Here is a 120,855-nt window from a genome sequence, read left to right as displayed (position 1 = left end):
AATTCATATCTTCCCATACTGACTTTAAGCAGGACTTCAGAAATGACCTTTTGCCTCATTAGGACAAAGGGGTAAAGGTCCCACAGAGGAAACAAAAGTAAGCACGCACCCTTGTACCTCTTAGTGAGGACACTCATTGACATAATGCATATACAAGCCTCTTCCCCGAACCTTAACCATAAATGCCTCACTCAAATCCTGACCCTGACTTTAACCTAAACCAAATTCTAAGTGTTAACCCTCAAACAGGCCAGAGAAAGTGGGTCAGACTGTGAGGATCGGTCTGAATGTTCTTACTTTCACAAAATGTCTTCACTCCGTAGGGTCCTGACAAAGATATCTGCACACACACACACACACGCCCACACACACACACACACACCACGCCTGCCTCTTGCATACATGTTTCCATGACACCACGGGTGATGAGGAGAGAGAGAGAGAGAGAGAGAGCTGTGGAAACTCTGACCCACGCACTCGACAGGGCGAAGCCTTGTTTTCACAGGTAGAAGCAGTGAAACTCTTTCATACAGGAAGTGAGGTCATGTGGATAAAACGATGTGTGTTGTAAGACCTCTACTAAACACTGATCCCCCCCCCCCCCCCCCACTGTAAACATCAGCACGCCGCCCGGCCCCTGCTGCGAGCGGCCATCGCTGCCAGCTCCGTCCACCGAGGGAGGAGAGAGAGAGAGAGAGAAACACAAACAGCACGGCAGGAATATGGGATTCATTAAAGGCCGAGGAGCCACCGGCCTGGCGTGATGGGGGGGTGGGGGGGGGGGTTACAGGCTCGCCACAAGCTGGGACGTTCATATGATTCACTGAAACGTCCATCAGGGAATAACGCAGCACGGAACAGGAAGTGATTCCACATCCTTTCTCAGATTTGCAACGACCCGTGTCCGTCTTATTCCCACAAACTCTACAGCACCCAGTGTGACCCCCCCCCACCCCCACCCCACCCCCCCAGTTCATCAGTGCAGCCCGAGGCCTCAGCAGCAACAGGAACAGCAGCAGGATAATAACATGTTAACTCATCTACACCAGAGGAGCCATAGGAGAGAGAAAACAGCCCTGAGGACAGTTTGTGTTCCTTGGAATAATTTGACACGGCCTGTTATACACAGCTTTGTATTCTTATAGTTAAGAGAAATGTCTCAGAAATAATATTAACATTATTTACATCATGTCAAGACAGAATACCCATTTATCATAAAGATTAAATTAAAACGTCCACAGACCCCCTGGCAATGAACCACAGAACTCGATTTGAGAAGCACTTATAAAGACAAAGACACATCTGTTTAAATGTAATTCAAACAAAACACAACAATTTTCCTTCAGTTTCTGTTTTATTGTCAGACTTTAATACAGTTTCATATATGAAAACACAAAATGAAATACACACTCCTCAATAACTCTCCTCAGCTGTGTTAGCATGTTAGCATGCAATGATTCCATCCATGATGTTGACCTATAATGTTCGCCACATTCATTATTATATATTTTGTGTGAGAGCAACAATTGGTAATTACAATTTAACTAGAACTTAATGTGACTATAACATGTTCAAATCCATGTGACGACTGAACCTAAAGAGAATTAGAATCTTATCCTCCAACTTATCACAAGGAACGACAAATTACTGTTGAAACATTTCACTGAATCCACTTTAACCTGCTGCTGTCACAGATAATATATCCTGATTCAGCCTCTGGGCTCCATGAATGTGGAATATTTAACGACCCTCCATCAAATCAAGTTGAGTTAAGAAGTCAAAGTGGTCGACTGAAGACGTGACAGTTCCATCACCAGAGTTTAGGGAGTGAGAGCATCAAGTCATATTGTGAAAACATTATCTTTAATGACATGTTACCACACCGGGGGGATGACATCACGATGGATCCCTGGACATCGTCAATTTGTCTCGCTCACGTCATCTCCTGCAATTATTCCGCTGCCGTTTGAGACATTTAAACAAAGAGAAGCCGAACAAGGACAAACAGTCAACAACTAAAATCCCTAAACCACGTTAACAGCAGCCAATTTGTCCAGATAACAGTTTTGTCCATGGAGATTCTGAGTGGAATTGGAGCCTCCTGAGTCAGATCCCCTGTTTCTCCAGATACCTCTGATGTGAAGTCATCCCGATGAGCGTATCCACTGCTTGTTGTCGGGAGACGATGTAATCATATAGATATTTAAACTTCCACCTCGAGGAAAAGCCGGGCACGCGGCCAGGCGCTCGGCTAACGGGATGGTTTTTATTACAGCACTGAAAGGAAGCAAGAGCGTGTAACATTAAAAAACAACAGGAGGGAAACATGCACACCACACAAAGTACAAGCTGAGGGTTTTTTCAGTGACTTCCCTTGTGTGTGTTGTGTGTGAGTTGTCGTTAGGGAGCGTGGACGCAGCGATGACTGACACGTCCCTGAGGACCAGCAGGCAGAGAAAAGACACAACATATTTCACACGACTGTGGACACAGCTGCTTTTCTGGTGCTGAGCTGCCAGGCTTCAGGTTTTTAATATTTGCTGGTTCTGGTCGTGCCATCTTTAACCCAGAGGAGGACGACCTGAGTGAAAAGGTTTCGGCTTCTTGCTCGTTCAAACTTATATTCAACTGTCACAAATGAATCACTAGCAAGGTTTTTCATGTTACAAATGGAAAACAACCAGATTCTAGTGTTTTGATTTTATCTTCTTTCAAACAGGATGTCATCATGGTGTGGTTAGTTCTCATTAGAACGACTGAGGAAACAGTGATATGGACCCAAGGTGTCATGGAAACGGTTATAAAAGATCTATTACTTGATATAGAATGACCTACGAAAAGGAGGTTATGTTTTCACCCCTGATTTCCATTTGTTTGTTGATTTGTTTGTAAACTACATTACACAAAAACAACTCAACAGTTTTCCACGAAACTTGTTCGAAGGATCTGGAGGTTTCTTTTTCTTTCTCTCCACAGTTGCCAAGGATTTTCTCATTGTAAGAATTGTTGGGTAACACTGTATATACCGGTTTAATCACATTTATGTTTTTCTATATATTGTTGTATATTTCTATTTCTCTTTGCTCCTTCACCCAAGTACTGCATGCATTGTCCGCATTGTGGGACTAATAAGGGACTTCTTATCTTATCCCTTATTTTGTTAGGTCTCGTGTAAAGCGCCTGTAAATAATGTATGTTATGATATAAATGAAGTGGAATTGAATAAAACAGGTCATTTTCACTATTCTCACCTTGGTCATAGCAGACCCTGTATCTGTTTACATTATTTATTTTTTTGATACAAGCACCAAATGTGTAGATAAGCTCAGAGAATGACCTTTCTGCTGGAGGTCTGGGTTTCCCACCGAGTCTCAGCCAGCACGTGAACTCCAGGACAGACGAGCGGAAGCACCGTGAGCCAGTTTTATGAATAGCGCCATTTAAAAGGGATTGGTTTCGGTGAGGGCCTTAATGATGCCACGGCGCTGGCGTCACAGGGAGAGAGAGAGAGAAGGAAAAGAGCGAGAATTCTTTCCAGGCGCTGGAGCAGCACTTTCAGACAAGGAGACTGGAGCGAGGTGGTGTGGAAGCCTTCCAGTTCCTCTACGTCACTCCCAGGCCCCGGCCCTCCTAATGGCCAGGCGCTCTCCTGTCCAGTCACAACACTCAGACTCTGGTACCGCTGGTGATTCTGCACATCTGTCATCGTGCTCTGAGGAGACTGTGGGAGCCGCTCGGTCCCCTGACTGTGACGGGGGTTTGAAAGTCTTTCCACAGGCTCCATGATGTGCTCCATCATCAGACCTGAAAGCTGAAGCCTGATGAATTCTTCCGGCCATTGGAGAAGTGAAACAATAGAGAAGCAGAGGCAGGAAAGGTTTAACAGTCGGTGCATAGTTCTCTGAGCCGTGTGTCGCTGCTACAATTGTTCCACAGGTTCCAGAGGTAATCTGCATGTGTGTGGTGATTGTGTTTCCTCAGCCATGAAACACACACACACACACAGACAAGGTGACTGGCATGAATGACATGAATTTTAATGAACATTTAATGCAAACTAGGTGAAACTGAGGCAGTAAAGATAACTCTTTGTTTCCGTCACTTTACTGACACTCTACCTAAATTTAACCACCAGATTTCATCTAGTATTTTATAAGAATCATATTTGATTCATAAAACAAAACTGCAAAGGCCTGACAACAGACAAAAGAAAAAATTCTGCTTTCAAATGCACCGAACTCCTGATTTTCCCCTGAAATTATCTGGAGAAGCTGTTTGTGATTTCCTTCAGACTTTCATCAGAGTTATTCCTGCCTAAGGAAAAAACTCTATAGAATGTCTATATGAGCTCATGAGAGAATACATGAATACATAAATATGTTATGTTTTCCTACAGTATTTTTTGTAAAAACTATGTTCACCATGCTTATACAAAGTATATAAGTGATTTACTAGTATGATAAGAGCAGGGTTATTCTCTCTGACTTGATAAAACATCCTTTAGACGCAGAGCCACTGACAACATTAGACAGCAGTTTTCACAAGATGAGTTCTGTGTGAACTGGGCTTCACATGTTGAATCAGCGTTTGACAACACAACCTGATCGACCTCAGAGTCACACAAACGCTGATGCGGCTGTTATTGTGTTTTCTGAACTGTGGTTTGCTGAGACAGTTGAAAGGATGTAAGTGTCACAGCATTGAGTCTCTGCGTCCTGCGTCCCGAGCACAGACCTCAGGCCTGCGTAGGTCACACGGACCAAAGGCCTGCGTGGGTCACACGGACCAAAGGCCGTTCACAAGACGCCACTTCTGAACCAGGCCAGAGGGGAGGAGAGGGAGGAGAGAGAGGGGGGGCAATGTGTCACTTCATCAAGCTCACTACTTCCTGCCATTGAAGGGACAAAAGAGCAAATATTTTGACTTCTACAATCAGTCGTTGTCCCCAGTGAAACACAAGATGCCTCAGTGTTCAGCCGGGAGGGAAACACTGAGGATTGTGTGTTTTCATTCTGCTTCTGACTGTTCTGAGGTCAGTGAGAGAGGACGCTGTGTCTAGAAGAGACTCTAGAAAGGAGGATGGATAACATGCAGAGAAACTACTGCAGGGACTGAACTCTGTGTGACACAGAGGCTTCATGTAATGATCAGTGTTCACAGGGAACTGAGTTAATGCTGCTGCCCAGTGGTGAGAAATGATACTGCAGCCAGCAGCCAGTCACTGTCAGGAGGAGGGAGGACAAAGGCTGCTTATATTCTCATTTTCTATTATTCAAGAACATAATCATTTCATTAGTTTGCGGTGGGTGATTGTGATGATTATATAGAGAATTATGTGATATTTTTTGTCCATTTTATTTCAATTTCAAACAAGGAGATATCAGCACAAAATGCAAACTTGCACTGGAATTCATGTGTCTTCAAATAAGTAAAAACAATTAATACGATTCAAAGATTCCCCTAATATTGAAGTTAAGTATTGTTGGTGTTTAGCTTATTTTTTTTACATGTTTGTATTATATATGTTTCACGTTCAAATCTGGATTATAATCACTTCTGTGAATGTTGGATATAAACTTCAGAATCAGACATTTCTGTGAGTTGTTTTTTATTTCTTACCAAATAAAGGACAAAAGGTGATGACAGCAGCATAAACTCTAAACTTTTAAGTGATATGATCATAAAATAAAGATTCAACAACATCTGGAAAGAGGCGTTTGCATTTTGTTGATATTACTTTTACTGACCAGCTTTTACTTGATTGTTTTTTAGCCATTGCTTAATTTTCTTACATCATTTTGTATAGCAAATTATTTTAAATGATTTCATATAATTTGTTGTCTCTGCTTTTAGATTTCATGTCATTTGTTGTCTTTTATTTCAAATGCTATTGTATGATTTTGTTTATGTTTTGTTGAAAGGTTGTATACAAATAAATGTATCATTCTAATTCTAAAAAAAATCAACACACACACAACTTTTTCCTTTTTGAAATTAGTATTTTATTTTTTTCACTTTTGTATAAAAAAACCTTTTTGTCCACTTTAGGCAACAGTTAGCATGACAGTCGTTCTCACGGCTCCTTGGATGAAGTCAAATCATATCAGTCTTTCCAACACACACTCACACTCTCCTCATTCACGCCTGACAGACACACAACCACGTGGCACACCGGAGTTCATTTGATGCTGTGGTCTCAAACCTAAAAGTCTATTAGTGGAAAGTACAAACACTCCACAACAGGCAGCTTGTTGTCGTCACATGAGAACACAACAATAACTCCAAGGCCTGGAAGAGGCTGAAGGATGTGAGCATTGTCTCCTCAGGCTTGAAACCACAGCTTTGGTGCAAACTCTTAAGTAGATTTATATTAAGACAGTTTAAAAAATAAAAAAAATATTAAAAAGGCAATAAAGTAAAAACATCAGACGTCTCCTACACGGCAGCACATCCTGTGTTTGGCGACACTTCAGGCAACAAGACAAAGGATCGGTTTAGTGTCAGAAGAGTCGGCACACTTATGCAGATCAGCATCAGTCAGACAAGAAAGACATTTAAAGACTGAAATAGTTACACGTTTGCATTTACATACTGGATGACTAGAACAACCTCATTCCATTATGGCCCCGGTAATGATTTTTCTTTTCAGTGCAGTAGCTATTGCGTTCCTACAGGGGGCGCTCCCACACTTCACTTAGTTAACGTCAGTCATTGAGAAACAGCTCGATGAAGAAAAAGGAAATCATATTTCTCATGATGGGAGGAGAGGAGAGAATTGCAGATCTGTAACGTCAGCACCTTTCAGTAATAAAGTACATATCCTCACTAATATATACCCCCGCCCCCCCCCCTTACTCACACACACACATACACAAACACACAAAAAGAGTGAAAATAACAGACACAAATTCAGGTTGTGGTCGATCTGTTCCATAAATCAGTAACATCACATCATTTCGTGGAATGACCTTCAATAGCACAGGCTGTAGTTTTTTCGTTGTCTCTTAAAAATTCAGAATTCTTCATAATGATATTCGACTTGATTCAGAATCAAATCTTGAACTGGTGGAAACACAAAGAGGAGCTTGGCGTTTCCCTCATGACGGTGCAGCATCAGGAAAGCAACACTTCCTTTCACTCAAACAGAAACAAGGACCAACATCAGCTAAATTCACGAAAATACACAACAAATAATATCATAGGCATTGCAACTACATGTAAACTAGGTTTTTAGTGTTTTTTTTCTTATTCTTTTACTTCCCGACGAATCGAAACCACATTTTGCCCGAGCAGCGACCGAGGGTCCGGCGTTCGTCTGCTGCTCCGAGACGCCGGACCCCCGGGGTCTCGATGCAGCAGAGACACAAACACTCAGCGCCCTCAGGTCACCACGTGCATACGTATTTTAGAAAAAAGCAGCAACCTCGGCTCTCTCTCTCTCTCTCTCTCTCTCTCTCTCTCTCTCTCGCTCTCTCGCACTTTTGCAAATGCATATACAGTACACAAAAAAACAAGTATTTCCAGGATTATTAGGTCTATTTTCAGCGGAGGATCCTATCAGAGGCCTTCGTTTGGCTTGACCACAGCTCGACGACTGTAATGGAATCTCAGCCGGTGAGTATCTGACCACAACGGCTTCTTGCTCACGACAAAAACAATTTGTGTTGAACGGCTTCACCACACAAAAGGCTTATGTCAGCATTCACACACTGCTCTGTGTGCTGTGTAGGAAATCATCAAAACACTACTCGATGTACTTTTCATCGACAATTGACTCCTACACACACACAAGTGTTTTAATGTTTTTCCATTAAGGCCGCACTCATCCACCCCGACTGAATCACGTACACGCCGCCGCCTTGTAACTGCATCTGTTTGACTTGTGAGGAGTGATCTGTGCTTTCAGCATCCCCCCCCCCCCCCCCATGTAGCGTTACACTCGAGCTCCTCCTCCACATATTTTAGTGACGCTCAATACGAGAGATTGAATCCTGTGATCACTCTCGATGATAGCTGTAATAAATGTTTAAATATGTAATTTATTCATCTTTGATGAAGCTATTGTGCAAATCTCTGCGGAGAAGCTGGAGTTAGACTTCAGGAGGAAGAGGATCCAGCTCTCCCTCGGAGCAGGAGGCCCCTCGGCTCAGCTCCTCGGGGGGGCAGCGCTGACGACTCGATGGCTCCTCCCCCTCCGCTGTCTCACGTTGCTCTGAGGAAAGCATCACGTCGCTCAGACACTTCCCCAAACTTGGCCTGCGGAAGATTTGTTCAGGCGAATCCTCCTTGGACTCCTCTCCACCTCCGTGTTTCCCCTTCACACCTCCGTCTCCTCCCGCATGTTGTTCTTTCACCGAGCGCCCCTCCTGCTCTGGCTCCTCCCCCCTGGGCAGCGTCTCGAAGGCTCCGGGCTCGATGGCACTGAGTTGATAGTAGAGCAGAGAGGTGGAGTCTCTGAGGAGCTCGGAGGGGTTCTCCTCCTGGTGGTCGGAGATGCACAACACCGTGGCCCCTGTGGGGAACGGCCCCTGGAGGAGGACCTGCTCCACACCCGGCACCCCCGCCTGCTCCGTCAGCTCCCCCCCCAGAGCACCAGGCAAGAGGCAGAGAGGCTGTGAGAGACCTCCGGGACCCAGCTCCTCCCGCTGCCTCCTCTCCTGCTCCTCCGCGCTCTGCAGGTGCAGCACAGCCGTCTCGTTCTCCCGCTCCAGGATGTCCTCCTCCGCCAGGAGATCCTGAACCTGCCTCACCGCCTGCAGCTCGCTCTCCTCCAGCTCGGAGGACAGGTCCGGGGAGGTAGGGCAGGTGGAGGCGGAGGAGGACAGTGGGTCGGATTCAGCGTAATGGTCCCCGGCGCCCTGGAGGAGCAGGCTGCTCTTCTCCAGGTCCAGCTTCATGAGGGTGTGCAGGTAGTGGGTTCTCACACGCAGCGGGTTGAACTCGATGCGACCGGCTGCGTTTCCACAGCCGTCACGAGAGCAGCCGCACGGGAACGACATCCGATCCACCTGAGGAAGGAAGCAGAGGAAGGGGTTTCACTCTCACTCTCATTGGGTTTGAACAATAACGTAACAGGTCACGGTGAGAAAGAGAAAAACACACACAGCCTTTTGTATTACTGTACTGGTAGTACTGGTGGTACTGGTTTTTAAATAAATGTTAAAAATTAGGGCTGGGCAAGTTAACTCGTTTTAATCGAGTTAACTCATCACTTATTTAACTCAGACAATTATTTTATCTCGCATTAACTCAGGTTTGATTATTTATTGTTTTATTGTGAAAGTCAGGCTTTTATTTTGTGAAAGTCTGTTGCTGACTGCTGCGGAACCGGAAAAAAGAAAATAATTGGCGGATAAACAACCATGGATAAGGCTACGGAGCTTTTACATGGCCATTTTCATTGTAAAGTTCTTCCAGACGGGGGAGTCGACAGAACCAAAGTAATTTGTAGCCACTGCCGAGGTGAATTTTCTTATCACCGGAGTACTTCCAGTCTAAAATATCACCTGAATGCAAAACACACAGTTGATATCAGCAAATCACTCAACGAAACAGCGAGTGGAGCGAGGCTTCGGCAGACTACGTTAGACGCAGGGAGGAGTATACATCTTTCATAACGAAGAGGATAACATTAATGCCCTGGCAGTGGCATTGAGCTTTAATTTTGTATTTGCTTTGATAACATTGTTAAGTTGAGATTTACACTGAATATTTTATTTAACTGCTACTGTATTAAATGCTGATGTTAAAAGTGTTTGCAAAACAAATGTTATGGCACTTTCGTTCATAAGGCAGAACATTGAAAATTACTTTTTAATTCATTATTGGATTTTGCGTATACAAATGCGATTAATCGTGATTAATCAGGGAAATCAAGCGATTAAAAAATGTATTTAATACGTTTTAGTATACCTTTGCAGCAGGATCCTTATTTTATATGGAAATGAATAAAATTGTGCTTTATAGTTAAATCATATCTTATATATTAGCTTACAACAAGATGAATAGGCCTTTTTCATGATTGTCATAGTCGGAAAAAGTGTCATTAATATCCCAACAAGCTGTGACAGTGAACCAGAAGCAGTTTCACAGAATTCAGTCATAAATCATTTCATATCTATTTATCATTATTTTCACCTTCACCTTTATGAGGAATCTTCAGAGGGAAAATGAAAGCTTCTACCCAGATGACATTAAATCAAAAATGATTGAAGTGTGGAAAACCAGGCGCAGATTTTATCGAGCCGAGCATTCGGACTCATCCGAGCCTCATAGGACTGCTTCTCTTCTTTCCGCACACACACACACACACACACACACACACACACACACACACACACACACACACACTCACACAGTCATTACCTGGCACTTGATACCGGCCTGGCTGCAGGTGCAGTTCCGGGGGTCGCAGTACAGACGGCAGTCGCAGCCACACTCCTCCCTGGAGAGGCGGATGGCTCGGAGCTCGGTTTTCTCCCGGGCGTCGATGCGGGCGATGCCAGACGCTCGCAGGAGGACCCGCCGGCGCTTTGTGGGCAGCGGCTGGAGGAAGAAACAGTCGTCCACCTCCACGGCGTCCACGTCCAGGTCCTCGTCCGACACGTCCTCCAGGGTCAGCAGGTCGGCCTGGGCGCACTCCACCGTGCCGTTCCTCGTCATCTGAGGGAAACAGGCAGAGTACAACTGTGAGCTGAGGACGTGACTCGAGTGATTCCTTATTTCAAGTTATAGGTGTTTCTAATTGAATATAGATGAAAAATGACGGATGTTATATCTAAGGTGGAAGACATATCATTGTCTTAATATAAAAATACTCCATTCGAAGTAAATTCATAATCCTATTTGAGTCAATGAAACAATGTGTGAAATTAAAAAATATTCAGTCTGCAGAAAACCAGCTCCTGGGATTCCAATCACACAGACGCTGCTTTTGGTTCGAAGTCCCAAGACAAAACAATTAGGATTATGTAAAATCTTAAATTGAAAAGTATATAAATGTATTATAGAGTAAAAAGGACAACATTTCCCTGTAGTAGAGTAAAAGCAAAGTACATTAAATTTTAATAAAACACCGTTCCTTTAGCATTTAGTTTTTATGCTCCACATATTTGGAACGAGCTCCTGGAGTGCAGGAGCTCAACACTTTAAAATCAGAGCCAAACACTTCCCTGTTTGCCAGGATCTTTTATTTAATCAAACACTGCACTGTTACTTTTACTCTTTTATGTCTATATTTGTATTGTTTATTAGTATTTTTCTCATTCTCCATATATATTGTCTTTCTAAAATCGTCAATTCCGTCTGGTTTTAAGTTGCTTTTACAATTTTGATGCAGCTCACCTTCCCTTGTTATTCCGGTGTGATATACACAGACATGTTCTTTCCACCTGTAATCTACTCTGTGTTTATAACTACATGATGAAAACCGGACTCCTTCAATCAAAGCTCTCTGACTAACCTTTGGCATTTAGTTTTCATGCTCCACATATTTGGAACGAACTCCTGGAGTGCAGGAGCTCAACACTTTAAAATCAGTGCCAAAAACTTCCCTGTTTGCCAGGATATTTTATTAAATCAAATAATTACTATTTCTCTAACAATGCACTGTTACTTTTACTCTTTTATGTATAAGTTTGTATTTGTTTATTCCTCTTTTTTCATTTTCCATATATTTTGTCTTTCTAAAATCGTCAATTCAGTCTAGTTTTAAGTTACTTTTACAATTTGATGCAGCTCACCTTCTCTTGTTATTACAGTGTGATATACACAGACATGTGTTTTCCACCTGTAATCTGCACTGTGTTTAAATATTCTACATGATGAAAACCGGACTCCTTCCATCAAAGCTCTCTGACTAACCTTTGGCATTTAGTTTTCATGCTCCACATATTTGGAACGAGCTCCTGGAGTGCAGGAGCTCAACACTTTAAAATCAGAGCCAAACACTTCCCTGTTTGCCAGGATCTTTTATTAAATCAAATAATTACTATTTATCTAACAATGCACTGATACTTTTACTGTTTTATGTCTATATTTGTATTTGTTCATTAGTCCTTTTTCATTCTCCATATATATTGTCTTTCTAAAATCGGTTTTAAGTTGGTTTTACCATTTTATGTAGCTCACCTTCCCTTGTTATTCCAGTGTGATATACACAGACATGTTCTTACCACCTGTAATCTACTCTGTGTTTATAACTACATGATGAAAACCGGACTCCTTCCATCAAAGCTCTCTGACTAACCTTTAGCATTTAGTTTTTATGCTCCACATATTTGGAACGAGCTCCTGGAGTGCAGGAGCTCAACACTTTAAAATCAGAGCCAAACACTTCCCTGTTTGCCAGGATCTTTTATTAAATCAAATAATTACTATTTATCTAACAATGCACTGATACTTTTACTGTTTTATGTCTATATTTGTATTTGTTCATTAGTCCTTTTTCATTCTCCATATATATTGTCTTTCTAAAATCGGTTTTAAGTTGGTTTTACCATTTTATGTAGCTCACCTTCCCTTGTTATTCCAGTGTGATATACACAGACATGTTCTTACCACCTGTAATCTACTCTGTGTTTATAACTACATGATGAAAACCGGACTCCTTCCATCAAAGCTCTCTGACTAACCTTTAGCATTTAGTTTTTATGCTCCACATATTTGGAACGAGCTCCTGGAGTGCAGGAGCTCAACACTTTAAAATCAGAGCCAAACACTTCCCTGTTTGCCAGGATCTTTTATTAAATCAAATAATTACTATTTATCTAACAATGCACTGTTACTTTTACTCTTTTATGTCTATATTTGTATTTGTTTATTAGTCCTTTTTCATTCTCCATATATATTGTCTTTCTAAAATCGGTTTTGAGTTGGTTTTACCATTTGATGACCTTCCCTTGTTATTACAGTGTGATATACACAGACATGTTCTTTCCACCTGTAATCTATTATCTAACAATTATCTATCTGTTTATCTAACAATGTATGTTACTTTTACTCTTTTATGTATAAGTTTGTATCTGTTTATTCGTCTTTTTTCATTTTCCATATATTTTGTCTTTCTTAAATCGTCAAGTCAGTCTAGTTTTAAGTTGCTTTTGCAATTTGATGCAGCTCACCTTCCCTTGTTATTACAGTGTGATATACACAGACATGTTCTTTCCACCTGTAATCTACACTGTGTTTATAACTTCATGATGAAAACCGGACTCCTTCCATCAAAGCTCTCTGACTAACCTGTGGAAATCAAACCTTGAACCTGTGGATTTACCTTCATCTTGCGGGCGTTGAGCTTCTCCTGGCGCAGGTGCTGCAGCAGCGTGTTCCTGTGGCTGGTTTCCTGTTCACGTGCAAACTCGCCCAGCGTGAAGTGTCTGATGGAGGAGTGGTGGCGGGCCATGCCCAGCGAGCTGCCCCCCTGGCTGGGCACGCTGGTGAAGCCCTGCCGCCGGGGGAAGTAGTACACCGTCACCACGTCGAAACGCACCCGCTTCCCCCCCGATGACGGCTTGTGCTGCAGGATGGAGGTCGCTGAGGAGGGAGGAAGAGGAGGAGGAGACGTATCGTTACACATGAGTAATGCCTGAGAGTACTTGTGCCTAATGAACTGCTCGGGGGGGGTTTCAGAGTGTATTTAATGTGTGTCTCCACTGGTTCCTTACGGGTAAAGGCAGCGCTGGCGGGGGGGTTGAGGCTGTCGCAGCTGTCGGCGCTGTCGCTGCTGGTGATGTCATCGTCAGAGTCCTTCGGCGTGGAGAAGGGAGAGCCGTGGTCCACCTCGTCATATCGTCGTTTGAGGCTGAGGGCCGAAGCTGCCTCCATGGAAACTGGGGGTCTGAGGGGAGAGAGAGAGAGACGTGCAGGTGAACGAGAGAGGGGGGGGTCCGGGTCCTGTGTGTTTATTAACGTAAAGACACAAACGCTCTGGAACATCTGGATCATCTGTTCAATCAGACTCTCATCAGCCATCAGCTGTTTGGTCCTGTCTCCTTTCATCTGTATTCCAGCTCCATCATTTCCTCTCTCTCTGCACCCCCCCCCCCACCCCCACCCCACCCCCCCCCTAACCCTTTCTCATATGAAATTCTACTTTGAAATCAAGTCTAGAAACGTCGCCATGGCAACTAGGCAAGCGTGGACTACACGAACAGCTCTGAGGCAAATGATCTGCTCGGCTTTACTCTCTTTATATCTTCATTCTTCTCCTTTAATACAGTTGTAAAGAGAATAGGGAGAGTGTGTGTGTGTGTGTGTGTGTGTGTGTGTGTGTGTGTGTGTGTGTGTGTGTGTGTGTCGGTTGGTGTGGGTGCGTGTGTGTGTGTGTGTGAGATCGATCATATCCGCAGGAGAGGTCAGACAAGGTGAGCGGATGGAAACAGCTGGATGTGGGTGTGTGTCTGTGTGTGATGTTATAAGTTTGTCGTCACGCCGCATCGCACAAAGTTTTGGATTTCCACCGCACAATCCACGTCAATACATTTTAAATGTATCTGTAAATAATATCACAAGTGGTACCTTGTGCTCATGATGAGCTGAGTCCCTGCAGGGTGAGTAACACACTGACACATCAGGTAATAATTGGTTTATCACACAACTGTGAACAACACATTCAATCATCATTCCTCACGCTGCAGATTTCACTTCAGTACAAGGTGCGAAATATTGAAAAGCATGACGTATATTCGTTGATGTGGATCGTGTGTTGAAAATCTGAGCGATGCAGCATGACCACAAACTCACAACATCACACATGCATCAACACTAACACAGCTGATTACTAGTTTAACCTGCAGCTCCACATGTGTGTGAGGGGGTTAAACATGTTCGACTCACAATCTGAAAGGAGGCAGCTACAACAGGTTTTAAAAGCTCTCACACAGAGAACACAGCCGTGGACAGGATCAGTATTTACTCCTTCCTTTAACAGCCAACACGTCAGTTTGCCCTGGAGCTGCGTGGACAGACCAGGCCTGATAGAGACAGACCCTGGAGCTGCAGACGAGCTGGTTCCACTGGGATTTAGAGACGCTTACTGGTAAAGAAAGGGAAAATTACAGGTGCAATGGTTACACCGACCTCTGAGCTCAGGGAGAAGCTGTGACGACTGGACGTCATGTTGCAGAAGGAGAAATCATAGAACATGCACATGACTCAGTCAGTACTCGATAGAAGATACCAGTGAAATTCAAAAAGCATCGACGTGAACCCATTTTCCAACTGGGACTTGGGGTGAAATAGAGCAGAGGCTGCATTTTGATGTGAATGAAAACCAGTCAGCCTCAGTCTGTGTGTCTGTGTGTGTGTGTGTGTGTGAGTCTGTGTGTGTGTTTGAGGACAATTGTGACTTCCTGGTGTATTTACCTTCAGGGGAACATGAACTGTGGACGAGGTGTTTGTTAAACTTGCAGAAAACCGACCAGATTGTTGTGTTGTGTTGTGTTGGAGGTTCTCAGTCTGAGGTGCACAATTTCCTCTCTCTTTCCAGTACAAATACACACAACCACACGTAGACAGACACACACACACACACCAGTCTTACCTGGGGCAGAATCAAAGACCCTTATTCTGACCAGCTCGTCGGTGGTTTCTCCTCCCAGCAGCACCAGCAGCACATCAATCCTCCAATAACGCCCAGTGAGATGATGGTTTTCTGGGGAGGAGGTGGGGGGGGGAACCAGTCTGCGATGCAAACCCACTGGGATCTGCTTCAAAGCCTGAGTGATTGTCAAAGTGCAGCTCGGATCTAGGAGGTGATGTGAGTCTCCTCCATGCTCATTGTTCTGGGAGATCAGGCAGAAATCAGGAGTTCTTTCTCGGTTTAAAGGCCACAGCAGGAGGAGGAGGAGGTGAAGAAGGAGGTGAAGGAGGAGGAGGAAGCGTCAGAGGATCAGATTTATTCCCAGACACTGACAATCTTCTCTTCTGGAGGAATCCGCTGACATCTGTGTTCGGTTATCCTCCGGGTGTCTGTGTCTGCTTCTCACCGGGGCGGGGATCGATGGTTCCGGGCTCAGCTTCTCTTCTCTTCCTCTCGGCTTCACGCGTTTTTCTTTGTTCTTTGTTTCTGTTTCTTTTTGGCCCGATTCGTTACAATGTTGCAGTTTGCCTTTGATCCTGAGGAGAAGCCGCCTGTTCCTCCCCGCTCCGCCCGGCCCGGTTGTTACTGTGTAACAATGGAGGCACCGATTCTTCCCCGCAGCCGTATATATACTTATTGTGACATCACAGGCATACCCTGCACCAAGGCATGCTGGGAAATATAGTGACTTTCCTTTTTTTTTTTTTCTCCGCTTCTTTGTTCAAATTGACCAGAAACAGATGGGATCTTTTTTCAATGGTTCATGCAAGAAGGATTTTAAACATTAGAGTTTTTATAATAACAACGATGAAGATTATAATATTATTAGTAGTAGTAGAAGTAGTAACAGTAGTATGTAGGAGTATATTGACTGGATGCTCTGATTGTGTTATGTAAAGCGCTTTGTAAATGAAGATTTAGAAGTTGTTATTATAGTTAAAACTAGAAAATTCCTTCTATATTTATTTTGGACAGCTTCCTGCCGGGTTCAGAGCCTGCTTCAGTTTGAGAGAGAGAAACAGACTGGCAGAATGAGATCCTGAGCTGGAAGAGGTGACATCTCTTCACTCTGCAACTGTCAAAGACATCATAGATTCCTTTGATCTATGACCTCTGACACTGTCACTCGTTCCTTTGATGAAGGCTCCCATTAGAATAATTCATCTGTTTTGGACTATGTTCTTGTGCTGGTGCAACAACTGGTGGAGGAGTAGTGGGACGAAATTTATGGCAGAAGAACTAAGAATAATAGGAAGTATGGGGAATAATAATATATGTGCAGTCATTGCCTTACTGCACACGTAATAATATTAACAGTAGGAGAAGTAGTAATAGTAGTAGTAGTAGTAGTACTATACTAGTTGTGAAATCACAAGCATGCCTTGTACCAGATGCCTGCTGGGAAATTTAGTGACCTTTCTTTTCCTTATTTTGCTTCTCTGTTCATATTGAGCAGAAACATATGAGATTTTATTAAATTGTTTTGATGGTTTCCATGACGCAGATGATATTAAACACTGCAGCGACATCTGACTAACTGTATGAGGCCTGAGAAAATCTAGTTACCATGGCAACGTGTATGTAGTAAGTCTCCCCGTGTGTCCAACAAGGGGAATCTGTGTTCATCACATGTCAAATGTTTTGGATTTCACCTGAGTCATCACATGCTTTGTGTTTTATTTAGGTCTTATCTTCCATGTTGGTTTTGACTGAATGTTCTATTTTTCATGTTTGGTTGTTTTCATATTGACTCTGTGCTACGTTTGATTTCATTTAGTTAAGCAGTTACTATTATCGTGACATCAGAGGCATGCCTAGCACCAAAGCATGTTGGTAAATCATGTATTTGTTCTGTGTCTTTGTGCATATTGATCAGAAACAGATGTGACAAAGTTTTGATGGTTTCCAGAAAACAGAAGTAATTAAAAACCAACCTGCACCTCCTGATCATGTGTATGTATTATTACTGTCTTGTCAAAATCTGGTTAACATGTACATGGACGTGTATGATATGTGAATTAAATGGTATTATTCATATGTCACATGCCATGTTTTTCATACCTTGCTTTTTAGTTTGGTTTTTACCTTGAATGGTGTTTTTACATGGTTGTTATATTGACTGCAGGCCATGATCTCAATTCTGTGAAGCACTTTGTAATCGTGTTTTGGAATTATTATTATCATAATTAGCTTTTTAAAATATGTCCTGCACAAGAGCATGCTGGGAAATAGAGACCTCTTTGTTCATGTTAACATTTTTAATAAAACCACGACATCGAGGACATTAAACAAAAACCTACAGCTCGGCTCGATCTGATTTACTGTGCACGACATGATAATAATTAGCTTGTCAAAATCTAGTTACCGTGGCAACATAATGGGTGTCAATGTATGTACTAAGCCTCCTCATCTGTAAAATAATCATGTCTCATTTAACTAGTGTGTTGGGGACTTGGTTTAAAAAAAACATTTTTATTTTTTCACAGATTACGAGGAGAGAAACAGACGGTCAGCAGTCAGTACACGGGTAAGAATCTTAATGATGTCGATGAGGTGGAGGCTGGGATGGAGATCTACAAGGTCAAGCTATGGATTTCCATGCAAGCAGAACAATGACTGAACATGGACTAACCACATTGTGGGACATGCAGCTCTGGTGTGCCGGGACATTAGTAAGTATTTGGAAGTGGGGACATCCAAAGACATCGATGAAGAGATGTAAGAAAGGTTAAAAAAAGAAGAGCATTAAAATGATGGCTGACATGACGCATGCTTCATCGGGAAAGCATCTTAAAACAATGATCTACTAAAAAATAACATTATATATAAAATAAAAAATAAAATGGTGCTAAACAAGCGGATAGCTCTGAAGCACATGGACCAGTTTGCTGGTGTGATCACGAACATAGACGGTGATTCATCATCTTTCTAGATTTGTAAGAAACAACCTTGAGCGCTCTGCACTAACTCTAAGGATCTAACAGGGTTCGGGAGCCTCGAAAACCTTTCTTCTTACTCAAATACGAATGAGTGGAGGTTGTTAGCTGTCCGAGGAATTGCAGAAGCAGAACTGGACTCCAGCAGTTTCCCTTCAAGTCCTGATTGCAGATTTTTGATGCCTCCAGTGTGATGTCACAGCGATTGTGTCTGCTTGTGTAACGTTTCCTGCATTCTGACATTAAGAGGATCCCATGAGGCTGCCTAGCATGAAGACCAGAATCCATGCTGCATCACTCTGAAAGTCAAGTCCTGTCAATGTAACCGTTTCTCTACTTTTCTAGCTTTGATTTCTTTCCTTCTTGTTTTTAGGTTGATGGTTTTAAAAAGAAACACACAGTGGATTCTGAAGCACAGAGCGGTGGCACACCAGACGCTCAACGACCAGAGGAGCAGCGATAGCAGCTGTAGTGCCACTAACCCCTTGCACATCACGAGACATAAGCGACAGAGAAGAATGCAACCACGTACGAGGCTGGGGTTCAACGACAGGGTACGAAGGAGAGCATTACGTCACTGTGGTGTCAGAGTCACTCCCTCAGAAGTAAGACAATAAGGTTAAGTGAGGACAGGGCCAAGGGGTTCAGTCGCAGGTTCCTCCTCAGCAGCCTCGAGAGTTTTTGTCGGGGCATTCGCGGAACATTCCCAGAACGGCGAGGAGAACGAGGCTCGAGAGGGAGTGAGTGGATCGGGTCTTAAGAAAAGCTCCTGCTCAGTGTTCACTTCAAGATGATGTGGTAGCCTTCGTTTGAGTCATCTGGAGAGAAAAGGAAAAGGACAACAGAGCAGAGGAAGGTTAAGGTTCTGTGCTCAAATACAGATATGAGTCATTATGATTGATTATTGTCGTGCTCACATACCTTTCATCGTGTCCAGAATAAAACAAACTTCATCCTGGAAGTTCTGGATCATCTGTTAAAAAAATAGGGTTAATGGTTTAATGTTTGAGGGAAACTCGATAAAGCAGTTTACTGACACGTGCAATGACAGCTATTCACATAACTGTGACTTTGAAGCATATACACATCTCCTAGAAATGAAGCCAAAATATCTTGGATACGAAAGCGGCCATTTTGCACCAATGACATAAATTGAAGCCAGTCTACACATTAGCGACTTTGGGGGGTAGCTGCTGTATTGAAGTCCCACCAATACCTGCCCTCGACCAATCAGGAGTCAGTCTTAGCTGTCAATCATGATGTTTTACTCCCTTTTTAGACCATCAAATAATTAAAGTGTCAGAAAGTCCATCTTTATTAAACGCCTGTGGTTTAAAATGCAGCTTTGGTGGAGTGAGAGTAGGAGATTACAGAGGAATAAAACATGGTCTCACCTCATCACTAACCAGCACATGGATGCCAGTAGGACCCTGTTTAAAGATCTGATTGATCTGTCTGGGTGAGATGTTGAAGAGCTGAGCGATCTTCTCCGTCAGCTCGGACGCTGTGAGCTCCTCCAAGTAGATGGCGTGATAAACTGTGGCCAGACAGAAGAGCAGGGATGATCAACACTATTCACTTCCTCTCCGTCATTACTGCACTGTAAAATGCAGCTTAATGTGTAAGTATTAGTTTCAGGAACGATTTCTGCAGAAACAAAGATGAACAACAAACTTACTAAAGAATGTGTTGGTGGCAGCGTCTCCGTTTTCGTGTTTCTGATCTCGTGCCTCCGGAGACTCCTGGCAAACGTAGATGGTCAGCCTCGGACGTACCACACTGTGAGAAGCATCCACACAGAAGAAGAACATGTTCAGAAACTTGTGAAGCATATCTGGATATATACGAGATACGTTGCTTTTTCTCAGGTAGTTTATTTAAAAGACCCACCGTCCCTTCAGTGCATTGAAGAGTCTTATCCCATCTGCTGGCCCACAGATCTGAATGACATCGTCCCGGGTCAGTTTCAACATGTCTGCCCCTGGTGCACGGAGACAAGACCTCGGTTAAGAGCAGAAAACCCTCCACATGGTTTTGGGGTATCTTACAGTCAAAGAAATGGATGGAGCCTTCTGTCCATACTGTACGTTAATTTCAAATATTTGTATCATCTGCAATCATTCCATATCTGGGGGCCGTTTTACCTGAGAAGTTGGTGAAGAGACGACAGAAGGGGGAGAAGCGGTTTCTGTGAAGCCACTGTTGTGCATCCTGCGGCGTTGCCACGGGTAACAAATTCTGAGATGGAAAAATACAAGACTGAAAACAGATTAAAAAAACACAGAACCACCACAACCTTGTGTTAAACGGCTACTACATCATATTTATCCTTAGCTTTAAGATGTAATAGGTTTATCGACAGTCGTTATATTAAAATACAAACATTTCCAAACATCCATTTTAAAGACAGAAATGACAATGTAACAGTAACTGTGGTCTCAATGTAGATTAGCCTGAATCTTCATATTTAACCTTGAGTTCATTTAATAGTGGGTAAAGTGATGCAGCAGAAACATTCTGCTTGTGTCTGCCTCCTTTTCTCCAAGTGTGTTTATGAATGAGACAGATCAGCTCGACAGCTCAGTTGAATATTCTGAAAATCGTGTTCAACTGTTTTAATAGAAGTATTGAATCATTTGCTTGTCTCGTATAATGGACGGGAAACAGTTTCAGAATAACGCCTCGACTGCGAGTTGAACTGGTGTTTTTGATTTATTATCATCAAACACTATCATTCACAGCACAACACAGGCTCCAGTTAAACACTAAGATGTCAGATTTGTATTTGTGAACATTAGTATACAGTGAAGCAGAAGGAAATCAGGCAGTTATATGAATGTAAAAAATTAAAATTGACTTACATCTGAGACCGGTGTGATAACTTCTGGTACTGGAACCACCGGCTCCGGCTGGTGGGTCGGTGATCCGTTCCTACAGAGGATGAAAACCATGTTGGAGTCTGTGATTCTGAATATCTCATGATCATCTGCATCAAGGGGAATCTACACATCCCTCACCACAAAGCCTCTTCTCTGTGGTAAATTAAACTTACTGCGTTAATCACAAAGTATTGGTAGGAAATGTTTACCCTTCTGGAACCGGGAAGCTGTTGTGTGTGCTGCTGATGAAGCCGGGAGACGGCGAGTTGCTGACGTACGTGACCTCAGGCCAGGGAGAGCACTGCCGAAGACAAACACTTTTGTTATTGTGGAATCTGAGTAAATTCAGAAAACACTTCTGCTGCAGCTTCTTCATTTACATTCAGCCCCTGCTCACAGTTTGTGCTTCAGCTTGTTCGTGTACCAGCCACAACTTCATTTTTGTAGTTTGACAAAGTTTGCAGGAAGTTGAGCTAAATTGATGAGCTGATTAATCAATTTGGCGAGAGAAAGATCAGTAATTGGCGACTATCATTTTTGTCCTTAAAGACCTTCTAAAGGTTCCTCTATGTGATGATGTATTGTGTTATATCACTGAGAGAATAACCTTTTGGGTTTTGGACAGTTTGCCGGACAAAATGAAGAATTTGAAGGCTTCACCAAAGATTGACAACTAATATTATATTATAATAGATGATTAATATTATCTTGGTTGCCACTCGAGTTAAAGTAGATGTTTTTACTTCACTGATTCTACATTTCACATTACATTTCATTACATATCCTTTAAATGATGCTTTTATCCAAACATCAGAGCTGACGGTGGTTATTAGACCATCATCCTTTTAACCAAGTTGTCAGAAGATGTGTGTTTTTAGCCTGTGGCAGAAGATGTGTGGACTTTCTTCTCTCCTGATGTCAATGGGGAGCTTACATACTAACCTCTGTCAGTATTGTGGTTTCGTAGGATGGCTGGTACTTTTCCTTTTCCTGTGGTGCCCTCTTCTCCATCTTCTCCCGGTCTGTCTTCTGCTTTCTGTCTGCACCTTTAGGCTGAAACACGTCACGTGTGGGTCATTAAATCAACAAGCCTCTGCATTTGAGCACATGAACTATTCTTCTCTGTTTCTCTCAGTCCCCCCACCTTAAAGACTTTGACCTGACAGGAGGCAGAGTGGAGGTGTTCTGTGTACTCTCCACTCTCATTCTCTTTAAAAGTGTCGATCTGGATGCGGAAGGGGACGCCCTTTTCGCCCCCGTGCTTTCGCATTGTGAATTCTGTGCTAATGCAGTGAACCTAAAAAAGAAAAGAATATTAAATTTTAATCTATTAGGGCATTGAGTTATAAAATAACAATTTAAGCTGAGAAATCAATACTAGAAAAAACAAATATTTACAGATTCAGTGTATTAGTAATTACTGCTTGCAGAATAACATTCACTTAACAATTGGCCAAACAGAATAGGTGAGTAGACTAAATGTTAACAATCTTAGTGCTATAAAATGCTTGAGATAACTGCCACTGCTTTTCATGAATGAAAGTGATTCAGGGAAACAACAGTGTTGTTTCGTCGCTCTACCTGGATAAAAACTGAGGTTCTTTTTGATGGGTCCCAAAGGAACTCCACAGTGTTAAGCTGAGTGGGGTTAGCCCTGGGGTCGACTATGCCGACAGACATGGGGATATCTGCAACGGATCAATGCAAAACAGGCTGTTATCAGAAGGACACCATCTTCTCCAAAGTGTCACCACCGCCATCTCGTGCTTCTCGTTCAGTTTAACAGTCCAGATGATGAATTTATGGAAGATTTACCTAGAAAATCTCGGAGGTTAATAAACAAACAAGGCTGCACAGCAACATTCTTTCCACATACAAATCAAGTAGAATAGAGAAGATGTCGAACTGTAGGGATCAGACATGTGTGTGTCTGTGCTCACCGAGGTCGAGGATGCGATCCCCGGGCCGGTTCCAGCGCCAGCCTTCCAGCTGCTGGTGCTCCGTGTACTGAAGCCGTCGGTCATGAAACACTACACGAATAATGCTCTGAAATACAGAGAGATTCAGTTAACAAGAGATTCCAAGGAGATGCAGATGCTCTTCAAACACTTTGACTGGTTTCCCTTTGCTTGTCACGGCATGTCAGATTCTTACCTTCACCATTTTATCCGTGATTTCCGGAAGTTCCCCAATTTTCCGATTGTCAAGCATTCTAATTTCATAGGACTGTCCTGTAATGAAAAGGTTCTCACAGTAAATAAATGGATCTCACTTTCAACCAAACGGTCACAAGACACCAAACACTCACAGAAGATGTTTAACCTTTTCAGTCATGCTGCTCGAAATAGTGCAACATTAGCACATCCTTGTTTTGTCATTGATTTTCAAGACAAAACTCACTAAATAAAACACACTAAAATATGATTAAGATACACTGTGTTTCCCATGGCAACAGTTGCATGACAATAAAGCAATCCAACATACATAATGAGACAGACTCATAATATCTGTGTAACAAAGGAGAAAAGATAAAACAGACCAAGCAGTCAGGATCATTTCACTATATCACTGCAACAAACCCTCTCAAACTATATTGCAATATAATTTTATACTGATTGTTTTTCTCCACCTCTACTGCCCACTATCAAATTGGTCCATAAAGATTTACAGTCCTCCGGGTAATAAAACAGGGGAAGTGATTTGGCCTACAGTAGCTTTTGACTCTTGTGTATAGAGATGAGACAGAACTCCCAGTGCTAACCTTGGTTGAGGTAGGTGAGTGTTTCATCGTGCAGCTTAATGGCTGGCGAGGTAGCTGCACACAGAACATACTGAAAGGGAAGGATCTTGTTTTCGTTGTCTGGAGGAAGGTTGGACTCCTCCTGCTTGAAGATGGGGAGGGCAAGGACATCACTGGAAAACAAAGACAAAGGGTACAAAGCTGTCATTAAGCTGCCAAAAAACATCAGTCTACATGAAGTAAACATTGATATTAAAATGTTAGAATTGAATATTATCAACCTGAGGTTAAAAATAATGTCTGACACCACCATCACCAGACAACACATGAGGCCGAGAAGCAAGTTACTGAGTTTGTTAGTGTGATAAGGGGCTTTCTGCAGAAAGGATCCACAGAGAGAGTCACAGGTATCTCAGAGTGAAGATGCAGGACAGTCAAATGCAAGGATCTTATATAGGAGAGCTAAGGCTGTCTCACATAACCAGTTTAAACTGGTTCTGTAGGCGCAGGTTGAGAGAGGAATCTAAACACAGACAACTGATTTACATGTGTTTCCTTTGGAGATAAGCAGACAATCATTCAGTTCTTTGGAGAGTAAATAAGTAATAAAAAGGGTCTGACAGTTTTCAGGTCATACACAGTTCAGACCATTCAACAGCTCAGGTCATAGAGTATTTGTACAGGTTGTATATGTATGTAGATATAGGTCATACAACTTACTTTTCAACTACAACATAGGTTTCAACCATACTTAGTTAATTTTTCCATTACAGTAGCTTTCAAGTTCATTAAATAGCATCAAGGCAATTTGGGTTACATCACTAAATACCAGGGTATCCAGTGAGTGTCTCATTTCTCCTCTCGATACAAGAATTTCAAGGGAAATGCAGGTTCTCTGAAGCCTGCACCGCATCATTTAATGAGCCAGAAGGGGACACAAAGGAGTAATCTTTTTCCTGTAGCGCAAAGTGCTTGAGTCAGCAAAATCTTAATGGATTTTATATCATTTAAATCATGAAAAACTGAGCAGCTGCATCATAAATATTTATCTGGACTCTAAACTCTTGAATTAAACCTCACCAGACTAAACACCACAGATATTTATACTCAGTGAGGGCATTGCTGTACCCTAACCCTGTCAAAAGGCCTTATCTCACCATGCTGAGGAAAGAGATAAAAAATGTCCTTGTTCTGTCCTTTTCCCCAAATCAGCACCAAACTTTAATAGGATACTCCCTGGCTCAAGCCAAATGAAGACTTGGGTCATGGTGCAAATCAGGTCAGTATTTTTACATAACCCTGCTGATATTTAAAAAGAAACACTGAAGGGTCTGAACTGAACCTCATTCACAGATGTTATAATTCCCTTCAAAGTTTCCTTTGAGGAATTATCTTAACTGATGAAGCCTTCAAAACCAAAGACAAACAGTTTACTATACTATAAAGAGAGAAAGAGTAATACCTCCCACTGCTTACAAGGTAATGTTTCATCTGCGCTTGTTTGTTAGTTTGCAGGATTATATAAAAACTTCTAAACTGGTTTCCATGACATTTTGCGGAGAGTTGGGGCACGACCCAATGAAGATCCCAGTACATGTTTGTGCAAATGCAATTACCATTATAGATATAATAATAATTTCACATTTGACCGACTGAAACCAGTGATTCTTTTAAAAATATAAAGCATCGAAATAGTCTTCAATTAATTTGGTAATTATAATCACACTGTTAACAGGCTGATGCCCATGAAAACACAGAATATTAACATTTTAAAGGTTCAGTGTGTAGAATTTAGTGACATCTAGTGGTGAAGTTGCATGTTGCAGCTGAACACCCCTCCCCTTCCAAACCGGAAAGAGAACCTGAGGTAACCTTCAGTTGTCATGGAAACTAAAAAGTGTTAAGTTTGTCAAGTCTGGGCTGCAGTAAGAAAAAACTTGGACAGCCTCTGTAGATGGCTTTGACGGCTCTAGATGTAAATATCAAGTATTAAAATATAAAGAATCATTCTAGGGATAAAGAAAATAACAAATAGTACAACACACTAGTGAAAACACCACTAAGATTATTTTAAACTCCCTTTCACCTAAATCTCCCACACTGAACAATATCCAACTTTAGAGAATTGAAACCCAGAGGGAACTTTGAGAAGACTATCAACATAATAAAAACAGTAAAAACTCTATGGTACATACATACAGAATAAAGTCATGGGACAGACATGTAGGTAACCATGACAACAGCAGACTGATCCTGTACCTCATGCTGTACGCTCCGGCCCCGAGCTCCTGTCCGATGCCCGACAGACTGGCGTCGAAGTCCTGGACCAGTCCGGACTCGATCACCTCATCGGTGAGAGGCAGCTTCAGAGCCCACGCCATGATGGATGGAGGGGGGGTGTGGGTGGTGGGTGGGGGCTTGTGTAGCTCTGGGTAACAACTGGGGAATAACACCTGCGTCCCACAACCTTACGATCTGTGGAGGAAAGTGACACAAGGAGTTTGTTATCATGCAGTTTGGCTCCATCTCTAAACATTACATTACATCTCTAAAGACATGAGATCATCATAGGGTCAATGTCAGCAGCAGAATATCTTCCTGAACAAAGCGTCTCCCAGACTTGTTTCTTACTGTATATTATTGTTTATGTCCCATTGTTGTTCTATGTACAGAGCACCAACCACACCAAGGCAATGTCCTGTATGTGCAAATATACTTGTGAAATATACATATAAATGTAAAGTATACATATAAAATAATTCTGATTCTGAGGTTGAGCCGACGTCAGTCAACAACAGCCCCACTTTACGTCACCATTCCCCGCTGCTGGGATCCAGACACCCGGCGGTGGGAAGCTGCCTCTCGTTCCAAACCTCCACCTCTTATTTGTTGTTGTTGTTGTTGTTTTTAAATCACAACCCTCGCGTTACAAATATGTAAACAAGTTACCTCCGGGTGAAACGTGCAGCTACTCGCCGACACCGCGACAGGTCCGTGTCATCACGTCGCGCTGCTTCTCCCCAGCACCAAGATAAACATGTCGAGCTAACCGCTAAGCTAGCGACGCAGCTAACCGCTAAGCTAGCGACGCAGCCAGTGAACCCAGCCCGGGGGACGAGAACCCCTCCCCGGCCTCAGTGGAGGGGGGCTTCACTGGGATCGATGGTTCCCAGTGGACATGTCTATGAACTGGGATCGGTGGGAATTCAGTCAGCGGCTTAAATAAATGTGAATTGATGTGTTGCTTTTGTTTTGTTTATCTAGCGCCGTCAGGGAAAGGGAGCTCACGTAACTTCCGTCTGTTGTTCTTCTTCGTGTGGCTATTTTGTTCTGCGATAGATCGAGAGGAGCTCGTTATCGCCATCTATCGCTCATCGCTAATATCACATTAGGTTGGATAGATAGACAAACGAAAAGATAGACAGACAGACAGACAGACAGAAGGACAGACAGATAGAAGGACAGACAGACAGACAGACAGACAGACAGACAGACAGACAGACAGACAGACAGACAGACAGACAGACAGACAGACAGACAGACAGACAGACAGACAGACAGACAGACAGACAGATAGACAGATAGATAGATAGAAGGATAGAAAGACAGATAGACAGATAGATAGATAGATAGATAGATAGATAGATAGATAGATAGATAGATAGATAGATAGATAGATAGATAGATAGATAGATAGATAGATAGATAGATAGATAGATAGATAGATAGATAGAAGGATAGAAAGACAGACAGACAGACAGACAGACAGACAGACAGACAGACAGACAGACAGACAGACAGACAGACAGACAGACAGACAGACAGACAGACAGACAGACAGACAGACAGACAGACAGACAGACAGACAGACAGACAGAAAGATAGATAGATAGAAGGATAGACAGACAGACAGACAGACAGACAGACAGACAGACAGACAGACAGACAGACAGACAGACAGACAGACAGACAGACAGACAGACAGACAGACAGACAGACAGACAGACAGACAGACAGACAGACAGACAGACAGACAGACAGACAGACAGACAGACAGACAGATAGACAGATAGATAGATAGAAGGATAGAAAGACAGATAGACAGATAGATAGATAGATAGATAGATAGATAGATAGATAGATAGATAGATAGATAGATAGATAGATAGATAGATAGATAGATAGATAGAAGGATAGAAAGACAGACAGACAGACAGACAGACAGACAGACAGACAGACAGACAGACAGACAGACAGACAGACAGACAGACAGACAGACAGACAGACAGACAGACAGACAGACAGACAGACAGACAGACAGACAGACAGACAGAAAGATAGATAGATAGAAGGATAGACAGACAGACAGACAGACAGACAGACAGACAGACAGACAGACAGACAGACAGACAGACAGACAGACAGACAGACAGACAGACAGACAGACAGATAGATAGATAGATAGATAGATAGATAGATAGATAGATAGATAGATAGATAGATAGAAAGATAGACAGACAGACAGACAGACAGACAGACAGACAGACAGACAGACAGACAGATAGATAGATAGATAGAAGGATAGACAGACAGACAGACAGACAGACAGACAGAAAGATAGATAGATAGAAGGATAGACAGACAGACAGACAGAAAGATAGATAGATAGATAGATAGAAGAATAGACAGACAGACAGATGGATAGAAAGAAAGACAGACAGACAGACAGACAGACAGACAGACAGACAGACAGACAGACAGACAGACAGACAGACAGACAGACAGACAGACAGACAGACAGACAGACAGACAGACAGACAGACAGACAGACAGACAGACAGACAGACAGACAGACAGACAGACAGACAGAAAGATAGATAGATAGAAGGATAGACAGACAGACAGACAGAAATATAGATAGATAGATAGAAGAATAGACAGACAGACAGACAGACAGACAGATGGATAGAAAGAAAGACAGACAGACAGACAGACAGACAGACAGACAGACAGACAGACAGACAGACAGACAGACAGACAGACAGACAGACAGACAGACAGACAGACAGACAGACAGATCGATAGAAGGATAGACAGACAGACAGACAGACATCAATAAAATACACTAAAACAAATGCAAAGATTTGTACGTCAATACACAAGAAGTGATTCATAAAGACCAGTTTTATTTGAATCATTTGACAGAAAATGACAAAGAAAAGCATGACCTTAACTTCTTATGTGCTTTGCAGAGTCAAAAAACTGAAAGCTGATATCTTATTTAATTAATTAATTAAGCTAATTTTTTCTCTGTTGGTATCTTAGTATATTAAACCATGTTGTATATTTTGTATTCCCATATTGAAAATGAAGTTAAAACCTGTTAAAGTTCTTTGTTATATTAATGTTTCCATTGTAAGTCAAACCATATGTCCACTGCAATGTAGATGTATCGTTGTTAAAAAGGCAAACATATGGTGGAACATAAAATGCACCATTCAAAGTGTCATTCACAAACAAATAAAAATTAAAGTTATAGTTAAACTGCAGTATTTTACATTTCATCTGCATAAGAAGAACATTAAACTTAATAAAAGATGTTAATTGTCAAGTTGATTGCAGTTCTGCTTTTCAAAAACTCTTTAAACACAGAAATGAAATCCTTTCACAAAACATAACTGAAATCTTGCACTGCACATACACACCATCCATAACACGCCCACTTCCACTAAAGTGCAAATAATTCTTAAAGAATTGGCAAAGATAACAAAAAATAACTGCCAGTCTTGTTCTTACATTTCATAACTCCACACTGCACATGAGAAACCGTCTTCATACTCATTCAGATTGAAAGTCAGAACACATCAACCACAAAGTAAAACAGTTCATTCTTCTTCTTTTAACTCAGTAAATAAATTTGACTGATATTAGGTTTAATATGAGGGAAGAGTCTGAAAAAATTTAATTTAATTTAATAAACGTTTAAATTAAGTTCCTGTTTTTTAAAATATTAGGTAACTGGAAAAGAAAAATGTCACTGAAACACTGTCGAAGCATTGAAGGAACAACGATGAACAGATGAAAATACAAAATACTCTCAGAGTATGATAAGCGCATTAAACAGAAAGCATAAAGTCAGACAGTGATATATTCACAAACGTTTGTGTCAGCCACATACAGTATGTGTATTTCAGTAACTCGCAAATGAAACAACACTTTATAGGAAACTGAAATATCAAGGTCAAGAGCCTGAGCCACAGTATCATTGTGATAGGAACCTGTTTGTTGTCTGTGGAACATCAGGAACAACCGTCTGTCTTACTGCTGAATGAAATGATCGAAGCTAAACTACAGGAAATTACGACAGATTTTGAATAAATCTCTGTGATTATCAATAACAAATATCAAAATGACGATTGTCCAGAGTCAATAGAGGACAATGTAATTTTTGGCATTCCTTAGACAGCTTGCAGGTTACAGTCTACAGTCTCATCTCTGTCTGAATCTTACGTGAATATAAAGTGAATGAGGAGATAAACATTTGAAAACATCCGTGGTGGTAAAAGCACATCACACAGAGATCAGCAGAATGTCAGTCATGTGTCAAAAAGGGATTAAACTCAATATTAATAAGTGTTCTCCCACTTGAAAGAAGTCAGAACGTCAGCCTATAAAACCACTTGTACAAAAGTTCATAAAATGTTTTTAAATATGATGAGCGGACCATGCACTTTGACTTCAAACACAATAGGAACTTATTTCAGCTAATCTTTCATAAACCTTCCATCGTGAATTTCCATATTTTCAAAAAAGTTCATATTCTCTCAGCTTTTACAGAGTTTTAATCATATTTACACAACTATTTACATCTGTGTCTTCATATTAAATGCTCCGCTTTCAAAAAAAGGACGAAGGATCCGAGGCGACCTCTCCCAGGACGAGGTCGCTACTGAACCTGGAAGACATTGATCTTGCTCGTGTTTTTCAGCGTCTGTCGCCGGTTGCAGAACCAAACGCGAACAACCTCTCGGTCGTAGTTCAGCTCTCGCGCAATTTCCGTGATCTCCTGACCCGTCGGCAGCGTGTTCTTGTCAAAGTACGAGTTCAGGACTTCTATCGCCTGCGGTGTGAAGCTTGTGCGCCGCTTGCGTTTTTTGGAAGGTTCGCCGCCAACGAACTCCATCAGGTTCTGCTGGCCCTTCTGGTTCCAGTGCTCGGCCTCGGCCAGCCACTTCTCCAGCACCGGCTTCAGCTTCTGAGCGCTCTTTGGGGTGATGTCCAGCTTTTCAAACCTACAGGGCAACACAAAGCTCAATAGTATTGAATGAAAACACAATTTCATCCCTATGAATTCACATGGGTCAGATTGCAGGGCAGTAAATTAGATATTTTAACAATATGTATCTTTGGGCCACTAGGGGGCTCTCAATCAAAACAAGAACAAACGTTTGATGATGTAAACAAAGCAGTGTGGGATCATGGGAGTTGTTGTCCTGAGTTATCGTAACATATTACGACTAAGTCACTGACAGTTACACCATTTGTCGGACATATTGGACTTTTCCCGTTGCTAAGCTAAATGGGAAATTCATTTAGCGTTTCTAGTCTTATCGGCCAATCACCTGTTCACACGCTTCTATAAACAGTGTTCTCTCTACCAGAGGCCATTCGAAGCAATCAGGAGCCATATGAGGTTCAGTGCCTTGCCCAAGGGCGCTTCAGGATGTGGACTACTGCCTCGGAGGTGTGGCCCATAAAGAAGTAGATGTTATATGGACATGCTGGTGCTCTAGAGTGACATCTAGTGGCAAAATGAATCCTACATATTTCCTCTAATGCTACAGTCTATCTACCAGATATCAAACATGTCACTGTGTTACATCGCATCACTAGGCATGACGGCACGAACACAAGAAAACAGGATGGTTAATTATTTACATGTAAATGAGGTTAACGCATGTACATATAAAATGCACCATGTTCACCGGGTCATCAAGAGCAATAAATCAGTTTCTTTGTAAATGAGGAACATGAAGTACTTTACCTGCAGATGGCCGACTGGCTGTAAGCCGGACCTTCAGTGGCGGTCAGCGCCTGCCCTACTTGTGTCTGCGTGAGCCCCAGGGACAGCCGACGGATCTTGAAATTCTTGGCAAACTCGCGGATCTCATCCAGATTAATGCCCTCCTCGCCGCTGACTACCTGCTGGGGTTCTGCAAGCGTGAAGAGGCGGGTTAAAAATATCAACCCACTTACAACGGATCTATGTTTGGAGGAGAGGAGAGGAGAAGGAGGTGCACCTACTGCCGACAAGCTGGCCCACTTTCGCTATCTCTCCACAGGTGATGGGGACCGGGGGGGAGAGCGTGGCGGTCGTCTTCAGGACAGACGGCTGCGGGGCGATGACGACTGGAGACTGAGTGACCGTGGTTACCGAAGGCTGGGAGGAAAAGAAACACAGAATATGCTTAGATGTAACCTGGAATGACGACACTGGCAAAATGGGAAAACCACCAGTGAGAAAAGTCCTGCAGTGTTTTTATAGTTTGTTTGTTGGTTGGTTTGTATGTTTATTAGTTTTTAAGCAAGATTACACAAAACTAATGACCTGATTAATCACACAACTTGGTGGGAGGATGTGATATGGGTCAGGGGGCGGATCCAGGAAGATTGATAGAGAGGGTATTTTTCAAAATGTTCCCCAATTTCTTAGGGAATAATTAATGCATCTTGATATTAAAGGGAACAGATCTATAAGTGGGTGTTATTTGGTGCAGTTTGAACTTCAGGGAACGATGTGTGAGCTCTTCTGAGTGCCAATCTAGTTAAAAGTGTAAATGCCGAGTTTCTGGACTCAACACAAACCTGCGTGTGAAGCTTGGCGAGCGTCGGAGGAGCGGCGGCTTTGGGCAGAACCGCCGCGGCGGAGGTGACAGCCGTGGCCGGTCCGTTCCCATACGTGGCAATGATCTGACCCTGGGTGTTGAAAAGCAGCTGTGGGGTGACAGTCTGGAGCTGGAGACCATGGAGGGTGGAGGTCGCAGCCCCTCCAGCCAGAGAGCCTGGGTTCAGCAGCAGCGGGAGGGTTCCTATAACCTGTCAGTTCAGTTTGAGTGTTGGAGAAACACACGTTTGAATAATTGAACCAAAACCCTCTGAGCTGGTTTTCAGTTTGCAGACGTTCAACAAGCGGTCGGTGCGGTGGCGTGTTCGCTGCTGGGAAACGAGAAAACGTCCTCGGAATAGAAATCACGTCTTTCAAGATTAAACACTGCACTGAACTGTAATGAGCTGCAATAATGGTGCGATTGAGTAATGGAAGAGATTGAGAGGACAAATCGGTTCTCAAAGTGTCTCTCGCTCCACTGACTTCAAATAGAATCGCTGATTGATGCTAAACAGAGGCTGGCATCCGTTACGACTGGAAACAGAAACACAACACGTAAACATCTTGATTGTCCTTGGAGATTATTAATCAAAACCTTGTAAGTGAAGCGCACTGCTTGTAAATGACTCAATCTTATACCTCACTCATTTGTGTTATGAAGACTGTGATGTGCTCCAGGCAATTATAATCTAGCAATCTCTTATTGACACAAAACTCAAAAGCAGAGGAGATTTTCTTTAGACTATTTAAAGCATCTTCCCTTCAGCTGGCTGCACTTAGAAGAGAAACTGAGCAGCAGCTGTGAAAGCAGTATGTTATCTAACCCACCTGTCCCTGGGCGTTCGTGATGATCTGGCTCGTGATGCCCGCCATATTGGACATGGCACTGGTGATGATGGGGGTGGAGGTGAGGGAACTCAGGAACTGGGGCTGTCCTCCCAAAGAAGCAGCATTGATCTGAGCATTGACAAGAAGAAGATGAAATCAGATGTAACGATGGAGACAGATGTTGCAGAGCAGCTGCCTCTACAGGTTAATCTCTGCTGTGGTCCTCTTACTATAGCCGGGTTGATGGAGAGTCCTGCGTTCTGCAGAGCTGCCAGAGATATGTTGGACTGAGCGAAGCTGGCCTGGGTCGCCTGGGCGGCCGCCACCTGGGCAGCAGTGACCTGGGCGCTGGTCACCTGTGTGGGATGAGACGTCAGCTGCTGCACAGCTGCTTGGAGCGGCTGCAGGGAGGCGGCTTGAGGCTGGAACAGCGTCTGTGCGTTGGCTTGGAGCTGAGGGTGGATGGAGTTCAGGACGGTCGCTGCTGGAGGAAAGTTCACTGTTAGTGTTTCTGAAATTCTGATTATTGTGACAAACATTATTGTTTCAAATAGGTTTATTGGGAAACCAATCTCGTAACAGAGAAATTAACAGTCGACAGTTATGTTTCCTTTGTTTTTTACAGAAGGTGAAAAAGTAATCCCTGACAAAAAAGGCTAATGACAAAAAAGAACATTAAGTAAACAAGCAATCCCCTGCATCAACAAAACAGATGAAACAAAAAGGACAGGACAAAAAAGAAAAGAAAAAAGACAACAGTGTGTACCCTCCTATCACCCCCCCCCCCCAAGGAGTGCATCCAACTAGGGACTCAATCAGATTCTCTTTCGAGATGAGAGAGCAAAGGTTGCCAGATTTTATCAAAGTCCCTCAACTTGTCTTTTAGAATAAATCGAATTCTCTCCAAATGCAAGGTGTCTGTCAAATCAGTCAACCAATGCTTAAATGAAGGGACCTCTCTCTTCTTCCAGTTAAGTAGGATCAGTTTTTTTGCTGTTATAAGGCCAAATGTCAGAAGGTTCTTTTGTGCACTATTTATATTTCTTAGCCCCTCAGATGTTCCCAGAATTGACAAACCTTATTAAAGGTTTATAGCCACACTACCAGCCAACACAGCTCTGATTTAGTCAAATTACAGATCCATACAATCTGAACCACAGAGGCTGAATGGGCAGCACACAGCACGGACAGTTTGGTTATTTTACCTTGAAGGCCGGCGAAGGGCAGCTTGAGGAGGTTGGCAGCCGGGTTGCCCGCAGTGAGCCCAGGGAGAGAAGCTAAGCTGGTGGTGGGGAGGGTGAGAAGAGCCAAGCTGCCCTGGCCCCCCAGGGAGCCGGCCATACTCAGGGGGATGAGCAGGGGCTGTCCCAGAGACCCCGTCTGGGCCATCATACCGGTCATCAACGCAGCCAGACTCTCCTGGGTCAGCACCTGATGTCGGGAAGAGACAGATTGAAACTGAGAGGATGGTTTTTAAAGGGCAATTACACTGTGAACTGATCTTTTACTCTGGTGATTTACAGGAGCAGTTTTATTTAACTAAATAGTACTGATGCATTATTCATGACTTTCACACTCAAATAGCCCGTCTTTCTGTGCTGCACTTTTTAATTTCTTCTTCTTTTTTACCACTAGAACAGAAGCACATGACTTTTTTTTAAAAGGACAGGTTTTATTGGTCTGTGGTGATGCTGGGTGCAGTTTTCTTTCTGAAACTGTAAAAGTGACCTGAAGTAATTGAGCCGCAGCAAATAAAGATCTACTGCTGAACCCTGAAGCTGCACAAAGAGCTGTTCACCTGTGAAAAGTCGTGGCAAGGATTTCTGCAGCCTCAGGCCGTGTGTTCAAGTGTTTGCAATTAAACTTGAGCCTTTTTTGTTACATTCAGTGTGCACGAGAGACAACTGCTTCACTCAGTGTCGTCAGTAAATCACCTACAGGAGCCTGTGGGGGACCCAGGGACATTAATCCCTGTGGCATGTGATTAATGGACAAGATATAATATGTAAACAGGCTGAAATGCATAAAGGGTTTTTCTCCTTGTCACTTTTCGCTTGTTTCCCAAACCCTTGTTTGGTTCGGCCTCATGTTTCAGGTCGACTAAACCAGGCGACAGGATTCTGTCTCTGACTTTAGATGAACATGGAAAATGTGTAAACTCGTAGTCCTACCTGTGGACAGCCCTGTACAGTGATGGGCATGGCGGCCTGTGGCTGCGTCAGGGACACACTGATGGGAACAGCAGGGGTCAGCGTTTGGACAGCAGGGGGCGGAGCCTCAACAGACACCACCTGCTGCTCAGCGAGCACTGCAGGATCAACGACCAGGTTGGTTCTTAGTGACATTCAAAGTGGTTTTCACAGTTTCCAGCAGCATTTCAGAAGTGTGTCATTCACAAAATAGTATTAAGTCATCTGCTATCCATTGTTTACCTGTTCCCTCACTGCTCTGGGGGGCAGGGGGGCTGTCCTGGGTGCCTCCGCCGCCGCCGCCGCCCTCAGCTGGCTCTTCTGTGGCCTGAACCAATCCATCCACAGTTTTGCCTTCACTCTTAACATTGGTTATTGTCAATGGCAGCGGAGCATCGACCTCCACCTCTAACACGCGGATGGTCTCATGGCCGGACATCACAATGACCTGCGCAGGGATAAGGAATTAAAGCTAGGTTTGACTAAAATGCAAAAAACTCCTATTGCAGACAGATGAATATGGGAAAAAAACACTTATCAATTTGTGTTGCATGCAATAATGAAAGACCTAGAGGAGCAGCAGCGAGACAACCTGGGCTGGAGGACAAAGTGCAGAGACACAATGCAGGAAGAGAGAGAGAGGGGAGGATGCATACCTGGTCGTCTTTGGCAGGGAATTTCAAAGTGCAGGATTTAAATGGCTGAAAAAAGACTTCTGCTGTCAGACAGTGAATGGCTGAAGAGAACAGAGAAGCCGAGCACATGTTAGGAAAACAATGACCAAAAGAAAGAGAAAGAGAAACAGGCACGAATGAGAAGAGCATGAGAGCATCCAAACAATGACATGAGCATCAGCCAACAAGCTTCTCAAGCAAGGTCTTCTTCAAGCGCCCCTCGTGCATCAGTGAAGAGCATTGCTTTTGTTTGCTGACCATGTCCACACACAATGTTACTTCAGAGGATAAATAAACAATGAATAATTAAGCATGACAGTTCAGAAGCCGGTTTCCCTCACGAGCAACGAGCAGCAGTTATTACAAGGCGCTCAAACACAAAAGGTGTGATCTCAATGAGCTGAGCATGTGGAGGTTAATCACTCGGTTATGAAGACGGGAGCGAACAGCAGCCAGGAACAGGAGGAGGATGTTCAGAGGTAAGCTAAAGGTTTGGCTGAGCTGCCGTTGGCGTCTCTCCGCTCACACAGCTGAGTGTTACCTGCTCATTCACAGTGGGGGGGGCATCTTGGGCAGGGAGATCCTGGGAGTTCATGGCTCGCTGCTCCACCACCGTCACTGCTGTCCTGGCATCCTGAGCAAACACAGAGAGAGATGAGATGAGAGCAGAGGTTAGCTGTGTGGCCTTTTCTCTTTTTGTACAGACAAACAAATACATATCTTTCTTATTAGTAAATATTAAAGATGCTTGTGGTCTAATTTTTCTATCTGCACAGATGGTAAAGGTTTATCGCACAGTTAAATGAGTTGAAACCCTCACTGTATACACAGATGCTTTGGGTGAATCATTTAACATCAGTAAACAAACTCTTGATAACTTCACCACCTCCGTTCTAATGTGATTTGGAATAAAAACCCATGAAGGTGACTGAGCAACTGTGTCCACACAAATGCTGGTTAAAGCAAAACAAATTGCAGAGAGGAATCTAGACTAGTAAGAATAAAACACATTGTAAACACAACAAACTATTCAAATAAATAGAAACATGTTCAATGTAAACTAGTAAAACTGCATCACACTTATAGGATATTAAAGTTGCATGGATATAAAAGGATTATTCTAGTATTAAATGAACAGATTGTTGGTCTGACAGCAGCAACTAACAGAACCTCTCCTCCAGACACTTTGTCTGAATCTGTCAACAAACTCTTCATAACTTCACCAGCTTCTTCTAATGTGATTTGGAATAAAAACACATGAAGGTGACTGAGCAACTGTGTCCACCCCACAGGGGACAAATGCTGGTTAAAGCAAACCCACATGCAGAGAGGACTCTACACTAGTAATTATAAAACACATTGTAAACACAAGGAACTATTACAATAAATAGAAATAGGTTTAATGTAAACTAGTAAAACTGCATCACACTTATAGGATATTAAAGTTGCCTGGATATAAAATGGTTATTCTAGTAACTAACAGAACCCTGTCCTCCAGACACTTTGTCTGAATCTGTCAACAAACTCTGCATAACTTCACCAGCTTCTTCTAATGTGATTTGGAATAAAAACACATGAAGGTGACTGAGCAACTGTGTCCACACTCCAGGGGGCAAAATCTGGTTAAAGCGAAACCCACATGCAGAGAGGAATCTACACTAGTAAGTACAAAACACATTGTAAACACAAGGAACTATTACAATACATAGAAATAGGTTTAATGTAAACTAGTAAAACTGGATCACACTTATGGGATATTGAAGTTGCATGGATATAAAATGGTTATTCTAGTAACTAACAGAACCTGTCCTCTCCAGACACTTTGTGTGAATCTGTCAACAAACTCTTGACAACTTGTCCTTGCAACTTTGTCCACACTTCAGGGGCAAATGCTGGTTAAAGCAAACCCACATGCAAAGAGGAATCTACACTCTTAGGTATAAAACACATTGTAAACACAAGGAACTATTAAAATAATAGAAATGTTTATTGTAAACCAGTAAAACTGCATTACATTTATAGGATATTGAAGTTGCCTGGATATAAAATGGTTATTCTAGCAACTAACAGAACCTCTCCTCTCTAGACACGTTGTCTGAATCTGTCAACAAACTCTTGACAACTTCACCAGCTTCTTCTAATGTGATTTGGAATAAAAACACATGAAGGTGACTGAGCAACTGTGTCCACACTTCAGGGGGCAAATGCTGGTTAAAGCAAAACCCACACGCACGGAGGGTTGGGTCATTTCTCTCATGGCTATTTCTGTCCTTGCAGGAGCAGGGTATTCGGAGGGGCCTGATGCACAGGCCACGGTGTGAAGCTGCAGAGAGAGTCGAGCCCTGCGGACCTCAGGCTGGGATCCGGCTGCAGATTCCTCCAGACACCGAGGAGCAGCGGGGAAGTTGCTGTGTCTCCCGCTGCTCGACCCCGCTGAGGACCGAGGATCTGTCACAAACTTCAGCGGCTCTTCCCCGGGCTCCCCACCCCCATCCTGCCCGAGAGAAGTCTCACCTCCTCGGCCACTTCCAGGAGCCGAGCACCCCCCCCAATGCCGAGCCCCGGCGACACAAACCCCCCCGACCCCCGCGTGTGCAGACACAATATTATGCATTCCCCTCTCTTTATCATAAATATATAAATTATGCTAATTACGAACATTGCATATTAACCCAAACTCATTTCCTCTCGCCGTGGCGCGGAGCTCGAACACGGTCCCGGTGTCATTAGGTCCCAACTTACCGCGTCCGTGCGGCTGATCCCCGGGATTCTCTCTCAAGCAGCTCCGTGTCACAGTTTGTTTCAGTCACACATAATTAAAAATTCATCTCAGCTCCCAGACAGGATCTGTGGCTGCGCACAAAAGAGCCATTTGCATTGATAAGGAGGCTCCGGATCCGCTTCGGCTCTTAATATGTAATGACGCCGGCTCCTCTGCAGCCCCGCGGCCCGCCGGATCCTTCAGGTGTCACAGGTTCGATCCCATTCAACCAGCAAAGTCGAGCAAAATTGCCCGAAAATTGGCCTTTTGCACTACGTCATGAACATAATTTATGCAAGGAGAAAAAAAAGGCTCGCATTGAAAAATGTCTGCCTCGACTTGAGAGGAGCCATGGTTCTCTTAAAGGGGACGTGCCCGAGGAAAGGAGCTGGAGAGAACATATGATGATAAAACATATCATAACATATCATAACATAATATAACAAAATATAACATATCATAACATACTATAGCATAACATACTGTAGCACAACATATAATAACACAGAGGCCAAGGTTCTCTTAAAGGGGACGTGCCCGAGGAAAGGAGCTGGAGAGAACGTATGATAATATAACATATCATAACATATCATAACATAACATAACATATCATAACATACTATAGCATAACATTACATAATAACATAATATATAATAACACGGGAGCCATGGTTCTCTTAAAGGGGAAGTGCCATAGGAAAAGAGCTGGAGAGAACATATGATAACATATCATAACATATGATAATATATCATAACATACCATTATGTAACATAACAAACCATTATATAACATAACATATTCTGTTTTTTAATCTTTCTACCTCAATATTTTTAATTTTATTCTATTGTATTGTATTGTATTTTATTGTATTCAAATATACCGGCTGCTATGACAACTTAATTTCCCTTCGGGGATGAATAAAGTACTCTATCTATCTATCTATCTATCTATCTATCTATCTATCTATCTATCTATCTATCTATCTATCTATCTATCTATCTATCTATCTATCTATCTATCTATCTATCTATCTATCTATCTATCTATAATAATATTAAAACAAAACATTTTAAAACATAATGTAACATAGCATATCATTATATAACATAACATAAAATAACATATCATATATATATATCATAAAAGCCTTTATTGAGTAAATGTTATTATGTATCATTCAATGCACTTTTATTTTACTGAGAAGTAGAAAGGTGTATATAATGTACATACTCAGCATTTTCTATTTTTGTATTCATTCTATCGTTCCATTCTTCATCTATCTATCCATCCGTCTATCTATCTGTATATATATCCATCTATCTATCCCCTCTTCATCTATCTATCTATCTATCCATCTATCTATATATTCCCTCTCCCTCTATCTACCTATCTATCCATCTATCTATCTATTCCCTCTTCCTCTATGTATCTATGTATCTATCTATCTATCTATCCATCTATCCATCTATCTATCTATCTATCTATCTATCTATCTATCTATCTATCTATCTATCTATCTATCTATCTATCTATCTATCTATCTATCTATCTATCTATCTATCTATCTATCTATCTATCTATCTATCTATCTATCTATCTATCTATCTATCTATCTATCTCTCTATCTCTCGATATATCTATCAATCTGTTGATCTGTCTGTCTCTCTATCTCTCCATCTATCTATCTATCTATTCTTCATCCATCTCTCTTCTTCTACTCCTCCGCTGCCCCTCCCCTGCCCGCCTGTGGGGGGCGCCCGCGAGTCGGGGCCTGCGCGCGCGTGTCCGTCACACAACCCCGGGAGCGCGCACGGAGACAGCGAGTGACGTCAGCACTTCCACAACAACAAGAAGCTGAAAAACAAGGAAGTGGAGGAATCTCGAAGCAGCAGCAAAATCTCATCCAAAGGCCTCGACTCTTCACGCAGCGTGTCCCCGCGTTTCAAGCCCGCATCTCCCGCAAGCAGCCGCCGCCGCCATGAACAACAAAGGTACGGGTTCCGGTGCTCCGTGGGGCCGAGGCTCCGCACGACGCCGCCGGCACAAAGCGGGACGAGGAGCCGTAATGGCCTCACGGAGGAAGGAGGCTCCGCGGCGGATTCACACGTCCAGCTGCGGAGGAACCGAACCTCCGCTTTTCCACTCGGCTCCCGGTGGCCTCCTCGTTCCGCCCGGGCCTCCTCGTCCATCTCCACCGAGCACATCTGCACACCGCGAACATCTGGATCCGCTGTCACCGACGCGATCCCGCAGCTTTAATGGCCGAGGCTCCATATCATCTGTTAGCTTAGCATTAGCATTAGCACCCACACACACACACACACAGAGTCCGGAGGTTTAAAGGCAGAGATGAAGCCTCCTCTTGTTTTTATAACACGGAAGCGTGGGAATGTAAATGTGTGATTATACACGAATATCCACGGATACGTTGTTTCTTCCGCTATTTGTTATTTAGTTGATCGTTGATTTGTGTCCGAGGGAAATTAGCTTTTTTGAATTTTGATCTATTTCACGAAATTTTCATCAAAAATGCTCAATAATCTAAGGAAATGCGAATAATAAATCGGAATCTAAATCCAGTGTATTTGACTTAAAAAGCTTTTAGAAAATTTATTTTTGTCCATTTAAATGCATTTTGATTTTGTCATTGTTTGTTCAAGTGCAGGCTGCAAAACATGACCAAATTATGTGTAAAATCATAAAGACCAACACTTAAAACATCAAAATTCAGCTGAGTCAATTAGTTCATGAATGTATTGGTCGAATTGATCAGCAGCTAATTTGACTATTTACTATTTAATGCAGAATTACCTAAAGTTCCTTGATCCCATGGTGAGGCTTTAAAGACTCTTATTGTTCAAAGAGAAGACAAAGGATCCTCAATATATATATATATATATATATATATATATATATATATATATATATATTTCTATAAAGAAAGATAATAGATATATGTATATATTCTTGTTATATAATGAGCACAATTATCAGAATAGTTCATTTGAGCTTAGGTTTTATCAGCTCTGGACACATGGAGCAATACAATAATATCAATAATTATCCAGGTAAAGCTTTTATCGATAGCAACATGATCCACGCTCAGTATATCTCGGTGTAATGTTAACGAATTGTATAAGCACAGTGAGGAGGTATAATAAATAACTGATCTACTTCAGATCCATAACATTTTCGCAGTTCTCGAAAACCACAATTTTCCCTCTGGCGCTAAATCTGTCCTTAAACTTAAAATAAATAATGGTGAGACATTTATCGTGATAATAAGCGATACGGACAAATACATTTTGTGTTTATCTCTATGTAATTTTTGGCCACATCGTATCATCAACCCGACTATTTGATGCAGTTTTTATAATTTAAAACGTATTAATGGACACCCAAGAAAGAAAATCTCTCCCAGCCTCGATAATAAATTTAACCCGAACTTACACTGGTCAAAAAAGACGAGATGATAATGATTTTCTCTAAAGTGAAGTCTTGTTTTGCAGGTTCCTATCCACAGCAGGCAGTGTATCCTCAGCAGAGCACTGCCCCTGTATACCCTCCTGCTATGCAAATGTCCCCTCAGGCACCTCCCTACACAGACACACCACCTGCATATTCTGAGGTAAGAATCACATCATATTATGTAATAATCCCACTAACCACTGTAAACTGTTTTTAACCCTGTCCGTCCTTCTCTGTCTCTGCAGATATACCAGCCCAGATATGTGCTTCCACCTCAGGTGCCTGGTCAGATGCAGCAGATGTCCTCTCACTACCCTGGTGCTCAGATGTTTATGCCCATGCAGCCACAGATGGCTGTTGGGCAAATGGGTCAGAATGTCCCCATGGCTTACTACCCCATGGGAGCTATGTACCCCCATGGTTCAACAGTGATGGTGGACAGTGGTTTCGATGCTGGTGCTCGCTTCACACAGGGCAGCAACGTTTCCATCCCAGTGAGTATCCACCTAATGAGCTAATATCTAATAACTCCAGAAATCCCTCTGTCTCTCTGTGGCTCGCACATCTCCAGAACATCTCACCGGCTTCACACTTGGCTTGTGTTTTTCAAAGCGTCCAAGGAAGTGCAGAGTCAGACTCGGTGCAATTTGGAACCACGATACATTTAATATTAATAAACTTTGAGTTTACAAGCGACCGCCCGATGTGTAGCTGCGGCAACTTGGACTGATTAGCCACGGTGGCTGGAACTCTTAGACGCAGGTCAATGATGACAATGTTTGACAACTGATTCTTCAGGTCGCAGTCCTGCGTACGGAGCCGAGCTTCACTAAACTCTGAGTAAACAGAGGAACGGATCTTTGTGCAGCTGCAGGTCTTTACTTGCCTCAGTGCAATAACTGCAGGTCAGAGAGAAATCTTCAACCAGCATCACCAGGCCAAGCAAACAGACCAGGCGCCACACTCGTGATGTAATGGAGCCACATCATTTGCAGATGGCTGGAGATGTAGTGTCATGTCATCCTTCATCTATTGTATAATTCTGTGCTTGTTTCTCCTCTCCCCCCAGCCCCCACCTCCTGGACATCCCCCCAATGCAGCTCAGCTGGCTGCCATGCAGGGTGCCAATGTTGTAATGTCACAGCGCAAGAGTAACTTCTTCCTGGGCGGATCCACTGGAGGTTATACCATCTGGTAACAGCAACTTCCCAACTCCTCCGTCATGCCTAAACCGTGTCCCTCGTCCCAAACTGATGCCCCAGTTTTACCCACATCCCATACGCCTCCCTCTTCAGGCTGCTCGGCCGTGCCACAATACTGATATCACCTAATGGAATGTAATATTTTAGAGCCCTTGTGAAAGGTACAGTACTCCACTTGTGACATAGAGATGAAAAGATAAATGCCACCGCCTGGAGTGATTAGATCAAAAAAAAAATTAAATGTTGTAGAATTCATGCCACGATTCCTTATTGGCTTAATCCAGACTGAGTTTCCAGGCGTTTGTTGAATAGACCTGGTCTCCTTTTGATCGAATGGATCACAAATTACAATTAATATGTACTTGTATACCTGTAAAGCTACGTAAATGAAATGTTGAAATATCAGCCCTGCATTATTTAGTTTAGCTGCTTTATGGTGAAAGTGAAACGCAGTTACAAAGTTGCAGTTAAGCGCAAAAAAAAAGAAATACTCCACATGTCTTTTTTGAATACTTTTAGTGTAGTTAAATTAATAGATGTGTAAAAGTTCCATGTAAATACCAGTATAACCATGATCCAGAGAAATGACATCTCAACAAAAAAAAAAAAATCTGCATCTTGGGTGCTTTTAGTTAGAATTGTCTTGTCTTTTGCACAGTATCTAAAATACCACAGCCAATCTGTTGCACAGTGAACTGCCCATCTGACAGATTGTTACATTTCAATCACGTGTAAATGAAATTGATTTTGACGTCAGCAAATAATTCCAGAAAATGATTCCATGTAACATCCAAAGTGAATTACTGTACCTTGTTGGGCGACTTGTAGATGAACATAGTCAAAGTGCCAAAGAGCACCGGGGGTAGCCCTGATTTTAAAAGCAAATTAACTTCAGTAAACTTAAAGGAAAGAAATTTAAAGTAAATCCAAATAGGAAGTGGAACGGGAAGGGGTGGTTGGTGTAACATTTTAGATTTTTTTTTGTGTCCTGTTTCTATTTCACAGTCGGATACCCAGAGTTTATACACTAAATGTTTATTGTGCAGGTTTGGAGACCTACCCTCTTGTTTCTCCTCCACGAAGTATAATTTGGTGCCATTTAATAAACTTTTCCACCGTAGAACAACGTCACCTTTGTGATAGCATTTGTTCCTAGACTAGTCGCCATTTTCTAAGGTTGAGGAGACTTAAATATTTCCGTGTTTTGCGTTTCTTCCTTCATGACTTTTCCACATTCGAGTGATTTTTACATGAGTAGTTAGGGTTTAAAAGGATCGTGAGTATAACCAATGAGCTGGTTGTACCAAAGATTTGGTCGACAATGCACTTAAAGTTTGGTTGTGACTTGGAAAAAATAGGAAACGTCACAATTTAAAAGCAAACGTATAATTGATCTAAGCAGTGAGGAGACTGTTGGCACCTAGAACCGTCGGTCGTCACGCGACTGCAATCGTTAGTGTGTTAATGTCAGTTGCATCTTTTAAGTTGTTGCATACTTTTGCACCTTTGCTGTGTACACATTTGATTAAATACTTTTTACCTGAGATGCACTGCTAAGCAGATCTGAGAGGTTGCAGACAAGGGGCTACTCTCTTGTCTTATTTGAATTCCTGGTTTCATGTCCCTTTTTAAAAAAAGCTGTGAGATTTTCCGTGCATGCATTTTAAAAAATGCTTTTCCCTCTTCAAGTCTATTCCATTTCATTCTTAAAGTAATGTCGTGTTGTTCAGTAGATTGAAAGTGTTTGCGAACCCTTTTTTTGCGACAAGGCTTTTGCCACTGTCAGCATAAAATCATTCCCAAGACATTTTTGTGCTGCTAATTAAAAACCTTCTTTAGAATGTTTACGTAATTTCCCTGTCATACAAAACTTTAAATATATGGAATTAGCTAAGTCTGTATGGATGCCATCAAGTGATGTTTGTAGATATTCATTTCGATGTCTGGTTGTGTCACTGGGTATCCGACATAACGTGTCAGGTTTTAACAGCTGTGGCCTCCAGTAACACAAACACTCGCTGTCGACCAACATTTAGCGATTTCAGTGTTATTGAAGTCAGTGCGACCAGCTGTCTAAGAATTAATCCACTGACCCACGTCTGATGAGCGTCCCGTCTGGGCAGCCCACACACAAAGCTGCTGCATCACATGTCACCGACGTGTCACTCAAAGTGTTTCAAAAAGTGGCTCCGTGTGTATTAACTCTCACTCCTGTCGTGTCACACACAGCTTCGTTGAGGAGGCCACAGCTTTTAAAACTTCACACGAAAAAACATGGTTCAAACAAATGTTTTCTCGTTTTCCATCTCTGCTCTGATTGTTTGTTAAGCAGCATACTGGTGGCTTTGTCCCAGCAATATGAAGTACTGTAAACCACAGCTGACCAGTCGATGCTATGCCAACCACAGCCAGCAAAGGGATCACTCTCTGTTGAAGGATTATGGACATTTATAGTTCAGGGATTCTCTTGACAATATTTTGTAAAAATAGATGTATGTGCTAAAGTGATGTGATGGACTTTGGTACACATTCTATCTTTTAAGATTACTAAAGGAGATGAGTGTCACTACAGTTTGCTGAGACGTGTCAAAGATGGAATACTTTGGAGAAAAAAAATCTTAGGTGCACTTAACTTTTTTATACTAAACTTAAAATTTAAAATGTAAGTTTAGAATAAAGGTTATTTTGGAAATTTGAAATGTTGTATGTTTGTCATTTCATTTTTATCCTCGTGTATTTTAAAGGAACAGTTATTTGTGATTTAGGTTGTATAGTTGTGGCCTGGCGGCATCTCATGTAATTTCAAGTTTGATCCATTTATTTGATTGACGACTGAAGGTTTTAGTCAGAAATAATTATCAACCACTTGAGTTTCAGTCACAGCTTATTGTCACTTTTATATAAAAAGGGTATAAGTCAGAAACAGATCTGTATTTACAGTAAAATCCACAGAATGCTGACGTGATAAATCTCATCTTTTAAGATCATCATTCATTTTGTTTGGGCACCAGCAGGTTTTGATTCATATGTGCTGTATTCCTTTCAAGCTGTGGTTGTCTTCTGAAAACATTAAAGTGAGCTGTCTTTTATTTTATCACCGAATCAGCTCTCAAACATGGCGTCAACAAAGAATAGTGGGATTTTGTGTTGGGCTTTTGTATGAGATTACAACAGATATAAATCATTGTATGTGCTTGATGTTGTCATTTGAATTCTTCAGGGAATCCTTCATTGATTCAGATCTTTTGCAGCCGGGCTGATGAGTTCAGACATTATTCTAAAAAACACAACAGAGCCGACACGCTGGATGATGACACTAGTCCGAAGACAAGTTTTATTGCCTTCCAATATTCATCTCAAACAGAGAAGCCACCAGTAACAAAGTCTGGAAAAGAATTTTACAAAAAAATATGGCAGGTAAAACATGCAACATAAAGTTTGCCGTCCTTTTACTCACATAGGGACATTGTTTTTCGACTTTAGCTTATAAAAGAGCTGCATAGAAAAAAAGTGGCATTTTAAAAGCAAATCAATGGAAAAGGTAACGACCCTCGAAGGCACCAGAATATTTTCTTCCGTATATTTGTGCGGTAAAAAGCAGTAACAGAATAAAACAACACAAAAAAGGACTGAGCAGTAAAACACCAACAGTTATGAGAATATAATTCATCAATAACATAATAAAAGTCCAATATAAATTGATATAGTGCTTACAGTACACACATAAGCACAGTGGAGGTATAACACTGAGTTGATCGACCTCAGATTTGCACATGGAAGAATTTTAAATAACCTTCACTCTGGAGCAAAAACATTTTTTTTAAATATAGAAATATAATGCGATAATGATCAATATTGACGATATGAGAACGTTTATCTGGAGATTTTCTTTTCTCCGTCACCCCAGCCCTCACCCCACATATCAGATACAGAAGAGAGGAACCGAGAGACAGTTGCTGAATAGTGCAACATACGAGCTAATCTTACACCACAACAGTTGCTGAGTATTTACTGATCATGTAACTGGGACTGCAGACGTCTCAGAATCCCACCACCTGTTTCCAGCCCGGCTCGGCTAATCTGCACACGCCTGGCGTCTGTCACCTGCTCCACATCCGTCAACATTCACTCCTTCAGTGATGTCATCTTTGGTTTGGCTTGTGCACCTGTGCATTTTTTTTCTTTTTAAGCAAATATTTTAACAAGGTATTCCTCTGAACCAGTGTGCAGCAAAAAAACACTCTAAACAAAAAAAACACATTCCTATTTCTCTTCAGGCCTTCATAAACTTGGTTTCCTTCCTAAGCTCCACTCAGGACCCGAGTCCTCCTCCTTCTCCACCTTCAGATGAAGTATTCCTTCTTTTCACTGGCGGCCTGGTTGCTGCGCTCCTCGTCGGGATCTTCTCCCGGAGCCAGCTCCCCCGTCGTCCGGTAGGCGCCTTTGTTGTGGCAGAGGTATCGATAGAGCAGGAAAGCCAGAGCGGCGATCGTCAGCAGCATGAGAACAACAACCACTGGGAGAATAAGACACACGTTTTAAAAGCTAGAATCAGAAGATTGCATAACTCTGCCAAAGCCTGGACCTGGACTTTAGTTTGGATCTGCACCAAGATTGCACAGACTCACAAATATCAGTTCTCTAAACATCAAGATCCATGAATCCTCCTGAGATATGTCAATGAAAAACACCTCAAAACTTTATGAAAGTAGCTTTTTAGTGAAAACGTTATCATCTGACTAAGAATTAGCGCCTGGGGGCCACAGCCAATATTTTGGAGGTCTAGAGATTAGTGAAAACATGACGTCTTTGGCAGAGGTAAGAAAAATGCTGCTGTAAGAGATTTAAAACTCCACAATTAGGGCTGGGCAAGTTAACTAGTTAATTTCGAGTTAACTCATCACTTATTTAACTCAGACAATTATTTTATCTCGCATTAACTCAGGTTTGATTATTTATTGTTTTATTGTGAAAGTCAGGCTTTTATTTTGTGAAAGTCTGTTGCTGACTGCTGCGGAACCGGAAAAAAGAAAATAATTGGCGGATAAACAACCATGGATAAGGGTACCGAGCCTTTACATGGCCATTTTTATTTTAAAGTCCTTCCAGACGGCGGAGTCGACAGAACCAATGCCCTGGCAGTGGCATTGAGCTTTAATTTTGTATTTGCTTTGATAACATTGTTAAGTTGAGATTTACACTGAATATTTTATTTAACTGCTACTGTATTAAATGCTGATGTTAAAAGTGTTTGCACAACAAATGTTATGGCACTTTCGAGCTGTTACCTGCGATAACTGTCGAGTCAGAACTTTCAGGAACTGCTGTTGTTGCCACTGAGGAAAGAAAAGCAAAACAGGTAGATCCGTTTTAATCCACTGTTGACAGACAAGGTGTGGACGCTCGTGATGAAATCACACGAACACAAGAAGTAGACGGGGGAGTTACCCTGGAACACTGTGGTGGCCGCTTGTGTAGAAAGTGACGCAACAGGATCTGCTGTGCGAGAAAGAAAAAGGAAACAATCAATACAATGCTGGAGAAGCACAAAATACTACGAAGTTAAAGTGAAATACAAGACATTGCATTCATACCAGCCGGTGCACTTACTCTGAGTCACAGCTGCGGTCATGTATGGGGAGGCTGTCGTTAGAGGCGTCATGTCGGAGCCTGGGAGATAAAGAGGCATGTTAGAAATGTGTCAGGACGATATCATCAGGCCCATGTGCAAGAGGCCACTTGTGTGAGAGCAGAGCTGCCGGCCGAGGAGGGGGATACTGAGAGTTGTGACAGAGTAAATCTGATTAATAAGCTCTGAAACAGCCTCTATTATTACAGAATGAAACCTCTGTGATGCAATGAGATCAGAAAACAAAGCAGGTAGTGAGATCTCTAATGTGAGGAAAAGCAACATTGATAATAAACAGTATTTCGAATAAGTCTGGAAGTTAAAATATGAGGAAAGTAAAAGAGCACAAGTGTGATCAGCAATGATCTGTTAATAGGTCACCTGACAAAAATAAAATCAGCGATTAGGCAGCAAATGAAAAAATGCCAAAGTTTAACAGTTGCTGCTTTTCTGAGTCTCAAATGACGGAAAACTAAAATGTTTGCCTGTTGGTTGAAAACATCATCAATTGCTCTATGAAATCCTAAAAGGGCATTTTCCGATGTTTGACAGACCACATGATTAATAGGACCACAACCAGCAGTTGTGTTCATAATTAATGAATCTGTCAAAGTACATTTTTACCCGAGTAAATGTAGATTTCACTTCTTTCCACCATTTGAAAAACACTGCATTTCACCGATAAAAGGTCAAATTCGAACTCAAATCTAAATCAGATTTAGCTCCTGGGAGGCAGAACTGTAGTTGAGCCTCTTTTCACCCTCAAAATGCAACTTTAATATTCTTCCCAGGCTCACAGGAACCAAACAGCACTTTAGAGCTGAAGTGACAATTCAATTCACCGTTTTGAAAATCCCTTCATATTTCAGGGTTGTTTCTTTGAGAGCAGACATCAGCTGTGGCTCTGGGTAATGTGACGGACATTTTCTTTTTATGAGTTTCATTGGAAGTCACTGAATGAATTCATGAAATAACTTAGAAATTCCACCTCGCACTTGCAGATTAATCACTCTTAGCCCAAGGCTTTCTGAACAGTTACTAATTTAACAAACTGATTAATTTGCACAATACAAACAAATCAACCATAAACTTGTCTTCTACAAAACTGGGAACAGTTGTATTGCAGGACCAGTCTTCGTTTAATTCATAAACTGCAGAACCATATGGTGAATGAACCTTTGGCTTTAGGGGGGCCCTTAAAAGGGGGGGGGGTCCCTCGGGGGGGTTGGGGCCCAGGACTTGATCCAGATTTTGGGAATCAAACGTTTTGCAAAGTACAAAATGTGCAGAAAAAAAAAAATACATGACACTAAATCAGCACTGACAGTAAATGTGAACTTACTATTCATGGCTGCTTTTCAACTGAGGGCAAACCTGTAAGATACACACACAACTGTAAGAAACACACAAATGTAAAAAAAGAGTACACACTTTTTGTTCTGCAGAAACATTATCCATGGCTGCAGCAATTATCCCATTAATTGATACATTGATTGTGAAAGCAACATTGATAATCTGTTTCATTTCAGATTACACATTCTAGCTCTTTACAAGTTGATGCTTTTCTTTGTCACATAATTAACAGACAAGTTGAGAGTTTGGGACTTTTGATCAAATACCTTGGGCTCATGATTTCTCATCTTTCAGGTAAAACATTCACAGGTTCTATCTCTTTAAGATCTGATGAGTTGACGCTTTTCTTTGTCACATATGATTAGACAGATTTCTTTCTAGGTTTTGGACTTTTGATCAAATAAAACTAAATCATTAATATCACAAACCTTGGGCTAGCAGGCTGACGGTAATATCAACCGTTAATTATCGATACAGAATAATCGTTAGTGGCAAAGTTTCCTAACATTGTCCCATAACCTAAATGTTTTAGTCCATTTAAAAGTCCAAAACTTCAAAATGTTCAGTTTACTCACATGTGACAAAGAAAAGCCTCAATTGGTCAAACTGTAAAAATGACAAACTCTTCAAGGTTTATCAATGTAGCTCCCAATCAAGTTTCTCCCACAATCGACAAATCCCTGAACAGAATAATCACTTGCTCGCTCCAGCCCTCGATAATTACTACACAAACACAACCAGCTGAGGGTTTAAACATCTCTGGCTAACGATAGAATCAACTGTTACGATGAATCGAGACCGAATCGACAGATTAATCTACAATGACAATAATCGTTGGTCACAAAGTAACAATGTCACAATAGATGTAATGTTTTATTTTGACGGTTTACAGACACATTTAAATCCTCAGCTGACTTTTCTTTGTCTTCTTCGTGAGGCCTCGTCTCTCAGGAGAAACATTTACAGATTCTGGCTCTTTACAATTTGACAAATCCTTTCTTTGTCATATGTGAGATTAACTTTAACATCTTTAAGTTTAAAGAATAAAACAACTAGCTGGCTAACGATACTATAAACTGCTACGATAGATTTAGAACGACTGAAATCAGCAGATAAATAGCAAAAAATAAATGATAGTCAATTTTAAAGTTTCCTGGCTTTGTCCAATAAACATCATGTTTTATTCTAGCAAGAGTCAAACTAAAAATGTTCAGTTTCCTCTCACATGTGACAAAGAAAAGAGTCAATTAGTCAAATTCTAAAGAGGAAAAATCAACTTGTTCCCTCAATCTAGAAATCAATATAATAGAAGAATCTCTTTGCACCTGAGGATTTAAATAAGTCTGTGAACCTTCAAAATAAAACACACCTTTAAATCAAACAGAATAACGATGACATCGACTGTTTTCTGATTAATCGAGACCGAATCGAATCAGCAGATTTAATTGACAATGGAAATAAAGAACCGACAACGCAACAGACGTTTTAAAGTCTGGTTCTTCTTCTCCTCGGTGAGTTTGACCTTTAAGAGAAATAAAGTAAACTTCCTCCCCCCCTCGTGTGCTGTGGGGGGGAGGAACCAGAAGCGGAGACAGTTTCCAGGTGAAGTCGCCACGATTCAGTTCCGACGCTAAACAAACACGCTGGGTCATCTCGACTCACCGGGACTCTCTGGAGCTTCGTGCCCGGGCGGAGCGGCTCTGAGGCGGGGAGAGAAGCAGGGCTCACCGGGTGTGGGGGGGAGGTGGGTGGAGGAGCAGAGCCGTGGAGGTCTGAGAAATAAAGTGCGAGCTGCTTCTCTCGCCCTCCTCCCTTTCTCACCCCGCTCTCCGTTTCCGATCCCTCCCTTTCCTCCCCCATCGCCACCTCCAAGATCGTCTATTGGCGAGAGGTGTCACTGCGGAGCTCTGAGCTGTGACGCTGCCTGTCTACACGGACGGATTCACTTGATAGAAGGGCCCCGGGGCAAAAGATGCACCAGCGCCCCCCCCCCCCCTACCTACTGTAATAATGACAGCTCCCCAAAAGCAAAGCCAAAATATGTCAGTCGCCCCCTGGTGGCTGGCTGCAGTTTAGGTCAATTAGGTTTATTTAGATTTTAATGTATTTTCCTTGCCTTTGTTTTAATGTCCCACCCTTGTAAACCACACCTCCTCCATGTTGGCAGATGGGACCTGGAAAAAAAACTAGAGTAAAAGTAGATGAATTTCTTCCAAATATCATGTCTCTCTTTGTAGGTACTTCTATCAAAGATATATTTTCAAATGTTGTGGTTTTTGTCCAGTAAGTTTTTTGTCATCATTAATTATTACTTGATGCAATAAATGGAATTCAAGGAAGCAACCACATTTTGACAAAGTTCTAATCAAAAGGTTATTTTATTCAGTTTTGAAACATATTAATTCACATATATCTTAGCTTAAAAGGTGCATAAAATAATTAAATAAACAGGATAATTGATGGATTCCCATTGGGAGTGAGTGGAAAGAATCAAACCTCTAAGTCAAGCTGAAACAGAAAATTCTTAAAATATGAAGCTAATAGTTCATTTATCTATGGAATATAAGACAAACTACCTGTACCTGTTAGAACAGGATATAATGCAATGGGTGTGTATACAACGATTCTTTTAAGGGTGATTACAGTAAAACCAAATGTATTCACAACTGATTTCAATAAAAGATAAATAAAAAAACTAAAAGCTACAAGTTTTGCACAGAACATCAGTCATGACGCTCGTTGGACGTTTCAGTGCAGCTGCCTCCACATTTCTCCTCTCGTGCAGCTGTTGACTTTGAGCTCCTTTGTGCTTTCCTGTTCAGGCAAACACAGAGTTATGAAAAAAACAAACTCAGAAAAACATAGAATATGAGAGACTGTTCGAGGGAAAAACACACAAACCTCATTTCAAAGTGTGGAACGTCTAAACCTCTGTGCTTTTGGGATCATGGGACGTCTGTGTATCTGCAGCAGCGTCCTGGATACAACACAGAAAAGGAAAACAGAAGAGTCATTACACAAAACAATGGTAAGTTCATAGAAGCCTGCAGCACCAGGCAGCTGTGTGCTAATCCAGTGACAGACCTTGTGAGGAGAGCCCAGGTCCTTGGGGTCCGAGTTGAGTCCAGAAACTTCCCGGTTCTCCAGTCCATTTGATTTCAGAGCGCTGAGGGTCACCGGGCTGTCTTCTCTCTCTTCGATGTGCAGCGGGCCGTTGTCAGCCGCCGACAGCTGCAGCTCCAGGCTCTCAGAATCACAGGAGTGGTTCAGTTCCGAGCTGCTGTCACTCGCCGGAGCTTCCTCACCCTTTCCTTTAACCTCAGATTCTGCAGGAGGCTCCAGCTCAGACTTGACTTCTCCCTCTCCCTTCTCCTTCTCCTCTGGATGGCTGTCTTCTCCTGACTTCTGTTCCTTTGCAGGAGACGTCTGGCTCTCACTGAGGCTTGATCCCAGGTCCAGGTCCTCGGACTCCTCAGGGTCAGGGCTTTCCAGAGATGACAGTTGTGGGTTGACAGTGAGGAGGCTGCTCTCTCTGGACAGGGTGCTGCCCTCTCTGGACAGGGTGCTGCCCTCTCTGGACAGGGTGCTTCCCTCTCTGGTCAAAGTGCTGCGGCGAGGTTTGTCCGGGGACCTGAGTGCAAACTTCTGCCCAGGCTTAGGAGTGTAGCTCTTGTGAAACTCAGAGAAACTGGCTTTCCAGGCCTTCGGGGACATCAGGGTCCGTCTCCTCAAGGAGCCGTAACTGCAACATTTAGACGTATAATATCAGAATAAAGGATGTTCTAAAAATGAAAGTTAAGGATTCTAAAGAAATCAGGTCAGTGAGGAACATAGAAAAAGAAAATAAAGAAAATGTTGGAGCTTCGACCGATTGACCTCAAAACATCTGGATCAGTGACATCAAATCGGAGAAAAGACATCGGGGGATAATTTACAGTGTTTCCTGATCTTTAAGTACATTTGAGTAAATAGATTTTCCCTTTGATTACTTCACAATTCCAAAGGTTCAACTTACCGCTGGATCCCCTTCACAGCAAACACTTTCTCTGGATGCTGAGCCTGCAGATCCTTTATCACATTCTGCAGATCAATATTGAGCTGAAGGAGGAGACACTTAAAGTCAAGCACTGGCTTTACATCAATAAATAACATGCACACACACTGAGTGTAGCAGCTCCACCAACCAGCTCCACGCACCGTGCTCATTTCCTTATAGAAGATGTCTCGTAAATTTGACACGGCAGAGAAGACAGACACGTAGCATCCGACACGGCTAAAGGAGACAAAACATTGACAGATTATATGAATAATGCTTATGGATCCACACAAATCACATGTTAACAAAAGAACATCCTCTCAGACCTGTCATAGAGCACAGGCATCTCTTCCTTTAGCTCATTGTTGAAGCTCTCATAGACACTTTTGGCATAAATCATCTCCTCCTCTGCCTGCAGGACGGAAAGCTGAATCTCATGTCGTATATATTTCAACAGGTTCAGGTTGAATTACACTGTTAAAAAAAAAAAAATCACATATGTTTCTGATTCTGCACGACCTTGTTTATCTTGACGTCATCCCTCTTCTTTGCAGCCTGCAGCGCCTCCAGGTGGTGACGTGAAGAGTCGTAGTCGACCAGCTTTCTTCCCCTCTTGGCAACTTTCTCCTGCAGGTTTGAGAAACACAGACGATTCAGATGTATTGTGTGTGTGTGTGTGTGTGTGTGTCTTTGTGCACGTCCTCTGTGTGAACCACTCTGTTGGTTTTTGTGTGGCTGCTCTCAGCACTTCAGTCTGTCTGTTTATTTAATTATGTTTGCTTTGCTCACTCAGTTCCTCTTGCCTTACCTTGACATCTGGGAACTGGCCTGCGTAGGACTCCATGGTGCGCACGGCCTGGTCCAGCAGCTTCACCTCGAAGTCGTTCCACAGGAGATCCTCCCCCTTATTAAAAGACATATCGTCAATATCACATTAAATATGTATGAAGGGAGAGGGTGAATGGGAGGTTTTGAACGAATGTACATGTATGAATCCCTTTTGTTCTTGCTGAGCACACGGGGAGAGTCTGTTTTATCTGACCTCTACGATGGAGCCCAGGTCTTCCTCTCCGGCCCAGTCGTTTTCATAGGCGTCGAACAGAGACTGGGAAAGACGCCTCGATGCTTCACGCATGTCTGTGAGAAGCAGAGGAGTTTAGACAAGAGCCGGAGGAGACACAAATCAAAAGGTCTGCATGTGAAACAGCATGTTTCACCTCTGACTGCGTTGATGTAGCTCCTCAGGTCTTTGTGTATCCGGTTCCCATCAGCCTACAAGTAGACAAGAGGATTGAGTGCCTGTGTTTAGATGGTTTACTTTTACAATGTTGACTAAAGGAGGATAAATCATCCAAGTGTTTACAGTCAAACGTGTTGAGGCAGCACTGGTTCCAACCTGTAAATCTTATTTTATTAAGCAGGAGGGATGATTACCTGCTGGTCACTAAACAACTGGTGATATTGTTCAAACTCATCATCTTTGGTCTCCTCAGCTTTTCCCAGCCTTTGCAAAACCTGCAGAAAAGTCACATATGAGTTAACAGTTCAAAATTATCTTTCTCTTGTTCCTCTCACAGACTGCGTTACCTTCTCTTTGCCTCTGCTCAGTCGTCTCTGGACTTTCTTAGCAAAGTCCCCAGAGTTTCCTTTGGGACTCGTGCTGTCGGCCATGTTTCGTCTTGACTGTCTTTATTCCTGATGATGAAGAGAACCAGAGAAATCAGGAAACATTTCAACTCTGACACGTGACACTGGAATTTACAGATCGTGTACAGAAATTCCCTGAGAAACATTTCAACGTTGGGATGTTTGATTATCGTAACAAAATAAGAGGAAATATTACTCACATCACTATAAATATATATTTTTACTATATACCATGCTGTTTCATATTGTGTGTATTATATTATATATACCCTAAAGGAAATGTTATCTCCCTTCAGTTAAATGTAGGATGGATTTTTAGTTTTTCTCAGTAGTTGTTTTGTTCCCATGTGTTTTGTAAAGCAGTTTATAAACTTGATTAGAGCTATACAAATAAAGTTTTACATTACATGTATTTCCCTACATACTTCAGTAGATGGTGTTACTACTGGATTTCCCTCACACAAATATTTGTATGATTAATTGATATAATACAGATTATGTGTATATTATACGTATATAGTACTGTATATATAGTTTACCATGGCATTCAAAATCATTTAGAGGAGTCAAAACAACAAAATGTTTCCAAAGTGATGGAATCTCATTGAGCACAATCACAGAACTGACTTTCCTACAAATTTAAATCAAATCCAAAAATAATTCTGATATATCTCAGAAAATATAATTATGCTAATCTTATATACACATACACTTCCTTTTAGTGTACATGACAGACAGTAATGATAATATAATTATGATACAAAGGCTTGAATATGTTTTTAAACTTCTGACAATACAGTTTTTAAACCAGGATTTTACATTTACCTCCACTTAGATAAATATCAATATTTACTCACCCAATGTTGGGGAATATAAAGCTGTAGAAAATGTAATTACTCAAGTAAAGTACCTGTGGATTACACTGAAGTAGATTACGACAGAAAAAGTATTTGTACTCATGTAGATCCTCCCTGCTCCTCTCTCTCTGCAGCCCACCAGACCTAATCCCTCTGATAACTACAACTCCCAGAGTTCCCTGCGGCGACGCCCCGCCCAGCAGCAGCAATGGCAGCTGTGAACTTTACCCTGACCCTTGTCTTCATGTGTGTGGCTGCTGGAGGAGGAGTGGTTTGATGACAGAGCGGCAGTTCCCTGTGCATCTGGCCGAGCTGCAGCAGCTGATCATGGGCAGCACGTTGGTGAAGTGCGGCCTCACGGACCTGGGCATCCAGTGGACCGGCTGGGCCCTGGCTGCAGCCTTCAGGACCGAGAAGTTCTACGACCTGGCAGGTAAAACCCAGCTTCTCACCTCTGTTCATTCTGAAGTGCGACCATGTGCAGCTGAGACTGGGATTCAACTGGAACCAGTGGTTTAAACTGGACTTTGAGAGAACCAGAACCCACCCAGAGGAGGGAAGCCTGGTCCAGTGTGAGGGGCTGAAGCAGATGTTTTTTAAAAAAGGTGGAAAAGTTTGCAACCAACTCGGGTTTTTGATTCATCATCGTTACAAAAGCAGAGTTATCTAAAGAGGGTTTGTTGTGAAACAGCCTCAGAGCTCCTCCTCCAGCTTAACCACAGCAGGGCCGTGCACAGCAGGCCTGGGAACCACTGAGGGGCCCATTCCAGAACTGGAGAACACCACCAGTCATAATGAAATTCTCGCTTTTGCATTTGGGAAGAACTAAATCAAACTCTGTATTAACCTGAATTAATAAGTTAACAGTTCATTTTGGTAGTTGCATGTTCTTATTTGATTATTCTTGGAGGTTTAACCGTTTATTTCATTATCTTAAATGTCATTTTTCAGCTTTTTATTTGAATTTTGCTCATCTTACTTTCGCTCCATTTCTTGCACATTTAAAAGTTGAATCAATTATTAGAGCAGATACGTGTCAGATTCATTGATAATGAAAACCTAATGATGAGGTGCAGCCCCCTTGTGTTCTCGCTGTTTAACCTTTTTAAAGCTTGTGAGTTTTAATCAGGTCACAGACGCACACGGCGACTTAGACGAGGAACCAATGAGGAAGGAAAAGAGTTTTCAAATTACGGACAAGGTGCCACTGGAGTTAAACGCAGTCATTCATCAAATCATTCCAACAGCGTAGCTTACCTGTCGACACCAGTGACTGAATTCTTTCTAATTTCCCAAATGAATCAACCCTGACACTCGTCCTCCTCTGGCGCTCCACTCCTCCGCTCTGTGCTCCTGCTTTTTCTTACCCTTGAACTTTGGAACCAATTGTCTGCAGTGTCCTGGGTAAAAGATTTATTGAACACGCCTTGCTCTGGGACAAGAGGAACTGTCTGCCATGCCCATGTCCTAACAGGCCGGATGCGTCTTTTTTTTTTTTTTTTGTTGCTGTTGCAGGCTCTGGGACATTTATACTCCTTGCCCACCTGAGTCGGATCTGGGGCGGAGCCAATCACGTCCGTCAGAATGTGCAGACCGGGCTGGTGACGGCGTGGGGACTCAGGTAGGTGATATCCACCCCCAGCGTTAAACACAGTGACACCCCTGCACACCTCAATAAAACTGCAACGGAGGCAAAGCCGAGATTTTATCATCCTGCAGTAAAACTCTCAGAGCTTTGTGTGCGAGTTCAGTCTCCGAGGGTCCTTGGCAAGGTCAGAGGAGGGGCCGATGAATGAGAAGGTCTAAAGTCAGGTTAATGAATAATGGCTCGGTTAATGTGAATGGATGTTAACCACGTTCCTCCTGCAGACTGGGGACATTCCTCTTCATGCGGATCTTGAAGGACGGCCACGATCGCAGATTCAACAATGTCAGAGACAGCCCAGGGACCTTCTTTGTGTACTGGACTATTCAAGGTACCTGGAAGTGGTGTTAAAAAAAAAAAAAAAAATCCTCCCTTTCATTTCCATTGTCCTTGACCATCTCCGCAGCCGCCTGAAGGACGGTGGGCCTCGTATAAATCAATGTCCACTTTCTCTTTCTAAATGCATTTATTCCAGGTGGAAGCCGGTGGTCACGGCACGGGTTCATCCATTCTACTGTAGTTTCATTTGAAAAACATATCAACTCTGCTGCAGATAAAGAGAAAATTAAACTAAAGCGTGTGGATTAAGATTAAGATACATTTATTTGTCCCAAACACATGCACAAGCACACTCATGCAAGGAGGGAAATTGAACTAACCCTAACCATCTGGTGCAGGACACACAGAGCAGTGAGCAGCCATGTACGTCGCCCGGGGAGCAGATGTTGGGGGAGTAAGGTGCCTTGCTCAGGGGCACTAGACAGGGTAGGGAGAATCCTCTTGGATTTTTGGACAGATCAATCCAGGTTCGTCTTTTTGTTGTTTCTCCGTGGAGTCGAACCAGAGACGAACCAGAGACCTTTTCTGCCCATAGTCCAAGTTTCTGCCACTAGTCCACCGCCTCATAGCCAGAATTAAATGAATGACGTTAATGAAAGTATTGAGTGCAGCCTGGTCCTGGTAGATGATTCATCTGTCCCTGTTTCAGCCCTGTGGGTGTTCATGACCCTGCTGCCGACCCTCATGCTGAACAGCGAGAAGCGGGACGAGCCTCTGGGAACACGAGACTACATCGGCTGGTCGATCTGGGGCCTCGGCTTCGCTGCGGAGGCTATAGCCGACCAGCAGAAACTGCTTTTCAAGCGTGACCCGGATAACGCAGTAAGTTTAAAGACCTCATGATGTGCGGCTGTTAAAATGTCTCATTCACTGACCCGTGTGCTGCCTCCAGGGGAAGTTCATCCAGAGCGGACTGTGGGCCTACAGCCGACACCCCAACTACTTTGGAGAGATCCTGCAGTGGTCGGGTCTGTGGCTCTCGGCCTCGTCGGTGATGCAGGGGCCGCAGTACCTGAGCGTGGTGTCGCCTCTCTTCGTCTGGTTCCTGCTCCGGCACGTCAGCGGGATCCCCATCCTGGAGAAGCAGGCCCTGAGGAAGTGGGGGTCCGACCCAGTGTTCATGAACTACATCCAGAACACTCCTCTCCTCTGGCCCTGGCCGAGGTTCTGATGTAGAGGTCAACAGTTGCCTCACACACGCAAAACACTCGACATCTTAAAGTGCCCAAAACTAAACTAAGAGTATTTTTGAATTGGGTGTTGTTGTAAAGTATTTGCCACTTTATAGTTATTCTGTCAAATAAATGAGTCATTCCATGATTAACTTGTGGTGTCAGTTTTATTGTTGGGGGTTTAATCCCTAAATTTACAAGTTGAATATCTTTTAAAGAAAAGTGAAGTTTGTGAAAGTTGTTAGAATCACACTTTACGAGTCGAGGTGTGAATGGGTTTTAAAAAGTGGTTTGAAAGGGGAGTGAAGACTTCAATTAGTTTCAAAGTATCAAAGACATAAGCAAGTAACACAGAATACTTAAGTGTAAGAAATATAATAAAATATATAGAAAAGTATGAATTTGATAAACTAGTATATAAAGTGCAAAGACAGGAAGAAATCTATGCATATGTTCAGTGAATGGTTTGAACATTAACTGTTATATTATTATATTGCAGTAAGAGATGAAGTGCAGTCCATAATAACTGGTGAAAGCACCGGGAGCAGAGCTGGTTGTCTCACCGCTGCAGGAGGGAACGAGCGTCTGATCTGGGACGAATCCTTTTCACCCAGTGAATGCAAATGCCTCCTGGGCCACACACACACTTTGTGAAGAACCATCTACTCGGCTGACGTCTCTGACCCACTACTTTGTATTTGTATACGTTTCAGTGACCATACACTAAGATTTGTGTGCTCATTGCCACAATATCAAAACTGACCTGCACATTTCAATTTTTTTTCCATATGTAAACACACTAGGATAAAACATCGCTCGGACTTTGTGACCTCAGATAAATGATTATTTACATATAGAGCAGGGAAGTGAGATCGGATCACATGTGGTCAGACAGCTTTAAACGTGTGGTGGAAACACTTGTGATCAGATCTCTCAGGACGTGTGTTTATAAAAGAATTTAAAGATCTAGTTTCCTTTGACAACTTACCTCTATATCTACAACTGTGCGATTTGAAGTATATATATATATATATATATATATATATATATACACAGGGTTCATACACATTTTGACCAATGGATTTCCATGACTTTTCAATAACTTTAAACCAAATTTCCATGACCGAACATTTTGTGAAATCTCGATGTATACATGAAAAAGTGACAAAATGTAGTATTCAAACTAACAATGAGAATTCCAAGGCATACAGTATACCTTAAATGACACAAACCCAAGTATGCCTGCCTATATTTTGAGCGTATTTCTTTAAAAGCATATGAATTATTTAAAACTCAGCGTAAATGAACCAGGGAGGGGCATTCGATTAAATTATATCACCATCGATCGTCTATTAATTATGCCCATCCCTAAAATGAACGACATGAAAATATGAATATAACAAATTTCCATGACTTTTCCAAAACTTTTGGGAGATTATTTTTTTCCAGGACTGGAAAAACACATTTTAAAATTCCATGACTTTTCCAGGTTTTCCATGACCGTACAAACCGTGTATATATATATATATCACAAACATGCCTCACTCTACAGAACCTTGACGTTTGTGTGAAGCATGTGAATCTCCTGCCGACTCAGAGCAGTAAGACTCAAAAAGGTTCGGAAACAACACAGAGACTCCAACAGAAAGACCAGTAGACATTTGTGTAAATGTTATAAATGTATTTTATAAGCAAACATGAATTTTAAAGAGTCTATTTGAGTACAAAATCTGTGCTGGTAGTTAATCCAATAATGCCACAGTAATTTAACTGGCTAATCTTACAAAGTAATGGCCTTTTTACACTGAATATTTCATAAGAAACCTCCCATGGTACAAACATTACACAGAGCTTTGAATATCAGGAGCTAAAGGACCTGACAGAGTTTACAGCTGGAGACAAACAAGTGAACAATGTACCTGATGTTCACCAGCAGGGCAAGTTCCACTGTAAAACTGAATAACAGCAACTTCTTTTACTTTCTCCCCTAATTGGAAAGGACGAGCAAGATATTCCCACTCAGCTCTTTTAGTGTTTGTACTTAAATTACGAATATTTACAGTACAAATTACTGGGAGGAGGGCGGGGGGGGTTGAAGACAACTAAAACTGGAAAGATACAAAAATAAAATACAAACATCAAAATGAACAAACCTAGAATGAAATGCCTACAAATGAGCTCTTCAACCTCTGAGTGACACATGAGCCGAAGAGCTCAAGAGAAATGATTTAGGTTTGAGAAGCACGTCACAAAACAAAGCTGCAGGTACAGTACACATCATCTATGAGCACACCTCTTAAGAAGAGCAAATATATATATATATATAGAACATCCACATGCGTGAAGGTGGGACATGAGAAAGTCACGTTAAACATTTTGCAAAAGCATTCTCTAAAGTCACAAGTGTGCATAGATGGGAAAAGCTCCTATTTTGTAAAAAAAAACATGTAAAATCCTGAAAATACTCTTAACATTGCGAACCTTTAGAAATGATTAGAAGTATAAAGAGGAAGACTAACATGGAGGCAATGAGAGCTGTTAATAAAGCAGTACCTGGCTACGAGTTATTCAATATTGCTGAATGAATAAAAGGTTTTATGTAGCCGCTCTATTTGAGGAGCGGCGATGCGAAGAACTTTCCTTGGCGCCCGATTGCAACCGCCGACTTGCTCTTGCTCCCAAATCTGCAACGAGGAGAGAACATTTCAACATTTAATGATTGATTATATTTACATCCAGATATATTCCAACCTTTTTCTGAACCAGTTTAATAGAATAATGTATTTCTGTCTACGTGTTACAGGGCATAGTTTGATAGGACTCCTTGTATCAAACTGAAACCGATCAATTTACGATGCTGCCATAAACCACAGCTCCTCTTATCTTTCCATCTCGTTTACACCCATGGAATTCATCGACATCATAACTGTCGTATGTCACAAAATGCTGTGAAACTCAAAAGGACTATATACTGTGATTCAGACGTATACATGACGACATAATGCTACTGAGGTCAGAATACTCCACTTCTTAATTTACTTATTTCTTAGAAGTACTCAGTAGTACATGGCAGTCATTCTGAAGTCAGTTAATCATTAGATCATTGATTGTAGAAACAGCGTTGAAGCCAAGCAGGGGGGGGACTCTACTGGTGTTTACCTGGGAGTCAGAGAGGACTTCATGCGCTGGGACAAGGAGCTGGTGGACGGGGTTTTGTTGAGCTGGTGCTCCGGCGTGGTCAGAGGTCCCAGCATGCTCACTGTAAACAGCAAATACATCAGGATGAGATCACAGCTTCCAAATAACAGCGTCCACACTCGTACCAATGCTGAGGGACAACACACATAAAGGTTTACCTCTCTCGGGGGTGTAGCAGTTTGCATTCTCGATGATCAGGTGGTCCAAGTTCGGATGCTCGTTGCCCACGTTCACAAAGGGGGCCCAGTATTCCACCGGCAGAGTCAACAGCCGCTCCACGACCTGGACGGGAAGGGATGCGTGGGAAAAATAAGGATCAGTGTTATTTCAGCGTGTTGCCTCATCCTCTTTCAAAAAGGGCTTCACTGGTGAGGAAGATGCCTCCAGCCAGACGGAGAGGAATTACACATAAAAGAAAAACTGTGAATTGTGGTGATTATATAGATTACAGACTTTTGGTGGTCTCTAAATGTGGGAGTTCAGTCTCAATCCAAATGTTTCTGCTACTTATTGTGATCAACACATTTATTTTAAATATTAAAACCTCACATCTATTTTTTAGACCCGTTTGCCTCGTGATTAACTTGTGGAGTAAAAGAAAATTAAATATAATTTCTTAGATTGTCAGGTTACGATCCATCTCTTTTAGTTTGAATTCAGTCCTGTGCTTGGATGCAGATTGAGTCCACGAGCACAAGCTACTCAGGAAACGGTCATTAATGCAATCAAGTGTTACTGCTTGAAATCTAATCTCATATCAGCTGCTCTGTTTGCATTAGTTTGTTCAAATAAAAAGAAAACATCGGCTGGATTTTACTGATTCTGAAGCAGACCGAGGAAATAAATCAGAAAACCCAGCAGCTCACCCTCATTTCAATACAGTCATTATGGGCTACACAGGGCAAAGCTATGGTAATGATGCCAGCCATGGTAACTAGCCACTGGCCACTATGAGGTCCAGCTTAGTGTGCTGTGCTTGAGGCTGCAAGTTCAAAAAACACATTTCTTTTCTCCAAATGAAGAATCTCTTGTGAATTCTCCGACACGAACAGGAAACCCAACGAGCCCTGCAGGCAGCTGGTTGGTTCTTTTAATTGTCGTCCCTCATGTGTAGTGTGACTTTATTCATTTGTGCTTCTGGTTGTGTGTCTGGAGCCATTTTAATGGGCTTTGCATCAACGTAATGAGAACATGAACAAACAGGGTCGGGGAAACCAGCAAAGCATTCGTTTGGGTCTGAGAAACTGCTGCTCGAGCCAAAGGCAGCGACTGTCCTATTAATAACCTTTAGAATTTTCTAGATACTATTTTGTACGAGTAACACCTAAAGAAACATTATACACGAGACATGTTGGTGTGACCTACCCTGGGCTGGCGCTTCGTGTCCTGCAGGATTGTCATTGGATCTGGATTGGCAACAGCATGACCCACGATAGTTGGTCCAAAAACTCGAGCCAGGTTACTGACGTCCATCTTAGTGTCCAGACTGTCAGCGACTCTGGAAGGTTTTTAATAAAATCAAACATGTCTATTAAATGAAATCAAATGGCCACAACGACTTAAGGTTAATACAGATACATTAATTTTAAAGTTTCTCAGTCCATTTAGATACAAGTGAGCTGTTAATAAAACTTTTATGACATTTTTACCAATAGCAATTAAACAAATCTACTTAGAAGCTTCAGATAAATCAAAGTGCGTTGACAGGGCGACTAGAGCATTAAACGAATCAGCAAATCCAAACCTGCTACAAATTCAAAGCCGGCTGAAAGTTTTCTAACCGGCTGCACTGAGACATTCGTAGATTAGTTCACTGTTTTCATGTGTTATTCAGAGGAGAGAAGCTGCCAACCTCTGAAGGTGAAGGGCTAAGAAAGCCAGCGTGTCTCTGTTGGGCATTGGCAGGTCGCTAATGGTTTGGTACATCAGAGCGATGCTGTTGTCGTCATCGGAAACCTCTGAGGAAGAAAAGAGAGAAGTGTTCTGTCAGCAGAGGACAAGAAACTGGAGGTTGTGGATTCAACAACTTGAAAAAAGAAGTTTTTTTTGCCATTCGTTATGAACAAGAGAGGAACACTTATGAAACCTGAGTTGAATGAGTCTGTCGGGTACAGTTCCGTTGTCCATTCACGAGTTACACAAAAGCTGCAGTTATTTATAAACAGCTTTTACTTTGTGTACCAGTGCTTTTGCCCGAGGACCACCATCGTTTCTAACACACACACACACACACACACGTACCGGCTGCCTCCATGAAGGTGCGGTTCAGGCGGAAGGTGAGGAGAGGCTCCTTCAGGTTCCTCAGGAAGTCCTTGAGGAGGCAGGTGACCACGTGGATGTCGTCCACTTTGCTCAGCACGGGAACGGCTCTGCTGCGGAGGAACTTCTCCTTCAGCTCCTTCACTGTGCGATCGGACCCGGACAGACGGTACAGTCCAGCCTGAGAGGGAAGAAATACGATTATGTACTTTTCATTTTCCTGACTGAACTTAACCCCAAACTATGGCTTCTAAAGATGCAAAACTCAGGATAAATCTGCTGGTTATTCTTAAATCTGAGAGAAATACTGTAAAAAACGGCAGTGATAGTTTTCCACAGTAGTTAATTCTCTCCTATCACCACTCAAGAAGCTACAGATATTCAGTTAATTATGAATTATGATTCTGAAAAAAACTCAAAGTCCCCAGAACCTTCGATGCGTTGCTCATCTGGTTTTATTCTATCAGGGCACCAAAATAACAAGATAAGCAAAACAGCTTTGAAGCATCACACATTTTACGGAGACCGAATCGTTTCTATATTCTATTAAATGATTTGTCAGTGGAGCTTAAGCCTATTTACCACATCACTAAACGACGCAAACAACAACATTCGCAAGTCAACATTTGCAGTGTTGCCCATTCACAGGGTGAAAGTGAGAAATCAAGACGGGATGAAAACATAAAACACCAGAAAGACGAGACGAGCAGCACGACGGCTCATCAGATCTGGAGGCTTCCCACAGCCCAATTACAAACTTAATCTCCCAGGAACAGATTGTAAAACCTCAGTCACAGCTCTGTCTCCGTTTATGGGGACCACGTTAAAAAGTAACGACTGGGATGAGAAGCATCGCCGACCTTCAGACCTCTGCGTGTCACCGGGACATGAAAAGGCCACTCACCTCATGCAGGCCTCTCTGCTCGATCTCACTGATGCAGTGGACCACGAGAGGAGGGATCCTGGGCGATGTGCTGGGGACGAAGTCGGCGAGCACGCCCTGGGAACGGAGCAGAAACAGGGTCAAGTGTTGGAACTTTAAAAAGTGAGAAATAAGTCACGGTGGGGAAAACAAAAAGTTCTCACGCACCTCGCCGATCTTGACCGGGGTTCCAGCCAGGGTGGGGATGCATGGCAGGGGGCAGCGCTGGCGGCACTCGGGGTGAGAGACCACCCGGCAGTCGCGGCACTTCAGTGAGATCTTGCCGAACTTGATCCTCTTTCCACACGGCACGCAGGACTCGGGCTTAATGACCTGAGACAGGAGGTAAGAGGCTGGTGAAGATTGTCGACAAACCCCTAAATTACTCCTCTTATTTTTAAAGCCCTGCATAAACAGAGATACTGGTGCCAGAGCTGCTCCGTACAGACAACAATAGATTTCCTTTGGCAGACAAACAATCATTTACAATTCTGGAAACAGATGATTGACAAACCCATTAAATCCGGTGCCAGGTTGGATCATTATTGGCAGAACCATCATTAAACCCTAAAAGTCAGATTCATTCACGCTGCAGTTTCCTCACACACTTGGCACTCTTACAGTTTTGGAGACAAACTCGTGGAGACGGACCCCCCCGGTGCTCTGAGGAGTGCCGGGCGCGTGTCTCTGCTCCACCTCGGGGACGCTCGGCTGTTTGAAGACATCCTCAGACGGGACGGCTTCAGACGCCCACTCCATGGCAGCTGAACAGGAAGAGAAGGCAAAACATTACCTGGGAGTTACAGTCTGCAGTTGAGTCGAATCATTGCTGCTGTATATTCAGATATGTATTAAAAAAATAATGAGCCTTTAGAAATAATACACAAATAAGCATAGTTTGCACAATTTGACTTAAACTGTTCTTTTCAAAATAGCTCCAAAATATATCATGTTGACTTTACTTCAAAATAAAAGCATGTTTACAATGAATTACATCTAAGATCAACAAAATAATGTGGGGCAAGAATTTCCCAATGGAATTTAACTGCAAGAAAGTACAACATGAAAAGGCCCTAAATAGATTTTTCAATTTCGTCTCAAGGACAGAGTTGGATTAATGAGAATAAATCAACTAAATTGAGAAAGCTAACATTAGTTTGGTTATGTATGTATTAAGAAGTGCCCAGGGACACATTTTTCATCATAATAATATCTCACCAGGCCTTCCCCTGCTGCGAGTCCAGTAAGGAAGAGTTTCAATGGTAGAAATGGCCTCAACAGGTCCTCCATCAGCAGGGACAGTCACTGTGGTCGTTGTGACCAGAGTCTCATTTCCCTGTCACAAATAAAAACAATTATAAATACACAAACTGTAAAACGTCACCAAAATACAAAATGTTACACATGTTAAGGAGACATGTGCGTTTAAAGACCAACCAATTAGCTTTAATTATTGAGCATTTGCCATATTTTATCTCCATAGTTTAATCTGTAATAGCATCACATATCTTCAGAGTCATAAAAACTGAATGCTATCCAGACTGGAGCATGGACACCTACCCTCTCTGAAGTTCTGCCTGTTGATCGACTCCGTTTGGAGGCGAGAGGAGGACCATCCACTCGGTTTCTGGAAGAGCGCTGAAATAAAAAAGGAGCAGACATGACGTCAATAAATCTAAATCTGCAGTGAACAGGAAGTCGTGATTCCAAAACCCTGAAACTTAACTTACCCTTTTCTCTCGTTTCTTGAGACGCACCGTCCTCACGTTGGACGAGTCCCAGTCCTGTCACAAATCAAGCACATCTACATCACACTCCAGAATCACAGGAGGTTATTTTCCACTGTCCATCATTTTACTTTAAGTCTAAACAATGCTGAAAAGAAAAGGTACTTACAAGAGAATCGTCCGTTTTGTCATAACTGATATCTGACAAGATGGAGGCGGACTCGTCTATGGTTTTCAGTCTGTAAGAAGAAACACAAATGTGCTCAGTAGTGATTCACACACAAAAATGTATTGCAAAATTGTTTTACACACAACTACATCCTCTTATACGACTTGAACAGAAATGCAGCTGAAAGACAAGAGAGTGATCTGTAAGTGTGACGGACTACATTCATGTGATAGACGGATGGAGATGATGGTAGGAAGTAACATTCCTACTTTGAAGTCGGTTTCTGAATACGACCCTGTCCTGCCTCGGCCTCAGATGTGTCAGATGGTCTCACACGCAAATGAACCCCCCCCCGCAGGCTAAACCACAGGGAATACTGGAGCCTATATGTTTCTAAACCTACCGAAACACCACTGATGCGGCTCGATGATAAAATAACACAGACTCGCTTCATGGCCAGAAACAGGAAGTGAATCCTGTGGGAACTAATACTTTAGCGTAGGAGCCACATCCTTCGGAATGGGTCAGAGTGAAACCACTATACATTCCCAGAAGCAGCTGAGGAAAGTTTTCCTTCCATCCCAGAGCAACTTGAGCTCCAATAGGTGGATCCTTCTCAGGCCAACCTATCCCAGGATGCATTGTGCTTTGGCAACAAGATAAATGGCGTCTGATGCTCTCACTTTTAAATGCAGGTATCAGGCGTTGACTCAAACAACAAAACACATCCCGAACTTTCTCATTGTGTTGAAATGAGCTCTGTTGCTAAGCTCAGCTGCTCTGTATCTGTGAGTTCTTACCTCCGGCTGGTGTTCAGCGTGGCTGAGGCCTGAGGGTTCGGGTTCAGGAAGGCCAGAGCCGAGCGCTGCTCTGCACTCAGCTGGATGCTGTTGCTGGATCCTTCGCTGGTCAGAAGGTCACGGATCAACAGAATTTGACGGTCCTGTGTTATAGAAAAACAAGGAGTGAACACATATATAAGAAACTACAACACACCAGTAAACAGCTGTTCCACTTTGACGCCACATACCAGCTTCTCGCAGTCGGCCTCGGCCTTCTGTCTGCGCCGGATCTCCACATCCACTTGGTTGCGGGCGTGTTTCAGTTTGACCTCCAGGGATCCTCTCTCCGTCTCGGTTTTGGTGAGAATCTCTTTGCAGGACCCCAGATCCCGCTCGGCCCTCTGCCACCGGCGACGGCAGTCATCGAAGTTTTGTGCCATCTGAATGAAGTCTGGGTTCGGTCGGGGGGGAGAGAGAGAGAGAGATGCACAATGTTAAGTGTCAAATGATCGACATTCAAGATGAAACTAACAACCACGGACTACTCACTGGGTTCGATGTTGTCATTGAGGAGGTCCACTTGCGTCCTCAGGTTGTCGTATAAGCTTTGCAGGCTCATCACAGCCGTCTCCATGATGTCTGATAGGTCAGGACCCTGGAAACAGAAGCACTGGAAGATAAATACATCGAAAAACAAGGATTTGTGGGTTTAAATAAAGCCCTGGGCCAGTTTAGAGGTTCACATCTAAGGCATCAGAAACCAGGAGTTATAAAGACACATGTTCAGCAGCTAAAGGAACAAGGAGTCATGTGCAGCAGATGGTTTGACCCCTGACGTCTCTGGGATTACATGAAGATTTAAATCCATAGAGCTGAGACAGATTTAAAGATTTAACTGAAAATACAACAGCAAAAAAACGTGTTTAGCTGTGAATCCTGACCTGCATAGAAGAGTTCCTCATTATAAAACACACAAAAAAGGCATTTAATCAAACCCCTACAATAGAACCAATATCAAAAATAACTAGGAAAGGATTATGACCATTAGAAGAACACAATGTAAAGTAATCTGTATCTTTTTTGGATCATACGGGAGGAGAACACAATCTAACATGAATCAACATCTGGAGACAAGTGCTAACACGTATTGATTTGATTAATTCAGTTTACTGACTTTACATCGAATTAAATTAACAGATGAATAAAACATAAGTAGCATTGGAGCACAGTGAATGTGTGTGAGTGTGTGTGTATGTGGTTGTTTTTCAAACTGAAGACTTCCCTTAATTAAATATTAAGAAATTACCTTCAAGTTCAATGGCGAATAAACTTCTTCTATAAACCAAAATATTTACATATGGTTGATTCTTCACATGTGTTTTCATCAGTTTCTTCACTTTCTGCCCGAAGCTCCAGTTACACACGTTTCATTCACAGAACCACAGACACACAAAGCGGCGGTTGTTAGATGTTAGCTGCCGTTAGCCCGGGTTAACCCGAGTTAAGCAAACAATATCCGGTCTTAATGTGCCATCTTACCCGCTGTGGAGCGACGCAGAAGAAGAAGAAGAAGTTTCCACCTTTTCGTTTCTTTTCTTTTTTAACACACTAACTCGCCGAGTCTCTCTCGTTCTGCTTCCGCCGCCGCCGCTTCCTCCAGCGCGATTTAATTCAAATGGAGCCTCCAGCCTATCAGCGACGAGAGGGACGCCCGCGTCAAGGGAGAAGAGAGGCGACTTCCGGTTGGGACGTTTCAGAATAAAGCCGATCGCGTTGTTTTTGGTCTGGTCGCTCTTTGCGATCAATAACAGACAGAAGCTAGTGAAAGAGATAATTATTTTTATCAGTTTGTAATATATCTACTACAGGAATTTCCATGGGACGCGGATATTCTGTGTTTGTGACATTTAAGAAACAAAAACATGGAGAATCAAGAGAGGCAAACAACAAACTTCCGGTCTAAAACTTTCAAAGTAAAGAAAGTACGCGCGAAATAAGGTTTGTTTTTTCTTGGAGTGAATTAGGGTTAAAAACACTTAAATATCATGAAAATCACAAATTTGAAATAACTCTGTACCGCACCTCTTAATGGAATTAATCTCTTTACTCTAAGTCCTCGTTTTTATGGTTTAATGTCAAATCCATTAAAGCAAAATGGTACTTCAAGGAAACTCAATATCAGTTCATACAGAAGAGCAATAAAAAGAAATGAAGAATCAGAAAGCCTTCAGGATTATATTATATTTAGTATATATTACTTAACATGTGCATATGAGGTGTCATCTGGTCACTTTCAATAATTAATTTAATTTGGATTATTCGTCAATAATATATAATTAGGCCCAATGGATGTTGAGATATATCATTCTTAAAATTAAATGTCTTATTTACACATAGGCACCATCTGCACAATAGAATTATCATGCCTTGCAACGAAACACTGCAGCTTTATGAAGTGAAAACCATTGATTATTTTAACTCAAGCAAATGGCTGGAGACATTCCTGAACCTTTCAAGTATGGAAGGAACTGCATCAGCATCCCTGATAAATCCAGATAGGCGTGGATAGGACTTACAACACTATTCAATATTAGATATTTCAGTCCTGGCCCCATCTTATCTATGGATGTTTGAAGAATAACGATCACTTCTGGTCCCTCTGGTCACATTATGTGTCGAATAGAAACACAGTTATAAAACCATTCAACACTGAAACATCCTGTTATCTGTAATAACGTTTAAATATTATAATCACAACAACAGTATAATTTTCAACGTTTGTTGAGATGCTGCAACAGCTGAAGTCTGCCAAGTGTTGCTCATCTGTACATCAAACAGCATGTCATGATTAATATCTCTCCAAATCGATAGCCTGTAAACAGATTGGAGAGAGGGAGAGAGGGAGAGAGATGGGGGGGGGGATGGGGGGGAGGGAGAGAGAGGGAGAGAGCGAGAGAGAGAGAGAGAGAGAGAGAGAGAGAGAGAGAGAGAGAGAGAGGGAGAGAGAGAGAGGGAGAGAGGGAGAGGGAGAGAGAGAGAGGGAGGAGAGAGACCACCAGCTACAGCGAGAGAGGGAGAGAGAGAGAGAGAGAGAGAGAGAGAGAGAGAGAGAGAGAGAGAGAGAGACAGAGGGAGAGAAAGAGAGAGAGAGAGAGAGAGAGAGAGCACCAGCTCCAGTGAGAGAGAGAGACCACCAGTTCCAGAGGGAGAGAGAGAGAGAGAGACCACCAGCTCCAGTGAGAGAAAGAGAGAGACCACCAGCTCCAGAGAGAGAAAGAGAGAGAGAGACCACCAGCTCCAGAGAGAGAGAGACCACCAGCTCCAGAGAGAGAGAGAGACTACCAGCTCCAGTGAGAGAAAGAGAGAGAGACCACCAGCTCCAGAGAGAGAAAGAGAGAGAGACCACCAGCTCCAGAGAGAGAGAGACCACCAGCTCCAGTGAGAGAGAGAGAGACCACCAGCTCCAGAGAGTGAGAGAGAGAGAGAGAAAGAGAGAGAGAGAGAGAGAGAGAGAGGGGGAACTCGCAGCGGAAGCTCCGCAGGATTCCAGTGACCACCAGCTCCAGTGAGGGAGAAAGAGAGAGAGAGAGAGAGAGAGAGAGAGAGAGAGAGAGAGAGAGAGAGAGGGGAACAGAGGAAGCTCCGCAGGATCCAGTGCAGCTGCTCGGTGGATCTCAGCTTCAGGATGATCGCCACCACTCAGCAGAACATGAGCCCGGAACCGGTACGAGTTTAATATTTAATGTTTAATGTTTAATTGTTGCTGTGACTTTACTTTGCAGGTGTGAGTGCAGCGTGCAGGATGTGTGTGGGTGTGTGTGTGTGTGTGTGTGTGTGTGTGTGTGTGTGTGTGTGTGTGTGTGTGTGTTGTGCAGCAGAGGGATTCCTCATGTGTCCCCCCTTCCCTCCCATCGATTCCATCCATTTCGCCCATTCAGACTTTTCCTGCTTGTCACTATCCATCTCCTGCACCGGACCCCCCCCCCCCCCCCTCTGACACCCAGCACTGCGGAGCCGGCTGCCCCCCCACTGTGTGTGTCCCATGCACACTCCCCCCCCCCCCCCCAACCCACCCCCACCAGTGTGGACCTGCACTGTGTGTGACAGGCTGCACGCATGACAGTGTGTGATTGATTATCCCTCCGCTTGTGTTGGTGTGTTTGCAACGAACAGAGACTTTACCATCTGTGTGATGTTGCACACAGTCAAATATATAAAGCCTTGAATTATTCAATCTCTTATTCAAGTGTCTTGAGCATCTTTATTTCAGTATTTTTTGTTCAATTTACGATATTGCATGAAGGCTAATTACAGTTGAGTAGGTGGATTTTGAATTCCTGGCTGAAGGTGTGTAGATTTCTGATCTAATGATCTGTTAGTTATTGTATTCTCTTCTCCACACATTGCCCATGGACATGCATGACTAATATCCATGCAGGACTAATTGCAGGGTTCCCCTCCATGGATACAACTTTCTCATCCATACAACACACAGACATGTTGTTCTGGTGCTTCTGTTTATCCACATGGCAACGAGACTATTAAAAAAAAACATTCCAAAGTCGACTAATTAACAGATCTCATCAAACTGGATATCACTGCTGCCGCCCTGGTGGCAAAACTGTTCCAGAGTTTACGTGGAGAAGTTATTAGTGAACTTGTGTCTAATCGATGTGTGACGTGAGCACGGTGATATCTGAAGTTAAGTGACACCTCCGGATGCTAACGTGATGAACTCTGTGGGAAACTTTGTCTGAAATCGTCTCCTGCGGCGTCAGTGTCTCTCTGAGAAGGAACCACACATGCACAAACACAAACACACACACACACACACACGGCTGCAGGGGCGTACACAAACAATCCATCAGCTGCATGTGAGCAACATTTCACGTCGCTGTCTCCAATCAATAACAAGCGTTCCACAGGAAAACAATTAATAATGAGGCAAATCACACCTGCACACTTTCCCTCAGGTTCATACTTCACTCTGCCGGTGAGTCAATGCAGCGAGATTTTCCAGGAATAAAGTGTTTGTGCGTCATTGTTTTATGACATATAGTCTATATGTCTAACTACAAAAGCAATATCACAATTTCATGCCACAAAACCATAAAGCTTTGATTCTGCCTCAGTTGGTCCCCAGGGTGCATGGTAAGAAGTTAAAAGTGGATAAATCTGTTCTATCGTTCTGGTTCTCCCTCTTCATTCCCAGCACAGTGGTTTCATGTTGTGTATACATAGTGTACACACTGAGCACATTGTTGTTCCATCTATGTATTTATTTAAGCACATTATAGGCATGTCATGTGCTGATTCAGTAGTTCTGTAGAGTCCCAGGGCGGAAAGTGGAGCTTCCTCTTCCCCCCACATGTCTTCTACAGATGCTGCTTGTTCGCGGAGGCAGCAGCAGCTCGGTCACTGAGTGGCTGGTGGTCCCGAGCGAGTCTCACACACGACCCTTTTGTACAGTAATTTACTTACACATGATGGAAAGCGTGAAAAGAAGGAGACAGCGTAGGGCGGCCTTGCGTCAGCAGAGGTTAAAGCTGCAGGTCTTTCATTTCTCTGCATTGTCTGGAGAAAGCCTAGAGGGCCCAAAAATACAAATCCCATATGGTGTAACTACTGCTTTTGGAGATAAGAAACACAAAGTGAGGAGTGAACAGGAGCCAGTAAAGTCCTCTGGATGCGGTAAAAAAAGATATGAATCGATACCGAGCCGTAGTATCTCATTACTAAAGATGCTTGGAATCCATTTATTCCAAGCATGCTTAAATTACAGCCTGCTCTAATGATAACCTTCATTTTTAAGGAGGCAGTGAGAGATATTGACAAGGTGATACGTACGTGGGCTACTTGCTAATCTACAGCGTTCCCTCGTGAGCAATTACAGTGAATCATTAAAAATCAGGAGCATATAGGTTGTATTGATGCCTGCATGTGTCCGCCAGCAGATCTCCCCTTGTTTTTATGGTGGTGGTAATTTCACTCTGCCAATGTAATGTGTGTACTAAACATATTTTCCTCATGTTAAGGAAGGGGGGGGGGGGGGGGGTTAGATGTATGCCTGGTTCCCTCAATCCTCTATTTGTGATTTATTGTTGGATTCTCTGCATCACACAGGAGATGGAGTTAAGGAGGTCTCCCGAGCCCAATTGATGAATTCTTAGCGCCGCCTGGATTCCTCACAACCCAGCCGGGGTGCCTGCTGTGCAGATTGAGTAATTGTGTTCGGCATGGCCTGTTTTTATAGTCTTCAAACTCAATCAATAGAGACGGAATTGTTTGTTTTGTTGTGCGTGCAGCGCTCTGAGAAAAAAAACACTGAGCCACTTTGCTGGAATCAGTTTGTGTGCGAATGTAAGAAATGGTTCATTCTGATAATATGGTTTTTAATTTGAAACGTTAGAAAGGGTTAAAGAGAAACAGTGTTAAAGTCGTATCTTCGGCTGCATCACCACGATTAACGTTACACCTTATTGATTCTCTTATTTTGGGTTGAGTGAATTTAAGATCTCTCGCTCCTCTAATGCAGTTCTGTGGTGTGACAGAATAAAAATCCCCCTCGAGGGCAAAACCCTTCAGGCTGCGGATCCATAAACACTCAGATCTTTGATTTGCATTCTCGCCCTTTGGTGTTTGACTGACGCCTCGGCTCTCTCTCCTCAGGCTGGGGTGGAATAAAGTTCGACGGCTCGATGAGGAAGGTCAATGAGTGATTCATTTTTGATTTCGCCTCAGCAGGAAAACTTGCTCTGAGCTGTATTGAGATTGATAGATGGACATATGCCTGTCGGTCAAGCTGCTGTTTGAGACACGCCGGGTCAGGCTCATATTGCAGCTCCTCTTCTGTTCACCTGTGCCAGCAGATTATGCAGCATTAGAATCCTTCGTGAATCGTGACCATCAGCTTCTCCACCGCTCACTCGCGGGGATTCTGCACCTCTCATTTGTGTGACAAAAATCCCTCGTTTACACAACTGTGGGATTCTTCCTGTCACTCTTTGCGACGCTGCTAACCTTAATTGGACATATGACTTAATTCCTGGGCTCAGGGGAATGATGGGAGCCGTGCATCCCATTACAGGAGGATGTTCTGCTCTCATGCTGCACACAGTGATTCGAGGATGGACTCGGAAAATGAAAACACTGCGTTAGAATCAGTCAGGTGGAGGAATTCAATTTGAAATGTGTCTTTCCACTGTAGAATCTGTATTTAATTCTTTAAGTACTGCATTACACACATTGATTTTAATGGAAAATCCGTTCATACAAACATGGTTTCAGTTTTCCAAACGGTTCATTCAGGCAGACAGTGTTAAAGTATTGAGTGTATTCTACCGAAGCCTCCAGAGACCAGTGAGGGGTTCTTTATCTGATGGAGGGATAATGGTGGCTCAGTGAGAGATTGGGTGCTGAGAGAGGGCACGAGAATGAGATGAACCAGAGTGTTAGAGAGGCGAATAGATTCACAGCCGTGGACATCAATCTCCCGGCTCTGGCCTGCGCCGACCTGCCAGAGTTCAAACATCGCTTAAAAGTTTTCCCTGCAGGTGCAACTGGTGGTGGTTTTAATTTGAACGTGTTGTGATACTGCAGCCAGGGATCTCTATTCTATCTATTAAAGATGAGACCTTGGCAGGGAGTCCTGCTCTGGCAACCACTCAGGATAAAGCAAAGCTCGTACGTCTTCTATTCATCTTATATATCAACCTGCTCCCTTGTAATAGAACGTGGAAACTCCGTTTTAACTTTACCAAAAATGACGATAAAAAGAAAATATATCAAAGTTTTTCTTTGTTAGATGAAAGACACACAGAGTCGTGAAATGAGGATGAGAGATCCCACTGTCTCACCTTTAATATTCAGTCTCTGCACAGTTTCTGAAATGGGTTTCGAAGACATTTTGACGACAGTTATTTAAGCACACTGTCAGTTTAACACCACAAGAGCAAGGGAGCTCTTAGATATTCAGCCGTGCCTGTGGGGACGGAGAGCTGGTATGTTTGTGTATTGGTAGATGTGTGTGTGTATGTGTGTGTTTGTGTGTGTGTGTGGAGAGGAAGCGCTGTAGGTCGGGGGGGGGGTTTAAGGCCAGTGTGGCCGACTGCCCAGACCCGGGGACAGCTGGTGTCACCCAGGGAGCACGGAGGAGCAGCAGTCTGTCGAGGAGCGAGCCACAGAGATGCCCTCCTTCCGCTGTCGTCCTCCCCAGGGCCCGGGGGGGGGGTGGGGGGGGCGTGCTGGACCGGGGCCGACCAGGCTGATGTAGGGATGATGCCAAAGGAGCTGAAGCCGCCATAATGGAGGCTGAGTTTTATGCTTGCTGTGTGATTTAACTCTCACACTCCAGCCGGCATGTGGCTCCAGCAGTGCCACTGGGTTTCATTGTGATGGATACTGATACCAGGCTCATTCCATCAGTTTCCTCCCAGATCGCATAACAGTTTATGCAAAGACTTTGAGCCTAAACTTGGAGTTTTGTTCTATTGGCAACAGCATGTTTGTCTCTCTCTCTATCTCTTTGTTGATACAGTCCCTGTCTTTTTCTCACTTTTATGGCCTCATTAAGATTAAGATACATTTATTTGTCCCACAGACATGCACAAGCACACTCATGCAAGGAGGGAAATTTAACCTTTGCTCTTAACCCATCTGGTGCAGGACACACAGAGCAGTGGGCAGCCATGTACGGCGCCCGGGGAGCAGATGTTGGGGGAGTAAGGTGCCTTGCTCAGGGGCACTAGACAGGGTAGGGAGAATCCTCTTGGATTTTTGGACAGATCAATCCAGGTTCGTCTTTTTGTTGTTTCTCCATAGAGACGAACCAGGGACGAACCAGAGACCTTTTTCTGCCCATAGTCCAAGTTTCTGTCACTAGTCCACCGCAACTTCATCCAAAGCTCTTGAATTAAACCTGATCTGCCCCAAAGCGGCTTGAGGAAGGAAACAGCTTCTTCTATAAAAGTCGTTTCAGGCATCACAAACTCACTGATAACTTCACTCAAAGCCTCTTTGTTGTAGCTACAGCTCACACGTCCCATCAGTCACGTAACAAGTGAAATGATAATGTGTCATGTAATAATGAAGAAAAATGATGGTGCAGCCAATGAAGACTGATTTCCCACATGCAAGAATTTTTCCGCAGCTCTCTAATGGAAAACGAGTGAAAACCAGTGAGGTCTGAGTGAAGCTGGAGCCTGGTCCCAATCCCCCCCGAGGCTCACTGCGCTGAGATGCCTGTCAAGGGGACAGTTTTGCGAGACTGCGTAAATGAAGCAGCACTAATGTTCCTCCTCCTCCTCCTCCTCCTCCTCCTCCTCCTCCTCCTCCTCCTCCTCCTCCTCCTCCTCCTCCTCCTCCTCCTCCTCCTCCTCCTCCTCCTCCTCCTCCTCCTCCTCACATCCATCACTGTGTGTGTGTTCCCTGTCGCCCTCAGGACCTGGGGAGTTCAGACGGTCCTCCGCGGAACTGGAAGGGCATTGGAATCGCCATGGTGGTGATCCTGGCTGTCATGTCTCTGGTCATTCTCTCCGTCATCCTCCTCACTCCTGGTAAGAGCTCTGGTAAAAAAAAAGAGGAAGGGGGAAAAAGGGTGGGAAGAGCCGGAGGGTGAAAAGTAAAAAACAACAAAGCAGAGAGGAGTTGTAACGTGGGAAATCACAGTTTGATTTCCTGGGAAATGTGTTTGTTTACTCTGTTTTAGCTTAAAGCAGAAAGACTGGAAACAGATGAGAAGAGCTGTAAATCTCACAACTAATAACTAGAAAATATGAATATAAAGAAATCTGTAAGAATCACTCTTGTTCAAGGTGATTCTCACTGCAGTTCAAGTTTCAAGTGATTTATCTGTAGACATTTTGAGAAAGCTAAGGAAAAATTTGCAACATTTTCATCATAACACTCAAAACTTTCTCCTCAATCTTGTTCAAGTGACTCTACTGTTGATATTTTGAGAAATTTAAGCGGAAAATCTGCTTAATTTTTAACTATCCTTCTTGTTTTATAATAACCACAAACTGCAGTAAGAAAACGACAATTCAACATTTTATCTCGTTGACTATCTCTTGGGTCTGAGCAGTTGCCAGGCAACAACAAAATAGTCTCTTAGATTAAAGAACCCCTCCTAAAAAAGTGATATTGACGTGTTTTACACTCTGTTGTTCGTATGGATTAGATTTAACGATTTAATCATTGGACAAACTCAGGTTGGTTTGTTTCTCCTGCTTCCGGCCAAGTTCTGTTTAATGGAAATGTAACTATCCACCAAACAGTGAATAAGAGTGCTTCCAAACTACAAACACATCAACAAGTGCCACTTCAAATGCACAAATAAGAAGAGAATCCAAAACCGAAGCAGAAATATAGGCCAGGCTGCAGACACGCTCCGGCTTTGCTTCTGTAAACAGGAAATCATTTCTGATGATCTAACTCTGTGTCTCTTCCCTTAAAGATGAATCCCACCTGTTGCTCCGCTCCCATCTGACCATGGAGGATCTGGAGAACCAGGACTTCAAGGTCCACGACCCCCGTGTGGCCTGGTTGAGCGGTGAGGATCCCACGCTAACGATCCTTTAATGATCTCACCTGAAACTGCGGCTTCTGTGAAATTAAGTCATCGCTCTAACAGCTCTTTATCTCTCCCTCTCACCCCTCCCGTCAGAAAACGAAGTGGCTGTCCGCACCCGGGAGGGACACGTCCTGTCGTTCGGCCTCAACAGCAACCTCACCTCCACGCTGCTGGACAACAGCTCCCTGGTGAGTTGCAACCACACGGCTCCCGACCCCCGAGGACAGGTTTTAAGTATTGATTGATTGATCGGCTTATAACCTCAGACAGCTGGATAGACCTGGCCGACCCACAGGAAGGAAGGAGCTGGCAGATTGAGGGAAAGAGAAGCTGATGAGTCCCACTGTTAAAATCACATCCCACAAAGATTTGGCACAGAGACAGTATCGGCTCACCCCCCCCTCCCCCAAATTCTGGCGGCTCTGTGAGTCCTCAGCATGTGGCATCAAAGAGAATTTTCCGAGCAAGGGCATGATTTTGAACGCCGCCTCTGCTGCGCGACACTGACAGACTTATATGGGTCATCAGCGCGGAGCTTGAAGCCGGGGTTGCTCTGTCAGGTTGAGAGGAAGTCTCTCTCTCTCCTCTGTGTCGTGATGCGGCTCTGTCATCCCTGCCGCTGTCGATAGGAAACAATAGGTTTTCTTTCGTGAATACCAAGAAGTACAAAGGTTTCTCCCTCAAATAAAGAAATGCGGAGTGATTATTGTATTTTGTTGAATGGTACAAATTAGAATACAAACAGTGCCCTGATGAAACCACATTTAAGTTCACTCGCTCTCTGATCCGGATCCGCACCTCAGTCCCTGACTCACACTGACATTCCTCCACCAAGTTTTGTGTTAATCCCTCCGACGTTTTTTTGCGTAATCCTGCAAACTGACAGATGACAGATGAAAACATGACGACTGGGGTATCTGTCTACTGGACGGGATCAGGAGCCCACTGATCCACTGTCTGATACTATCAATCAATCAATCATCGAATTTCATTTGCATAGCCCATATTCACAAATCACAATTCGTCTCATAGGGCTTTAACATGGTGTGACATCCTCTGTTCTTAACCCTCAACAAGAGTAAAGAAAAGAGGTAAAAAGGTAAAAATACGTAGAAACATCAGAGAGACTCATGTGAGGATCCGTCTCCCAGGACGGACAGAAGTGCAATAGATAGATAGATAGATAGATAGATAGATAGATAGATAGATAGATAGATAGATAGATAGATAGATAGATAGATAGATAGATAGATAGATAGATAGATAGATAGATAGATAGATAGATAGATAGATAGATAGATAGATAGATAGATAGATAGATAGATAGATAGATAGATAGATAGATAGATAGATAGATAGATAGATAGATAGATAGATAGATAGATAGATAGATAGATAGATAGATAGATAGATAGATAGATAGATAGATAGATAGATAGATAGATAGATAGATAGATAGATAGATAGATAGATACATGGATACTTTATTAATCCCGAGGGAAATTCAGATCATCCCGTAGCTTATACAGTTAACACTTAAACACCACACTGACATACATACATAAATCACATACGGAGAATATATATACAGATACAGGAATGGAATGCAATGATGTGATAGTGTCAGTGTCCAGTAGGGAAGTGTTCTTGTGCTGCTGGAGTGGAAAGATGTATGAATAGATGTCAAGTGTAGGAAAACATCATCAATATAAAGGTTTTAGCAGCATCGATGAGGGTAAACATTTTGAAGGATAACTTCAATAATATATGTCAAGCAGTCCTGCTGCAATCATAGTCTCTGGTCAGCAGCCAGCAAGATCATGATCCACCATCAAGATCGGATCCACTATAGTCCAGAGTCATTGTCCACTGCCACCAGTTAGGATCCATCTAATGATTGTGCAGCAGCTTGTAAGAAGGAGTTTGAATTCCCAAATCAAACATGGTACATTTCACAGGAGGCCAGTGCAGTGAACAGTTATGTGGAGTTTTGTCTTTTTCAGCAGAATTTTGCACTAAATATGTTTTTTGCTACAGCTTCTTGGCTCGAAACAGAAACACAGCGGAATTAACTATTTAAGATGTTGAGAAACAAAACGGTTAGAAGACACAAGGACACAGTTTGTTGTTCAACCTTTTAAAGTGTATTGTCCCGCCCAGGGGACACGTTGGCCTACCTGTAGTGACACTGTGGATGTGTTGGTTTGTACTGGAGCCAATATTTACAAAACCCTGATGAATTATACATCATAAGAAAGCTGCAGGTGTCCCCGATTCTATCTGTGCAACGTAAGAGTGTCTGACACAAGTATTTGACAATTTAGTTGTTGAATTACTTTTTAATGCTTAAAAAAAACAACTCACACTTTGAGCAAGTTTGTGCCTCTTTAGTTCAGTATTCTCTATTTGACTTTATGGTTGTTATGTTTATTGTATTATTTGTCAAAGAAGACAAGGTTTTCAGCTGTAATCAAAAGTGTAAATGAGTAGTACACAAAAAGAGGACTTAGATGAAAATAGAAGTACTGAGATTAGGTATATGTTTTTTAAGCTTTGACTAAGGCAGTAGGGAACCAGTAAGTACTTTTTTTGGTTCTATGTCTTGACCAATGACAAAGTTCTGTGAGGCTCTACTCAGTACACATAGAACCCTGAAGTGGAGAATCAGTTGTCGTTGCCGTAGTCATGAACTTGTCGTGAATGTGTTTGACAAAGTCGTTAATGAGTCCTTTGTGCTGCAGCTGCTACAGAGTACAGGTCAATTTATTACTTCAAACATTGAATATATCAAAGGCACCAAATTCCACGTGTGAAGCCGATAAGAGGAACGGTTCCGAAGCCCTGTGAGCCGCACACAGTGAGAGAGACCAAACTAACGTCTCTTAATTAGTTTTGTCTAATTGTCTTCATTTGTTTGTCCACAGGATCTGACCACGACTAAATTCCAGGTGTCCGCAGACAAGAGGTTTGTCCTCCTGGCCTACAACATTCAACCAGTAAGTTTCCTTTGAATGCCAGCTTGACTCAATATCCAGCACCATCTGGATTTTTACCTGCAGGATATTTCCAGGGTCATAAATTAAACTATGCACTAATAAAAATCAAAAACAGTCTGCTACTGTTCACAGACTTCCACGTCTGGCAGCCAGGCCGCTAGTGGCTGCGAAACAATGGTGTCATGAATCTAAGTCAGAGCACAACAGGGAGGAGTGAACACGAGTGTGTGTGTATGTGTGTGTGTGTGTGTGAGTGTGTGTGTGTGTGTGTGTGTGTGTGTGTGAGAGCTGATTTCTGCTGCTGCAGCAGTCTGAAGCTCTGAAACACCGTCCGCCAAATGACGGGGATAACATATGGGGAGTTGAATATTCAAACTGGCTGATGGTGGAAGGTGCAGGGGGTTGAGGAAAGAGTGAGTGATCAGTGGGACGTGGGAGGAAAAGGGAGAAGGGAAAAGGGGGAAGGGGGAAGAGGGGGGGGGGCAGGGAAGTTGGGGCTGCGGTAATGAAATCGCCCGGCTTCTTCTGTGGGAGAATTTTAATGAGAATCTGACAAGAATCACAATCGCAGGAGGTTTCAGATCAGATTCAGTCGGACGAGACCCACACGTCTTTTCCTCCCTTTCACTTCAGCACCTCTCACAGATCAGGCCGGTTGGGTTCTGTCGGTTCTGGTCACATGATCAACGAGAGCAGGAGCCAGAGCTGCTGGGAAGTGAATGCCGGTTTTTATTACAAAAATCTGGATGCAGATTCTGCTGCTTCCCTCTGTGGGTTTCCTTTAGACAGACCTGCTGTAATCACTGCATTTCATATTTTCTGTTTGTGTGTGTGTGTGTGTGTGTGTGTGTGTGTGTGTGTGTCTGTGTGTGTGTGTGTGTGTGTGTGTGTGTGTGTGTGTGTAGGGGGGGAGGGACACACGAACGAGCCTGTTGCTGTGTTACCGCATTCGTCACAAACACAGTTGCATCCCGACTGAATAATTGAGCGGTTAACGTACATTTAATCAGTTTTGGGATTCTTCTCTGGGGGGGGGGGGGGGGGGGAACCCAGCTGGTGGGCTGCTCCGCTTGATTCATGCCGCTCCATTAACATTCCTCCTGTGATGTCAGCAGGGATTGTGTGATCTCATCTGTATGCTCGGTGTGTGTGTGTGCACCAGGAAATCAGAGGCTGTGGGCACCTGGAATCATCTGTGTGTTTAGGAATGGATATGTGTGTGTGAGTGTGTGTGAGTGTGTGTGTGAGTGTGTGTGGATGGTTGGCATTTTGCATGCATGGAGGCTCTTCATCCAATCATCCCTCCCTTCTCTCTCTCCTGCTTCATCTTCCTCACTCACTCTCACTCACTCTGTTTTTCTCCCTGTCTATCTCTGGAGGGATTTGTGCTGACTGAAGCAGTTTGCACGAGGAGCGGTTTCACTGCTGAGAACTGAGGGAGGAAAAACTGTGTGTGTGGGGGGGGGGGGGGGGGGGATCCACTTGTGATGGAGGGGAGGAGGAATAATGGGATATGCACCATTTGCCCTTAGATACACTGCCCGGTGGAAATCCATCCGAACGGTTATCGGAGAGTGACAGAGACACGGAGAGAGAGAGAGAGAGAGAGAGAGATGCAGAGGAAAGGAAACGGATGATCAGTGTGTGTGATGTTAAAAAGGCTTCTCTGGGTTTTACATTCGCTCTGGAGGCTTTAGGGAGGGTTCTGCGCCTGGTGGGTGGGGTGGGGGGGGAAATAAATAAGCGCTTTTGCAAAAAAGAGGGTATACATAGAAGTGAGTGAGTTGGGGGGGGATTCGACCACACAGGAGCAAGAGAACAGGGATTTTCCTCCGAGGCTGTTTGAATGAAGTTGGCAGGAAAAACACCGATTTTTCTTATTAAAACAAAAAAGAGTGATGGTGCAACAGCCTGGAGGAGCTACAAGTTTTATTGGGGGGTGTTGGGGGTGGGGGGGGGATTGATGAGCAGGAGTCAAAGTGAGAAGCTCCTGCCAAGACGCTGCAGGTTAGGGACAAACAAGATGCCGAAGGGATCGGTGTGAGTTGCACGCTGCAGCAAACTGCTGGTGGTGCTGGTGTCAGAGTCGGTGTCTTGCTGATGGAGAGGGGGGGTGAGGGGGGTGGGGGGGGGTGGGGTGGTATCTCTGTGGTGAACAGCAGAACACAGGATCTGTGCTCAGGCGGAGGCTGGTTTAATCTCTATACGTTTTCTCTGTCACGCTTTCTCATGAGGGTTTAATCTGTGTGGATGTGAGTTTTGGCAGCAGTGGCGTAGCAAAGGGGGCCGGGGGCCGGGGGGGGGGTAAAAGGTGGTGGTGGGGTTAGGGGGGTGCGGGTGGGGGGAGCTTGCTTGATGAGCTGAGCAATCTGCAGGATTTATGACACGTTGCCGGCGAGCACATTAGAGTTCACTCAGCCTCCCGGAGACAGATGCTCTCACTCTCTGTGGCTGTTTATCACACGGACGCACAAAAACACGCCATCACTTCCGGGCGCCGCCACCGGCTCCTCCCACCGCGTTAAATCATCAGCAGAATCACCGGGTTCCTTAACAAATCACCAGCAGCTAATCGAACACATTGTGCTCGTGGCAGTGCTGCCCCCTTTGGTCACGAAGAGTGATGCGGCCCGTGAATCAACATGGGTCACATGTTGGGAGTCGAGCAGCTCGGGTCTGGAGTCGGTGCCTCTGCTTCCTTCTCCTCCTCCCTTCCTGTCTTTGTTTCCTCCTCTCTCTCTCTATCTCCGTCCATCACCTTTTTCCTGTTTGACCAGTCCTTCCCTCCCTCCTTCCCTCCGCCTGCTTTTGCAGCTATTTTCTGTTGAAGCTCCTTTTCCTGTTTTGCCCTCATGCACATTCACACAGCCTGGGCACTTATTTCCCCTCCCCTACCCTCCCCTACCCCCCCCCCACAGCTTTACCCCCGTGCCACTCCATCCGTGCGTTCTCTAACAACAGGCGAACAACACAGAGGAGAAATCCAATTTCACTGCTAAGTGCGCCGTATAGGGGATGTGACATTTAATTTCTTTAGGAACTGGTTTTCCAGCTGGCTGAGGCTTTCAGGGGCCACAGGACAAATCGCCGCTTCCAACCATTTGGTCGAAATTACAAAAGAGAGAAATCCCAGAAATCAATATAATACCTTGAACTCCTCAGGTAGTGCTGCGATCAATTAACTCTACACACACACACACTCATTGATTTTGTCCCTAGGTCTTCTTCAGCGTGTTGATTTAATTATTCATGGAGCTGCCGATGCTCGGGTCACGTTCGCGACAGAGTTGCCAGCTTCGATAGGTCTCAGTGGGAAGGATGTTAGCTGTAATGATGGTGTTTTATAGGAACGTCTGACTTTCTCTCTGTTCTCATGCTGCTGATGTATTGTCTCTTTCACTCAGTCTAAAGTAAAGAGCTCTTTGATCCAAAGTTCTGCTCTTCACTACTGATCGCTGTAATGATGTAAACTGGATGAAACTGTAGCCAGCGGTTAGACGGATCATATCCTAAGCTGTGATTGGCTCAGAAGCAATTAAAGCTATATTAAGATACTTGGGCTGATAAAAATGACACAAGGCACATTGCTATTAGTGCTTTGTAGGATTATTTATCAATTACATATTCTAGACATAAAAATGTCCCTTTGCCGATACAGATTCCGATACCTAGACTTTGCGTCCCGGTAGGTTTTGCTGTTTTGAAGCAGTGAAGATAAAGTGATTTGCAGGAAAAGAAAACCGGAGTTTTATCTGGATGTAAAATATTTATATAATTTAAAGACTCTGTATCAGATCTGTATATATAGTCACATGTGCTCAGTGTTGGGGAGTAACGGAATACATGTAACGGCGTTACGTATTTAGAATACAAATTATGAGTAACTGTATTCCGTTACAGTTACAAATTAAATAGATGGTATTCAGAATACAGTTACATTGTTGAAATCAGTGGATTACATGACGGTACTTCTCGAGTTTATTCACTCTCTCGTAAATCCACCGGCGGCAAAGCCCCCAGGAAGCAGCTGGAGACCAGGGCTGCCGTAAGAGCGCACCTTCCCCCGGCGGCGTGAAGAAGCCTCACCGCTACCGGCTCGGGGCCGGGACCGAGGCTCTGAGAGACTTCCGTCGCTACCAGAAATCTACGGAGCTGCTGATCCGCAAGCTGCCCTTCCAGCGCCTGGTGAGAGAAGACCGACCTGCGCTTCCAGAGCTCCGCTGTCATGGCTCTGCAGGAGGCCAGCGAGGCACGCCGGGTTCACACCGGACGCTGAAGCGCCGGGCAGCGCTAATAATATCACCCGTTGACCCAGTAGTATAAAAGCATATGGTCACTTGTTGCTCCAACATTAACTGCAACAGCGTCCCAATTTAATGTCATCTATCTGCAAGAACTTCTCCGCTGTTTGCTCCGTTCAATGTCGGGTGTCGAGGGTAAATGACGTATTCTCCGCCCCCCCCCCCCCCCCCTCTCTTTTTATCTTTATGACTGCTTGTGTGTCTGTAGTGGAGGGGCAGAGGGGGGCATTTAATAATGTGATCGGTAAAATTGGTAAAATTAAAACTCCAGGACAACAGAAGGGGAATACAAACTATGGGATGCATACTTTATCATTTATATCATATAAAATGTCATCAATATCGTTTAAAATCATTTTTCAGTGTGTTTCCTGGAGCGATACGCTCGGGTCAAGCGCAAAAAAAAATAGACTCGACGCCGAAACGATCGCTGCACGGCGCGAGGCAGCCTTGGCGCAGGGCGGGGCTTCAGCCTCCGGTGGGGCCGGCACAGAGATGGGAGAGGATGGGAGCCGGACATCCAGCTGGCCCGCCGCATCGGCGGAGAGAGAGTTTAAACTGCTGCTGCTCCACTGACTATAACAACGCCGCAATCATACACTTGCATTACAAACCGGAAGTATTCCAAGTATTCAGAATACGTTACTTAGATTAGTTAATGTAATGGAATACGTTACAGATTACATTTTTGGTCATGTATTCTGTATTCTGTAACGGAATACGTTTTGAAAGTATCCTTCCCAACACTGCATGTGCTCAACATTTCCGGCTGGATCGGAGGCATTTCAGTTGCTGGTATCATTATCCGAACATCTGTACTATCAATAATTTAATTTAGGGATCAACTCAATATTTGCTTGTTCTTCTAATTTGAAAGCAAAATGTCTTTCTGCCTTTTTAAAAAAAGCAATACGCCATTTGACGCTTGCAGTCATTTAAGTTAATGCAAACAGCTTCTGTTCCTCATTGGATAATCCTGGGGTCTCGTGGGCGGCTGCGGCTCAGGAGAACCGGTGGCTCAATTCCCGGACCGTCCACTCCGCTTGCCTAAGTGTCCTTCGGCAAGACACTGAACTCTAAATTGCCCCTGACTACTGTGCTGGCAGTGTGTGAGGGAAGTGTGATAGAAACAGTGCAGCGTATAGAATCGCTCTCTGAATGTGTGAACTATATAACAACATTTACCACTTACCAGTGTTTCATTTGCATTTAACTTTATTTCTACCCGTGTGTGAGCATGTGTGAGCACTCAAATCAAACACACCTGTATGCATGATATCCTCTACCTCTTTCAGGTGTTCTCTCAGTCCTTCAAAGCCAACTATGCTATCTACAATGTGGCTAATGGGTAGGTGCAATCGTGAATGCTAATGCATGGGCTGCCCTGGGCATGAGCGTTACCAGTGCAAGCAGACCGGCGGATTTAACCCAAAACAAAACCTTCCAGAACCTCATATCGCTGTCAGACATGCATTCATCCGTCAGTCCTCTCCAGGCTCCATATCCCAACGTATGGTTTGTACTGTTCTTCAGATTTCACTGCCTGAGATTCATAGTCTGCATTATGTCAGCGGGGATGTTGGACGATCCCTGGAGCCGCCGATGACTCCTTCTGGAGAGGATTCTTTTCAGAAGACCCCTAAGTATTAATCGTTTGCCTGAAATTACGACATCCAGGGAAATGTTTGCTTGTCCAGAAGAAGCAAAAAAATTGAAATGTGTTGCACTCTTGCATGAACCAACCCCATTGTTTTTCCCTTCGCTGCATCTTGCTCCTTCGTCCCCCTGCAGTACAGTAGCTCTCCCACGGCCGGGGCATGGACGGAGCTTAGAGGGCTTTAACCAGGACACTTCTCCCTAACGAGAGGATTACGGTTGAGTTCTTATGTGTGTTCCAGGGATCTGCTGGAGCTGGAGCCAGCGGAGAGGGAGAAGCCAGCGCTGCAGTTTGCTTCCTGGGGACATCAGGGGAACCAGCTGGTGAGAGACAGACACTTGATCCATGGTGTTGTCGTCCCTCTCACTCATGCTTTTCAATTTCCTCCACCTTCCTCAATCTATTACCCTCCTGTCTGCGTGTGAATGGCCCTCATTCCACATCATCTTCTTAATGACAACATCAGTGGGACCACATCTTCGTAATTACGGAGACAGACCTCCAGCTCAGAGGTTATTGCAGTCACTGTGCCGTTATTATGGGGATTCACTTTACACCCTTAATATCATTCATCTACCTTTCCTTGTAGCGTAATTGACTTTTGCTGCTATGTCGGTGCTCATATGAACCATATTACCCGGCGAGTAATGATGTATTGGCTCTCACCCGTGTGTGTTTGCTGGCTGATGATTCATTCCCTCTTGGACGGCCTCCGAGGCTCCGTTCATGAAGCCAGCGACGAAGCCTGCAGCCGCACATGTCTTTGATAATGGATTAACGCCGTGTGTCTGTGCTGCTGACGCCAGGCCTACGTGTTGGACGGAGATATCTACTACAAGCCGAGCGTGGCCGGCAAACCGCTGCGCCTCACAACCACGGAGCCGGGGCAGAATGTGGTGAACGGGATCTCGGACTGGACCTATGAGGGTAGGAAGTTGATTACTGTTATCACAAAAAATTAGAATTACACCTTATTCTCTGTTTTAAACCTGTTCCTGTCTTTGAAAACAGAGGAGGTGCTCTTAACCTATGTCGCTCACTGGTGGTCTGTGGACGGCGCCCGGCTGGCGTACCTCAGCATCAACAACTCTGCCACCCCTGTGATGGAAATACCTCAGTTCCTCGGTGGTCTCTACCCGTCCAACGTGGTCTTCCCCTACCCAAAGGTAGAAACTGGTTAGAACAAGTGTAATAAAGCTGCAGGATGTGATGAACACAAACGTCTGCATCTGTTTTATAATAACAAAAGGTGTGATGACATTTTATGAAACTGCAAGAATCTCAACTTCATGATGATGACACAAGACAAAAGAACAAGTTCTTCAGAATACATTGTATATGAGCCATTAATATTTTCTTTTATTCCATCAAGAACATTTTGAGATATTTCACCAGCTCAAAGTGCCTTATGTACAATTTAGATCATATAAAAGACAGATAGATAGATAGATAGATAGATAGATAGATAGATAGATAGATAGATAGATAGATAGATAGATAGATAGATAGATAGATAGATAGATAGATAGATAGATAGATAGATAGATAGATAGATAGATAGATAGATAGATAGATATAGAAATATAGATAGAAATATAGATATATAGACAGACAGATAGATAGATAGATAGATAGATAGATAGATAGATAGATAGATAGATAGATAGATAGATAGATAGATAGATAGATAGATAGATAGATAGATAGATAGATAGATAGATAGATAGATAGATAGATAGATAGATAGATAGATAGATAGATAGATAGATAGATAGATAGAAATAAAACATGAGCAGAGAATTAGAAACACTTGATTAAGAGCAAAATATTTTACAAATCTGATGTCGATCATACCTCCTCACTGTACTTACACAATGAACAAGGACTATAAGGATATATATTGGACTTTATTTCAAATGATATTGTACATTTTTGATATTGTTTTATGTCTTACATTTTGTTTCACTCAGAATTTCTCTCCAGATATTGTTACTGGTGAATTCCCAGTTTGAAATAAAAATGGAAGGCATGAGTTCTATCTCCATTCAATATTTGCTGATGTTGTTTTATTTATTATTCAATGTGGTCTGGACCAAAGTTCTGTTCTCACAGACCAACATCAACTTTTTTCGCTGGTGTTTTTCCAAAAATGTATCTGACAAATCATTCTTCTTCTGCCTGTGCACGAAGGCTGGGTCCAGTATCCCATCAGTCAGTCTGTTTGTGGTGAATCTGTATGGTCCTGCTCACACTCTGGAGATGATCCCCCCCGACTCGCTAAGGGCCAGGTGAGCACGCCGTCGTGAATATAAAGAATCTTACAAAACTTCAAACACCACCTGTCAGAAATTAATACACACGTCCACCTTCCTCTCTCTCCTTCACTGCTTCTCCTCATCCCCGTCCCTTTGCAACACTCTCCAATCTCCTCCCTGTGTATAATTTTCTGCATCGCCTCTTCAGAGAAAGCTACGTCTCGATGGTGACTTGGATCAGCACCACCCGGCTCGCCGTCCGCTGGCTGAACCGCGCCCAGAACCAGTCGCTGCTGTGCGTGTGCGAGGCCACCACGGGGGCGTGCTCGGAGGTGAGCGCCACATTAGTAATCCAAATGGCCTTCTCTGCAGTGTACGGCTTTAATAGAATTTTTACTTCTTTGACTCTGTGTCGGGAGCCGGCTCTGATTTCTTTACGCTTTCAAATCTCCACCGGCTGGATTAATATTTAAGGTCATTTGCTGCATGAGAGGAATTTCCAGTGATGTGCTGCAGTATTTTTTATCGCTTGATCCCCTTCGGATTAGATTTCAGTTAATTAATGCGATCCTTAATAATTAATGGACATAAAAAGCTTTATTTATCAAAGTGACATTCAGCCTTTAGATGTTGATGTAAGTGAATTTTAAATAAAGCGACTGATGCCTTTGATTTGAAATCTGTAGAAACACAAAATGGCCATGGACATCATGCAGAACCAACGGCAGGTAATTACTGATCACGTGTACTTATCAAAGAAGACTTTCATCGGACTAAATAGCTTTTCATCTACAGGAGGTGCCATTGTTTTCAGCCGACGGCTCCATGTTCTATACGATCCTGCCGGCCAAACAAGGCGCTCGCGGAGAGTTCCACCACATCGCCGGTCTTTCTGCACAGGTCAGTTTCTGCACCGTTAAGTTTTACTCCTTCCTGTCATCTTGGAGTAATTACTGGCAGAATTGGCTTTTAACATTTCAACGCGGGTCAAATAAACCAGCAGGAGTTTTCAGGACCCAGCGGCACGTTGCAGCTCAAAGTCTGTTTTCCTCAAGGCTCTTATATACTTCTACGTATCCGTTTCTCGGAGAGGTCTCAGCGGGAGACAAAGTGTCTTTTAGATTTTTACTTCTCCGACGACTATCCGTCTAAAAACAATTCCCCGCCAAACCCATAGGTGGCGCAACGGAAGACGAGCTCATAGAAGCCTACCCCATTTGGGAAGAAGAAGTCCACGTGTCTCTGTTGACATGTTAGCTTGCGTCCCACACACTGAACCATGGCAACTAACAGAACTAAATAAAGTGACACCCAGCGGGTCAAGATGCTGATGTAATCGTTTCTTAGCGCAGCGGTTCCCCGGTCTTGTTTCCGTACTGTGTTGCTGATTCCACAGCTTGAATCTGCTTGAGGCTACATGTAGCTAGAAGCTACCCGGAGCTAGCTCCCCCCAGCTTCCACACACAGTCAGCAGGGACTCCCGGCACTAACTACTACTACCCAGTGTTTGCTTCTAACCTGACGGTATTATAGAAACAGTGTCATGATAGAAGTGGAATTAAAGTCGTGACGGCGGGTTCTTGCACTGTTACCACCCAGTTAGCATGGTGGCTAGCCTGGCCCGCTAGCCTAGCCTGCTAGCGCCGTTTTGAAAGCTCGTTATAACCGTATGTGACCGTGCACACATGCCCTCAGTGCTCTAACGAGCCACCGTCAGCCGGACAACTCCGCTGGCTTAACACACACGTCACATTAATCGTAGAATCATAGTTGTGTTCGTGTTTGTTGCTACAAGTAAACAGGAAGTTTGAGGTCCGGAAATACGGAAATGACGTCATACGGAAATGATGTCGTTCGCGGACCAATCACAGCCAAGAGCGGTCCGTCGGGTCTCCAACATGAAGACGGATAGTTAGAAAAATCAGACGTGTACGAAAAGCTGTCGGAGGCGCTCGGAGAGGACGTTTCACGACGGATAGGGCGGTCTTATCTGTCCGTAATAGAAATAACGGAGAGGCATAAATTGGCCTTCAGAGTCGCCTCCACCTCTGTCGTTAGCAGAGCCGTTTGAGTTATTTTATTTCCTCCATAGTTGTGCAATTATCTCTTTTCTCATTAAAGGCTCAAGCAGATTTGGTGGTAAAGAGCAGAGTGTTTTACAGTTGCAGGCTAGTTGAGCCTCACACCTTTGGCCTCCTGCAAACCATTAGTGGCTCGGTATCAAATCAGAGTTTTTCTCTCCTGTGTCGTCCTTTTCTCTTCTTCTCCTCCTCACCCTCTGACACACGCTTCCTGTAATCGCTGTGCCTATTTCTGCTCGGTGTATATCTGGCTTCTGCTTCTGCTTCTGCCTTCCTCCTCATCTCTGTTTCTGTGTGTAACCCAGCCTGCCATCCCGTCGGTCCCTCCTCGCTTCTTGACATCAGGGAGCTGGGATGTCACCCGGCTCTGCGCCCTGGACGAGAAGGCTGGGAAAATGTATGTGAGAGCCGCAGTGTGTGGAGCCAGGTTGAATCACCCTTCAGCGCATTTATCAGCTTGCAGCGGGCTCACCATGAATATACAAGTGACTGGAGGGGTTGAGCGGAATAGAGCCCACCTTGAAAATAATCATCTCCTGCTGTAGAGAACCATTTCGGCTGCTGGAGAGAAAAAATCCCATCATTGGGGCCGACTCTAGCCAAGAAAACCATTTAAACCATGCTTAAATCTTTTTTGCTCGGGGGAAAGAGCACAGCAGATGGGTTATGAACATAAAGACCGAAGTGGGAGCATCACGATAGTATCTCTAGATATTTGTTTTCACTTCTATAACCCACAGGTTGATGCGGCTCTCCGCTAAATAATTATCTCCTTACATTTGTATAGAAGTGGAAAGTCCACCTACTGACACAGCTCAATTCCCTTTAAACAGCATCTCTAACGCTGCCTTAAAAGATGTACTGTGATATGTCGCTGATTTCATAAACATGCTGCAGTATGTAAATATGTGAGGATAGGTTCCTGTTCATGAATTATTGATTAATTGCATGAGGTTTAGATACCCGAAGGCGATCTGCGGTTTTGTTGAGTAACCTGCTTTGTCTGTGCTTCCTTTCTTTTCTCCTCGTCAGCTATTTCCTGAGCACAGAGGAATCCAGACAGAGCCGACACCTTTTCAGGTGAGCATGTTTCCCTGTGAACAGCATCCTGACCCCAGCCACAGAACACAGAGTCTATACAGCGATATGATTAATTTAGTCTGAACCAATGTTTCAGATTAATGGAGAAACCAGCCTTCTGACACCACCGAGTGTAACTGGCTTGAATCTTTATTGTCGTGTGCTGTATATTCTCCAGGACAACGGCTGAATTGACATATTCATCAGAATAAATTCAATCTCTGCGGACGGGGGCTGTGTGCGCTGCTGAGCCTCATAGTCCCATGGGTGTTCCCTCCTCTACCTCCTGGCTTTCATATGGTTTTTATCAGCTATGCTTCACGGAGACAGCTCAATATCCCGCAGGAGGGAAGACGGCTTGTTTAAACCCGGCCTGTGATCGATCCTGTATGAAATTTGTAAGCAGCGTTGTGGAAAAGGACATTTAGAGACTCCACAGAGTGATCTGTACGACGCCTTCTGTGTCTAACCTCATTGAACCCCATTTGTTTCCGGGCAGTCAGGTGCAGTTTGACTCGACACTGATCTCAGACCTTAGCGATTGATCGACCCTCTCCTGGAGCCAATCCAGTTGCTTTAGGCCGTCCTGCGTGTGGTCAATAACCTCGTTGTTTTGCCTCTCCAGCGTGGACCTGGATGGAGTTTTCCAGCGCCAGTGCATCTCCTGTGACCTCATAGATGGATGCAGCTTCTTTAAGTCTGAGTTCAGCCCCAATCAAACCCACTTCACCCTCTACTGCTTAGGTAAAGGAGAAGCATGCACATCCTCGCCAGGAACTTGAACGCACCACGGTGCTCAGACAGTTGGTTTTATAATGTGTTCTTCCCCCAGGCCCTGGCATCCCTAAAGTCACAGTTCACAGCACAAAGGACCCCTCCAGTGAGTATTACATCAGCTTACACTTATACACACAGACTTATCCTCACACACAGGCGGCCTGCAGTGTCCTAACACAGCCTGCACAGTTCGATATGAGGGACGTAGATAAATTCAATTTAAGCTTGTCAACACTGCCCTCTGTCTGTGGCTCTCAGTCAGAGCAGCTCACATGGAGACTTCTGTGTGTGTTTAGATGTTTAGGATGAAAAATGTAACACTGGGATGTTGTATCTCCTGTAGGATACGTGGTCCTGGAGGATAACAGCCCTCTGTCTCGAGCGCTGGAGGACAAGAGGCTCCCTGAGACCCTGTTCAGGACGCTTCCAGCAGAAAACCACGGTACAACAGAGAAACCATTCACTATACATTATATAAATTATCCTTCATGTGCGGAAGTGGCTAAGTTAAATGAGGTTGTGGTTACATTTAGGATATTGGTCACACAAACACAGTCACGAAGAGCTTACAGATCCTCTTTGGTGCCTTTTACAATCAGTTGGATGATATTAAGTAGACAAATATTGTTAAGTACTGACCAAATAATTCATTAGAACCAGTTTGTCTGAATAAATACATCACAGGTCGTCAGGTGAACAGCCAACATGACATAAACTACAGAACATGAACATCAGAGAAGCAGAATAAATCTAATTGTATGATTCATTCTTTGTAAATGAATCAACTTAATATATGTAGACATTGAATAACTCTTGGATCCTGATGAAAGCAATCAGGCATTTTAAGGAGACTGATATTTATGACAGAGCAATTTCGTGAATTTAACTGTGGCTTCATAATGGGACTGTTGGGTTTTGGCAGAGGTTTGTTATGGCTCTTGTTTCATTAGGTAGCTAAATTAAATGGTTATGGGATTTTTATGATACTAGCCACACGAACAAAGCATTCACAGATCACCTTCAGAGCCAGTCAGACTATTTTCAAATTTTTAATCAAGTTCTGAAGAAGAAATTTCTTGTATTGTGTGATCAGGTCCGTATGAGTCATGCTTGCCCACGGGGACTTGCATGTGAATATTTGTTCATGTTCTTTTCCTTCCTGTTTTTTGTTCAAATGAAAGAACATCTTTGTAAAGACATTTCTTCAGATGTATTTCAGGCTGTTTGCTCATCAAGCGTTGACCTTGTTCGACCACCTTTTGCTTTTCTTCAGATCTGCACCTGAAGCTCTCTCTGCCTCAGGGATACGAGGCCAACCTGTACCCTCTCCTCATCATTGTGTAAGTGTCTCTGAGCAAATCCCACAAGACAGTTGCACTGTGTGTGTCACCGGTTTTGCGACATATGATCAACTCGTCTGAACTCAACCACTGTGAGCACACCAGCTGATCCTGTCGGTCTTGTTGCTCAGAGACGGAGTTCCGGGCAGCCAGTCGGTGACGGAGGAGTTTTCCCTGGACTGGGCCCAGGTCCTCTCCAGCTCGCAGAGCGTGGCCTTGGCCTGGGTGGACGGCAGGAGTGGGGTGGGCCGCGGACAGAAGACCCCCGCCCTGGACACGCGCAAGCTCGGCTCACTGAGAGTCAAAGATTACCTGGGAGTTGTCGAGTCAGTGCGGTTACACAACAACATAACGACACCTGAGCATAAAGCCTGTCCGGTGATAAACTAACTAACAGGCTGTGATGATGTGTCCACAGGTTGTTGATGCAGCTGCCGTACATTGATGATCGCCGGATGGCCCTCTATGGCAAGGTTACAGCATTTTTAAAACCCTGAAAACTCAATTCCTCTTTATTGAAGTCATGAAAGTGTTCACATGATTTCGATTTGGCCCTTTTGTGTTTCCCCTCCCAGGCGTTCGGTGGTTATTTAACTCTCAAGATGTTGGCTGCAACAGATAAGCTCTTTCAGTGCTCGGCAGCTGTGGCACCGATAACCGACTTCAGGCTTTACAGTGAGTTGCAGTCGTGTCATCAATTATTCATAGAGTGGGGGCTTTAAAAAATGCAGTGAAACAGCAAAACAATTCATGTGCTGGTGTAAAAGCTGTTCCACTGCTTTCAGGTGCTGCATTCTCAGAGAGATATCTCGGCCTTCCGGCGAAGGAGGAGCACGCTTACTCGGTGAGGCTCGGCCGCTGTCCTCTACGCTCTGTGCTCAGCTGTAAATAGTTTTATTAAATGAATTAGGGCAGCGTGGTGGTGTGGTGGTCAGTACTGATGCCTCACAGCCAGAAGGTTCCCGTTATCCAGAGGTGCTAAGGCAACTTTAAAGTCATTTAAGCTGTTTAATTTGCGGTGCAGCTCAAGCGTATTGTGTTATACTAAAAGTTATTTTTAGTTGTTGGTCACGATTGATCCCAAGTAGGGCCGAATAAATAATAGAGACACTGCTCAATAAAACAATAGAAAGAAGAAGAAGAAGCCCTAAACAAGGTGGTTTACAAAATCCATGGTATCCAATGATTTGTACTTCATTTATACTATTTACTGCCTACAGGTAAGAATTTGCCATGCAACAAACAAGTCAAGCAACAAAAGCCCTGGCAGTGACCAGGCTCATAGGGGGAAAGCAGATCTCAGATATAGGCCGGAGTGTTCCAGGCTTTAAAAAACAAGCAGTCAAATCTCAAAGTCAGTTCTTATTCTCACAGGTAACCAGAGTTGGTGTAATATGGTGTAATAATGCACTACAGTTCAGCTGCAAACGGACCTACAGCCTCCAGGACGACCATAAAGATTTTAGCAAACAGCTCAATAGTATTAAAACTTTTATGAAGCCAGGATTTGTTGCAGGGCTGCATTAGTTTTAACTGGACAAGTGTAACTTACTCACAGTCATGTTGTGTATTCTCAGACTGCCTCTTTGCTGGAGGAGGTTAACAAGCTGAAGGATGAGAACTTCCTTATTCTACATGGAACTGCAGATGGTACGATTTATCAAATTTTAATAATGATATTTGGATTTGAGTTTTGGTCTTTCATACTTATTCTAAATTCTGTGTGTTTCTCACAAAGCGAGGGTGCACTTCCAGCACAGCGCGGAGCTCCTGAGCCGACTGGTGAGGGTGGAAGCCAACTACTCGCTGCAGCTGTACCCGGACGAGGGTCACGACCTGAGAGACCCCCGGAGCGTCCATCACTACCAGAGGACAGTGGTCAATTACCTCCAGAGCTGCCTGAAGCACAGCGTTCTCCCTGAGCTCGTAGAGGACGAGGACGAGGAGGACGAGGACTGAGCCGAGAGTTTGAAGGACTCTCTTTGGACTGAAAGCCGTTTTATGCATTACCTTGGGTCGGATTACCAGGCACTAGAGCACAGGAGTGGGGACCAAACACATCAGATCAGCTCCAACAACTTCTGGAAAAATTGATGGACTGTATATCATGTTGCACATAAATATTTCTGTTACACTGAATGATTGAGAGACGGTTTGTTTACAAGATGTACTTGATGAGGATGTGGACTAGAAGACGACAGATTCCGACAAATCGTTTACAAAGACTTGAAAACATGCATGTCTTAATGGCTGCATGATGTGGATTAGTTTACACTGCATTTTATGTGTTTTGCAGATATTGAATTACGACCGTCAAATTCTGCGAAGAGCCGGGAACACTTGAGAAGACTTGAAAATCCTTAGCGATGCTATGAGAAGACGCGACCTTACATAACCTTCAACCTACTATAGATGTCTGAATAAACAAGATAACACGATCACATTCAGATTTATGCAGATTCCGTTCACGGGAAAGTCAAAGATTTGAATCCTAGACTCAAAGATTAACTTCAGGCCGTACGGTCTTTGGCCTGAGCAGACTCTCAAGATGTCAATGCAAAATCTAAGGATTTTTGGGTCTTCTTCTACAGTGAATTCTTGGTTTAAATAAAGTTAAATGAAGCATATGTTTCATTCTGAATGTGCCAAATACAGTTTGTGGACTTTATCCACTGGTTTCATTAGTGTTATTTGCATTATGTAATTTAAGAATGAGTATACGGCTGAAACTATTTACACCACAAGCTCCAAATTCAAGAAATATTGTTAAAACGTCTGTACAGGTCAGTGAGGCAGGTTTCTGTTTTTCTATGTCTTGGCATTTGAATTATTTGTTGTATATTGCAGAGTTGTGTGGTTTCTTTTGACAAACTGTTGAGCCATTATGTTACAAATACCCTGAGCTTGTGGGATTGACCATGAAGCGACCATCAACCAAACCATACCGGTAAACTGCATGCAGTTGGTTTGAAAATGAATGCCCGACTCGAAAACAACCAGCTACTCCTTACTCCTTTTATTCCCCTTGACAATAAAGTTTGAACTTCTTGTTTTACAGCAAATTATTACCTTGGTTTCTTCCCTTCACTCATCAGGGAGTCATCTGGATGGATAACTATGAAATACCTGGTTAATACTAACTGATACCTGCAGAAGAACAACGGTGGTATTCACAGCAACTAATATCTGCTCATTTGGAGTATTTGCCAACAATGATCAAAATTAACTGCAGAAACAGGACATGATTTATCCACTCAGTTAGCAGTTCATTATAGAGACACCTGTAGTGAATGCAATGAATCCCCCTTTTATTAAGGTTGAGATTTTTCAGTTTTTATTTAAATGTTTTAACGACACAACAGTGTGTAGTGCTGAATAATTATATGGTTAAATTGTATGGACAGGTTTTTCTATTAGTCTGTCCATCTCATTTACATAATTAAGGGTAGGCACTTCCCTGTATAAGATGAGATGAGATAACACTTCATTATCAGAATGCTCTTACGAAATTTGTAACAAAAAGAAAAAATACATAACCAAACAACAAAGTAAGTACATATGAACTTCTTGCATCACTTATTATGAATCAGTGGCTTTATGCTGAGTCCACACAGGGACACTGAGGTTACTTAGGGATCCAACCCTGATTTAGTAGTTGGGCGACATATGACCTTAAGGGGGAGGACATTTTTTGTTTTAGTAGTTATGTCTAGTAATGAAAAACATACTGTGGAATGCACATGAGGCCTAGGTGAATTTGCTATCTATCTATCTATCTATCTATCTATCTATCTATCTATCTATCTATCTATCTATCTATCTATCTATCTATCTATCTATCTATCTTTATTTTGATCTTTATATCTATATAACTGTCTGTCTATCTTTCTATAGAACCATTTAGCTATCTTTCTACCTTTCTTTCTTTCTTTCTGTCATTTGATCTATCTATCTATCTATCTATCTATCTATCTATCTATCTATCTATCTATCTATCTATCTATCTATCTATCTATCTATCTATCTATCTATCTATCTATCTATCTATCTATCTATCTATCTATCTATCTATCTATCTATCTATCTACCTATCTATCTATCTATATATCTCTCTGTCTACCTTTCTTTATATCTATCTATCTATGTATTAATATGTCTATCTATCTTTCTCGAGCAATTTATCTTTCTTTCTTTCTTTCTTTCTTTCTTTCTTTCTTTCTTTCTTTCTTTCTTTCTTTCTTTCTTTCTTTCTTTCTTTCTTTCTTTCTTTCTTCTATCTTTCTTTCTCTCCTTCTATCTTTCCATCTATATCTGTCTCTCTATCGATCCATTACATCGACCTGTCTAATCTATCGTCACATACAGAGTGGGGAGGGCCACCAGCCAATCAGCTCGCTCCCCTGTCACCCACCGACCAATCAGAACCCAGTACGCTGCGGCATCGCTCCTCCGCCTCGTCCAATCAGCGAGCCGGCAGCGTGCGGGCCTGAATCCCTCTTCAACCTTCCGGAGGGGCACCTTCAAGCAGCTCAGGCAGCGGCGTCGAGCGGAAGAGACGTGGAAGTGACTCCCAGCAGAAAACATGTCGTTCCTGACGTTCAGCCGCCTGGCGCCCAAGCTCCTCAGCCCTAAGGTAAGAGCCCGGATTCCCGCTGCGTGACGCCACATCTCCCCCTGTCAAGCACTTTACCCGGAGAAGCTAGCGGCTAACAGGGAGCTAACGGCTAACGAGGAGCTAACGGCTAACGAGAAGCTAGCTGGCGTCAAGCTAGCTTAGCCGCGTCCGAGCCACATTGTGAAATGCAGTTGGCAAAGCGTTTTAAATACTAATAACTGTAAATAAACCGAACTCTGGTGAAAAGGTTGCGTTTTTATTCTGTTTTAATCTCTGTATACGTATCCATGTTAGCATGTTCGAGTCCCGCTGTCTTTTGAATGGGTCTTGTTAGCTAGCATTAGCTTAAGTCCCGGTGCTCTTCACGCCGGCCTGGCGGTGTCACAGCCCGGACGCGTTTCCTCCAGCAGCAGCCTCCACTTCACATGTTTCTTTTAAATATTTTTTAAAGATCTCTCTATATATATTAACGTGGATTTCAAGTTACTGCGGTGTGTGTTTAAACTCGTCCCCAGCGTGGTGGTTCGTCTGCAGCCGCGTTGACCTTCACGTTAGGATTTCAGACACTAACCTAAAGACAAACTATTCCATGAGGTCCTGCTTTAATGTTATTTTCTGGTCTTTTAAAAGTTTATTACAACATGCAGATGAAACACTGGAGATTCAAGTGCAAGAAACTCTCACGACTTAAACCTTGAACATCCTGTATTTATGTATTTATAACTTATTGCACAATCACCCCCCTGGTGCTCAATATACTGTATATTATAATACTGTTTTTATATATTTTTGCATTAATGCACCTCAGCAAAGTCCTTGAATGTGTGAACCTGCTTGGCAATGAAACGTTTCTGCTTCTGCTCTGAAGGCAGATCGCACAATGTGTTATTATAAATACAAGGGTTGTTTTAATAGTCGACTGGAAAGTGTGGGTTATTAAGCTATATTATGTTCCATTCAGGAACATAGTCCTTCCTGTGACTCGCCCAGTGACCTCTCAGCTCAGACTACTCACACTACACGACCCCTGTGTCGTCCACCACCTGTGTATCTATTATCAGATCTTCCTCCTCCATTACATGTAATCTGTGAGGTGCACTTCCTTGAACTCTGTACAAACTCAGGAGTAATGAGTCCCTGTTATCAGTCTTACAATTAGTGATACATGCGTTTACCCCATGGCACCTTTCATCCCGGCTCTGCTTATCAGTTGTAATCTTTGCTCAGGACATTTATTAGTCAGCTGTTTTTGTGTCCTTTGCATAACTTTATTTGACCATAAACTGTTGGGGGTCTGAACTATTACTGAAAGTTATGCAATTAATATGGTGAGAGGCGGACACAAGGGAAGTTTTCTATGTGTACAGAGGTTATAGCTTCAATACTTGACTTTTAAAAGTTGAGGAAAAGGGAGAGGAAATGTGGATTCAACAAGTTCTTGATACAAGATTGATTGAAATTAGTTTTCTTAGTTAGCTTTCAACCTTAGTTCTTCCAGCTGAGTTGTATGTTCACTTTAGTTGACTTAGTGTATTGTTGAATAACATGTAAATGGAGCCTGTCATGTGTTTCTTTTATACAAAGTGCCTGGGGGGGGGTGACCCTATCTGTGCAGTGTTGTTACAGTAACCTTTCTCCCAGTAGTTGGGAGTTGGTTGGTGACGAGGGAAATCTGACACTCTATATATAAAGACCCCGAGCTGTTACATAATCCTACTCTCAGCTGGGTAGTGTGTCTGTGTGTGTGTGTAGTGACGCAAGCGCCTACCTTTTGTTTCTGTGGGCCTTGTCGACCTATCGTCCACTTCCAGCCTCGGCAGAGCCAGCTGTCACCTGTCTTCCTCAGCCATTGATCATTTTGATAAGCGATCAGTGGAATCCTGTTACGCTGGCGAATAGCAAACTCAACTTCTCCGGTGTTTCTTACTTTTGAATCTGTCTAAATTTCAGCAACAGTACAAGGCTTAAGAGTCATCAGTAATTGTATATAAATATGTATAAATAGGTGTTGATTGATGTTCCCTCTTTGACCATCAAATGTCTCTGGTTGTCAGACTGATTGTGGCTTGTCTCATTCATGCCTAAGCAAAAAAATGTTTAAAATAATACTTCATTGACCATGCCCTCATTTTGTATGACTCACATCCAAACATGTGAATACAAGTTTAATGCTGTTTAGAGCTTCTTGAATTTGAACACTCTTTCGCACTAGAAACAATTTCCTTTCGTGAGCTGGCAGGAAGGTGACAAACTTTCTTTATACCATATATTTCATCAAGTAGCATAAAAGTCACAAGTTGTTTCTAGTTAGACTGATGCACTATAAGTTAAGCTGTATTTTTATTTGTCTTCTACAAAGCAAAGTTTTATTTTTTGCAGCTTTAGGTATCGAGGCCCGCATCAGAATTATGGAAAACTTGATTCCTCACGAGCAGTCATTCCCACATGTGGACTTTGTAAACTGGTGTTTAAGTTGTGTGGCAGGTTTAATTTGAATAGCACACACTGTGCTGTTTAACTGTGATTAACCCGACATGCTAACAAGCCCTCCGTTCTAAAAGGGTAATCCTCGTACGTCTGGTGAGGAATGTCCACAAAGAATTCTCACTAGTAGTGACTTGTTGCACCTGTTTGATGTGATTTACCCGACCGCCTCATCCATGTTTATTTCAGTGTGGTGTTTGTAAGAATAGTTGTGGAACTGAGCCACCAGACACTCCACTACAACAGGGATAAAGACACCCATCCCAGATTTTTTTTGCCACCCACAGTAATTAAGTGTTTGGCAGTAACAAATGACGGCTTAAATAAAGTCCTGGGCTCATGCTCAAAGTAAAACTGTTTCAAAGAGCCTGTTATTATAATATGAAGAGTTGAGTGTTTAGTTTTGTAATCTATTTTTATCTTCCAGGGTAATGAGGTCAAAGGGTCATTCACAGGAACTAGTTATTTAGAGCCACTGCCAGGTTGTCTGGTTCCTTACATAAGGAGCTTTGGTATTTCAGACATGCTGCTGCAGTCTTGAAATACTTTCTAACCCTTTTGTCATGTAACCAATTGTTACAATATTATTTCTTTATCTACTCCACAGAATGCCAACTTCCTTGTGGCAGCCAGAAATGCCAGCGCATCAACAACAGTAAGTTCACTCAGTTCACTCCAAGGTTGTCTGGTTACTTGTGAAGGAAAATAAAGTATTAGTGTGTAGATGTTGGTTTTGGTGCAACACTGATTTAGATATTGTGTTTGTTTTTTTTACAGAATCTGAAGGATATTCTGGCAGATCTCATCCCCAAAGAACAGACCAGGATCAAGAACTTCAAACAACAGTATGGCAAAACCAACATAGGACAGGTCACTGTTGACATGGTGAGTAGCTCTGGAGATGCTGAAAAAAATAATAAATAGATGATTCATCAGAATGACACACTAACTACAAACCAGTTAGCAACAAGCCATGTGGGCCACCGGCCAGGATTCATACTAGTTGTGGTATGGCAGCCCCACCCAATCTGTCTAGGAATGCCCGGTAGTAGTTACTGTCAGGTATCAGTGTCCGATCAACTCCCTTAAAGATCACAATACAAACTGCTTCCTGCTGACAGACATTTTGGCTGCGTCACTAAAATGTCTACTGCCAGTTTCAGATTTGTACAGTTGCCATAAACACACACACACACACACACACACACCACTGCAAAGACTGCGTCATCCTCTTCTGTTTAACTGTCACTTCCCCTCTCACCCCTGGCTGGTAGCCACGAGGATCTGGGAGGAATTTCTTGTTTCACTTTCAAACATTAAAATGTTAAAATCAGCTGTCCTTTTCATGTAAATGTTGTTGTTTTTTTAGATGCATTTTTTGTTTCAATAAAATACTTATCACTGCTTTATAACCGACCACTGAGCTTCAAAAATATTATACTGCAGACAAACAGGAAAAAATCCGGTGTTGCATAGATTGTATCATCAACTCAGTTTTCAGTATTTGACGTCTGTGTGTGCTTCTTTATTCCATCCACAGGTCTATGGAGGTATGAGGGGGATGAAGGGTCTGGTTTACGAGACCTCTGTTTTGGATCCTGATGAGGTCAGTATTAAAACAAGGCCAATAAATGTTTTCAGATTAAAATTGCTTCGTCAGGTTGATGTAATTTCGTTGCGCACAGTGTCTACCAGTGAGCACGGAGAAGTCGTCTTTTATCCAACTTCGAAATATATATATGTCACAGTTCCATGAAGATTTAAACCAAGATTGTTGTAGAAGGTCTGTGAAATGTAAAAAAGAAAATACTATTAGCTGATGTACTGATATTGAATTTCCTACCCAGCAAATATTTATCAGTATCAGCTTTGATGTATTATTCATTCGGCTGAGAGTCTAAAGTAGAAAACTTCATGATTATAGACTATCTTAATGTGGCTATAATTTTAACTTTTGGTTTAATTTAGCTGTTAGAGACCAGGCTACGTCATAGGCACTTCTCTTGATTGCTTTCTCACTGAAGCTGAGAGCTTTCAGTGGCAGAGCTGCTTTGTTCATATATCTGATTAGCAGGCCGCCACATAGAGCGCTATAATCACTCCTCCATATTCATTGGTAGAACTAGAGCTCTTGTTGACCGCTTGACCACACTCACTTTTCACAGCTAACATCAAGATTTTTGTTTCCTCTCCATTGATAAACAGGGCATCCGTTTCCGGGGCTATAGCATTCCAGAGTGTCAGCAGTTGCTGCCTAAAGCTCCAGGAGGTGAGGAGCCGCTGCCCGAGGGTCTCTTCTGGCTGTTGATCACTGGGCAGGTGCCCACCGAGGAGCAGGTGAGCGTGAGAAGTGTTGAAGCTAAGTTCATTGTACTTATGAGTCATAATGAGGGAGAACCAGGCACTCCTCTGTCAGTGCCGGTATCTCAGACACATCTCAGCTCCACACGGGTTTAGCATATAGGGCTGTGACGGTACTTGCCTACTGCAATACCACATGTGATGCCTGGGGTGGGATTGAGCTCATTACCATCCTTACAGCAGGTGATGGGCAGACACCCAGGGAGCAATGGGCAGCTCCACTGACCGTGCCAGTGTAGGCACAGCCCGGCCACAGTGCCACTAAGCCCTGGGCAAACACCCAGGGAGCCAAGCACAGCTCCAAAGCTAATTCAGCTTTCTCTCTATCAATCACGCTGGGCACTGCCAAGCAAATCGAGCCAAACCGATCGGCCCCAGCATCGCCTCCGGCTCTTGGGCTGCAACAACTAATCAATTACAAAAGTAGTTGATTACTAATTTATAAATCAATTTGTCAGGTCTGATATCATGGGGGCTGTAAACCAGCCAATCCCGTGCCTCATTTAGCTCGAGTGAGGATGCCGTGCTCTCTGAAATAATTGTTTTAAAAACTGGCAGAGACAAACATTGCTCTCCACACAGCGGAGACGGGCTGATGAATATGCAAACAGCTGTGAAGAAAGATTTTACTCATTGAAGAAAAGTGTAAATCATTAAGTGGTGATCAGTGTCTATATTGTGGCTTCATTTCGAACAAATCGTTTGTACTTTAAATAAGCATTTCATTGCTGCCAGCCATGTCCTGGAAGAGTGATGTAAAGAGAACTCGGCTCATAAGCATTAATCTCTCTAACCGACACTTCACTGAATCAATAGCTTTCACATCTTTACCCAATAAGACCGGACGTATTATTTAATGCATCGGTTATTTAGTCAATCAGCGAAGGAGGATAACTTAAGACCATCATCTGCAATAGTTCTGCAGATCAATATTTGCTCTCAAAGTAAAGCTACTGTAGTAAATGTGCATGTGTCTGTAACAAACCTTTTTATAAAGCAGAAAATCGAGTCTTTCAAGTCCCTCACATTTATATTGTGTGATTCTTTTACTCCAGGTGAACTGGGTTTCCAAGGAGTGGGCGAAGAGAGCAGCACTTCCCTCTCACGTCGTCACCATGCTGGACAACTTCCCCACAAACCTGCACCCCATGTCTCAGTTCAGCGCTGCCATCACAGCTCTGAACAGCGAGAGCAGCTTTGCACGGGCTTACTCTGAGGGCGTCCACAAGACCAAGTACTGGGAGGTGAGTTCACATCTGTTTCATGTCCTCTGAAGTCATAGAGGCTCTGTACCAGGGATGGAAATAATCATCTGTTGCTTCTGAGTAAAATATCTTGATGAACAAATGGACAGCTGTTGAATTTGGTGCTTTTTCATGGCCTCTCTTAGTTTGTCTATGAAGACTCCATGGACTTGATCGCCAAGCTGCCCTGCATCGCCGCCAAGATCTATCGCAACCTGTACCGCGAAGGCAGCAGCATCGGAGCCATCGACTCCAACCTGGACTGGTCCCACAACTTCTCCAACATGCTGGGCTACAGTGACACCCAGTTCACTGAGCTAATGAGACTCTACCTCACCATCCACAGGTGCCACTTTCTATTGGATTCTATTATTATCTCTGTGGAGTTATTCTCTGTTTCTAGTCACACTCAAATCAAAGGTTGAATGCAATTTAATGGATGCTGGCGTAATGATAATTTAAAGCTTATTCTTTTTCTCTTGTGTTCCAGTGATCATGAAGGAGGCAATGTCAGTGCCCACACCAGCCACTTGGTGGGCAGTGCTCTGTCTGACCCCTACCTGTCCTTCAGCGCCGCCATGAATGGTCTGGCTGGGCCTCTGCACGGGCTGGCCAATCAGGTTTGTACAAAGCTAATCGCCATATCCAGTTTTACTCAGTTTCTTTTTCCTGTCGTCAGAAGAGGACAAAGTGTTTTTATTCCTGTAAGACATTTTCATATGCCACTGTTGGAAAGGCACAGCTGCTACTAATAAATCTAAATGACTGAATTCCACTCGGCTGCTGTCTCGTGAATCCCTGAGACTAGAGCTGCTTCACATGACTTCAAATCAGTATCACGATTATCTTTAAACATTTACTTTGATTACGATTAATGAACAATTATTTTATGTAATTTCCTGTCATGTAATATGCGTTGCCTTCATCTTACAGGAGGTGCTGGTGTGGCTGACTGCTCTGCAGAAGGAGATGGGAGGAGAGGTGTCTGATGAGCAGATGAGGGATTACATCTGGAACACACTCAAATCCGGAAGGGTAAAAAAAACCTCTTACACGACCAGTTCTGGTTATTCCTAAAATTCATATTTACACTCAAATACGTTTACTATATAATACTCGCATTCTCTACAAGATTCACTGTACAGGGGGAACTCTGTTTCGCACGTAACACAATAAGAACAAATACAATCAAACTAGTAGTTGGATGTTGGCACAGTTCCAATGTTTCTCCTCTCTTTGGGCTGTAGGTAGTGCCAGGCTATGGTCATGCCGTCCTGAGGAAGACGGACCCACGTTACGCCTGCCAGCGTGAATTTGCCCTGAAGCATCTTCCCAACGACCCCATGTTCAAGCTGGTCGCCCAACTTTACAAGATCGTCCCCAACGTGCTGCTGGAGCAGGGCAAGGCCAAGAACCCCTGGCCCAACGTGGACGCTCACAGTGGAGTGCTGCTGCAGGTGAGACCCAAGAATCCCTTTCAATCGTGTTAATTGTCCTGTTCTGGTTCCAAATACCAATCCTGACATGTTCTCTCTCCCCCCCTTGTGTACAGTACTATGGAATGACTGAGATGAATTACTACACGGTGCTCTTTGGAGTGTCCCGAGCCCTCGGCGTGCTGGCCCAGCTGGTGTGGAGTAGAGCCCTGGGCTTCCCCTTGGAGCGCCCCAAGTCCATGAGCACGGATGGACTGATGGGACTGGTGGGAGTCAAGTCAGGCTGAAGAACCACCTGAGAGGAGGCGGGGGTTAGTGTAAAGGGTGGGAGGAGGTGGAAATATCAAAAAAAAGGCAGACATAAGTTGACCCCCCTGTCATTTCCAACCCCAGGGATTCAATGGGATTCAAAGAGACAGTACGCTTTTAATGTCATTTCACAAAAGAAGGGCCTTTTAACTCGTCTCACAGTTAGTGTTTGAGTGTATTTAGTTAACCCCTGAGAGGCTTTCCCCCCCCCGTGCCTCCATATCTGGAGCACGTAAGGTGAAGGCTTCAGTCACATGTAACCCATAGTCGGCTCAAACTATGTACTATTCTAAGTCTGCTAGCATTGCTAAGATTTTCCCCTCTGCAGTGTCCACGCATTTGTCATTGAGCACCTTGTGGGTCTGAACTATGAATAGGCAGTGGCATTCAAAGGGAATTGTGGGAGTGAATTACACTTCGTTTATATTTGTTCAAAAGTTAAACTACCTGACTCAACCTTTTGTTGCTTCTGGCTAATGCAGTGATTTGTTTTAGAGGACGTCCTAAAGAAAAATCTGTTATCCCCCCCCTCCAAATACGACTCAACTTAGTTTTTCCTTCTATGCAATGTTCCCAGACGTCATCCCAGCCAGTCTATTAACACGTTTCACTCCCGTATATGAACACTCCAGTTTAGACAAAAAGGTTCCTCACAAGTAAAGTTAACAGAGATAAAGCTGGGCTGGTTGATAAGTTCGTGGCCTAAGGATGGAGGAGTCCATTTCATGACCTAGCGCATTTAAACCATGCGGATCCCTTCTTTGTGGTCAACGACCTCCAGCGTGGTGACGGTGACCGGCCTCCCGGGATGGCGTCCATCCTCCAGGCTCCTTGCCACGCTTCACCAGGATGTAAGAAGGGACCACCATGTCCCTCCAGGACCTCTTTAGGTGACAGGCTCTTCCACCTTAGGCCACGGACATATCAACCCCCCCCAAGCCAACCTTCAAAAACACCTAAATCAGTTTAAAGATACTGCCCCTTTAAATCTTACGTCTCCCCTCTTTCACCAACTCTAGTGGTTTTTCCTTTTTAAATGATGACCTGTTTTTCCCTCTATGATCAAAATAACTGTCTCGTCCGTTTTCATAGGTAAGCTGTCGTGGTTTTTAACGGGTCTCTGCGCAAATGGACCCTGGTAGAGAATCCAGAATAATGTACAGTAATCATGGTGATAAAGTTCTGAGCAGAGGGTGTTGTTAGTGACGGCCTGTCGTGAATCCTTAAGAGCAAGCTTGACTGAACCGTGGGATCCGGGGACTTTGAGGTCCCGTCTTATCTGAGTGTATGTTTGTTAAATCCCCAGAGGAGAGCGCTTTAAACATCAAATACTCCAAAATGAGCACTTGCTTGATAGGATTTCCTTATTGTAGACGTAGACCCCCCCCCCTCCCCCCCCCGGTTGATTGTATCCCTTTTTTCAAAGGTTTTTTTGGGTGTTGAATATGTATAAAACTATAATCTTTGGGTTCTCATTTTGTGGTTTTATTTATACTTTGTGTACATAGGTATATATATGTATATGTATAGCTTGAATGTATGAGCTCGATCACATGCTTGTAATAGCCACAAAGATTACCATAGTTGATCCACAGTGTCCTTCAGTGTCACTGTGAAAACTTAACAAACGAACAAAAAGAAAACTGCAGCTATCTCGTATGCATATAATTTCTTGCCTAGCTCAGGGGGCCGAGCCGGTGCTGTTTATTTCACTACTTTCCACTTCAGTGTTTCAAGCTTGCTCTTAAGCTCCGGGTTTGTCAGCACTCCATTTATTTTTCTTGTAGTTCAAGTTCCTGGATCCTTGTTAATTTACCTTCCCCTTCAAACTGCTCATGGCGCGTGTTAGTCAGTAGCTCGTTCAGATGCGTGAGTCTCTCCGCCCGCTTCCTCCCGGCTTCGTCGGGTGTGTTCAGTGTTTGATCGGTGTGTTCTTCTTCCGTGTGTTGGGTCGTTCCAGAGATGAGGTTATTTTGATCGTAGAGGAGCAGATAGAGGTTGTTCATGGTAACGGTGAATTCACAGCAGATGGATTCACGAAGAGAACCACTGTGGGGGATGGGGCTGGACGGGTCAATGGGAGAGAAAAGCTTGAAGAGCAAATATTGGAAAACCTGACAAAAAATGAAAAATAAAGGTTTTTATTAACACTTGTTTGGTCTGATTTTCTTTCACTGAGTGTTAGGTAATGGAGGTCGTTTTCACAGAGGACGTCTGACAGGTCACGGCAGGAAAAGCTTTTAATGATTAAACTAATAACGGCTGAAGTTAATGTAGCTGCTTTTATTCGAGGTTTGTTGTGTAAGCTCACACTCAACATGAATGTGAACAGGAACACAAGTGCTCTTTTCTGTGATAGTGGTTCATATACTCACTGTACAGGATGTAATCAGATTACTCAGGTCTTCCTCAGTGATAAAGTAGAGCTGAAGAGTCAGTGTCACGTCCACTCGGTCGACGGAGGATCTCACTCTTTTATCTGTAACCTGATCAGTCAAACTTTATATAGCCGTCAAACAAATCAATGCAATTCAAAGTACTTTACAGGTGATTGACCAAACACGTTAAAAATGAATTAAAAATTACATTTGGATAAAAAGACCGAAGTAATCATCAGAGGACAACAGTAAAAGAAAGTTGAGAAAATAAAGTCTATATAATAAATACCAAGATGTTATAAAACAATAGAATGTCAAATAATGTTAAAATAAACAAAAGCCAGACTAAACATTCTAAATGTTTTAATTTACTTTTAAAAATGTAATTGTCCGATCCTTTCAGGTGATCGTTTCAACAGTCGCCTTAAATCCAATCCAGCTGCAGCAGGTTTCCCACACTCAAACATATCAGGTCCCAAAATATGTTTGGTATTTTATCCTCTGGGAAATCAGCAAGTCTCACAATGTTAAAGGAAGTGGAAAAAAAAAAACCCGCTCCAGAATGTAATTGGTTTTCTCTGGAGGTTTTCCAGGTTTTGTGGACATCTGTGAATTTATCAGTAGTTTTTGTGTAACGCTGATTAAAGAACAAACAAAGGGACGGGGGTGGAAACTTAACCTCATTGACCGAGGTAATAACACTCAATCTCTATAAAAGAGCTCATTCTCAAATTGTTCTAATGTTGAGGCGCAGCCTTGGACGACTGCTTATAAACAAGTGTTTAAAAAGCTCGACCCAGAGAGAGAAGCTGTCAATACAAGTTCCTCTCTGGACAAATGCTACAGGACTACAACCTGAATTTGTTATTCTTCAGTTCTTATCTTTCACTACGGTCACATTATTCTGGTGACTCGTGCTTGGACGTAATAAATGCGATTGACAGGATCAAGGATGAAGATGGTCTGAATAGCCACCTCTCCTATGTGCTGTTATTAATAACTGGCCCACATACCAGCACCCCACTCTGGTTTCTTTCCAGTCAACTACCTTTTGGAGAGCAGTGTCCACCCTCCTCCTGCCTACGTGCACTATGTAGCAACAAGACCAGGGACTGCTTAAGAAGCTGCTGTGGCCCAGGCTCCTCATGTAAATGTATTAGAACACAACTCGGGGATAAAGGTCGCTTCAGGTGAACAACAGGACACAGAGGAGTCGTTCTGCAGAGCAAAATGCACATTGTTTAAAAAACTGCTCACACAAAAAGAGTTTTTCCTGCTTTTTTTATTTAAATAATGCTTTAAAATACACCCACAGTATTTTTCAGATACATTTTCAATATATTCTATCTTAGGAACTCCCCAGTCTGTGATAGTGATGATCTACACCTCTGTTTATATACAAGTCCACCACCATTAGACCAAGGCTCATTCATTCACCTGTAGTTTGACAAGCTCATGTGGAAACACAAGGGATGAAACAATCACCGGCCTCGTGATAGAATGTCAGTTAATTTGTTCCATTTAATCTTTAACATATTTACTGTGATCATCAAATGCAATCATCCACAGTCCCCACATTTCCTGTGTGAAACAAAAGCTGATGTTTTGTCCCGACTGACATTTGGGGTCAACGTTACAAGTTGTCAGCCTTTGCTAGATAAAGAAAATACTATCAGCATTTTAATTGATATCATTGTCAATGTAAAAATGGATGAAATGACTTAAGTTGGTGTATCTGTACTTTTAGAACATTTCCAGCACTCTAACCGAATTGCGATAATACTGATAACGGTGATAGTTTGGGTCGATGTAATCGTGATAACATGGTTTGTTACCATCATGTCCGAGTGGCTGTTTGTAAACAAGATTACAAAAAAGCAACTGGACGGACTTCAATGAAAATTGGTGGAGGGACGCAAATGGGGTCAGACAAGAACCTATTAAATTTGGGGTTGAATCCAGGATTAGTAGAATAAATTGGAGCAGCTTCAATTGAAGGGGACTGTTGGGTCTTGGTGAAGGTTTACACGGTGCTGAGTGGATACTCTGACTCAGAGTATTGGCATCTACAATCAAGACCTGGCATGAAATCCAGTCTCTGTTCAGCAATATTAACACACAGAGACTTTAGGTGGAGATGCATGAAGCCTGATCACTGCATAGCAAACATGTCAATATGATATAAATTAGACTTTATCCTTTTTTATTGCTTTAAAATATAACACAGCATTTAAACATCTCTTTAAGAAGTACAACTATTTTTTTTTTTAAACGTAACAGTGATTCACAGGCCCACTTGGATTTAACACTCTTCATGCACTGATGATTAAATATCTCTTCATTTCTAAATCACAGAGGAAATGAAAGCAGATCAAGTTCGAAGCCAAAACCGAGATGAGAAAACGCCGAACCCCAGTTCAGCTGTGTTGGGAGAATAAGACTTGTAGCATGTGGACAAAGTGACTTGTCTATTACAAAGAAGGTCACACAACAGATGACTTCCTCCATTGACCTTTGGCAACCAGAACGTAGCGGTCACCTCTGAAATATGGCAAATACAATCAGTTGAACTTCAGAGCCCTTTAAAGTGGAATAAAGCAACAGGGCTACTTCAATATGAAACTTAAATCCCAACAAAATTGTGACCTTGACACACAAACACATGTCTAATAGTTCCCTCTTAGTTACATCCATGCAGCAGAATAAATATAAATAAAAAGCCTTTTAAAAATAAGCATTAAACCCACAGATGATGGTAAATGATAATGTTTTATTCTACAGCCCACCAGTGGATTATTTTATTCTAACAATGTACACAGCAGGAGTAACGTCCTCCTGATGACCTTCAGGAGATGGACCACAAAACACAGAAAGCAGAGAAGGGAAACTTTTACAAAAAGTCTCGTACAAATGGTTTGTTTTCACTGCAGTGTGATTATTATAATATCAGATAACTATCAATAAATCCACTTTTTATTTTTTTTTATTTTTATGTATGAGCCTAACTAGCAAACCCACACTATATACAGGTATTTATCAAATATAAAGTTGTTCTTGTTGTAATCCCATATACAGTCTTTCAGTTCTTTCCAGCTTCTCAGTGGAATTATTCAGGTGCGCTTGTTTGTGCAAACTTTAACTGCCTCCACCACTTATTCCCTAATACTCACTACTAGTGCCAGGCTGTAAAATAAGGCATTATTAAAATTGGCAGACCAAATCTTAATATCCCACAAAAAACAAGCATCACAGCACAACAGCCAAAGTTAAAGCTACATTTTTCCAAAACTCATATTTAAATGTTGCCACAGCCAAATGATGAAGAGAACTTTCCTTGTGTCCCTTCGCAAAATGTTGGACTTTGTTGATTTCGTCCCAAACATGGAACATTTCTTTTGAATCCCAATAAAACAATACAAGTTTGCATTTAGCCCCTGATGGACTAATTTTTAAAAAGAATGAAATTAAACAGTTTATTTTTTTGCTCACTACTATATATGTCAGGATATTTTAAAACTCAACCCATTTGATTTAAAAACAAGAGGCAAAGGCAAAGAATGAGTTTCCCTATCAACAGTATAATCAGCTGATTAAAGTGCTGAAGTTAAAGTATTGGACACGTTTTGAATTAAAGTGTCAGCGTGACAAGTATCCGTGAGGTCACAGTGAAGTGTGAGAGTCGAGCTGAAGTCTGGATCAAATCAAACCTCTGAACCTTCAATGAAAAATATAAATTAAATGGTGTTCTGTTCAGTGTCACTGTTTCTCCTAAAACATACGTTGCCTTTCTTCCTTTGCTAACGTGACGTTGCTATGATCGACTGCTTTGTTTACATAAACACATTATGTATCTGCCATGGAGCGAGAGCGATGTGGGTTCCCTCTGCTGAACAAGGAACCTTTCAGTGGAGGTAGACAGAACGTGGACGAGGAGGATGGAAATGAACGAGAATCTGTTGAGGCTGCGATAACAAGAATGTGTAATATTCCAACATAATGCTTACAACAGTGGGGATGTCTAACGTCTCCGGGAGCCGCTGGGATGTCCAGGCAGCGGTGGAGACCTGGAGGTGGAGGGTGGGGTGACTATGCAGCATCATGCAGGTCGGTGGGGACAGAGGGAATAAAGGTTGGTGTCGTTTAAGGCCGAATGGAAACACGGAGATCTGAGGAGATCACGTCTGATGCACCTCGTGAAACATCAGCTCCCGCGGGATTCGAGTCTCTGGGCCGTACAGCTTGCAGGCTCGCTTCTCGAACGCCGTGACATTCGTCTTTACGACCTCATCGAAGAACATGGTGGCTAACTGGGAGTGCAGCAGTGAGCGGAACTCGAAGGATATCTGGGTGGGGAAGACACAAAAGTCATAATCAATACCTCAAGAGGATTGATTTGATTTGTTCAAAACATTCAGTGGGGTCCAATCATCTAAAAAGGTTTTGGATTCCACTGTATAAATTTGTTAGCTTTCTTATCAGAGTTTACATGAGAAGATCTTTACCATATACCATATTCATATCTGTGTGATAAATATAACAATACAACCTTATACAGCTAGCTTAGCATAACCTAAAGAGTGAAAACAGTGGGAACACGCTAGTCTAGGATGTCTTTATGCTAAGCATTTGAAGTTTAATAGTTCTTTTACACAACAGTTGTATCAATCAAGTGCATAAATTCTCCCAAAATGCATCGGAGGGTTTGATGATGTGATAATAAAGCTACTTACAGAAAAGTCTACGGTGCAGGTGCGAGGGTAACCAGGGATGCCAGGACTGAAACGCCATATTGTCTCCAGGTGATTGAAGAGTTTTCCATCTGTGCACACTGCCTGCAATCAACCCAAAGACAAACTCTGTGAGCAGAAACACAACAATTCACTTTGCTTTCAGGTCGTTACTGACATGTATTTTGTGTTTCAGTGATCTTAAAAACGATTTCCATACATAAACTCAGACGTGGATTATCATTAACAGGACTGACAGACTCACAGTAGCTGCTCACACTTACTTTGACTAGATGAGGTCGGACACAAGTGATCATGGACGTGTATCTCTCCACAATGGGAGGGAATCCCACTTCCAGCTGAGCTTTGCAGTGGCTGGCTCTTTTCATGATGGTCTGGGACTTCTTGCACCAGGGCACAAAGAGCTTGTACTCGTCAACATTGGCCACTACATCGTACATTTCCTGCATAGAAAACCTGAAAGAGCAAGTATTCCAATGTTAAGGTCTTCAACAAAACAATTTGACAAAAGGTATAAGTTATTAATATCAAAGTAGATGAATTACCCCATTATCCTACGCTCGGAGTACTCCTTCCTCTTGTTGGTGAAGCTGATGAAGTTTCTACTTTGGGGAACGGTGGCCATCGTGTCCCAGTCTTGATGGCAAAGTGCTCTGGGAGTTCTGGTCATCAAAATGCCGCATGACGACAGGTGTCTGTAAAAGTAAGATAAACGTGTCCTGTGAGCCAGATTCTGGAAAGAGGGGAAACCAAACACAACCACAGTGCAACAACAACAAAACAAACATCCACCACATCCCAGTTCCCAGCTACTGGAGTCAGAGATAATGTGCTGGAGCCGGACGGAAGGTCTCTGTGTGTGGAGAGAGTACTGGTGGTTTCCCAGTGGGTCAGGTCCTCTTATGTGAATACACACACACACACACGTATTATAACATCAACCCACACTTGTTTCACCTCATAACAGTTACACAAGTTATGGAATCTGGACCAATGTTTGTCGACTACTGGCTGAGACTTTGAGACATGGATCGGAAATACAGCCATAAATCAATATCACTTTGTCACAGGGTTGTTGTGCAATTACACCAAGTCTGTCAGTCAAATACTTGTATTTAAAAAGCTTGTTTTAAAGTAGTACACCATTTGTTTAGTCACTATTTTCAAACTCTATTCCGTGACGTGCGGTTTTGCTCAAAGCTAAACAAGGAATCCATGTTGTAAATGTGTGTTGTTTTGTGGATGGTCTCAGTTACACTTCTGTCCGTCCTGGGAGACGACCTCACACGTCTCTCTCTCTCTGAGGGATCTACATTTTTTGGGGGGGGGGGGTTAGTTTTTCCTTACTCTTGTTGAGGGTGAAGAACTGAGGATGTCGCACCTTGTTAAGATCTATGGGAAAAATTGTGTTTTGTGAATATGGGCTATACAAATAAAGATTGGTTGACTGATTTGGAAGTGAAACCTACTGAATCAGGAATGGTGCATGGATTTTGGACATATAATTATTCCCCTATGTGTAGACTGTGGCCCCTGGATGTCCCTCGATTAAAATTTATCAAATCCTAAATCCACCCCACACCTGGCTCTCTCTCTTATACCCAAACCTCTTCTTGTTTACTGAGGATCACAGATTCTTTTTGTGTGTTTTTAAACCTTGTGTTTTGTCAGTGAGCCTCAATTACCCAGAAGTGTCTCACCAACACTGGTTGATGCATTGAAGGATCAACCAGAAGGAGTCAATAGTTACTTAAAGGGGACATCAACACAGGTCAATCGGAGGACTGTTTTAAATGATCCTTGTGGTATTTTGACCAAAATATGTAACAGATATTTCATTAAGACCCCAAGGAACCATATCAACCTGTGGTAAATGGGCTTAATAAGTCCCCTTTAAGGTTTAGGACGGGTACCCCAGGATCAAACCTGCCATTCACACATGACTCCATCCCATCGTGTCCACGTGGGCCGGTGTTGGTCCCACATGACAACAAACCTGGTCTCTCACCTGATGTTCTGTCTCAGGTTTCCTCTGGACTCTGCTGCACGACAGGAGCGAGGAGATCCCACCGAGACGATCTGCAGGAAGTCACTGAACGTCCGCACGCCCATGGGCAGCCGCCGGGCCGCGGCCGTGGCTGCCATCCCAGCAGCCGGGGGAGGAGGGCAGATCCTGGGTGTGAGAGAGAGGGTGAGCCCGGGGGGTCCGCTCCGAGACCAGGGGTGTCCGATTTGAGACAAGGGGACCAGGGGTGTCCGATCCGAGACCAGGGGACCAGGGGTGTCCGATCCGAGACCAGGGGACCAGGGGTGTCCGATCCGAGACCAGGGGACAAGAGGAGTCCGATCCGAGACCAGGGGCGTCCGATCCGAGACCAGGGGCGTCCGATCCGAGACTAGGAGACCAGGGGCGTCCGATCCAAGACCAGGGGCGTCCGATCCGAGATCAGGGGACAAGGGGAGTCCGATCCGAGACCAGGGGCTTCCGATCCGAGACCAGGGGACCAAGGGTGTCCGATCTGAGACCAGTGGCGTCCAATGGGAGACCAGCGGTGACCGATCCGAGACCAGGGGGCGACCGATCCGAGACCAGGGGCGTCCGATCCGAGACCAGGGGACCAGGGGCGTCCGATCCGAGACCAGGAGACCAGGGGCGTCCAATCCGAGACCAGGGGCGTCCAATCTGAGACCAGTGGCGTCAGATGGGAGACCAGGGGCGACCGATCCGAGACCAGGGGGCGACCGATCCGAGACCAGGGGACCAGGGGCGTCCGATCCGAGACCAGGGGACCAGGGGCGTCCGATACGAGACCAGGGGCGTCCGATACGAGCCCAGGAGACCAGGGGCGTCCGATCCGAGACCAGGGGCCGGTGCGAGTCGAGGTCTTTACTCCGAGTATCGAACAAAACAACCGACACGTAGCGTCTGCGCAGCTTCAAGAAACAAACCGAGCTACGCCTCCCTCCGCTAGCCTTAGCGTTAGCACGAAGCTAGCTCAACGTTAGCTCGCTAAACTAAACATGACGCACAGCCTCGTTGCTCACTCACACTTGTTCCATCCGCAGAGACCAGAGGAGCTTCGGGTCGTGGACGCGGGTTCGGGACCAGTTCGAGGTGAAACGTGTCTCCAGCTGTGTCCCTGCGACCTTCCGCCGAGACACCGAACACCGGTGGGACAAACTGTTCCTTTCTTCTGCCCACATCAGCTGACAGCTCCACGGCGCTGTGGTGCGACACCGCCCCGCACTGGCCAGGAGGGTCACTACAGAAAAATCATCTAAATTTATTTTTAATTTAGATTTAGGTGAAAGGATATATAGGCGGAAATTGAATATGAAATAATCACAGTGATGTTTTCACTTGTGTGTTTTATCAAAATTTTACAAATTGATGTTTTCATCACCCTAGAATGGTTCCTTTATATTTAAATACAGTGGGTCCTGTCTATGGAGGCTGCCATGCTTTTTACAGTAGCCCAGACTGGACATACCCTAACCCTAACCAAGTAAGCCCAATCTATCTCCACACAGAGGATACATGAAACAACCCAACTAAAATGTAATCCAACACTTCCTCTGTCCCCTTGAGTCTTCCCAGCTCCTCCTCTCTCCTGATCGGATCAAGCACACCTGTCCTCACTCTCCCTGACTGACCTGCTGATCTGACAAAACAACAACAACAAGCAACACCACAAACACAACAACATACACTGTCAACACATACAACGCACAACAACAATTCTGTACATAATCTGATTTCTAATCAAAATTCAAATAATAATCAAAACACTTTTAATGTATATCTATCTATCTATCTATCTATCTATCTATCTATCTATCTATCTATCTATCTATCTATCTATCTATCTATCTATCTATCTGTCTCTCTGTTTATCCATATATCAATCTATCCCTCTCTCTCTCTCTATCTATCTATCTATCTATCTATCTATCTATCTATCTATCTATCTATCTATCTATCTATCTATCTATCTATCTATCTATCTATCTATCTATCTATCTATCTATCTATCTATCTATCTATCTATCTATCTATCTATCTATCTATCTATCTATCTATCTATATAGATAAATAGATAAATAGATTCAAGATTGAATCTTGAATCTTGAATCTTGATCTATCTCACTGTCTCCTTATCTATTTGTATCTCACTCTCTGTTTATATATCTATCTATCTCTCTCTGTCTGTCTCTCTATCTATCTATCTAATTATCTATCTGTCTCTCTCTCTATCTATCTATCTATCTATCTATCTATCTATCTATCTATCTATCTATCTATCTATCTATCTATCTATCTATCTATCTATCTATCTATCTAT

At 43.2% G+C, this 120,855-nt stretch overlaps 11 protein-coding genes across 13 annotated transcripts; 4 read left to right on the top strand and 7 right to left on the bottom strand.

The window, feature by feature from the left end:
- Positions 1-7,984: 7,984 nt before the first annotated feature.
- Positions 7,985-15,641, bottom strand: csrnp2 (cysteine-serine-rich nuclear protein 2). Its single transcript, XM_061075068.1, has 5 exons — positions 15,542-15,641; positions 13,665-13,837; positions 13,274-13,533; positions 10,366-10,662; positions 7,985-9,008 (listed from the first exon to the last, which is right to left on the bottom strand). Exons 2-5 carry the CDS (start codon positions 13,822-13,824, stop codon positions 8,091-8,093), a joined length of 1,635 nt encoding a protein of 544 aa, XP_060931051.1. The 5' UTR covers positions 13,825-13,837; positions 15,542-15,641; the 3' UTR covers positions 7,985-8,090.
- Positions 15,642-18,024: 2,383 nt separating this feature from the next.
- Positions 18,025-27,423, bottom strand: tfcp2 (transcription factor CP2). 2 transcript variants are annotated; one of them, XM_061075070.1, is made up of 16 exons: positions 27,085-27,423; positions 26,395-26,610; positions 24,157-24,308; positions 23,550-23,626; positions 23,336-23,441; positions 22,977-23,083; positions 22,540-22,692; positions 22,338-22,448; positions 21,605-21,696; positions 21,378-21,447; positions 20,661-20,775; positions 20,407-20,497; positions 20,195-20,295; positions 19,911-20,053; positions 19,438-19,489; positions 18,025-19,334 (listed from the first exon to the last, which is right to left on the bottom strand). In XM_061075070.1, the coding sequence occupies exons 2-16, from the start codon at positions 26,514-26,516 to the stop codon at positions 19,297-19,299; spliced, it is 1,530 nt and encodes a 509-aa protein (XP_060931053.1). In that variant the 5' UTR covers positions 26,517-26,610; positions 27,085-27,423; the 3' UTR covers positions 18,025-19,296. The 2 variants fall into 2 exon arrangements, with proteins under 2 accessions (XP_060931053.1, XP_060931054.1); XM_061075071.1 differs by having other exon boundaries at positions 20,661-20,754.
- Positions 27,424-29,326: 1,903 nt separating this feature from the next.
- On the bottom strand, positions 29,327-39,758 carry pou6f1 (POU class 6 homeobox 1). Its single transcript, XM_061074897.1, has 11 exons — positions 39,456-39,758; positions 37,255-37,347; positions 36,283-36,487; positions 36,022-36,158; positions 35,056-35,281; positions 34,081-34,331; positions 33,851-33,979; positions 33,001-33,231; positions 32,440-32,575; positions 32,180-32,348; positions 29,327-31,427 (listed from the first exon to the last, which is right to left on the bottom strand). The coding sequence occupies exons 2-11, from the start codon at positions 37,306-37,308 to the stop codon at positions 31,082-31,084; spliced, it is 1,884 nt and encodes a 627-aa protein (XP_060930880.1). The 5' UTR covers positions 37,309-37,347; positions 39,456-39,758; the 3' UTR covers positions 29,327-31,081.
- A 1,533-nt stretch (positions 39,759-41,291) lies between these two features.
- dazap2 (DAZ associated protein 2) lies at positions 41,292-46,844 on the top strand. Its single transcript, XM_061074132.1, has 4 exons — positions 41,292-41,466; positions 42,985-43,103; positions 43,189-43,437; positions 44,013-46,844. The coding sequence occupies exons 1-4, from the start codon at positions 41,454-41,456 to the stop codon at positions 44,139-44,141; spliced, it is 510 nt and encodes a 169-aa protein (XP_060930115.1). The 5' UTR covers positions 41,292-41,453; the 3' UTR covers positions 44,142-46,844.
- A 607-nt stretch (positions 46,845-47,451) lies between these two features.
- Positions 47,452-52,863, bottom strand: LOC133005589 (glycophorin-C-like). Of its 2 annotated transcripts, none has more exons than XM_061075318.1 (6): positions 52,790-52,863; positions 51,117-51,148; positions 49,756-49,815; positions 49,594-49,644; positions 49,434-49,481; positions 47,452-48,661 (listed from the first exon to the last, which is right to left on the bottom strand). In XM_061075318.1, exons 2-6 carry the CDS (start codon positions 51,121-51,123, stop codon positions 48,489-48,491), a joined length of 339 nt encoding a protein of 112 aa, XP_060931301.1. In that variant the 5' UTR covers positions 51,124-51,148; positions 52,790-52,863; the 3' UTR covers positions 47,452-48,488. The 2 variants fall into 2 exon arrangements, with proteins under 2 accessions (XP_060931301.1, XP_060931302.1); XM_061075319.1 differs by having other exon boundaries at positions 49,594-49,641.
- Positions 52,864-53,890: 1,027 nt separating this feature from the next.
- On the bottom strand, positions 53,891-56,834 carry bin2a (bridging integrator 2a). The gene is made up of 12 exons (XM_061075525.1): positions 56,751-56,834; positions 56,598-56,678; positions 56,381-56,435; positions 56,206-56,300; positions 55,972-56,067; positions 55,683-55,790; positions 55,490-55,575; positions 55,325-55,400; positions 55,143-55,225; positions 54,212-54,869; positions 54,029-54,104; positions 53,891-53,941 (listed from the first exon to the last, which is right to left on the bottom strand). Exons 1-11 carry the CDS (start codon positions 56,832-56,834, stop codon positions 54,051-54,053), a joined length of 1,476 nt encoding a protein of 491 aa, XP_060931508.1. The 3' UTR covers positions 53,891-53,941; positions 54,029-54,050.
- Positions 56,835-57,935: 1,101 nt separating this feature from the next.
- si:ch211-210c8.6 (uncharacterized) lies at positions 57,936-60,971 on the top strand. Its single transcript, XM_061074954.1, has 5 exons — positions 57,936-58,100; positions 59,183-59,288; positions 59,537-59,643; positions 60,301-60,473; positions 60,544-60,971. The coding sequence occupies exons 1-5, from the start codon at positions 57,944-57,946 to the stop codon at positions 60,820-60,822; spliced, it is 822 nt and encodes a 273-aa protein (XP_060930937.1). The 5' UTR covers positions 57,936-57,943; the 3' UTR covers positions 60,823-60,971.
- A 2,408-nt stretch (positions 60,972-63,379) lies between these two features.
- On the bottom strand, positions 63,380-71,465 carry racgap1 (Rac GTPase activating protein 1). Its single transcript, XM_061075329.1, is given in 17 exon segments — positions 63,380-63,507; positions 63,983-64,082; positions 64,168-64,303; positions 65,387-65,519; positions 65,874-65,979; positions 66,263-66,461; positions 67,185-67,280; positions 67,371-67,535; positions 67,824-67,908; positions 68,354-68,538; positions 68,763-68,840; positions 68,933-68,986; positions 69,099-69,168; positions 69,899-70,041; positions 70,129-70,331; positions 70,430-70,535; positions 71,420-71,465. Coding segments are annotated over 16 exon segments (1,914 nt in total). The 5' UTR covers positions 70,515-70,535; positions 71,420-71,465; the 3' UTR covers positions 63,380-63,431.
- A 2,100-nt stretch (positions 71,466-73,565) lies between these two features.
- LOC133005445 (inactive dipeptidyl peptidase 10) lies at positions 73,566-98,896 on the top strand. Its single transcript, XM_061075121.1, has 25 exons — positions 73,566-73,604; positions 79,320-79,434; positions 80,334-80,429; positions 80,544-80,638; positions 83,375-83,446; positions 89,043-89,095; positions 89,646-89,727; positions 90,211-90,331; positions 90,416-90,570; positions 91,595-91,692; positions 91,868-91,991; positions 92,346-92,387; positions 92,455-92,559; positions 94,046-94,137; positions 94,773-94,820; positions 95,446-95,564; positions 95,653-95,700; positions 95,941-96,039; positions 96,871-96,937; positions 97,069-97,263; positions 97,356-97,410; positions 97,513-97,612; positions 97,723-97,781; positions 98,515-98,587; positions 98,676-98,896. The coding sequence occupies exons 1-25, from the start codon at positions 73,566-73,568 to the stop codon at positions 98,894-98,896; spliced, it is 2,373 nt and encodes a 790-aa protein (XP_060931104.1).
- Positions 98,897-101,435: 2,539 nt separating this feature from the next.
- On the top strand, positions 101,436-111,539 carry cs (citrate synthase). Its single transcript, XM_061074337.1, has 11 exons — positions 101,436-101,570; positions 104,644-104,691; positions 104,814-104,921; positions 105,577-105,642; positions 106,242-106,373; positions 107,453-107,641; positions 107,788-107,987; positions 108,132-108,261; positions 108,575-108,676; positions 108,889-109,098; positions 109,194-111,539. The coding sequence occupies exons 1-11, from the start codon at positions 101,520-101,522 to the stop codon at positions 109,362-109,364; spliced, it is 1,407 nt and encodes a 468-aa protein (XP_060930320.1). The 5' UTR covers positions 101,436-101,519; the 3' UTR covers positions 109,365-111,539.
- Positions 111,540-113,042: 1,503 nt separating this feature from the next.
- Positions 113,043-118,719, bottom strand: coq10a (coenzyme Q10A). Its single transcript, XM_061074462.1, has 5 exons — positions 118,521-118,719; positions 117,058-117,207; positions 116,776-116,968; positions 116,495-116,596; positions 113,043-116,107 (listed from the first exon to the last, which is right to left on the bottom strand). The coding sequence occupies exons 1-5, from the start codon at positions 118,655-118,657 to the stop codon at positions 115,940-115,942; spliced, it is 750 nt and encodes a 249-aa protein (XP_060930445.1). The 5' UTR covers positions 118,658-118,719; the 3' UTR covers positions 113,043-115,939.
- Positions 118,720-120,855: the final 2,136 nt, after the last annotated feature.

Source organism: Limanda limanda, chromosome 7 (genome assembly GCF_963576545.1).
Source record: "Limanda limanda chromosome 7, fLimLim1.1, whole genome shotgun sequence".
Taxonomy (NCBI): domain Eukaryota; kingdom Metazoa; phylum Chordata; class Actinopteri; order Pleuronectiformes; family Pleuronectidae; genus Limanda; species Limanda limanda.
This window is presented reverse-complemented; position numbering and strand designations above follow the sequence as displayed.

Coding starts and splice junctions, on each gene's coding strand:
- csrnp2 (XM_061075068.1), bottom strand. CDS start 13,824: ATGGAGGCAGCTTCGGCCCTCAGCCTCAAACGACGATATGACGAGGTG. Junction 10,663..13,273: donor TCAACGCCCGCAAGATGAAG/GTAAATCCACAG, acceptor TGTTTCCCTCAG/ATGACGAGGAACGGCACGGT. Junction 9,009..10,365: donor AGGCCGGTATCAAGTGCCAG/GTAATGACTGTG, acceptor TTCCTTCCTCAG/GTGGATCGGATGTCGTTCCC.
- coq10a (XM_061074462.1), bottom strand. CDS start 118,657: ATGGCAGCCACGGCCGCGGCCCGGCGGCTGCCCATGGGCGTGCGGACG. Junction 116,969..117,057: donor TCCGAGCGTAGGATAATGGG/GTAATTCATCTA, acceptor TTGCTCTTTCAG/GTTTTCTATGCAGGAAATGT. Junction 116,597..116,775: donor TCCGACCTCATCTAGTCAAA/GTAAGTGTGAGC, acceptor GGTTGATTGCAG/GCAGTGTGCACAGATGGAAA.
- bin2a (XM_061075525.1), bottom strand. CDS start 56,834: ATGGCCGACAGCACGAGTCCCAAAGGAAACTCTGGGGACTTTGCTAAG. Junction 56,436..56,597: donor AGTTGTTTAGTGACCAGCAG/GTAATCATCCCT, acceptor GTCTACTTGTAG/GCTGATGGGAACCGGATACA. Junction 54,105..54,211: donor ACCTGGGCTCTCCTCACAAG/GTCTGTCACTGG, acceptor TGTTGTATCCAG/GACGCTGCTGCAGATACACA.
- LOC133005589 (XM_061075318.1), bottom strand. Junction 49,645..49,755: donor GACCGCAGCTGTGACTCAGA/GTAAGTGCACCG, acceptor TTTCTCGCACAG/CAGATCCTGTTGCGTCACTT. Junction 49,482..49,593: donor GGCCACCACAGTGTTCCAGG/GTAACTCCCCCG, acceptor TTCTTTCCTCAG/TGGCAACAACAGCAGTTCCT.
- cs (XM_061074337.1), top strand. CDS start 101,520: ATGTCGTTCCTGACGTTCAGCCGCCTGGCGCCCAAGCTCCTCAGCCCT. Junction 101,571..104,643: donor CCAAGCTCCTCAGCCCTAAG/GTAAGAGCCCGG, acceptor TCTACTCCACAG/AATGCCAACTTCCTTGTGGC. Junction 107,642..107,787: donor ACAAGACCAAGTACTGGGAG/GTGAGTTCACAT, acceptor GGCCTCTCTTAG/TTTGTCTATGAAGACTCCAT.
- si:ch211-210c8.6 (XM_061074954.1), top strand. CDS start 57,944: ATGACAGAGCGGCAGTTCCCTGTGCATCTGGCCGAGCTGCAGCAGCTG. Junction 59,289..59,536: donor GTGACGGCGTGGGGACTCAG/GTAGGTGATATC, acceptor TTCCTCCTGCAG/ACTGGGGACATTCCTCTTCA. Junction 59,644..60,300: donor TGTGTACTGGACTATTCAAG/GTACCTGGAAGT, acceptor TCCCTGTTTCAG/CCCTGTGGGTGTTCATGACC.
- pou6f1 (XM_061074897.1), bottom strand. CDS start 37,308: ATGAACTCCCAGGATCTCCCTGCCCAAGATGCCCCCCCCACTGTGAAT. Junction 36,488..37,254: donor CCCCCACTGTGAATGAGCAG/GTAACACTCAGC, acceptor ATCCCTGCGCAG/GTCATTGTGATGTCCGGCCA. Junction 33,980..34,080: donor TCTCCATCAACCCGGCTATA/GTAAGAGGACCA, acceptor GTCAATGCTCAG/ATCAATGCTGCTTCTTTGGG.
- tfcp2 (XM_061075070.1), bottom strand. CDS start 26,516: ATGGCGTGGGCTCTGAAGCTGCCTCTCACCGATGAGGTGATCGAGTCC. Junction 20,296..20,406: donor TTCAATGCACTGAAGGGACG/GTGGGTCTTTTA, acceptor TGCTTCTCACAG/TGTGGTACGTCCGAGGCTGA. Junction 19,335..19,437: donor TATTCTGGACACGATGAAAG/GTATGTGAGCAC, acceptor TTTTCTCTCCAG/ATGACTCAAACGAAGGCTAC.
- LOC133005445 (XM_061075121.1), top strand. CDS start 73,566: ATGATCGCCACCACTCAGCAGAACATGAGCCCGGAACCG. Junction 90,571..91,594: donor TGGTCTTCCCCTACCCAAAG/GTAGAAACTGGT, acceptor CTGTGCACGAAG/GCTGGGTCCAGTATCCCATC. Junction 92,388..92,454: donor TCATGCAGAACCAACGGCAG/GTAATTACTGAT, acceptor TTTCATCTACAG/GAGGTGCCATTGTTTTCAGC.
- dazap2 (XM_061074132.1), top strand. Junction 43,104..43,188: donor CACCACCTGCATATTCTGAG/GTAAGAATCACA, acceptor CTGTCTCTGCAG/ATATACCAGCCCAGATATGT. Junction 43,438..44,012: donor GCAGCAACGTTTCCATCCCA/GTGAGTATCCAC, acceptor CTCTCCCCCCAG/CCCCCACCTCCTGGACATCC.